Below are 125,980 nucleotides of genomic sequence, written 5' to 3'. Positions count from 1 at the left end.
AAATGCGCCATTGATTTTCCCAAATATCATATATCCCACAATTCATAGCGCAGCGGTGGGTGTGGATAATTTTGCCGCAAAATACGGCAGAAGGGAGCGGCCAAGAGTGAACTGTCAAAAGTAAGTACTGAATATGACGTCACTTATTTATGTGCGAATGTTTAATAACGAAGAACATTAAAACATCACTGTTGGCCACATGTCGGCAAAGTTGTGTGACATTAGTGATGTTTGTACTTTCAGCGTTAACTTAGTTTTAAAGCCTCTACTTATTGATATATATATATATATATATATATATATATATATATATATATATATATATATATATATATATATTAATTAGAGGGGGGAATCACCATACATCCCACGATACGATATTATCACAATACTTAACGCACGATACGATATTATTGAGATTTTTAAAAAAAATATTTTGCAATATTCAGATTCTGTACATAAAGTTAAACTTTATCAATATTCATTTTATCTAATATCAAAGTCTCGCACTCAGTCTTTCTCTCATTTCAGTCAGTTTTATTGTTGACAAACTGAACGGTTTGTATTACAGTCTAGTCCAACTTAACTGAATGCAACCATCTGGTACAATTATAGCTATTCTGAACTAAGCAATTTATGAAAACTATGCAGCCCATTCAGAAACTGAAGAATTTTAAAGTAAATTAAAACAAAATATATATTTACATTAAATAAAAAAAGTTTTAAACTTAATTAAAATAAAAAATGTCTTAAATTAAAATAAGTAAACTGTCATGTTTATTGCTGCCAAAAAAAAGTTAAACACATTTGGACAGTGAAGGAATGTCAGGATTCTTGCTCAGAAAAAGGATCAACATGCTCTGAGCACAAAAACCGTTTTTGTAACAAAATATCGATTTCTGCTGTCCCTGTATCGATACATTATTAGCAAACAAAATATCACGACATATATATATATATACACATATATATATATATATATATATATATATATATATATATACACATATATATATATAGCATATTATGCTTACATTACCACAGTGAGATGATTTTAGTCTCATGAACAACATTAGCTAATTGTTATTTACTAACTAATCTTGAAATGACTGTTCAGCACAGAAATGAAGCCCAACAATCATGTTTTACAGTCCCGTGGTCTCAGGCTCAGATACTCAACTAATAAAGTGATGTCATGACAAAAATGAATGACCAACAAAACATTTTTTCTCCTTCATTTCTGTCAAACAATGCTGTATGTAACGTTTCTCGCGGTTAGTATCATGGTTGCTAGGCAACCTGAGCAGCACGGCGAAGGCTAGACCGTCCCATTTCACAAGCCTCTCACTTCCGCACTTCTCGTACTTATAGTACGCACTGTACGTAGTACGCGTAGTGCGCATACTTCAAGCGTGCAGACCCTGTTTTCTCCTGCTTGTTGCTGGTTCGTCTGTGTTGTCTCCCCGTGTCTCCGTTTAAGGTTTCAGGTTAGTTTTTTGTTTTTTTCAGTAGAGGTTATCTTAGCTTCTGCACAGGCCATCTCCACTGCACTTCACCGTTTCAATAAAGCTCACTCACTTCACAGCAGTGTCGGCATCTTGGGTCCTTTATTAAATTCAACATGGCTCGCCCCGCTAGCCGTGACATAAGATGTGAAAACAATATCCAAAAAACACGAGAGACAAACAGGGAATAGTTTTAAGGTGCAGGGCCAACAAACTGAGTCTAGCCATGAACTCAGAGTTGATTGAATTAGCATTTTGAATTGGCTGATCTGAGCAATCAAGTCTATGTTCACTTTGAGTTAAGATTATACGTGATTAATGTAAAAGAAAAAAGCCGTCATCAGCAACTGATTCTGATTTAGCAGGTTTTCAAATCTAAACGGTACCCATCCCTAGCTGGCTGTAGTTAAACCTTTACTTAAAAAGCATCCCTAGACCCAGCTGTCTTAGCTAATTATAGGCCAATCTCCAACCTGACAATCTGTGAAAGAGTAGTTGGGGGGCGACAATCAGAGGGGCAGTGTGATGATCTTAGGTTACGAACTACCGCAGTCAAGTCATTAAGGGAGACGGGATCAAACTGCTCTAAGACAGCTGAGCACACAGGAGAAAGACTCGGATCTGAGGCAGCAGTCGGCGAGACAAGAGCCCTAATAGACAGAACCTTGTTGTTAAAAAATGCTAAAAAGAGTGACGCTGAAAAACTAGTTCATGCATTTATTACTTCCAGACTGGACGACTGTAATTCATTATTATCAGGATGTCCTAAAAACTCAGTGAAAAGCCTTCAGCTGATCCAAAATGCTGCAGCAAGAGTCCTGACAGGGACTAGAAAGAGAGAGCAGATTTCTCCTGTTTTGGCTTCCCTTCATTGGCTGCTCCTCACATACAAGGTCTTAAATAATCAGGCCCCATCTTATCTTAATGCTGCACCACAACACCTGATCTCTGGTTTCCTCACCTCTTCAATCCCACTTTAATACTTGACTAAACTCATTTTCCTGTTTAGGTGTTGAGGCAAAGCCGCCCATCTACAATGCAGGCAACAGCAAACGGAGCTATTTTTGATTCCCTTTGGGTTTTTTCTACTTTTGTGCTACAAAATGTTCAAGCTGATTAAATTCATTAGAATAAAAGTTCAGATAATTTTCTCATATTAATGTTGGAGGTAGAAATTCAGGGAACTTTGCACAAAAACTGGCAGAAATTTCCTTCAAAGATGGCGTTTTTACTTTAATACTGTGAGTACATTTCAGAGCCTGGACTCTTTTACCTTTACTTGAGTAAAGAAGTTGAATCAGTATTTCAGCTTTAAGAGGGTATTTTAACACAAACATCAGTCCTTCTACTTAAGTATGTTTGACACTTTGTTTACGTCTAAATTAACTTTACTGTTAACGAGTTTTCATGTTTCTGTAATCCACCAGTGTGCTCATGCTTTTTTAATTGAAAACATATTTTTAATGATCAAATATAATTATGTTTGTTATTTGTGGAGTTTAAATGTCCTTGACAGAGACAGATGATGATCATTATCCTGCACTGTGGTCTCAGGTTTGGTCGAGCTAGCACAAAGAATGGCTATGTTGAACTTCCTCCTGGGATCTACACTAAGAAGTGAGTCCAACATTAGCAGGGTCTCTTTCCTTTATCTGGATTCACTTTAGCATTCACAGTCACGTGAAGCTTGTTATTAACTCGATAAGTCAACCCAGGGTTTCAGCTGAGCGCTCACATGAAACACATGGTGTTGGCAGCATCTGATCAATCATATTCATGGAGACGTGTATCAGCAACAGAGCAGCTGAGTTTGCAGAAGGAAGTCAAACTAAACCACAGGAACTGTCATGGTCTACGGTGGGTGGCTGGAGTTTCCATTAGGCTCCTGAACTGACCTGGGATCCGCCCCTGGGCAGGGCCAACTCCAGCTCCTGCACACCTGGAGCCTATTGCAGGCTATCAAGCCAGAGGGATTTAAACCACACATTGATGTTCACTCACTGCCAGTTCGTCATCAACCCATTTGCTGTACCCACCCTGGCTCACTCCACCTCCGGACTCGGAATACCTAGTGATCATTTTGGAAATCCCTCTGTGCCTCACCTGCCTGCCCTCCTGCCATCACACTCCATCTGGAGCCCCGGATCTCAGGTCAGCCTTTCCACGCCACTCAGCCTCCCCTGGATCTTCATCATCCCCCTCTCAAACACTCCAGGTCCCTAACTGCAAGTAAGAATTGCTGCTCTTATACTGGCCACTTCTGAGCTGCCTTCACTACCTGCCTAACTTCTATATCCTCTCCCCTCAGTGCGACTGTTCCCCACTCAGCTCCGTTCCACTTCTCAGGCCTCGTTCCCTCGCCCTAGCCACGTTCCCCTGGGCACGCCACACCAAGGCTCCACGTCTCGTCATTTTCTGTCTTTGCCACGTTTCCCTTTTTTGTTCCCCTTGCACTTAACCGTAATAAACTATTAAATCATCTACCGTCTCCGCTCTGGGTTTCTGCACCTGAGTCCTATTCAGTACCGGCCATCCGTCGCCGTGACAGTACGAACTGGCCAACAAATGGACTCAGCAGACCCAGTACATGCAGCAGTCTTCAAGCAGGGAGCCATTTTAGGGGCTCATGAGCAAGCGTTGCAGGTTCTCGACACCCGGTGTCAAGCCATAGGCGAGACCCAGGCTAGGATCTTAGCTTCCCTGCAGGAGATTCAGTCGGCTCTTTCCCCTCCTCCAGGCCCATCCTCCGCGTCCCCTGCGCCCGTGGCAGAACCTCCCCAGTCCTCCCCAGCTCCGACCCCTTCGGGCTCCGTGTTTCGCGATGCTGCATTCCCAGAACCCGAGCCGTACTCTGGGGAGCGGGGCCGCTGTACGGCCTTTCTACTGAAATGTTCTCTCGCGTTCACGCATTCACCCCGTTCATTTACTAGCGAATCAGCTCGGGTAGCATATCTGGTGGCTAAGCTACAGGGCAAGGCGCTGTTATGGGCCGAGGCGTACCTGTCGGCTCACCCGCTCCCAACCTGCTCGTTTGATGATTTTCTGTGCGAGTTTAAAAAGACCTTTACTCACCCAGTATCGGAGGGTAGTTCTGATGAAAGGTTGCTCGGGTTGCAACAGGGGAGCCGGAGTGTCGCGGAGTTCATTATCGACTTCCGTACTGCAGCCGCCGAGGCCAATTGGCCCGATCATGCCCTTCGGGGAGTGTTCCGTCGCGCCTTAAACGACGAGCTCAAAGACCAGCTCGCTTCCCGCGATGAGCCCAAATCCTTTGAAGACTTGGTCTCCCTTTCCCTTCGGATAGATAATCGCCTGAGGGAAAGGGAGGCAGAAAAGAACCAGAAACATCGTAAACCTGCGCCTCGTACGTTTTCACTTCCTCCACCGTCACGTCCGGTGTCAACATCCGCTCCCGTTTCCGTGGAAACGGACGCCGCTCCGGAGCCTATGCTAATCGGCCGCTCTCGTCTCACACCAGAGGAGCGAGAACGACGGCTTCGGTCGGGCGCGTGTTTTTACTGTGGCTCAGTGGAGCATAGGTTAGCGCAGTGTTCGGTTCGGCCAAAAGGCTCCGCCCGCCGGTAATTTCGGGGATACAGGTGGGCGGATCCTCTTTCAGTTCCAAACCCCGGTTAATTCTACCAGTCACCCTGTGTCTAAATAAGGTTTCTCACCCCCTCCATGCTCTCGTTGATTCCAGAGCAGAGCAAAATTTAATAGATTTAGCTCTCGCTAGACGCCTTCATTTGCCACTCAAGACTCTCGATCCTCCCATCCCTGTTACCGCATTAAACGATCAAATATTCTCTCAGATAACCCATCAGGCTGGCCCCGTAACCCTCGTCACCTCTGGAAACCACCATGAAGCCATTACCTTATTCACCTTCTCTTCTCCTGATTCACCACTCATCCTAGGCTACCCCTGGCTACAGAAACATAACCCTCATATAGACTGGTCTGGAAGTAAAATCGCTAGTTGGAGCCCTTTTTGTCTAGCCCACTGCCTCAAGTCTGCCCTACCGCCGGGTGCCCCTGACACTAACACCTCAGGCGTTGATCCGGTTGACCTCACACTCGTCCCACCTGAGTACCATGACCTCCAGGAAGTTTTCAGTAAAGACAGAGCGTCGTCCTTACCACCCCACAGGCCTTATGACTGCGCTATCGACCTTCTACCTGGTGCTCCGCTTCCCTCTAGCCGGCTATTCAACATCTCCAGACCAGAAAGAGAGTCCATGGAAAAGTACATCCACGAGTCATTAGCTGCAGGTATCATCCGCCCATCCTCCTCTCCAGTGGCCGCCGGCTTCTTTTTTGTGGAAAAGAAGGATAAATCACTCCGTCCATGCATAGACTACAGAGGGTTAAACGACATCACCATTAAAAACAAATATCCTTTACCCCTTATCAGCTCAGCCTTCGAACCCCTCCATGAAGTCACCGTATTCACCAAACTGGATCTCCGCAATGCCTACCACCTTGTCCGCATCAGGGAGGGGGACGAATGGAAAACGGCTTTTAATACGCCCCTAGGTCATTTTGAGTATTTGGTCATGCCGTTTGGGTTAACCAATGCCCCCGCTGTCTTTCAGAACCTGGTCAACGACGTGCTCCGTGATTTCCTGAACCAGTTTGTCTTTGTTTATCTTGATGACATACTCATTTTCTCCAAGACCCCCCAGGAACACCATGTCCACGTCCGAGCAGTCCTCCAACGCCTCCTGGAAAACCGACTTTACGTCAAAGCCGAGAAATGTGAGTTTCATGCACAATCTGTCACTTTTCTTGGCTATATACTCGCAGGAGGGCAGGTGAAGACTGATCCAGCCAAGATCCGCACGATCCTAGAGTGGCCCACGCCCACGTCACGCAAGCACTTACAACGTTTCCTCGGCTTTGCCAATTTCTACCGGAGGTTTATTCGCAACTACAGCCAGGTAGCCACTCCTCTCACTACACTCACATCCACCAAAAGACAGTTCATCTGGACACCTGAAGCTGAGGTAGCATTCAGTAGGCTCAAGCGCCTATTTACTTCAGCTCCAGTATTGTGTCACCCAGATCACTCCAAGCCATTTGTTCTAGAGGTAGACGCGTCCGACGTCGGCGTCGGAGCGGTCCTTTCACAGCATTCAGGTTCCAAGGCCAAGTTACACCCATGTGCCTTTTTTTTCACGTCGACTCTCGTCAGCTGAACGCAACTATGATGTAGGAGACAGAGAGTTGCTGGCTATTAAGTTAGCCCTGGAAGAGTGGCGTCACCTATTGGAAGGAGCTGAACACCCATTCACCATCTTCACAGATCATAAAAACCTTACTTACCTCAAAACAGCTAAGCGTCTAAACGCCCGCCAGGCCCGTTGGTCTCTGTTCTTTGATCGCTTCAAGTTTGCCATCTCTTTCCGTCCAGGTTCCAAGAACGCCAAGGCTGATGCCCTGTCTCGTCTTTACGACCCAGACGCGGAACCCACCGAACCAGCTCCTGTGCTTCCTGCCTCCTGCCGCGTAGCGTTTTTATCCTGGGACATAGAGGAATCCATCCAGCGTGCTTTACTGGATGAACCAGACCCTGGCACAGGTCCTCCGGGCCGCCGCTTCGTTCCCACAGCAACCCGTTCGGCTGTAATTAAGTGGGCTCATACCTCCCGGTTTTCCTGCCATCCTGGAATCGGCCGCACCATCGCACTACTACGTCGTCACTTCTGGTGGGCAACTCTGGAACATGATGTGCGGGACTACGTCTCTGCCTGTGACGTGTGCGCCAGGAACAAGACCCGAAATCAGCGACCATCCGGTCTTCTGCAACCTCTAGCCGTACCTTCTCGTCCTTGGTCCCACATTTCCCTGGACTTTGTCACTGGACTGCCTAAGTCAGCAGGTAAAACAGTGATACTCTCTGTGATCGACAGGTTTTCAAAAGCAGCTCACTTCGTTGCCCTGGAGAAACTACCCACTGCCACGGAAACTGCAAGACTGATGGTTGACCACGTCTTCAAACTCCACGGGATTCCTGCCGAGGTCACTTCTGACAGGGGACCTCAGTTTACATCCCAGGTTTGGAAATCTTTCTGCTCTGCCCTGGGTGCTCGAGCCAACCTCAGTTCTGGTTACCACCCTCAAACCAACGGGCAGACTGAGAGGCTCAACCAAGAGCTGGAGTCCATGCTCCGCTGCATGGTTTCCCATAACCCGGCTACCTGGTCAGCACATCTCCCATGGGTGGAGTATGCGCACAATTCTCATGTTTCCGCATCCACTGGTCTCTCTCCATTTGAAGCGTCCCTGGGCTATCAGCCTCCCCTCTTCCCTGAGGAAGAGGCTGATTTGGCTGTGCCTTCCGTCCAGCACCATCTCCAGCGCTGCCGCCGCGTCTGGACTCGGACCCAGGAGGCACTGAAGAAAGCTGCTGCCCGCCACTGCCGCTATGCAGATCGTCTACGGTCGCCAGCTCCTCGGTACGCTCCAGGGCAGAAGGTGTGGCTGTCGGCTAAGGATGTTCCCCTTAAAGTTTCCTCCCGCAAGCTGGCTTCTCGGTTTATTGGGCCGTATGTCATCCACTCGGTCATCTCGCCCTCTGCTGTGAAGCTCGAGCTTCCTCCCAGTCTGCGGATTCACCCGGTTTTTCATGTTTCCCAAGTCAGGCCTGTGCTGTCCAGCGTGCTGTGCCCGCCTTCCGACCCCCCTCCGCCCGCCCAGCTCATCGATGGTCATCCGGCCTATACGGTTCAGCGGATCGTTGACGTCCATCGCCGTGGTCGGGGTCGCCAGTTTTTGGTGGACTGGGAGGGGTATGGGCCTGAGGAACGTGCCTGGGTTCCTCGCTCGTTTATCCTTGATCCTGCTCTTGTCTCTGATTTTTTTCAGGTCACGTCGCGGGCTGGGGACCGGTCGGCCGCCGGGTGGCGTCCCTTGAGGGGGGGGTACTGTCATGGTCTACGGTGGGTGGCTGGAGTTTCCATTAGGCTCCTGAACTGACCTGGGATCCGCCCCTGGGCAGGGCCAACTCCAGCTCCTGCACACCTAGAGCCTATTGCAGGCTATCAAGCCAGAGGGATTTAAACCACACATCGATGTTCACTCACTGCCAGTTCGTCATCAACCCATTTGCTGTACCCACCCTGGCTCACTCCACCTCCGGACTCGGAATACCTAGTGATCATTTTGGAAATCCCTCTGTGCCTCACCTGCCTGCCCTCCTGCCATCACACTCCATCTGGAGCCCCGGATCTCAGGTCAGCCTTTCCACGCCACTCAGCCTCCCCTGGATCTTCATCATCCCCCTCTCAAACACTCCAGGTCCCTAACTGCAAGTAAGAATTGCTGCTCTTATACTGGCCACTTCTGAGCTGCCTTCACTACCTGCCTAACTTCTATATCCTCTCCCCTCAGTGCGACTGTTCCCCACTCAGCTCCGTTCCACTTCTCAGGCCTCGTTCCCTCGCCCTAGCCACGTTCCCCTGGGCACGCCACACCAAGGCTCCACGTCTCGTCATTTTCTGTCTTTGCCACGTTTCCCTTTTTTGTTCCCCTTGCACTTAACCGTAATAAACTATTAAATCATCTACCGTCTCCGCTCTGGGTTTCTGCACCTGAGTCCTATTCAGTACCGGCCATCCGTCGCCGTGACAGGAACAATATGAGGAGATTACACACATAATAAAATACTAGCAGTAACACAGCTGCTGCAGACAAATCAGTCGTGTGATCGTGTGTGAGAGGAGAAGGACTGTAAAGGAGTTTGGTGTTAAAAGCTCTGTATGAATGTGGGAGACTTTGAAGGGCTTTAAAAAGGCCAATATAAAATAAAAGGCAGCAAAACTGCTGAGTGTGAAAGTCACCAGACTTATCAGACCTCTGTGATTAAGACCTGTAAGAACACCTGTTTGTACTTGTTGGCATTATATCAAACACACACGTATATTAAGCCTTTGTTTGAACTCTGGTTGAATTTGTTACTTTCAGACTGTGAAACATCACAGAGGCTGCAGCTGCAGATCTTTTATTCACCTGGAAATTTACTTTAAATGTTAGATGGAAAATGTATTGCTCAGTTTCACCAAAGTAAGAACAAGAATCCATAAACCTTCATAAAGACAAACATCTCCCAGAACATTGAGCTGCTGAAGTGTCACTGAAGGGAAAAACTATTTGTCCTCCTCCATCCAGCAACACCTGAAACACCTGAGTGGAAGCTCCTCCCTACACTGTGTTTGAAGCAAAGCACAAAGGAGACACCTGCTGGAGCAGCTGGAGTCCTACAGACACTCAGCCTCTTCACTACACAAACACCTCCTACAACATCCACTCTTTCCACTCTGACTGCTGTGTTTGTGGAAACACTCCAACACACACCGCTTCACATACCAACATAGAAATGTGTGTGAAAAAGAGCTGAGCTGATATTAAACATGAGGATTTATTCAAAAATACAGAGTCAGGAACAACATCTAGACACACATTACCTCTCAGCAGCAGAAGAACAGCCTTTAAAGTTTGCACCAGCATCCTTCGAGATGTTGCTCTTTAAGGAAACACAGCTGGGTTCAGGTCCAGGAGATTCTGGCCTCTTATTGATCCTAAAAGAAAAACAATAAATGTCACAGCTTCATGAGACAGGAAGGAAAAACTGGAAACATTAAATTAAAGACATGATGAACAATGTGAAACTCATAAAAATAATGTACTTACTCTTTGTCACATAACAGTCTTTTGTTAAAGTTTACAGCAACACCCTTCGACATGTTGCTCTTTAAGGAAACACAGCTGGGTTCAGGTCCAGGAGATTCTGGCCTCTTATTGATCCTAAAAGAAAAACAATAAATGTCACAGCTTCATGAGACAGGAAGGAAAAACTGGAAATATTAAATTAAAGACATGATGAACAATCTCATAAAAATAATGTACTTACTCTTTGTCACATAACAGTCTTTTGTTAAAGTAAACACCAACACCCTTCGACACGTTGCTCTTTAAGGAAACACAGCTGGGTTCAGGTCCAGGCTCTGGATTAGTTTCAGGGTTATGTCCAGCTGAGCCTGGTAAGCCCCACAGCTCTGGGCTTTAAAACAACACACACAGAGGTATGAGTGTGAATAATGATGGAGCAGTGATGTGAGTGCTGAGCTGTGACATGGAGAAGAGTCATGGACAGTTAGAGATGGTCATCTCACCTCTGAGCTTTGGTCTGGCTCTCATGTTCCCCACACAGAGTGCTTTTAGAGGGAGGGACTCCCTCCTCTCTGTCCTCACACTGATCCATGCTGCTCAATTCACATCAGCTCACACACACTTTCTACCTTCACCTGCAGAGGAAACATTCATGTGCACATCAACTGAGAGCTGCAGAGGTCGTGTCTGATGTGTTGGACTAACATCCATCTGAGACACAGCTTTCATCAGTTCACTACAAAAAGTGTCACAGAGCCCAGTTCAGCCTCCAAATCCTCCATTACTGTAGTCCTACAAAGCAGCAGGTCAAACATGGCTGCAGAGATCAGCTTTATGTCAGTAACCATGTCCAGGACCGAGCTGACTGCTTACAGAGTTCATACTCTAACTGCTAGCTGCCCTGCTAGCTAAGCTAACTCAGTAACAGTGACTCTGACAGCAGTTACTGTGGAACAGCGGCCGAGCTCAGGACACATTCAATGTGTTTAGTCTGAGTCCTGGACTCTGATTCAATGGATTCAATCCAGCTCAGAGTTTCATGTGTTCATCAGAATAAAATACATGTACTAATATAACAGAAGTAATGCTCTGAATGCAGGACTGTAATGGAGGATAAATAAGGTTTTTACAGCCTGAAAGAAACATTCAGTTCATATATTTGTAGACAGTGAAGCAGTTTTTAATACTGCAGCTGTTTCCTTCACCTGTGTGTGTGTGAGCCACACCTTCATGTGCTGCTTTAGAAATATGTGGTCTGACTGCTCAGACTGAGTCTAGGAGGAAAGTTCACACGCTGGAGAAAGTTTTGTTCCTGACTTTGTCAGAGTTCGGCTCCAAAGACAAAGAAGACGGAGCTCACAGTCTGTAGATGGTCCTCAGTGTGTGTGTGAAGCACACAGGAGTGTGTTTATGTCAGCAAATCAGTGTGTGTGAAGAGTCTGAGGGAGTGTGTGAATGAGACTCAACACTGAAACCAACAGTCCAAGAAAAGCGTCTGGATTTCTTTAAGTTTAACTTAAAGAAGTCCAGACGCTTTTCTTTTTGTCTCCATAATGTCTCCATAATGCTGCAATGTTATCTGCCCCAGAAACACTGTGCAGAAGCTCTGATGGTGACACAGAAAAGTCACAGTGGAGATACTTCTGTCCACCTTTGATTAGACTCATTATAAAAAGGAAAACAAAGTTTGAACACAGTCATGTTTCCAGTTCACTGACTTACATTTATTCCATGGACACTCACTCTAACCTGAACCACAGCTACAACCCAACATTGTTGAGGCCTCATCTCCTCCTTTCCTGACTGTAGAGGTTAAATATGCAACAACCAACAAATAAAAGAATTTGGTTCATTTCAAAGAAATTCATACGGTGACCAAGTAAAGTAACCGTAGTAAAGGAGACAACATCCCGTTGATGGTGGGATTATTTGAAAGATTTGCTTTGGTCACGTCACCAAATGCAGTTGAACCACCCGTGGATCCATGTTTGACCATTCTACCACTCTGAGCTCTGCTTTTGAATCATTTTATTATTATCATCATTCATTTATTCATTCTTTGGAGGGGGGCTATTTCCTAATGCTGCCCTAATAAGCTGATGTTCAAGGGGAAATATAACAGAAACTCTTTCAGTGTTATTCATTAATAAATTAACAGATAAACTGTGAAGAAGAAAAAAACTGAGATTTAAAGGAGAGAGTGAGAAACTTGATCATCCATCCTCATAATACATGTTTATCAGTATCTGCTGTGACCATACTGCAGTAATAACTACAAGTCTACATTTCTGTGACTGTTGATCAATCACAGCAGGAATCTGAGCTCATCTCTGCACACAGAGCAGCTTCAGCTCTGGGATAAACTGCTCGCTTCACGTCCTTCTCAGCTCACAGACACTCATCCTGATATTTTCCTTTAACATTTGATGGTATAATTCATCTGAGTTTACACTTTATCTGCATAAATACAGAAAAACAGACCCAAACACCAGAAACCATCAGTTTCACGTTCAACGGGAAGTGGCTCAAACGTCACAGTTTCATAACGTCACCCTGAACTCCACTCACGGAGTTTCTGTCGCCATTGTAGTTTTTAAAGTCCCGTGATAAAGGCGGGTCTTTCTGTGAATCCGCACGCTCATTGGCTAATAGCTCGAGATTGACACATCGTTATCCAATGAGCGTGCGGGAACTTCCGACATAAAGTTGTTTCCTTTGAAAAACCAAAGTCTGATTATTTTTGCCTCCACTGACGGAGCCTGTTGTTCCCGCCACAGAGACACAGTAATGTCAGAGCGGTGTTAACACTCACCCTGCCTCAGCACAGCTCTCACTCTCCTCCTGCTCTCTCACACTAAACGGAGGCTCAGCTAAACTCACTTCCTCTCTACTTACAGGAAACCAGCGCTCAGAGGAGCCGACCGGCCTCACATTTCACCCACAGACACGAACAGCGTGGAATTATTTTATGTCATAAGAAGAAACATATTCATGTTAACACTCACCTGCCTCAGCTCCACCTTCCCCCTCCTGCTTTCACTTTCACTGCTGCTCCCTAAACACAGAGGATGCTGGGACTTGTAGTTGTTTCCTTCCGGTGCGGTCTTCCTCTTTGTTTGTTTGTGTTTGTGTTGAAGTTATTTCGATCATGTAAACATCAACAGAACACGTGAAGCCACACAGAGTTTGTATGTCGAGGTGGGTAGGAGGGTTTGAGGGTTTGGGGAGGGGTCAGAGGGAAGAGGTCTCTCAGTCTTGACAATCCACATTGATGGCATTGCATCTTTCAGCGTGTTTGTGGGTCGATTTGGATGCTCCAGGTGTGAGAGCAGCCACTCAGCCTCTGCTGCAGATGTGTGTCACAAGTTCATCTAGTAGTGAGACGGTGGCGCAAGATGGCGAGTTGAGCAGTCGCACGAATTAGGAGCTCGTTGAACTTGTCCCAGAATTTACTTTGTGTTCGTTATTGTTTCCACTCGAAAGTAGTAAAATGACTGCCCCAAGTATAGTTAAACCTGCTAAATTCAAACTCGACCTCAAAAAACAAGAAACAACATCGCCATGTGATGGAAAGGAAGACAGCAGAGAAGGAACGGATCATGACTACGTAGAAAAAACCTTGAAAAAAGAGTGGACGAGCAGCTAGCTGACCTGAGTGTGCAATGCAAGCAAGCTAGTACGATGCTAGCCAGCCTAGCCAAAGCGGTTCAGTTCAACTCGGAGGAGGTGAAAGAATGTAAACAAAAGGTTAAAGAGTTGGAGAGACGAAACGAGCAGTTGACCAAAGATAACTACGATCTCAAGGAGAGAGTGTGAGAGCAAGAAAGGTACAAAATGAGGTGGTGCCTCCGGATTAAAGGATTAGAAGAGAAAAGAGATGAAGGTGTCAGATCGCTGGTTATTGGAATTCTTGGCAAGATCGCACCTGATATGATATCAAAGCTTGAAGAATCTGTGGATGTGGTGCATAGAGTTGGGAAGAAGATTGAGAACAAGGTCCGACATATCATCATTCTGTTTGCTCTGAGACACGTGAAAGAGGAGATTTGGCGTCGCACCAAAGATTCGGCTGTCTGTAAGAACGGGGGTTTCCACTTCGCTGAGGTACTGCCGCGGGAGGACTGGGAAGAGAGGAGGCGGCTGTGGCCGCAAATTGAACAAGCCAGACGGGCTGGGAAACGGGCCTTTTTCCGGGGTCCTCATGGATACATCGAAGGACGGAGGATCATCGACGTTGAATGAAAGACTTGATGTAAGACTGTATACAGTGGAATATTATTAATGGGACAAAAGAGTTCTACTTAAAGTTAAAGGTTATTAGTCACTGAGTTGGTGACAAGTGTTACAATTTAAACTCATGTTTATATATTTTTCTTTTCTTTTTTTAAAAAAAAAAGTTATTTTCTTAGCATACTCTTATTATGGTTCACTCAAAAATTTCTTTTGGTTCATTAAACGTTCGGGGTTTGAAGGAAATTGTTAAGAGAAAGGCACTTTTTTTATTTTGCAAGGGGCAAAAATGTCACTGTCTGTTTTTACAAGAGACTCACTCTGTGGATGCCGATGTTACCTTTTGGGCTAATCAGTGGGGAGACAAGATTCTTTTCAGTCGTGGATCTAACAGATCTGGAGGTGTGGCGATTTGTTTTAATAAGTTCCCAGGGGAGATTATAACATATAAAGCTGATAGTGAGGGTCATTGGTCAACTGCAGCTTGAAGAGCGAAGGTATATTTCTAATTGTTACAAATCTTTATGGACATAATAACGAAGGTCAAAATAAACGTCTATTGGAAAATCTAACAAATGTTATTTCAGAGTTTAAAGTTATGTACCCCACAGATTACATCCTAGTAGGAGGAGACTGGAACATGACCTCAGATGAATGGATGGACAGATGGCCTCCTCGCTTAGGAAGGAGGCAACAGAATAACATTATTGAGAACTTTTCTAGTGATAATATTTTTACAGACATTTGGAGAAGTTTGAATCCTGGAGTTAAGAATTATTCATGGTTTAAACCTAATGGAGAAAGCAGGTCAAGAATTGATTATTGGTTAGTGAGCGATGACATTTTGAGGTGTACTTCACCATCTAAAATCTCCAAAGCACCCCTATCTGATCACTGTTTCATTGATCTTGTCTTAGAACCAACAAGGATGAAACGTAGTAGCAGGGGATATTGGAAATTTAATGCCAGCCTTTTAAATAAGGACAAGTATTGTGATAAAATTAGACATAAAATTACAGATATAAAAAATGATGACTCAGTAGTGGGTAATATACAGAAATGGGAACTTATTAAATTCAAAATCAGAGAATTCACTATAAAATTCTGCAAAGAACTGAACAGGGAAAAACGGGAATATGAAAGTAATTTACTTCGTGAAATAACTCAGTGCTGTAGTAAAGAAAAACTAAACGTGCAAGAAAAGAATAAATTGATGGAGTTACAAACTAAATTAGACGATCTTTACCTAGAGAAAGCCCAGGGTGCCTTTATAAGATCGAGAGCCAAGTGGATTGAGGCAGGTGAAAAGAACTCATCATATTTTAGTAAGCTGGAAAAGTGCAGACAGCAGAGAAATCTAATCTCAAGCTTGTTGATAAATGGGACTGAATGTAAAGATTTCAGAAAGATTGGAAAAGAAGTCTTCACTTTTTATTCCAAATTGTACTCCTCAGAATATTCAGCAGCTGATTCTGATAGTTTCTTTGATAAGATTCATAATCTCATCCCATGTATTGACAAGCCGTTCAAAGATCTGTGTGATTCAGAGCTTAAAATTGAGGAACTGGATTTGGTGGTCATGAAAATGGCATTAAACAAGTCCCCAGGGACAGATGGACTCACTACTAATTTTTATCAATTCTTCTGGAAGGACCTAAGAACTTTATTGTTTGATGCATTAAAGGAATCGATAGAGAAAAAAGAAGTGATGCCGAGCACGAACTGGATTTGGTGGTCATGAAACCCTGATCCCTAAATCGGGTAAGGATAAAAGAATTTTAGACAATTTAAGACCCATCACCTTACTAAACACTGACTATAAGATCCTGTCTGGAGCTGTAGCTGAGGCTAAAGAAAGGCATCTCAAACATTATCAGTGAAACACAATCAGGTTTTTTGAAAGGAAGACTAATTCATAACAATATTAGGCTGGTTTTGGATCTCCTTGAATACAGTGAATTAATCCAAGAGAGAGGGTACATCCTGTTCTTGGATTTTTACAAAGCATTTGACTCAGTTGAACATACGTTCATATTAAAAACTCTGCAGTCTTTTGGTTTTGGAGAGGAATTTATCAATGTTATAGAGATGCTATATAATGACACTAGCAGCTCTGTTTTGCTAGAACATGGTACATGTTCAAGGTTTGAGGTTAATAGAGGGATAAGGCAGGGATGTAGCAGCTCACCACTTCTGTTCATCATGGTTGCTGAGCTGTTGTCTATTTTCATCATCATCATCATCAACTTTATTTATAAAGCACTTTAAAACAACCACAGCTGACACAAAGTGCTGTACATTGGAACTGTAAAATAAAATTACATGAGATATAAATAAAAAACAAATAAAAGAAGAGTGAAATCATTAATTAAATAACTACTGCATTAAAAAAGAAACTAAGTCTCACTGAGGTTAAAAGCCAAGGAATAAAAGTGGGTTTTAAGACGTGATTTAAAAGTGGACAGTGAAGGGGCCTCTCTAACATGCATGGGCAAATTATTCCATAATTTTGGAGCCACAATAGAGAAGGCCCTGTCCCCTCTGAGCTTCCTCCTGGATCTCGGTACCTCCAGGAGCAGCTGGTCAGCTGACCTGAGAGACCGACAGGGTATGTGGGGATGAAGAAGCTCAGAGAGGTAAGGCGGGGCAAGACTGTGTAGACATTTAAAAACAAACATAAGAATTTTAAAATTAACTCTAAAAGACACAGGCAGCCAGTGCAGAGAGGCCAGCACGGGGGTTATATGCTCTCTTTTTCGAGTTCCTGTTAGGAGTCGTGCAGCCGCATTTTGAACCAGCTGCAGACGTGAGAGCAATGACTGACTGACCCCCACATAAAGTGAGTTACAGTAGTCCAGGCGGGAAGAAATAAAAGCATGGATCACTGTTTCAAGGTGCTGCCTCGAAAGAAAAGATTTTAGTCTTGCCAGTCGCCTTAAATGATAAAAACTGGACTTCACCACTGCTCTGATTTGGTTGTCCAATTTAAAATCACTGTCCAACTTAAAACCAAGGTCAGTAACAACAGATTTAAAATAGACTTCCAGGGATCCTAAAACAACAGAGGAGGACTCACAGGGACCACTGGGTCCAAACACCAACACTTCTGTTTTCTTTTTATTAAAATTTAAAAAGTTTCGAGCCAACCAAGCTTTAATGTCATCTAGACATGTCAAGAGAGGTTTTATGGAGATGGCATCCTTGCGTTTTAGTGTCAAATAAATTTGGCAGTCATCGGCATAACAGTGAAATGAGATCCCATGCCTTCTAAGGATAGAACCCAGAGGCAGTAGATACAGAGAAAAGAGCAGTGGCCCTAAAATTGAGCCCTGTGGGACACCACATGACAGAGGAGCAGAAGACGATTCGTAACCGAGAAGGCTGACAGAGAAAGTTCTATCTGACAAATAAGACCTAAACCAATTGAGTGCAGTGCCACCAATACCCACTACATCATGTAATCGAGAAATTAAAATATTGTGGTCTACTGTGTCAAAGGCAGCAGTTAGGTCAAGCAAGACAAGAACAACATGGTTACCAGAATCACATGCCAGAAGGATGTCATTAAAAACCCTTAGTAATGCAGATTCTGTGCTGTGAAGGGTTTTAAAACCTGACTGAAAAACCTCAAAGATTCCATTTTCATCTAGAAAATCTTTCAGTTGACTAAAAACAATTTTCTCTAAAACCTTGGAGACTAAAGGCAGCTTGGAAATAGGCCTATAGTTCGCTAAAACTGTGTGATCAAGGCCAGGTTTCTTAAGCAGTGGCTGTACTACTGCATGTTTGAAATTTGCAGGAACCACACCAGAAGACAGACTGCTGTTAATAATGTCAAGGACATACTGTTGTATACTAGGAAAAATTTCTTTAAAGAATTGTGGAGGGACAGGATCCCGTGGGGAACCTGTGGGCTTAATATGGCGAACCACATCCTCTAAAGAGGAGAGCGTCACAAGCTCAAACTGAGTGAAAACAGCAGCGCAAGGGACAGAGACAGAGGGGTCAGAGTCAGGAGCTGTGATAAGAGCCCTGATGGTGACAACCTTTTCAATAAAAAAGTTCAGAAAATCATTGCAAATCTCAGGAGAAACTTCCAAACAGACATTCAAAGGAGTATTAAGAACAGTGTCAATGGTCCTAAATAACACACGTGGGTTATGACAGTTGGAAGAAATAATATTTGCAAAATATTCCCTTTTTGCCTCTTTAACAGTGTTCTGGTAGCGATGCCAGCAGTCTTTGAGAATTTGAAATGATACATGCAGTTTATCCTTTTTCCACCTCCGTTCTGCTCGACGACATTCCCTCTTAACAGCACGACTGCTCTCATTAAACCAAGGCTCAGGTTTAGCCTTAAGCTGCCTGGTTTTTAAAGGAGCCACAGAGTCCATGATTTTTTGACAGCAAGAATTAAACCAGGAATGTAGGTCTTCTGTGTCAGAGGAATTATTTTGATTAAAAACAGTCACATTAAGGGGTTAACTGTGATGGGTGAACAGATAATAATCAGTCAGCTGGCAGATGATACCACCCTGTTTCTAAAAAATGAGGACCAGATTCCTTTAGCCTTGCAGGCGATCAACCATTTCTCCAAAGCTTCTGGCCTACAGCTGAATATTAATAAATGCAAAATTCTAGCTCTGCATGAGTGTCCCCTGCAAGCAATAAATAATATGCAGATCAAAAAAGAGGTGAAGTATCTGGGCATTGTAATTTGCAAGGATAAGACATCAACAGAAAATAAGAATATCTGTACCAATATAGAAAAGTGTAAGTCAATTTTAAACATGTGGCTGCAAAGGGACATAACTCTGTTTGGGAGAATCTTGCTAACCAACATGGACAGTCTGTCCAGACTCATCTATCCAGCCTTTTCTCTGCCCATACCTCCAAAACTAATTAAATCTATAAATACTCTTAATTTTAGGTTCATATGGAGGAACAAATGTCATTATATAAAGAAAAATGATGTGATTAAGAATTATGAAGAGGGTGGGGCTAATGCCACTGACTTTGATGTTATGAATGGTGTACTAAAATTGAAATGGTTAAGATCTTTCATTAGGAACAAAAATTCCTTTTGGAACATTATTCCCAATGTGATTTTTGGCAAAATGGGTGGAATAGACTTTTTGTTACGTTGTGACTTTGATTGCAGTTCGTTACCTGTTAAACTCTCAGCTTTCCATCAGCAGGTCCGTCTCTACTGGAAATTAATCTATAAACATAGCTTTACTCCTCACAACACCCCTATATGGAACAACAGGTATATCCGTTTGTGTAGGAAATCTGTGTACGTGGATGAATGGAGATCTAAAGGGATTTGGGCTGTAGCTCATTTTATGGATGATAATGGGGTCTTACTAAAACATGAGACGTTTTGTGAGAAATTTGATGTAAGATGTACTGCTAAGAGATATAAATCCCCAGTGAAAGCCATCCCAGTCCCTTTGAGATCAATGATAAAAGAAGATATTGTGCACTCTAAAATTTCTCCTGGACTGAGGCAGCTCTGCATAGCTGGAGTTGAATTTGGTGACAGCAGGTTTACAAACAAAGTGATCAGGAATATTTTGATAAATGAAATTTGCCCTAATCCGGTTAAAAGAAATTATATCCTGAAAGAATTTGAGACCATGGAGGTTAAGGCGATAAGACAAAAGTCTACAGGGAGAGCAGAATTATTAGGCAAATGAGTATTTTGTCCACATCATCCTCTTCATGCATGTTGTCTTACTCCAAGCTGTATAGGCTCGAAAGCCTACTACCAATTAAGCATATTAGGTGATGTGCATCTCTGTAATGAGAAGGGGTGTGGTCTAATGACATCAACACCCTATATCAGGTGTGCATAATTATTAGGCAACGTCCTTTCCTTTGGCAAAATGGGTCAAAAGAAGGACTTGACAGGCTCAGAAAAGTCAAAAATAGTGAGATATCTTGCAGAGGGATGCAGCAGTCTCAAAATTGCAAAGCTTCTGAAGCGTGATCATCGAACAATCAAGCGTTTCATTCAAAATAGTCAACAGGGTCGCAAGAAGCGTGTGGAAAAACCAAGGCGCAAAATAACTGCCCATGAACTGAGAAAAGTCAAGCGTGCAGCTGCCAGGATGCCAGCATAGGAAAATTGGGTTGAACAGTGAGACTGCATTTGTGGGGTTTAGAAACATCCAGAGCATCGCAACAGAAAGGTAAATAAAAAAAGTAAGAGAGAGAGAGAGATAAAGAAATAAATGAACTAATAATACATAAATGAATAGAAAAATAGAAAACACACATGTAGAAATTATTTTTGGAGAGAATCAGAAGTGAGACAGTTTGAATCCACAGTTCAGCGCAAAGATGCAGGAATTAAATCTGATTATAAAAACACATCGAGGCAACGAAGACCAGCTTACACTCAATATTAATATGAACACACAACATACACGCAATGAAGACATGCTTACACTCATGAATGTGAATACATGACATAAATGCTGAATGGTGTAGATTTAACACACTTAAAGGCTGAAGCTGAGGAATAACTCAGGAAGTTGCAGGACAATAGAGCGACTTTTGTGACAAGGAAAAAGAGACTGGGAGGACCAACCAGGGATTAGAAGCTTAAAGCAGGTTTAAAATAGTGAATTAGAAGTGGTTTCCAGCTGATTGAGCAAAAGAAGTGACGACTGTAGAAATAAAAATAAAAGAATAATAATTGAATTATGCAGCAATGTTTTGAATATGCATTTCTGTTGTCAGGGCAACTTCTCGAGATGTGACTCAATATGCAAATTAGTTGAATGAGTGGGGACAGAAAAAAAAGAAAAACTCAAGTTTCCTGTCTGAGACATGAGTGAAGTTTGCATTGAGAGAAATATATCTGTGACTGTGTGAGAAGAACTGTTTGGTAAAATATATGATAGCAGCCGCAGGACAATTAAATAAAGTCTGTGACTAAGTGCAGTCGTGCAGATTTGGAGAAGAAGTTTATAATTTAGTGATGACACATTGTTATAAAGTGTTTAGAAAGGGCTTAATGGGAATATTACTGTTGGGCAAACTGTGCGGCTTTAACAAGATTTTCTGTGTATTTAGCAGGTGAAACTCTGTCAGCTGACTTCAGACTGTCAGGAAGCTGAAGAACCTGAGGCCAACCACTGAAACATGATGTGGGCAAAATGAACAGAGGGAGGGATTTTAAAGGTGAACATTTAGGACTTACTGCAAATGTTACTATGTCAAAGTTACTGTGACTCAAACAGAGGAAATTCTGATTTTTTTCTTTCCACACCCAGCATGTTTTGGGTGTTATATGCTATTAAATACTTTTAAATAAATTAAAAAGTATTTAATAGCATACAACACCCAAAATATGCTTCGGTTCACATTTAACTCCAGAAAATCATCAATCAAAACATGGATATTACCTGACCACAGATTCGTGGTGACGTCACTGCTCTTTTAACTGTTCGGTGTCTTTGTTTGTTTGCTGGTTGTAGAAATGGTTTATATGAGCTTTGAGCTGACAGTCAGAGGTTTCTGTGGACGCTGCTCATGTCGGCACTTATATTTCTGACCTTTTCTTATAACCGATTAAACATGATCTCCTCCCTTTTGCCCCCATTTTTGGTGGTGTAGGTACAAATGATCAGGCATGACATTCTCATAATAAATAAGATACTGCAAATAATTATTTCTGCATATGTGCGATTGAAGTGAATTGAAAATGTGTATGAAATGACACTGTTTTAAAGATTTGGCCTAAATAATTTTGGAGTGAATGAGTCTAAACATGATGACCTAACTAGTGATACCCTGACACACACACACACACACACACACACACACACACACACACACACACACACACACACACACACACACACACACAGCATGTTATGCCAGTTTCAGCTGAAACTATGTTTCAAACCATGTTCCGGGTTTTTAGTTCACCATTTATGAGGCTTCAAGAAGAAAATAAAAGACAGATCTGAATGTTTGAAAATGTTTTGGAAAGATTCTGTAAAGATGAGATGAAAAATACTCAAAGGATAAATTTAATTGGTTTATTATTTAGATAAGTTGAAAAAAGTTAAACAAGTAAATGAAGAAACAAGGCAGAGGAGAGAAAAGCCCAACAATCCCCTCTGAGCAAGCAGTTGGCGACAGTGGGGAGGAAAAACTGCCTTTAAACGGGCAGGAACCTCCGGCAGAACCAGGCTCAGGAGGGGACAGTCAACGGCCGGGACTGGTTGGGGGGGTTAACAGAGGTGGAGCAAGACGAGGCTACATCAGGTGAGGAAGCAGTAGCGTCTCTCCTCCGGAACAAGTGGAACCATTTTTTCTTTTTTTTCATGCACTTTTCCACGAGCGCTTTTTTCTCCAGGATGAGATTTCTCAGCTCATCGATGGTTTCTGCGTTTTGTTCTTCAAGTTTCTCACATCTTTGTTCCACCTCTTCCAATGTTGCTTGTTGTTCTTCAAGCTTGTCTTTGAGTTGTTTGGATGTTGCCTCCTGTATCAGCTTGTCCTTGTGCATGTCTGCATTTCTCTGTTGGACCTCTTTGTGCTTGTCTTCTAACTGCTCGTTTCTTTTCTGGATTTCTTGGAGCGTGAGCTGCAGGTCTTCATGTATTTTGTCGTCTTGTTGTTTTTGCGCCTGCATTTGAGTGTGTTCACGCTTCAAGTTATTGAATTCCACCAAAATCCCCTTAACGAGCTCGGAGTTGTTTCTCGCTATCTGATCGATCCTTCTCTGCATCTGTGAGCAGCGTTTCTCCAGTTTGTCCTTTTCTTCTTCCACTTTAGTTGCTTTGTCCTCCAGCTGATTACAAAACTCTTGCAGTTTTAGATTTTTAGACTCAAAGTCCTGGACGATACGTTTTCCTTCTTTCAGTCTTTCTTGCTGTTGATCTTTCTGTTGAAGAAGGTCTTTATTTTGGCGCAGTGTTTCATCCAGGCTTTCTCTCAGCATGCGGTATTTTTCCTGCATGCTCTTCAGTTCGTGCTGCATGTCTCGTTGCTTTTTGTCCTGCTCTTCCTTCTGTTGGAGGAATTCTTTCTTTTCTTCCACAGCTTCATGGAGCTGTCTTTGGAGGAGCAGATTTTTTCGGTCCATGTATTGGAGATCCCGTTGTATCTTATCAGTCATCGTTTTCTTGTCTTGGAGCTGGTTGGTCATTTCTTTTAGTTCTGCACTCTTTTGCCTGTTTTCTTTAATGAGGTGCACAATCTGCTCTCGGCTCTGAGCAAACTTGATTCCCCAGCCCTCATTAATAATTTTTATGTCCGGCTGGCGCTGTTGTCTTTCTTCCAGCTCTTTATTTTGGGCTTCCATTCGTCTACATTTGTCCTCCAGTTGAAGTTTCTCTTCTTCAATTTGTTGCATTTTTTTCTGGAGAAGGTAGTTTTCCTTCCTACTCTCCTCTAACGCCCTTTGAAAGGATGAGGAGCCATTTGGGGAAATTGGCCGGCCACGCCAGGAAGGAGAGGTGGCGTAATCTTTTTGAATTGGTTGTTTTTTTCTTGGAAACATGTTGGAGTTTCTATACGATGACTTTGAAGAGCTTGTGGTGAACGTTTTGTAGGCTGCAAACACAGATGCTGCTGAAACGAACTAAAACTTGCTGTTTCTCACCCCTACTTAAGGAAAAACATCAAAGGACTTAAGATTCTTAAGATCTATGACATCATCACTCCCTAAGCCAATGAGATTGTCACAAGACATTTTGGAATGGGGTATTTTTTTTTAACCTGTTTTCAAACTTAACTTAAAATTTCAGTGTTTCCTGGTTGTGGACTATTGGTTAGTCCAGCCGATTAAGAAATTAATTGTCACAAACATCCCTAATATTATATAACAGACGACAGAAAACACGAGTTTTTTTTCTACTCAATAGAGGTATAATAAAAGTTTTTTTAATTATCCTACTTTTTATAAAAGAGAACATTTATTAAAGATTATGTATTTAATTAAAAAACTCTGTTCATCTAAAGCAGGGGTCAGCAACCTTTAAGACCCAAAGAGCCAAAGAGCCATAATTGGCCTATCTGGGGTTGAAAGGCTCGATAAATGCACGGCGTTTCGCCGGGTACACCGGCTTCCGCGAGTGTGATGCTTATTTTGAGCGATGAAAAAATAAGAAAATATAATTTTATTTGTATATTGCAAAATCACAATAATCTTCCAATTTAGAACTACAAGTTAAAAAAAGAACTAACATAAATAAAATACACTTCAGCTAATTTATTTTCACAAACCACGCGGAGCCGCACTATAAGGACTAAAGAGCCGCAGGTTGCCGACCCCTGATCTAAAGGGTTTAACAAAAAGGGGGAGCTTCCTGCTGGAAATTGAAATGTCCCCATGTCCCCACTGGGCGATCGTGGCTCAAGAGTTAGGAGTTCGCCTTGTAATCGAGCCCCGGCTTGGACAGTCTCGGTCGTTGTGTCCTTGGGCAAGACACTTCACCCGGCAAGACACTTCACCCGTTGCCTACTGGTGGTGGTCAGAGGGCCTGGTGGCGCCCCAGGGTGGCTGTAGCTACATCACCAGTGCGTGAATGTGTGCGTGAATGGGTGGATGACTGAGCGTGGGTGCTTAACTAGTTAAAAAAACAAACAAACATCGGTCTCTTATTTTTTATGTCACACAGGAAAGAAGCTTCAATGTCTGATGAGAAGACATTAATTTGTTGGTGTTTGTGGTGTTTGGTGCAGTTTTCTTGTTTTCTGGCTTGTTGTTTATTTACAGTGGAGATGAAGATCTCTAACAAGTTGATTTGTTCACATTTGCGCATTTTTAAGAGGAATGTGTTTTTTGAGTTTGTACACTATATGCATGTAAGGCAACCGTTTCCTTTTTCTGTATTTTTGTGTGCTGCTCTTTTAACAAAAGGGGAACAAAAGACATTTAAATCGACCTCAGATGATTTGTTTAAATTTTTACAAGGTCTTACTGAGGTGATGCAAAGTGAAACATGCTTCTTTTTTGGTAATGTGCTGGAAAAGCTTGAAAATTGACCTTGAATGTGCTTAAAAAGTGCTTGAATTTGACCCTAAAAATGTGTATGAACCCTGCATATATTGCAGTATTTACATTTTATAGTAGGAATTTCATGGCAACAGCTAATCTTTATTTTGTTTACTGGGAAATGAAATGCTGCCAATTCACAAAGCTGTGCTTCAGCTGCACTTCCTGTTGTAGACTTGTGATGCACACAGGCTCTGTTCCAGCACTCAGCATGTTCTTCCTTATTTGCTCCACCAGGGGGAGCTCCTAAACTATGACATCTTGATAGGAGTGAACCAGGGAGAGGGGCTGAAGTTTGTGGACGACAGTGAGGACAACGACGGCATCTCAGCTGCGGCGTTCGACTACACCATCTCCAACTTTGTTGACAACCTCTACGGCTACCCAGAGGGTGAGGACGCCACCTCTGTACACTGCCACTTTTTCAGTTATTCCATTTTACAGCCTCCTCTCACTTAACTGCATTTTGCAGCATCATCAGGTTTTGTCTCATTAGGAGCCGCGTTTGTTGATTTGTTCGTTTTTTTCTGTTTGCTGTATTCATTAAAATAAACGGATAATCGTCAAAATGACAAATGTGGACAATTATCAAAGCTTACATTACAATTCTGACAGCTTGAGTTCACATGAATTTTCAAAAGAATATAAAAAGCTGTGAAAGTGCTTTAAGCGTTTAAAACATGCGAGTAAAGAATGGAATCAGTAACATGTGAGCCCAGTGAAGTGCATCAAACAAGACAAGCGTGCTAAAGAGAGCCACTCATCCACATCACGGCGTGTCTGCGCCTTAACCTTTGAGGCTCTGTGGGCAGTAATGCTATCATCCCCCAGGTAGTGGGCTCCCAATCTCAGTGTCGGTGTTTCTGACAGATCGGCCTGCGAACCCCTCACAGCCGGACCACAGTCACAGTACAGACATGTTTGGATAATGCAGTCATGCTTCCTCTCTGCTGCCTGTCACTCCTTCTGTTATCAGAAAGAGTTTTTTTTCCTCTCTAGATTTCTCACTCGCTTCCTGTTTACGGACCACCAGTGGGTGGCACCAGCTGTGGCCACTGCCAAACTCCATGCTGAGTTTCAGTCCCCAGTTTACTTTTACACGTTCTACCACCACTGCCACACCGAGACGCGGCCCGAGTGGGCCGACGCCGCGCACGGAGACGAGATACCTTACGTGTTCGGCGTACCGATGATCGGTGCCACGGACCTGCTCCCGTGCAACTTCTCCAAGAACGATGTGATGCTGAGCGCTGTGGTCATGACTTACTGGACTAACTTCGCAAAGACTGGGTAGGCCTCATGTCACAGTAGTGTAAACTGTACACGTTACTGTATGTTCTCTGATAGCCTTCTAGTCATGTTGAATACTTGAATCTAGGTTGCTAGTTTAATTCCCGTGTGGCTTTGAAGAATTGAACATACTGGTTCACCAAAAGCATCCAGATCCCAGAGCAGCCGGTTGGTCTTAGATAGTTTAAAGGTTGCACAGAGAATGGGCCTCCTGTCTGTATTCAGTGTATTGATGCCACATGTTACTTATAATGGAGACTGAATATAACTTTGAACTGAAACGTTTAACCTTTATGCTCCACCAGGGACCCCAACCTGCCCGTCCCTCAGGACACCAAGTTCATTCATACCAAGCCCAACCGCTTCGAGGAGGTCATCTGGACCAAGTTCAACTGGAAGGACAAGCAGTACCTTCACATCGGTTTGAAACCTCGTGTCAGAGACAACTACAGAGCTAACAAAGTGGCCTTTTGGCTGGAATTAGTCCCTCATCTTCACAGCCTGCACGACGTGCTCTTTCCCACCACTACGCGCTCCCCCGCAGGCCGTGACCCCGGCACCATGAGGCCCAGAAACAACGTTCCTCGAACCACTCGTCATCCTTACCCTACCTTCCCATCAGATCCTGAGCCCGAGGGCTCAGAGCGCCCGCCCCAGGACCTCTTTCCCAGACACACCCGCGACTACTCCACCGAACTGAGCGTGACAGTTGCAGTTGGAGCGTCGCTCTTCTTCCTCAACATCCTGGCCTTCGCCGCCCTTTACTACAAGCGTGACAAGCGGCACGAGATGCGCCGGCACCGGCTGTCCCCTCAGCGGGGCGGCCCCGCCAACGACCTGGCTCACAGCCAGGAGGAGGAGATCATGTCCCTGCAGATGAAGGACTGGGAGCACGACGCTCACCACGACATGGAGCCCCTGCGACCCCACGACATCCTGCGGCCCGCCTGCCCTCCCGACTACACCCTGGCGCTGCGCCGCGCCCCCGACAACGTGCCGCTGATGAAGCCAAACACCATCACCGTGATCCCCAGCACCATCACCAGCATGCAGCCTCTTCACGCCTTCAACACATTCCCCTCCACCGGCCACAACAACACCCTGCCCCACCCCCACTCCACCACCAGGGTATAGTAGGGACAGGCCCGACACAGCGCCACCTAGGGACCAGGAACACTGGCTCTGCTTCCGCTCTGGAAGGGAGGCCTCTAGACGAGGGCCTTCGTTCTGTCCTCTTATTCTCTTCTTTCTCCAAAAGCAACTACACCTGCTGCGTCATGTGCTGTGAAACTTGGCAGCTCCCTCCACTGGTGGCATGTGGAGGTGCAACTGAAGTGTCCAGCAGCAGATGAGCAGTTTGGGGTGGGTGACTCAGATCTTTCAAAGATACTGTTTTCAAAGACGGTCTGCTGTTTCCAGGCTCAAGACCTCCAACATTTGTCAAAGGGACGAATGCTCTCTCGCTCCTCGCTGTTTTCTCTTTTTTACGTTGGCGTCATCTCTTTTTCCATCTCCTGTGTGTTATGTGCACATTATGCTTCTCTTTTCTACATCCGTGTTTTATTACTGCTCTCTTCCTCTCATTTGACACGCCTCCCTCCTGCTCTTCTCTAAAAATTCCCGATCTGCTGAGCAGTTTGGAGGGGGAGGCGTACACTAAACATATAACCATGAAAACACTGATATCTTTCATTCTACCAGCATTTTTAGGTGCCAAGTAAGTACTGCTGTGTTTCATTTCTCATCGAGGGAGAAGAAAAACCAAAGAAAAATAGAGTTTCGCTATTTACCGTCAACTAACAGAGTTCTGTCATGTTCTCATGACAAAGTGCCAAACTGGCCTCAGTCGTGATTTTCTTTCTTCCATCTTCTCTCTTTTTGTTGTTTTGTTTGAAGCATTTGTTTAATTGTTGTTTTTTATTGTGTGGAAAGAATTTTTCTGAAAATATAGATATAGAGAAATGATATTATATATAGTTCTATATAAAATGTGTACAAAGGAGAAAGTATATAAAAGGGTTTTCTCAGTGGGGGATCTATGCATGAATTATTTTTAAAGATGCGGGGAAAAGGACACTGTACCTGTCGATGCACGTTTCCCAAAATCTAAACGAGTCATATCGCTCCATGTTTGCTACTTTTGGTTTTTGGTTTTCTCCCGCAGAGTAAGAGCATCGCAGGAGCATCGCAGGAGCATCGCAGGAGCATCGCAGGAGCATCGCAGGAGCATCGCAGGAGCTCCTGAAGTCAAACGACGCCTTCCAGCACTCATTTATTAAAACGGAGTCGATGCCAAAAGTCTTAAACGTTAGAATCAAAGCAACAGCTGTGAACTCAGTCATGGTGTCATGTGCAGCCTCCATCTTACTGTCACTACTTTTTCATTTTAGGGTACGTGAGGTAAAGCGTCCGTCGACGCAAATCTGCTTCCGAATTTTCGCGGGACCCGCAATCGCGCGTCATCGCGCCTTTCCATTGACTTTACATGTAAACCTGACGCTCTATTCGCGTCCATCGCGTTCGGTGTGAACACACCGTTAAAGTGTGAAATAGTCACTTGTCTACTGTCTCAGTGGCTGATAGTGCCCCACAGGCCTCAATGTCAGCTTGAAGCCATTATGTTTCAATTGTTTAATGAGAAACAGATTTTGAATGAAAGCGAGGAAACTTCGGTAGCACAAAAAAGTGCCTATTCTTTGTTCCCATATGGTTCAGTCATATTACCGTCATTTCCCCCTAAGCTGTTCCCAAAGACACCAGGTTAATACTTGAAAAGGCTGCAGCGATACACAAAAATATCATCAATATTCTGTTTACTTGGTGACAACGTCGCTTTTAGCCTTCAATCAGAAAGCCTGACGTTGGCTAGTTAAGCATCGGGCTAACGTTTAACGCTTTCACTTGAGGGAAGTAACTCGTATTACTGCTACTGCTGTGTAATCTTGGTTCAATTCACAGCATATTCTACAAGTTACCCTGCAATAACTAACTGTTAGAATAGCGCCACCGTATTGTATCGCACTGAGTGCACTTCAATCCTTTATCCCGCGAGTTTGCTAGCTAGCAAAATAATAATACCAATTTTAAACAAATAACATGTGTAACGTACACACTCGAGAAAATTATTTACTAGTACTTACGCAAACTCCCCCGTTGTGAAAACGTACAAATCCTTCTTGTATTTTTCGTTTTCCAGCAAACACTCATTAAAACGGCCTCCAGGCACATTAGCGCACTCACCCCCGACTGATCAGGGAGGGGGTGAGGGGTCACACATTGAAACAGACTAACGTGCAGAGGTACAGCCCAGGCAGAGAAATGTTGCTTTTAGACTTTGTGACTCGTTTTATTTCTCTATCTGATAAGAAAACTATTCAATCAGATAGTTATTTGTGGTGAATGAAATACGGTTACAGTTTCAAGAAGTTTTAAGCACCAAATCCGAAATCCAAGCACTGCAATATTAAAATCCAATTCAATTTCTTGTTTGCTCCGAAATCTACGACATGACTATATACAGAAAAGCTTGACATGGTATGCAAAAAAAACCCCGAAGACAATACAAATACAAATACATGAACAAAAAATGTTTTAACTGTCAGTTATGTCATTTTAAAATTTTCCAAAACTAACATTTTCTTTGATTGACTGATATTAAATTGATTAGGGTCAAGTTTAGTGTGAACAATATTACACAAACAAGCACGTGTGTGCGCATGCGCACATATTAGAATCCTTCGATCCTTCTCATATGTGCGCATGCGCACATATTAGAATCGCTTCGATCGCTTGTGACGCGGTAACTTTGCTTTGATCCTTTCTGACGTCATAACTTTGCTTTGATCCCAAAACCCATAAATAGGAGCGCTCACCTGTTACTTTATGCTTAACGGACGTTGACCTGCAGCAACTGAAACCCTTTTGAGAAGTTTTGAGAGCAATTTACGAGAGAAACCAAAACAAGTTCAGTTTTGTTTCTCACCAATCCACAGCGCAAACAGACACATTACACCATGTCAGCCAACCCATCCTTCGGCTCAGATGAGCTTGGAATATCTAAAGGGACCATTTTGGGAGGCTTTCCTTGGAGAAGGAAGCTTTGGTGTTGTAACGAAATGTCGCGATACAAAAAACAACAAAACGGTTGCTATTAAAGTCAACAAGAGCGACCCTGAAATTCTGCTCCAGGCAAAACTGGAAATTTTCATCCTGGAGCAGCTACGACGCTTGGATCCAGACAGGTGCAACATTGTCGAATGGAACGGCTATTTCCTCGATGGAGAGCGCATTTGCTTGAATTTCGAACTCCTCGACCAAAGCCTGTCAGACTACATAGGGGACCGGAATAACCAAGGTCTCCCAATGAGAGAAATCAGGCCAATTTTGCATCAGCTCGCAAATGCTCTGTTCCACCTGGGTTCTGTGGGAATAGTGCATGCTGACCTCAAACCTGTCAACATCATGGTTGTGAACCGCAGTGAGTCTCAAGTCAGAGTCAAACTTATAGACTTTGGCATCGCATGTAACACCTCTGCAGTGATTCCTGGTGACTGTGTGGGGACAATTGGTTATTGTGCACCTGAGATTATGCTTGGCACTCCATATGATGAAGCAATTGACATGTGGTCTCTGGGGCTGGTAGCTGTGGAGCTTGCTACAGGGGTGCCTCTCTATCCTGGGGAAGACGATTATGACGTTTTGAAATTCATAATTGAAACTCAGGGTCAGCTACCAGATCATCTTCTAGAGTCTGGCTTGTACACTGACAGCTATTTCATCGAGGATAACCACAACGAACAGCGCTGGACATTTAAGACCCCAGAACAATTTCAATACGAGACAGATTATCGATCCAAGGAAACTCGATCGATAAAACTTAAGTGTCTCGATGACCTCGAACAACTGCTGAAGGTTAGGCGAGGACTGGAAAATGGCCAATCATTATTTGTAAGGCTAATCAAAGAAATGTTGGCCTTGGATGCAAATCAGCGCATAACACCCTCGGAGGTTCTGAAGCATCCCTTTTTCGACCCTGGCCTCTCAAGGAGAACCCCCTGCATGGACATGAATAGTACAGGGGGAGAACTCCTTGTGCTCTCTCAGCAGCCTTCAAGCTGGAAAAGTCATGGATCGCAAAAATTCAGCTGCAGTTTCCAAAACTCAGTTGAATTTCCTCAAAAAAGAGACATCAACACCTCAGCCAACCCATCTGCCTCTGAAGATGATCTTCAAATAACGAAAGGGACCATTTTAGGAGATCACCACGTGGTAGAGGCCTTCCTTGGAGAAGGAGGCTTTGGTTTGGTAACCAGATGTCGCGATACAAAAAACAACAAAACGGTTGCTATTAAAGTCAACAAGAGCGACCCTGAAATTCTGCTCCAGGCAAAACTGGAAATTTTCATCCTGGAGCAGCTACGACGCTTGGATCCAGACAGGTGCAACATTGTCGAATGGAACGGCTATTTCCTCGATGGAGAGCGCATTTGCTTGAATTTCGAACTCCTCGACCAAAGCCTGTGGGACTACATAGGGGACCGGAATAACCGAGGTCTCCCAATGAGAGAACTCAGGCCAATTTTGCATCAGCTCGCAAATGCTCTGTTCCACCTGGGTTCTGTGGGAATAGTGCATGCTGACCTCAAACCTGGAAACATCATGGTTGTGAACCGCAGTGAGTCTCCCGTCAAAGTCAAACTCATAGACTTTGGCCTCGCATGTCCTGCTTCTGCAGTGATTCCTGGTGACCGTGTGGGGACAATTGGTTATTGTGCACCTGAGGTTATGCTTGGCATTCCATACGACAAAGCAATCGACATGTGGTCTCTGGGGCTGGTAGCTGTGGAGCTTGCTACAGGGGTGCCTCTCTATCCTGGGGAAGACGATTATGACGTTTTGAAATTCATAATTGAAACTCAGGGTCAGCTACCAGATCATCTTCTAGAGTCTGGCTTGTACACTGACAGCTATTTCATCGAGGATAACCACAACGAACAGCGCTGGACATTTAAGACCCCAGAACAATTTCAATACGAGACAGATTATCGATCCAAGGAAACTCGATATATAAAACTTAAGCGTCTCGATGACCTCGAACAACTGCTGAAGGTTAGGCGAGGACTGGAAAATGGCCAAACATTATTTGTAAGGCTAATCAAAGAAATGTTGGCCTTGGATGCAAATCAGCGCATAACACCCTCGGAGGTTCTGAAGCATCCCTTTTTCGACCCTGGCCTCTCAAGGAGAACCCCCTGCACTGACATGAATAGTACAGGGGGACAAAACCTTGTGCTCTCTCAGCAGCAATCATCGTTTGGGTGGCCAGAATTCTAGGGGAGCTAGAAATTCTTGTGGAAAAAAAGCCCAAAACAATAACATCAACAAAAACAACCAATGAATATGGTCTTAAACTTGGGCACAATTTGGCTTGAAATCCATCAACTAATCTCTCAATATTCAAAGCGGAGCAGCAGAAAACTTACCATCACATCAGTCCTTCAATCAGACCTACAACAAACGTCTTCCTTCTCTCACCCCAACCGGTCGCAGCAGATGGCCGCCCCGACCTGAGCCTGGTTCTGCCAGAGGTTTCTTCCTGTAAAAAGGGAGTTTTTCCTTCCCACTGTCGCCAAAGTGCTTGCTCATAGGGGGTCATATAATTGTTGGGTTCTCTGTATGTACTATTGTAGGGTCTACCTTACAATAATACATACAGCCTTGAAGTGAGTGGTGATGTGATTTGCTGCTGAATGAATTGGGAACTAATTGGAAATCTGGATATTAATTAAATAAACCTGCTTTGAGCATCAATTAATTGTTGTTTGAAATTCTTTATAAATATATAAATATAGTGCCACTCTTCTACTGTTTAAATTGCAACTGTTTAAAACTGACTAATTTATTCATACACTTGAGCATAAACACACGCACAGTAAATGGCCTGTATTTGTACAGCGCTTTACTTAGTCCCCAAGGACCCCAAAGAGCTTTACACTACATTCAGTCATTCACACATTCACACACTGGTGATGGCAGCTACATTGTAGCCACAGCTGCCCTGGGGCGCACTGACAGAGGCGAGGCTGCCGGACACTGGCGCCACCGGGCCCTCTGACCACCACCAGTAGGCAACGGGTGAAGTGTCTTGCCCCGGGACACAACGACCGAGACTGTCGGAGGCGGGGCTCAATCTGGCAACCTTCCAATTACAGGATGAACTGCGAACTCTTGAGCCACGATTGCCCTATATACACATATACTTTACAGTACTAGTCAGTGCTTACATACTAGTTCTTTTCCCTACTTTTTCATGCTTACTGGTACAAATGCCTGTTACTAGAGTTAAATGCTATCAATGTATTCTCACAGTTATGGAACTGTACAAATGCATACAAAATAACGCTCACGTAAACATAACTGTGCACTAGTTTGCCCTTATTGCTGCAGTTTGTTTCAAGTTGTTCTCTCTCACACACACACACACACACACACACACACACACACACACACACACACACACACACACTATGTAACGTTTCAGCAAGAAAATACCGCCCCTCCCCCCCACAGTGACACCACCACCACTAGTCTGCACAGCTGACATGAGGCAGCATGGATCCATCCTTTCATGCTATTTATGCCAAATTCTGACCCGACCATCTGCATGTCAGAGCAGAAATCAAGACTCATTAGACCAGGCAACATTTATCCAATCTTCTCATGTCAAATTTTGAGAACTGTAGCTTCAATTTCCTGTTCTTAGCTGACCAAAACGCTCTTCTGCATTCTTTGGTTGCAACAAATGGTTGTATGAGCTACGGTTGCCTTCCTATCAGACATTTTTCTCTGACCGTTGACATCAATAAGGCAGTTTTTCCAAGAGAACTGCCTTTCACTGGATATTTTCTCATTTTTGTCACCGAAAAGGGTGTCTGTGTTACTTCTTGTCTTATATATATTGTCTCTGTTTTCCTCTGTCCTTTGTCAGTGTCTGTTCACCTACCCCTGTGTCTCCATATTCCCAGTGTTCAAGGTTTCCGAGTGTTTTCCCAGTTTAGGTTTTCATGGTTGGTTCTGTTTGCTACTCAGCCAGAATAAACAGCTCGCTCTTTTTAAAAGTAGGCTCCAGAATGGATGATGGCATGTTCGCATGTCTTTATGCAACACTGAGTGTGCTGAACTAAAGGTAGGCCTAGTTTCATTTTCATGGTCATTATTATCATGACAATGATTACGCCTTATTCTGATTATTTCTCCCTTTTGGAGATGTAACATTTACATGAGGGGTGTAGGAACATTTCCCCCTAAATATTTTTAGATAAATTTTTGTTGAAGTCACTGTTTTTGTCGTATTGATGATGCAGCTAGAATAAGTGCTTTTAAATAAAAGAATAACCATTCAAAGTGCTCAGTGGTGAAACTGTAACTCTTTCAGAGTTTGACAGCTGGACAAGTGATGCCGTATTTAAAGAAACATGAGATGAGTGCAGCATATTATCTGAACAGAGATCATTCAATGAGCAAGAATAAACACTGAAAGAGAAACACTTCACTGTTGATTATCATATGAAGTCTAATAAAAGCTGTTAATCTGTTAATATCCTGCTAATCTGCATACAGCAAATACAGAACATGCGACTTTAAAGCATCCAGCAAAGTGATAACTGTCCTCTGCCCACTAAGTAGTGACTCTACAAAAGATTATTTTCAATATCATCTTTATATTATATTTAGTTATTCTCCAGCGCAACAATGTAAGGAGCTCTGTGATTGGTTAGGAAAGGACAGACTGGCCACCTCGATTTTTCTTCACTGCACATTGATCCATAGCTTTGCTCTGTAAAGGCTAACAAAGTGCTTTTGCTTTACAAAGACATTCAGCGTCGGTATTCACTCTTTTAAAATGCCACTGAACACTGGAGTGAAATGGAGCCCTGATCCTCAGAGTTTTATTGTTGCTAACATTTCTTATAGATAGCACAGATAGTGCCCCACTGCAGTAATCACTCATGTCTAGATATTCCTGTTAAAAAGGAGTTTTTCCTCCCCACTGTAACATGGCAAACATAGCAAACGGATAATCCAGCTGAAGCTTCAGACAGCCGTCAGACAGTGAAACACTGCCATCTGCTGGACGCGAATAACAAAGACGCTGCTTTGACGGGTGAGGGAGTTTCAACAAGTCTGCAACGACTCAAGCATCAAACTACAGAACTATTCTAGCGGACATGGTGCTCTAATGACTGCTTCATTAACGCAGGTCAGAAAGGATCAAACATATCAATAAATCATAAAACACAAAACGTCTCTTATTGCCCGGGGCTCAGGAAGTGAGTGTGTTCCTTATAGCCCAACACGTTCTCACTCCCAACTCGTCAAACGTGTGACGCATGGTCAGGCTCCCTCTGCTTCACTTATGGACCATATGGACCACCAGGTAAGACCATTTAAACGGACAGCATTTATAGAATGACTATTAAAAGTCTGCGAGTGTCAGTAATGTTAATGTGGTTATGTTAGTAATACACCGAGTGCTAATATAACAGCTTTAAGATGCATTTGTAGATGTTATTACGTGTTTTACCGTCTTTATGGTGCTAGCTTAAAGTTACGGTGTAAACGTTAGCTTATATTGGAGGAAAGCTGTTACTGTTTAAACGATGTTAGCACAGAAATATTAGCTTCTGTCATGACTGATGAAGTTACTAGTTAATAAAGTTTCCAGTAAAGTGTTTAATCGCAGCCACAGACTGACAGCAAATATCTCGATTAGCTTCAGTGCATCTGTAATAAATATGTGCAAGTTTCAGTGCTTCGTTTAAACTGTATGATACTTATACTGACCCAGGGTCAGTGTAAAATACAATCCTAGCTGTGTGAACAAAGCCTGGCTGCTTTAATCCTGCATGACAAACCTCAGGATGCAGGTTATTATTACTCTTTCCTGCTGGCACACCTGTCACACCTGAGAGTCAGCTAGAAACTCACAGTGACGTGGACATCATGCAAAGACTGCCAGACTCTGTAATACTGCAAATGATCAGTGACTCAGGTTATCACTAAACTTTAAACGGCACCTCTGTGTCTGTGTGTGCTGAACATCTAGGATTGAGTCAGGCTGCATTGACTGTGGGACTTTAATGTGTTAAAAGCAGGTTGAAGACGGCTCAGAAACATTTGAAGATTAAAATTTAGCATTATGGCTGCTGGTGGTTTGTAAAGCCTCTACTCAGCTGTATTTTTGTTACTAATTTATGTTTGTTGTTGTTTAACACAGATTTCAGAAGAGCAAATATGCTTAATAGTTTAACTAGATTTCATTTGTCAGTGTGGGACTGCTGAGTCACCTGAAGAACTCATTTCATTCATTCTCCACATGATGTTCATTTACAGAAATGTTTCACAGGAACTGATTCCTCCCAAAGGGTGAACTAGTGTGTTTCCATAGATTACCTCTGTATGAATGTACTTCTTAAATGAAGGCAAGTGTTTGTCCTTTTTTGTTCCTCAGGTACAGTACGTGATATCAAGGGCAGGCGGTCATCACTGGGGGTAGACAAGAAGCAGACGTACTTCCAAGAGGGAGCTGCAGTGAGGTCAGAGGTCAGAATCTGAAACAGCTCAGGTTTATATTTTAGAGGTTATAAAAAATCAAAATGTATTATTTAAAGAAACCTTTAAATAATAGTCATAATTATGATTATTATAAGAAATATCAAACATTTAAGTGGATTTTCTGTTACACATATCGTGTTAGCCCTGCAATAAACTGGCAGCCTGTCTTTGTCCTGTATCAGCTGGGATAGGCTTCATCCTCCTGCAACCCTGAATTGGATACATTGTATTCCAATTATGTAATCTGATCATTTACAAACTCAAGGTATCTAATCAAAATGTAAGTGATGCCGCCCTTGACAGACAGGGAGATTTTATTCCTCAAAGACCATCATCCAGTCGAAGTACTAGTTGCCACGTGGTCAGTGTTCTCACAACCATTGATTTTATCTCACAACTTGTTTTCACCAAAGAATTTCAGTAAGTAAATATTCTTCAATCTCTTTTTCCCCCCAGTGTCTGCAGATCAGCATCAGTGTCCACGTGAAGAACCTAGTTATGTTGCCAGTGTCAACCCAACAAAAGGTACTTTACCTTCTTGTATATATTGTGATTCCTTTACTTTTATATTTGTTGTTATAGTTGAGTTAGGCAGGGCTTTTGTGCAGTCCTAAGAAACATACTGCCTAGAGTGTTTTTCACTTTGTGGAAGAGTTTCTTTATTTTTTTTCTGTTAGTGTGTGGAACTGAGGTGCTTCGTCAGGAGCTCCTTCAGTTGTTGGAGGATGGAGAAGAGGACGCAGCCATGACTTGTGAGACGTCGTCTGAGGCAGCTGCTACTCACTGGGCGATCAGAAACATGGTGTCCTTGCTAAAGTGGAAAGAGGCCAGGCCTTGTCTTATAGACAATATGTTAGCTACTCTGGATCCACAGTCACACCGTGTGTGTCAGTGTGGCAAACAAGTAGTTGTGAGGTGTCTGGACTGCCTGCCTCTTCCATTCCTTTGTGCTGACTGTGATATTGCAGTTCACACACGCTTTGTCCTGCACAGCAGAGAGGCAGTAACAGGAGGGTTTTTGCAGCCTTCATCAGAGTTTCACAATCCAATATGTACGGTTTTTAAGTCTTATGCATTTATTGCTATGTACTATGAGTGTGTGCTGTTATTGTATATTTATTGTGTATCATTTAATTTCCAATTCTTTTTATATATATTGTGTGTTTTTAATGTTAGTTCGGCTGTTGCCTGTGCAAAGACCAGACTGTGTGTGACTGCCCAGCAGGTAACGTTGAGGTTTCACCTGGTGCAATTGTGGCTCTTGTAACCATAAATGGTAAGTTGCTCTTTTGTCACACAGTACATACACAATAGATGTGTTTGCAGGTTTTAGTGCAAATTGTACATTGTTTTGAATTACCCTCAGCCTGCAGTATATGTGGGCACCTGTCAAAGGTCATTTGGATTTACCAGACCGCTTTGAAAACAACATGGGAAACATGAATGTCTTTGTTGAGCCATGACTGGATTTCTCCTTATCCTTCCTAAAGGCTGTTATAACCTTGCACTGCCAGTGGTGAGCTGCACCAGCTGTGGCCTAATGTGGTCCCCCTCAGTTAAGGACTTCCAGGGTGGTGGATATTGGCCTGGCACCTTAAATTTCTGCACCCTGTTTTCAATGGATGTCTTTCAGTCTTTCTATGACATTAAGAAGCTGCAGCAGGGATGTCACTTAAGGCCTTTGTCAAAGTGCTGGATGAACGAACAGCCCATTTTGGAAGGGTGAGTTTCTAAATTTGTCAAGTTTAAGGAAATTGTGCAAATCAATGTTTATGATGACTGTCCGTGAATATTCTGTTGTTTGTCCTCTACTTAAAAGACTGGCCGAATATCAGCTGATGCCTTCAGCAAAAGTTTCTTGGAGTGGAGTGCTGTAAAGTTTGAGGTGGACAGGATGTGCAAGGAGCCATGCTTTAGCTGCCCTGCCTGCACTCCAGACATGCTCGCCGTCTCAGTTGATGGAAGCTGCAAGCTTTATCGCTTTCAATCAAATGCAAGGTACGTTATGCATTGTGTACATAAATCAAATATGGATTTGTACAAAAATTGTATTTTGATGTTTCTTTTCAAACAACTGTCACCGTGTTCGTTCAGCACTTCAGAGCAGGGGAACTTTGAAGGTGTCTTCATTGAGAAAGATGAGGAAGTTGCTGAGTTTGTGAAATACATCCAGAGACACACAAATGATGTAAGATACACATATATATCAGTGCTGTCAGCGTTAATCTTGTTAAAATGACGTTAACGCCATAACCATATACTCATACGTGTGTGTGTGTGGATACATATTTGGATGGGTGGATATTTATTTTGTTTTTCTCTTGGTGTTGTCGTAATACTATTTACTTGACTTTATCTTAATGTGTACTTCATTTTGAGTAGCTCACACTTGGATGTGCGAGGTATACTGCAGCTTGTAGTCTTGGATACGTTTAAGACATTTTGTTATAAGGTTGAATGAATTCAGCAGTCATGTATTGTGACCTCCTTTCTATAGATCAAATGGGGAGGTGCGTTTCAGGATGGGGCCGGTTCTACAGTTGGAGAAGAGGTGGAACAAGTAAACAGTTTCCTGTCTAGGGCGGCCATCACAACGAAGTACATGTCTAAAGCAGGTGTGTGTCTGTGTGTGAGATTCCACTCAGTCTCCTGCTCATTCATTCTTATTTGTATACTAACTGAAATGCAGGGCGAACAGACATGCTGAGCCTCCTGGCTTTGGGCTGGAACAAAAGGAAAGTGGAACAACTGGGCCGCACTTTGAGCCAGAGATATCTAAAGGTCATTTTTTCAACACCCATTTTAATGTGTGTGGTAATGGGGGGGAAACACCAGTACTCTAAAAATGTCCATATGAATGACATTTATTAATGTATTCTTAGATCATAAGGATCCTTAGAGAACAAGTGGAGAGCCTGAATGCGAGCAGAAATGAGCTGGGTGTGGATGACGACACACTGCAGCAGTGGGCTGAAGGTGAGTCTCAATATAATGCACTCGTGTATAACAACAGGACCCACCATGGCCTCATTAAAGAACTTAGAGTTAAGATCTTTCTGACAGTGTCAACAAACAATGAAAAATAAGCTTGTAAAAGCAGAATTGATGGCAGAGTTGTTGCGTTTGATCAAATTGGATTGGACCTGGGTTGAAGTGATGTCGTACTAGTTGGTTTTATAAAGCTGAACACCAACATACTTGTTATCTCATGATAATGCAGCACATGAAGGCTCCAGATGTCTTATAATGAATATCATCAAGTCAGTGATTACAGAGTCCACTGTAGTTTGGTGACTGTTACTCATCCTGTGTTCTGATTAATATTCCTCTCACTTAGAAACGGATCAAACTGATGGCAGCCTTGGAGCGTTGCAGGCACGAGTAGAGGAGCTTGTCGTCATCATCAGAGTGCGAACACAAAGTCTTTACAGACAAAATGGTGTCACAGTTTCTTTGAAACGGACCGTTTGATGCTCAGTTTGTACAGCTTGTACAGCTACTTTGTAAACAGAATAAAATCAGATCCAGGTTTGTTTAAGCTGGATGTGATTTGTTCTAGCAAACGAATTGATGAGTGTAGATTAAAATGTAAATATATGCATTATGTGAAGGTGTTCCTTTTTATGATTATTTACAGATAGCAACAAGAGGCGACACAGAATTCGCAAGGTCATCTTAGATGAGAAGAAACGCTTGGCGGCTGCTGTTGACGACTACAACAAGGAAACAAGCAACAAAGCAAATCGTATCGAGTGATGCCCTCATGCAGAGCGACGTTTGGCCCTGGCAGAGCACAAGTGAACGTAAGCTCTTGATTTCTAAATATCCTTTTTAAACAAACTCCCAGTATCTGAGCAGCAGTTGAATGTTTTGTTCTTGAATCATAATATGCTGCTATGTTTTCCCATCTGATGTTGTTAAACTGCAGCTGCTGCTGACCTCCGGACAAAGAGAAAGGTCTTTGAGAAGGTGATGGCTGTGAGGCGCCTGAGAGAGGAGGAGATGATCCTTTGCAGGGAGATGCAGCATCACTGGACAGTGTTGCAAATGCGATCTGTGGTGTTGGGGACAATCTCCTCAGACTGTAAGCACATCTTTTATTTATTTATACATTTGGTGATGAATTGATTGAAAATAATAGCAGATGCTAAAGTCTTACTGGATCTTTTACCTATATTTGGGTTGCTAGCTAACACCGCCTTCTCCCTTAAAAAAAGTTTAATTACATGATCCTAACTCCTTGTGTTTATGAGGTGAGTTTTTTTGTCTGTTTGTTTGTTTTACTTATATTTAATAGTTTTGTTGTTTTTACAGCCTCCCTTGTTGGCATGTCGGAGGATGCACAGAAAGGACTCCATAGCCTGGTTTAAAAACAAAGTGAACTGAAAGCTGAAACGCTCAAAGTAAAGGACGTGTACAAGAGAATCCTCAGCCACCAACCACTCCTGGAAATGGACTCGGAGGAGGAGGAGGACGTTCCAGACGATGAGAGTGATTTGAGCACTTCTGATGAAGACTGATTGTGTCATCATTGATGTTATGTTTGCTAGAATAAAAAGTTAATCACATCTGTTTAATGTGATTTTCATAATGTCTGTTTTAGAAATTGCTTATCAACAGACATTTTACATGTTGAGAAGAAAAATGTAATTCCCTTGGTGCAGTTGTTTACCCTGAATCATTCTTTCCCATCTAATTTAATGACTCGTGTACATGTTCAGATACAATAACATCATTGAATTCATGGGATGCTTTCTGGGCTGCTCAAATTACCACAAAATGTAAAAGCACCAGGCAGCACACTCACAAGGACATGTTTTGTTCAGTGTTTTGTTGAAGAAATCAACAAGTACAACTGAGATGTTTGCTGTAGTGGTGTGTTTGTTAAGAAGCATGCCAGCACACTGGTGAACTGACAGTCCCAGAATGCACCCGAGCCAGTGACTCGCCCCAGAACAAATGACATTAATTATCTAGAAAGACAACCGTGATCAAAGACTAAGTAAAAGAGTAGGAAACAAAAGATAAGGAAAGGTACTGTGGGGTAGGAAAGAAAGGCCAGAGCTGTGCAAAATGACCTCCAGCAGGCCACAAATATGCACGTCTGCTCAAACGGTCAGATACTGACTCCATGAGGGTGGTATGAGGGCTCGACGTCCACAGGTGGGGGTTGTGCTTACAGCCCAACACCGTGCAGGATGTTTGGCATTTGCCAGAGAACACCAAGCTTGGCAACTTTGCCACTGGCGCCCTGTGCTCTTCACAGATGAAAGCAAGTTCACACTAAGTACTTGTGACAGAGTCTGGAGACATATTGGAGAACCTTCTGCTGCCTGAAACATCCACCAGCATGATGGTTGGGCAGTGGGTGACTAATGGTGTGGGTGGCATTTCTTTGGGGGACCGCACAGCCCCCCGTGTGCTCGGCAGAGGTAGCCTGACTGCCATTAGGTGCTGAAATTAGATCCTCAGACCCCTTGTGAGACTATATGCTGGTGCGGGTGGCCCCGGGTTCCTCCTAATGCAAGACAGCGCTAGACCTCATGTGGCTGGAGTGTGTCAGCAGTTCCTGCAAGACGAAGGCATTGATGCTGTGGACTGGCCCGCCCATTCCCCAGATCTGAATCCATTTGAGGACATCTGGGACATCACGTCTCACTCCATCCACCAACTGCACCACAGACTGTCCAGGAGTTGGCAGATGCTCTAGTCCTGGAGTCTGGGAGGAGATCCATCAGGAGACCATCTGCCACTTCATCAGGAGCATGCCCAGGTGTTGTAGTGAGGTCATACAGGCATGTGGAGGCCACACAGACTACAGAGCCTCATTTTGACGTGTTTGAAGGACATTACATCAAACCAGATGAATGATTCTGTATTGCACTGATCAAGGAACCAACCCAATAGGAGCTAAAGGCATCCTCTTCACATTACTTAACATAGTGAGTTTATACTATGTTTAATGTGCATTTTCTTCATCAGTCTAGAACATAACATGTTAGCGCTCCCTGGTTCTTTTTGGAGACAGATCCTGAGACAGCAGGCAGCTTTGGAGAACTCATGCCAGCTGTGGTCATTAAGGAAAACTTTGATTTAATATTGATTTCATGACAACTATCCTCAGGCACATATTCCTGGATATATACAATGACACGAGTAGACACTAACCCCCAGCAGTCTGGTGCTATGACAGCATAACTAAGGGCTGACCTGAACCAGCCCCAACTATAAGCTCTATAAAGAAGTGAAGTCTTATGCCAACTCTTAAAAGTCTTGACCATGTCCACCTCCAAAACTCATAATGAACTTTGGAGGTGGACAGCTATCAAGCTCCTCACAGAGGAGCAGCTTGACAGCTAACAGCTCCCAATTTAGTTTAGTCCAAATACATGAATTCAAATTGAGGTGATAACTATTTATCAACAGTATGAATGTCTGTTCCCGTCCAACAAAGTTGTTACTACATACCATGTTGAGCAGGGCTTCCACTTGACTTTAACTTCTTCTTTTTCCTGAAAAACATGATATAAACAAACAATTAATTCAGAAAGACATGCAGGTTGCATACAAAAAGGAGCCTACAAACATTTGTGTACTGTTGAATGGCTCAATATATTATACAGTTAGTTTACAAAAACATAAGAACCACTACAATGCTTGTACTGCCAGCATCGAGTGCATGTCAGCAAAGCAACACTGCTTACATTGTGGCTCACAAGCTCCACTCCTTTTCATCAAAACCAAAATTTTATCTACATTCTGTTTTTTACACTTTAAATCCCAGTTAGGTTAAATATTACCAGTAGCTTTTCAGATAAAACAGTAATAAAGTCCTAATGGTTTCATAAATCTTCATATTTTTTTTCATATAAGCATCGGGGACAAGGCTGTCTTGCAACTGTTGAGGTCACTAGTGTGCGCCCTATTTCTTCCAGGATCACTCTTCATTTGTAGGTTTTAGTGGACTCCTACTACTGTGAAGTGGTTTTCATGGGACAGGGGCTTGTATTCCAAGATCTGGGAGATTGTAGAAATGAGCTGTGATGCCCTTCTTGCCATCTTTCCAGAAATATCAGTGATCTGGAAGCTGTTAGGCTGACTTACAGCAGCAGCACTTTCTGCACCTGCAGAAACTCCAGGACACATTTACTAACAGTGTTTGTTGCTGTGTGTGCTGCAGCTGCAGCTTTGAATTTTTTTTGAGAGCTAATATTTTGGCTTTGGTGTCTTGTTATGAAATGTACAAGAGTAAGAGTGTTAGCATGTGTGTCAAAGCTACGTTTGACTGGGAAACTCAAAGCTCAATAACCTGTATCAACAACAATTCACTGCAGCCTGTGTAATATTTGATGCATCATAATTTATTCCAGTCTATCTTGCAAATACATGTTTGCGTTGCAATGTCATGCACAACACACACAACTATTAGAGCCTTAAGATCAAACCTGCGTCATTCTTTTGGTCCACTGCAGTGTAGCAGTCAAACAAGGAGAAGTGAAGTGGCCCCAAATGGCCAGGATAGAGATCAGAGGGTTAATGCGTAAAATGCATAAAAATATTATTGATTACAGGATAATACATTAATGTTAATATCAACAATAAGCTTTTTACTCTGAAGTTACAAGTATAAACAATGCTGTTGCATTTACACTTACATTTTTTACTATAAGTATGGAAACAAGTGAACAGCATTTTATAATAAGTTTAACTGGAATTCTGTACACTGAAAAACAAACAACAGATAAAAAACACAAACAAACAGCCAGTGCCTTCATCTGTCCATTAAATGTCAAACATCGCTTTGACCTGTAGTCTCTGCTCGTCAGCACATGCTTTTAAAAAGAGCTCCATGTCCTCTGCAAACTGAAAAACAAAGAGGAAGAAGTCCCTCTACACAAAAACACTGTGGATGACAGGCCAGGCAAACATCTATTGACCTGTTTGAATGCCTCCTCATCATGTGAGCCTTGAAGTTTTTTTGTAAGAAGACTAAGACCACAGTGAGGACGTTTCATTTTCATGGACTTTCCACAAGCCCCAGTTTCATTTAGCACAGAGGGTGGAGCACATGAATGTTCTACCCAAGATTCAGGAAATGGTTTAGATGCTGGAGACGAGACATGGAGAGGGAGACGAGGCTCCACGGAGAGTTCAGTGGGGAGCAGTCCTGAATGCTGACATGACAATAATTGCCTTGCCATATCCCCACGCTGTATGACTGTCATGTTACAGAAGGGCAGTGAAAGTGCACCGGCACATCATTTTGTCTGTAAGAGAGAAAAAAAGAAAAAACATGTAATTTAAATGTAGTTGTATAGAATGCAGTCAGTTTATCTAACAATCAGATTGTACATATTAACAAAAATATCCAAGCCGTCCTCAATAATGAAAGCAAAATGGTGTGGATCACAAGAGCTGTCAGGAAATGTGGTGAACAGGAAAAATATTTAATGAAAACACTTTTTTCTCTCGCTGATGAATGAACTGAACTGTACAATGTGAAAAATAACTTTTAAGTCAACAAAGACCTGCAGAGGTGCTGAAAAGAAGTGCATATTTTTGACTTTAACTATGAGGTATATTTAATACCAACATACCTTTGAAAGGCAAAGCACTTTGAATGTGTCCATTTATATGCTGCTCAATCTTTGCCCTGACAGCAGGGCTGAGAGTGGGGCACAGAGGGCAGTGAAACAGCCAACACGTGGTGCATTCCTGCAATTCTGGCCTGGAGGCAGAACTCCAATTTGATATTTGCATCTAAAACAGAGAGAAAAACAGATAAACACCATTTACACATTTAAGTTCAGGTTTTAGCAGAAATAACACGTTACAGTTAGCATGTAAGAGATTTGGGAGAAAATTCTTTACAAAAACATAATTTACAAGAAACTTTTATTTGTGACATACGTATCTATTGACATATAAAAGACAACTGAACAAAGGCTAACTAACATCTTGGCAATAAAGCAGAATAAATAGAGAATATTAGTATTTATACATATATAAAACTCTCTGTGACGACCTTTACAATGTTTTTGCAGGTGGAATGAGAGACATGAATAAAGTGCAATATGCAGTAAATGGAACAATGTGCATTGATGTTACAGATCGTGAAAAGTAGTGAAGTGAATTAGTTCATAACAAGCAAAAATCAAATACGTTTGAAACTGACCACTAAATGCTAACCAGAGGTGTCAAAAGTGCACATTCTTACTAAAGTTTAGATGCCTCGGGGGTCTGACCGTTGTTGTAGCGCTAACAAAGTGCCAACGTAATCAGTGTAAGCAAACTAGATGATTCCTACAATTATATAATTATTAACGGCAAATTTAGACATGAAAGACTCTGTAACAACCTTTACGATCCACTTGCAAGGTTTCCACAGTCGATGGCTGTATCCCAATTCAGGGTCTGCAGCCTTAAAGTTCGCAGCCTCAACGGTCCATGAACTCTGAACATCTGAACTCTGAAGCATGAACTCTGTGTCAAAGATTCAAGTTGCAGTTATTTATATTTCCTATCACCTTAAATCTTCACTCAAAGACACTCAAGTATCTGTGACAGTGTGTATATAGATGTATCATATATAAGAGACAAATATTGTTATTTTAATATGTTGGCATTACTAAATGTGGCTCAGTGCTTACATATATGTGTAAAAAGCAAATGTACGAGCTGTGATAACTGTGTCTGATAGAATGAAGAGTAGACTGATAAATGAAATATTCCTTTATTGGGTGAGAAAATCAGACCATGTCATAACTGCTTTAAGTCATACAGAATAGACATCAGAGCCTTAAACAGGCTGACTTCTGCTAAATGGGTCAAACTGGGCAGAAAGTCTACAAACACATAACATCCTTATAGAATATGATGTAACACTATAGATCAACTTAGCTCAGAATATATAAAGCATATAAACAATTACAGCAATATGATGCAACAAACACAGCAGTGCTACTGATCCAAAATACTCAAAGCTTCATAGAACTGAAACCAACATTTATTTTTAGCTCCATTCTGCTGCTGATACAGACTTTAGGTTTCTGAACATTAAACTTGTTGCTGCCTTTCATAGTGTGTAACTTGAAGGCCCTGAGTACTTTCTCCCACACTGGAAACACTGGAATGACAACATTATTTGAACATTACCTAATAAGACTGATTCAGCACAGACAGTTATGTTAAACTTTCCTAGCAGTCCTTCACAAACAGGGAACAGTCTGTCTATTCTCTCCATCTGTCAGCTGCTGCTGGCTCTTCCTCCTCCTCTTCCTCACACACTGCTGAGTTTGTCCTGGTGGATCATCAGGGCTGCAAAGCCTCACAGATGATGTGCAGCAGTGGGTCCCTCAGTCTGTCCTCACTCTGGACACTTGCAGTCGTCACACACGGAAATCAAATGTGTGATAAGGTGCAGGATTCAAACACAAGTGTGACTTATAAACACATGTTCATACTTTTATTCCACAATCAGAGAGAAAGAAACAGAGAGAGAGTGCAGGACCATAGCTGGACTCGCCATCGGGCATACCGGGCATTTGCCCGGTGGGCCGCTGGCGATTTTTTGTCCCAGTTCAGCCCTGTGCAGGACAGACAGACAGGTGACAGTCTCAGGTGTACACACTGCTACACAACAGCACCAGAGAAGGAGGATTTAGTGTTTGTGTTATTACGAGTGCTAAACAAGAAGAGTTCCCAGATGGTGCAGTGGACACATGTGTGACTCCTGTGATTAAAGCATCTTTCTTTCAGCTTAACGAGTGAACCGTCAGCTCGTTCAAACACACGTTAAAGTCCGTTTGGCTCGACACCACCGAACAGAGGCAGCAATATAACATAGCTAACATTAACAGTGCAGTGAATCCTGCTTGTGCCGTGATATTCAGGACTGCAAACCGAGCAGCATCACTGACTTTCAGCTTGTTGTGTTTGTGGATAAATGACTGACTTTAATTATCCACAAAATCATCACATTCTCTGTAGGATTAAGGTCGACTATTGAACAGCGTATATTTTAAAGTAAAGGCTTTAAAACCAAGTAAACGCTGAAAGTACAAACATCACTAATGTCACATAACTTTGCCAACATGTGGCCAACAGGAATGTTTTAATGTTCTTCATTATTAAACATCTGCACATAAATAAGTGACATAATATTCAGTACTTACTTCTGAAAGTTTACTCTTCAGCCGCCCCTCTTCCGCCGTTTTCTTTCGGCAAAATTATCCACACCCACCGCCGCGCCGTTCTCTCAGAACTGAAGAAACTTCTTGGATAAAATGTCTTCAAGAAATTTAAAGCAGTTCAGACGCTTTTCTTTCCCAGCTCCTCAGACTGTCCACCCTGTTAGCTTCGTTAAGCAGCCATGAAGAGTAGAAGGCCAAGTATGAGTTTCAAACAATAAACACATTTATTTTTAAACCCTGCAAATAAACAACATTAACATCAAAAGTTTTACATTTCCTAAATGTATCCCACAATCTGAATATAACACCCACTTCCCCACGTTTGATCCGCTGTGTTAAATATGATTAAGAACAGAATTCAATCATTTGCAAATCCTATAAACCAGTATTTTAAACAAAGTGAGAAAATGAAACATTTAAAGAAAAATATTAGCCCATTTTGAATTTGATGGCAGCATCCTCTCTCCAAAAACTAAAGGCTTTACGATGTTTAGTGCTGGACCATGTTGGTTAATGTGTAAACTCAACAGTTTCCATTTTGATTAACCTGACCAACATCTAACATAGAACACCTTTGAAGTGGACCTCGCAGCCTGTGGATAACTTCAAACACGTCGAGGTCTTCAGAGGCTGAACTTTGACCCAGCATCACAAGGAGCGCCATAAACACTTGTTACGGTTATTAGAAGGAACCCAGCCTTTAGACATCCCCACAATGACATCGTGACCAAGGGTCTGTTGCCCGTGTTAAGGTCCGTACTGGGCTTCAGAACATCAAGTGAACAACGTCAGATGGGACCTGAGTGCGTTGTCTCCTGATAGAAAGTGCTGAGGATCAGAAGGACTCAGGGACAACACGATATCTGTCCAGCAGAGGGCGGCATTATTCCAAACGGCTCCATCCTAGAAACATGATGTGGAACAGCTGACCTGTAGATCTGCTCAAGAACAATCGTCACAGTCTGATCACAGTCAGTCCCACGTCTGCCATGTTCTCAGCTTCCTTTAGTACAGGTAGCTTTAATGATCATTTCAAGTGTGGTTGTTTCATGGAAACAGAGAGCAGACTGCAACATCTGTGACAGCCACCTCTAACACTCTGATGGACGTGTGGACAGCAATGCTGCCTGGAACAGTACCGATGTTTCAGGGCTGATGACGTTTTTGGGTGGGACATCTACATCCTGACATATCAAGGTTACTTTACTTTTACGTAAATTTGCTTTACAGAAAAATAATAGCATTTGTCATCCCTTCACAAACACACACATCGATTTAAACCTGACAGACACATATTTGGAAATTAGACGCGATTAATCAAATCAGAAAAACAGTTATTAGTTATTAAGTTTAGTGACAGCAGCAGGGACAAAGCTGCTTTTATAAGACTTTGTCCTGCATCATTCTCATGATAAAACAGACTCAATGGCCCCAAGATATTTATATGACTGCACTTGCTCAGGTTTGTCCAGATTTCAAACTGTTCTAAAAGTCTTTTGATTCAAATCTGGGGCTGTGTTATTGAAAGAAGCAGAGAAATCGATGAACTGAAGTCCTTTACTCTCTACATGTTTGACAATCAGGTGAAGTAGAATCAAAAGCACGTCCTCCACTCCTCTATTGGGCTTATGTGCAATCTGCATTGAATCAAGCTGAAGTTCAGTGTCTTCCATAATCACATTTCTGATGATTTGTTCAAAGACTGAGGTGAGGGCAGCAGGCCTGAAGTCGTTTAGAACTTTTGGACGACTAGATTTAGGACCAGGAACCACAACAGCTTCTTTCCCAAGAGAGGGCATGAACGATTTATTCAGAATAACCTAAAATATAGGACTGAGTTCTTGAGCACAAGTGTAGGAGCCATATGAGTTGTTCCTTTTTGTTTTGGATTAAGAGGGTTGGTTTAAATGCACACCTTGTATTGGTGCACGGGTGTGGGGCGTGACTCGTGGGCGTGTTAGGTGATAAATGTGGTTGCAACTGTGCCATCAGCAGCGTTCTGACGTATGGATTTCTAGTGTGGTTCCCCAGCTGCACCAAGGCCGATCAGCAAGCACTCCAGCGGGTGGTGAAAGAAGCTGGCAGAATTATTGGAACAAGTCTGCCAGAGATCAGTAATATCTTCCCCACTCGCTGTCTGAGGAGGGTGCACAGTATCCTGCGGGACCAACATCACCCTGCGCGCCACCTTTTCCATCTGCTGCCCTCAGGGAGAAGGTACAGGTCTATACAGGCCAGAACATCCAGACTGGCCAACAGCCTGTATCCACAGGCTGTGAGGCTCCTGAACTCTCTGCCCCCCTCTCACGGACAATAACCATATCCAACTTCTTAATAGCAATGAACTGGTCTGCATTGGTGCATCATATCTTTATTCTCTTCCCCCTCCTGCCCCCCCCCCCCCCCCCCCTCTTTCTTAAATAGATAACTATCATATCTGATATCATATCTCACAGTACAATAATATTGAATGGGTTGCATTGTTGTATTTTGTCATGTTTCTCAGGTCTTTGTCTGAATTTCTACGAACATTATTGCTAAGGATTGTCTTATTGCATTGGAGTCACACTGGGTTAAATATGTACACTTGGGTTTTAAGGGGTATTTATTATTTTCTTCTTTTTTTTGGGTTGTATGGAAGCCCCAAACGCAATTTCATTGTTCTTGACAATGACAATAAATAAATAAATACTAAAAATACTAAATACTCACCTGTTCACCGCACCTGATGAGCAGAAAGGTCGGGTGAGCATGAGGGGAAACCTGTTGACCCCAGCTTGAGTCATTTTGATGCATTTTTGGCTGTAACTTGATGTATGTTTTATGCACTAATTGATGCCACAGGCCGATGTTGTAGTTTGGTGTAGTAATTGGTGTAATTCTTTGTGAGTTGCAGTCATTGTGTTTGTGCAGTCTGTGCATTTGTTTAATAGTTCGATGTGCTGATTTGTATAGTGGACAGTAACATGTGGAATTAAAGGAGCAAATAGTGCAGAAGTGCATCTCATGTGTTTGTTGTTGTCGTCATCAGCGTCCTCATGTTTAGCCTGCTGCGGCCATTTGCTGGAGGAGCCACAACAACTTGTCAACAGAAGAGTTTGTAGGTTTTATTAGATTATTTATATATAGTTTTATTGGTGAGAGTTTTATGGTTCGCTGTTGCCTTTTAGAGTAAGCCTGTGGCTTCACACAGCTGTTTCAATCAGGAGTCTTATTCCCCTGTTAGGTTTCAGCAGTTTCACCTGCATTAGGCGTTGTACTGATTTGCTTTCTATTGTGCATCAGGCGGCTGAAGCCATTGGCTTGGGAGTACCGCCGCAGTTTGTGTTTAAGACAGTTTGTCTTCCTCACAGCTGACGGTATGGAGGTACATAAATACCCATCGCCAGTATGTACGGAAGACTAGGCTGGGTTAGCTAGGTTTAACAGGCAGATTAGTGGGGATGTTACGCCTGTTAATTGTGTGTGTCCAAGGTTTATTGAAAGGAACGTCATTAATTTGATGTGTTGGAATGAAGCTCTGTGGCATAGGTGCAGTTCAGCGTTTGGATTTTGTAATGTTTGAGTTATGAGTTATGTGAGTTATGCAAACAACAAAGTTTTTTGCAGCTGTTCACCTAAAAATGCAGCCAAGGAGTTTTTAAAATAAACATTTCAAACTATTTACAGAACAATCAGCTGTTCGGCATCAAATCTGATGCCACACAAATTATTTGTGCCACTGCAAAAAATAATTTCTGTCCACTATGAGATAAAGGAGAACAACAGCCTGATACCTGCAGGCCTGACAACAGCAGATGTATCACTCCACATCAGCCACGCCGCTTTGCTAGCTAAAACACATAAGGACGCTGTCATAGCCTGTCAACCATGTTGATTAGCTGCGTATATACGAATGTGAATCGCATCATTGGCTGGACTATGGGATAAGGTGGCATCATTCTAATCGCATACAGGAGCAGCCGGACACTTACTGACTATTAACTACTCGATTTAAATCAAGACGCAACCTCTCGCGCTTTCTCTCTCTCTCTCACACACACACACACACACACACACACACACACACACACACACTTTCTAACAGCCATCTTCAAGATAAAACAAATCAAGCTCCAATAACTAGTGAAAAATGTAAAAACTCTCCAAGACATCTGGATTAACGTTAAATCCTAATAACTGTGAACTCTTTGCCATAAATGATAAACTGTAAGATTCCTGTTAAATCAGAAATAAGATATTTGGAAATTCATCTCACAAAGGACCAAAAAGTAAATCGGTCGTTGAACGTGGAGAAGAAACTAAAAGAATTCAAGACCAAACTGAACTCTGGGCTTTTGTCACGGTTCTGGGTCATTTTGACCCAGCATTTTCAGTTCTTATATTACTTTGTATTATGGTTTGTATCCCGATGCTTTTGTTTATTGGTATTCCATGTTTCTGTTATTCTTAGTGAGGGATTAGTTCTTAGGTTGTGTCTCGTGTTTAGTATAGGTTCAGTGTCAAGTCTGCGTCTGTTTCTTGTTTCCTGTTTTATTGTGAAGGGTTGTCTCATGTCAGTGGCTGTATCCCAATTCAGGGTCTGCAGCCTTAAAGTACGCATTTCAAGGCCGATTATGTCACAGCGGTGCGCCGAAGGCTGTCCCAATTCAAAGGCTGCTCCAAATGCGGCCGTGAAATGCGTCCTTCATTTCCCTGAATTTTAAGGCTGTGGCAGTGTAGACTTCGTGGCCCAACATATCCCAGAATGCATAGCGCGGCAGTGGGTGTGGATAATTTAGCCGAAAAATGGCATTAAAACGGATCTCCAATGTGCACTGGACGACAGGAGGGGGAAATCCTTGTGAAAGTGGCCAAAAGACACGAAAAAGGTTACGGCAAAAACAACTAATCATCCATGTGGATACTAACTCACTCGCCTGGCTAGTGCGCTGCAGAGAGGACGTGAGTAACATCAGTTCTTTTAAGTGAAGGATGTTTTTGAAAATACTGAGAAAATGTCAGGAGGCGTTGGACAAATGGACATTTTTGATAATGGCAAAGAGGATTGAACAACATATGTGGTGAGAGATGAACAATATTGTCTGGCTAACAAAATAGAGGATGAGAGGAAAGTTGCTGTGTTCCTGAGTGTCATGGGAGGAAAAACATACAACTTGTTGCGCAGCATCAAACAAAAACTAAATGTGCAAAAGAGACCGAAAGCTGCATGAAGTAACTGAGAAAGACTCAAATGATTCTCAGGAGGATTTGGCATGCCTGGAGCTGTACACAATGCAAGAGAAAGACAATGATGCAATATGGCTCACACCAAAAATACAAGAGGTTGAGTTACAGATGGAACTGGACACTGGGTCTGCCCTCTCACTGATCTTATATGAAGATTACAGAGACAAATTCCCCAATCTGAAACTGAAACACACCTCGGTGAAACTGAAAACATACACAGGTGAAAGAATAACTCCTCTGGGAAAAGTGAAAGTGGAATATGAGAAAAAGAAACGCAACCTGGAACTTTATGTCAATGAGACTGGAACGAGGCCCGAGTGCACATTCTGTGGATGAAAGACTGAAACAGAAACTTAATAACCGTGCCCAGGTGATCAAAGATGGAATCAGCACCCTGAAAAATATTAAAGCACAGATCATACTGGAGGACAATGCAAAACCAAGATTTCACAAGGCACGTCCTGTACCTTATGCTTTATGCCCCAAAGTCGAAGCAGAGCTCCAGCGCTTGGAAGAGCAAGGAATACTCACCAAGGTGGAATGGTCAGATTGGGCTACACCAATAGTGTCAGTAAGCAAGAAAGCAAGTGACAGAGTGCAGATCTGTGGTGATTTTAAGGTTTCAGTGAACCCAGTTCTCCACATAGATCAGTACCCACTTCCGCAGATAGAAGACATATTCACAGCAGTCGCAGGTGGCAAACACTTTTCAAAAACTGACCTTGCCCAGGCTTATCTCCAGTTGGAAGTAGAAGAGACATCCAGGAAATATGTGGTGATAAACACTCACAAAGGCCTATATCAGTACAACAGGCTGGTATTTGGTATCGCCAGTGTCCCAGCAGTATGGCAATGTGCCATGGATCAGGTCCTACAAGGCATTCCAGGAACAGTGTTTTCTGGATGACATAATAGTCACTGGTGTTGATGAGGAGACTCATCTGGCTAACCTAACAGCAGTCCTGGCCAGGCTAGAAAAATATGGATTGAGAGCAAACAAAAACAAATGTGAGTTCTTCAAGGATGCCATTGAGTATTGTGGACACAAGATCGACAGACATGGGCTCCACAAAACCGAGGACAAAGTTGAAGCAGTCCTGAAGGCACCAGACACTAAAAATGTGAGTCAGCTACGTTCATTCTTGGGCTTAATTAATTATTACCACAAGTTTCTACCAAACCTTTCAACAGTCCTGCACCCGCTGAGCTCTCTGCTGCAACAAAATGTCAAATGGAAATGGACAAAAAACTATGAAGAGGCATTTAATTTAGTTAAGTTAAGCAGCTCATTACATCAGAGGAGGTTCTGACACACTTTGACCCCAAGCTACCACTTCGCCTCGCCTGTGATGCCTCACCATATGGCATTGGTGCCGTGCTATCTCACAAAATGCCTGATAGATCCGAACGACTACTTGCCTTTGCCTCAAGGTCCCTAAATGCAGCCGAGCACAACTATACGCAGATAGACAGAGAAACACTCAGTCTAGTGTGGGGAGTGAAGAAGTTTAATCAGTATTTATATGGACGACACTTCACCCTGATCACAGACCACCGACCGCTGGTGTCCATCTTTAACCCTCAGAAAGGTATTCCAACCATGGCTTGCGTACGCTTGCTTGGGCTTTGTTCCTGGGTGCACACACCTACACCATTGAGTTCAAAGGGACAAAGCTACATGGAAATGCAGATGGACTTTCACGTCTTCCACACATGCAACCCACCGAAGAAATGACTGATCCAGCTACTGTGTTTCATGTTACACAAATGGAACCCCTACCTGTCACAAGTGCTCAGGTGAAAAGAGAAACGAGCCAAAACACAATCTTGTCAAACGATCTTACTGCGAATGGTTGGCCGTCCTGTAGTGACACTCAGTTCTCTGCGTACTCCACCCACAAAGACCAACTATCCGTTTGCCAAGGATGTGTCATGTGGGGAACTCGTGTCATCCTGCCACCCAAACTACGTACAAAGGTACTGGACTCACTGCACGATGGACATTTGGGTGTTAAGATGAAAGGTCTTGCTAGAAGCTATGTTTGGTGGCCAGGCACTGATTGTGAAATGGAGAATATGGCTAAATCCTGCATTGTTTGCCAGCAGACGCTGCGCCAGCCTCAAACAGCACCTGTACACGTGTGGGAGTGGCCATCTGCTCCATGGCAACGCATTCATATAGACTATGCTGGCCCATTTATGGACCAAATCTTCCTGGTTGTGGTTGATGCCCACTCAAAGTGGCCAGAAATCTTCCCCGTAAAGCAAGCAACAGCTGCAAGCACGATCAATAGTCTTTGGTCACCGTTTGCACGCACAGGTCTGCCACAACAGCTCGTAAGTGACAATGGTCATCAGTTTACTGGAGAGGAGTTCCAGTGTTTCCTTGGGAGTAACGGCATACGACATATCACTTCAGCTCACCATCATCCTGCAACAAAGCTGAACCAGCCAGTCGCACAGAGGGGAAACCGCTACAACAGAAAATTGACAATTTTTTTACTGTCTTACCACTCATGCAACAACTGGACACACACCTGCAATGCTCTTCATGGGATGAGATCTGAGATCACGTCTAGATTTGCTGAAACCAGACATTCGTAAGGATGTCCAAGATAAACAGTCTTCCATGGTGGAAGCAACAAGAAACAAAACCAGATTCTTCAATGTTGGACAAAAAGTTCTCGCCAGAGACTACAGAGACCCAAGTCAGAAATGGCATTCTGGCACGATTCGTTCACGGACCGGACCGCTGATATACACCATAAATGTTGGAGCCAACTTAGTCTGGCGTAGACATGTTGATCAGATTCTAGATGCAGAATGTCACGTGGTTCCAGAGCAACCTGAGAGGACACATCTACACCTCAAGATTCAGAAGAGTTTGCCCTCGCTTCACCACCTGAGGTTCAGGGTTTACGTGAAACCACCAATGTTCAAACACCTGAACTTTCCACACAGAGCACTATGGACTCTGACCAAACAGGCAGACGTTACCCTGAGAGAAATCCCAGAGCACCTCAGAGACTGAACTTATAGGTTTCCAGTTCATTTTGTAAGGAAAGCAGTTAAAATGTTTAAGAGGAAACAACCTACCTCTATGTTGTAAATCACTGAGTAGGTGTCATATTTCAGTTTAAGTACAATCTTATGCTTATGCATAAGCTTATGCTAGACGAGTCCAGAAGTACAGAAACCTTGTGTACAGCGTTGGAGATGAAGTTCTTCTCTTGAACGTGAAACGTGGAAGGAAGGGAGGAAGACTTGATCCAGATTTTTCAGGACCCTACACCATTCAAGACATCGCTGGCAAATGTGTGAGATTAAAAAAACACGGAAGGAGCAACTTTAAGAAATCACTACAGCATTGACCATATCAAGCCATACAGAAGAAGCCACCATGTAAATATCAGTGACAATTAAAAATACCCAACTCGCAGTCAGACGGTGAACAGCAGCACAGACCTGAAGATGCCTCCCTGCCATCCTACTGCTAACCCTCAGTGCCAGCAAAGTCCAGAGGATTCATTATGCACCCAAAACGGCTGACACAAGGAGTTTAATTGTGTTCCAGGACCAGAAACGCGTGAACAAGAACTTCCCTCCCGGAAACAAAGCTTAGAAAATGAAGGTGACATAGTGAACAACTCTTTTTGACCCATTGGTCATTTGTTGCCAGTTTGGCGTTGCAACTTAATTGACTGTTGCATGACTTTGTTTGCATTTTGCAGTCTTCAACTCATATTGGATATAAAGAAACATGCAACGTGCACTGAGCTTGTGGAAGTCTGGAAATGGATCTGCCTGTCAGTAATTTTCTATTTTGCCCACCCGCTGTACCTTTCCTATTTCTCTGCGTGTAAATGCATGCCTATTGTATTGACTTTTTTCCTGTTGTGGCCCGTTGGCCTTTACCAAGCTTATCCACTACAAATCTCATGCATGCCTGAGCTAACTTATCATATTTTTCTTTTAGTAAAGAGGCTATGGCGTGCAAAGGACACTGGGCGCTTGGAGGCAGCTGTTGGACCATACAAGTTATTGGATTCCTCTTTTCGAACACTGCAGGGGTCACGGTGGTTTCTGATGAGGTAAGAGAACTTATCATTATTGATTCTGATTTCGAGGTTCTGCTCCTTCTGAAGCATTTGCAGTGCAGAGACCATTAATAGTTTAAAATGTGCGGGTAGGTGGGGGGGGGGGGGGGGGGGGGTTATATTGCAAAACTCTGATAAGGTTTCACCCATTCACTTCAACAGGAAAAAATGTTATCAACCACAACACAGATGTTGTGACATCTGTGACATCATAATACCCAGTTTCAGTATATGCAGAAAGAACCTTTATCAGCAATTCTATTCCTTTAGATGTTTTTGTGTACAGCACTCAAGCAGTTACTTCAAAAATTGTTGCTGTTGTTGTATAAACTCAGATTTTTCAAAACAGGTCATTGATGCATATCTGCACCGTGTTATTGACAGACGAAAGGTAAGTAAGAAATGTCATTTACCTACTAATTTTGAAATAAAAAAAAAACCTATTTACTGTTCTATAACATTTTTCTATACTTGTGCAGAATGCTGCACACCTGCTCTGTTCAGTAGTTGCAAGCTCGTTGTTTTCTGGGCAGTTCAGATGCCTCAACTGGTATGTTGAAAGCTCAGAAGTGGTCCAAACAGTTGACTCCTTTCTGTTGCTGAGGAAAGAGTTCGGTTCCTTTAAAGAAGACTATATTTGAAAACACCCTGAGACGCATGGTACCTAAGTAAATCCAAATTACTCTGCACTTCCAATCCCACAGATGAAGTTCCCAGTTGAAGACGTGGCTGTGCCCTGTGAACTTTGGTACACACTGGATTCTTGTGGTATGTGTTCATTTTGTTATTAATTTGCATAATTTGTTGTGAAGCAGTTTCTTGCACAAAGTGTTATTTTTAAATAAGTTTTCAGTGGCACAAACAATTGTAATTTTTAATTTAACTTTTTCTTTAGATTGTCAACATTTCTGCACAGAAAATACTGCTCATAGACCCCATGGGAATGAAGGTGTTTATGACAGGAAAATTCTGCGCAACTGGAGGTATGTATGATACTGAGGTGTTATTCTTAGATTAAAAAAAAAAAAATCTTGTTTCATTACAAACACTTTTGTTCAACTAGGAATTTTCTGAGGATGAGAGGGCATGAAGACACCATGGAGTGGCAGTTACAGACTATGCAACACAACAAGCGACAGGATTCCTGCAGTTGTGGAGTTTTACTGTTAAAGGTAACCCTTATTCAAATGATTCAGTTTCTTGTTAGCTAGAATTAAGACTTTAAGTGAATTTAAGTGAAGTGAAAGTTATTTCGGTCAACAACAACAAAGATGATCATTTTACATAGAAGTACTTAATCATACAGTAACTGAAAAAGGAATAGGCTGAAGCCTTGTGGCTTATAATTATCCTATCCTTTACCTAATTAAGACTTTACATTCTAATTATGATCAATCTCACAGTTTGCAGAACACTACCTTGATTTTGGAGAGGTCGGTGAGGTGTCAACCACTACAGAGCCAGTTGTGCTGGAGCGAATGCAGATAGCTTGCACCCTACTTGAAAATCGAGGTAAGTCCAGTAAAGTCCTTATCACGTTAGTGCGTACTTCCAATTTAAATAGTGCTTTTCAAACAGCACAGTACAAATAGTGCTCTTCAAACACTTTCAGATAAGACCCTTCTCAAAGTCTAATTTAGACTAATTTTCCAGGAAGTATATTTGGAAAAAATGTACTATTATTTTTTAATTATTCAATAAATAATGTTTGATTAAAACCTAACTATGATTGTGTTTCAGGGAACGCTGAGGACTACTGCATTGTTTGCTCCATGTTAGATGCTAACGCTGACCGCAGCATGATTGAAATGGTAAAACAAAACAAAAGAAACACATAAGTCTTAGTATCATTACTTGCCAATCATAATTAAAATGTTGAGTAATAGTATTCACCAAACAGAATATGAGCCATTTATTTTTCCTTTCCAGGTGCAGTGTGAATCTTGCCAAAGATGGGCACATTTTGCATGTGAAAAATATAAAGAGAGCAACCAAGAATATAAATGCCAAAAATGTAGCCAGAGTCAGACAGAGACTGTGCAGAGACTGTAGAAGGACAGAGCAGCAGCAGAGCAGTCCAGATACACTGATGATCCTCTGTCAGATCCAGAGGGACACACAGGGATGATGCTGGACTCTACATTGTGTCTGACAGTGGAGCTGTTCTCAGAGCAGTTCACTCTGCAGCACTGACAGTCATCTGCACTTCTTCTCATTCCTCTGTCAGTCACTGCTGGATGAAGCTCTCCTCTCCACCTCCCAGTAACATGGCCCAGTCAGAGCGTCTCTACACACAAGCTGCTGCTGCTTCAACCTCTCTGGATCATCAGGACACAGCTCCTCCTCTCTCAGCACACACACCGTCCTGTTTACCATCATCAGCTCCACCTGCAGAGAGAAGAAGGAAGAGCAGAGGAGATAAACGAGTGTTTCCAGAGACTCTTCATCAGCTGTCAGTCAGTGATGCAGCACATCCAGTATAAAGAGCAGCAGGGACTTCAGTGCTGGGACTGTACTAGGACTCATTGTTGCTTCACTTTTTCTAATCTTTGGATTTTTATTGAAGTTGATGAAAATGTTTTTCCCTCCTAGTTTGAGTTTGGACTTTCATTCATTAGAAGAACCTTGGTGTGTCCACTCTGAGCTCTGTAGGAACCCCAACAACAAGCCCAACAATCCAGATGGACGGTTCCAGCTGTTAACTGGAGGAATTCCATCCAAACATCTGCTCTCACTAAATTCTTCCTCACCTACAGACTGTGTTCTTCACTGCTTTAAACTTGGAAACGAATGCAGTCATTGGTCTGCGTGCTGCTTTGTTCAGAGAGCTGATTGGCTGTTGACAGTGTTTGATCAGAGCGTGTCAGCCGTTACCATGGTGACCATAAAGGTCAGAAACAGGAAGTGTTTGTGTCCAATCCTGAAGCCTGTCACCATTCTCCTCTCACAGCTTCACTGAGAAGCTGCAGCTTTACAGGAAACACTGGATCTTTGTTTCATACTGACTGTGTTTAGTACAATACTGCTGACAGCACCACCCACTCACTCCATCACTCTACTTACACCAGAGTCTCCAGTCTGTAGTCTGGACTCTGCTGAAGATCAGACAGCTGCTTCACATCTGGATGCTTCAGGTTGTTTCCTTGCAGCTCCAGCTCTCTCAGATGGGAGGGGTTGGACTTCAGTGCTGCTGCCAGATAATCACAGCTGATCTTTGACAAACCACAGCCCCACAATCTGTATAAAGAATGAAAGATGTAAGTTTATTAGACAAAGTGTGAGCTTGAAATCATTCAGTGTTTCATCATCTGTTCAGAGCTGAAGAAGGTTCAGAATGTAGAAGTTTAGAAAATGGAAACTCCAAACAGCTGAAGCCAACAGGAAGCAGCTTCAAACAGGAAACTGTGCAGAGTTTCAGACTATATGTCCTGATGCAGCCAGTTGGATTTTGGAGATTTGAATCTCTGTTCTGTGACTAAGTCCTTGAATCATTTCTTCCAGTTGGTCCAACAAGACAGACTAAGTGTTGGACATGTGTTGTGGCTCCATTAGGGGAGCTTCTAAATGTGATGTGATGGCCCCTCTGGGTCTGTCAGGTCACAGGACTGAAGAGAGCTCAAACTGGGCACACAGTTGTTCCAGTCTGGACCAAAGACTCTATACTGGGACTGAGGGACTGCTTTGACTGCACCCACTGGGACTTTTTAAAGGCTCATGTTCTCACTTAGATCATCGATTTCTACTTACATTTCTTTCTGGGAAAAATGGGGATTACTTTGGAAACAGGAAGTATTTTCCCCAATAAGCAGCCCTGGATTAGTAAATCACTCCAACATGTTCTCAGGCAGAAGAAGCTGTCTTGTTATGAGGGAGAGAAGAAAAAGATGGAGGCACAGAAACTTGTTGAAAGAGAGATAAAGCAGCTAAAATCAGGTGTAAAAGTAAAGCAGAGGATGAGCTGAATAAAGGACACTCAAGGCTGGCTTGGAAAGGAATGAAGTCCATGGTGGGGATGCAGGACAAGGAGCAAAGATGAATGTGATGCTGAATCAGCAGAAGACTTGGACTCATTTGATTCCAGCTTTGATATCATTGATTTCAATGAAGAGCTTTGTGATTGTAGCAAAGGGCTGGTAGCTCTGAGAGTCCCACTGATGAGGTGTTTGTGTGGAAATCTCTTAGTGGGACCAAAGAGAGAAAAAGCCCTGGTCCTGATGCTGTGGGAGGGAAATGATTGAAGTGTGCTGTGAGGAACTGACTGGGAGATCTTCACACATTTTCCAGTCCTCCTTGGAACAACAGGAAGTTCCCAGCATATGGAAACAAAGGTTAAGTGTCCTATGGCACTCAGTGATGATGGTGCTGTGGCCCCACCACCTCCACCTCTTTGTAAAGGAACTAACTGTAATCTGAAGCTTCAAATGGAACTAAGACTTCCTCCACTAGGTGGCAGTGTCTGATGAGAAAGTGTTAGTGGAGCTGGCCTGGAGTCAGAAACAGGAAGATGCAGGATTTGGGCTGAAATGGGGAAAAGTGGTTCGCACTAGTGCCTTAAAGCAAGAAGGTTGTAGGTTGAAGCTTGTTGGCCTTTCTGTGGAGGTTGGATGTTCTCCCACAGTCCAATGAAATGCTGCTTAGGTTCATTGGTGCTTCTAAATTGGCTGTAGGTGTGGATGTGAGAGAGTGCTTCTCTGTCTCTCTCTGTTGGCCCTGTGATGGACTGCTCACCTGTGCAGGTGGACCACGCCTCTTGCCCTATGACAGCTAGGGCACAGGCTGCAGCCCTGTGAGCCTAAGCTGAATAAACAGTTAGCAAAAATGATCCATAGATGGCCTGAAATCCCCCAGTTAGCAGTTTGGTAGATAGCTATGACATGCTAATCCCATCCAGCAGCTGTATTCTACCTGTAAACTGATCCCTGCTGAGCCAAAGCACTTTTTCATATACAAATTACAACCTTTAATAGAAACCTATTGGTCAGCATCTTATTAGCCTGCTGTTAGCTTCATTCCACAGAAAACTGAGAGAAACTAACAGAGTTGATAAAGAATAAAGAGAAATGTGCTGATTTAAAGCCTTTGAAGTGCTTCAGATGATCTCTGTCCACTTCTGTCCACTCATTCATTCATGTAAGCTTTCTAATGCAGCTTTGATCTTCACAGTCTGCTTCATGAAACTCATTCTAACCCTGAATGTCAGAGTGTTCCTCCTTCTCTTTCCCATCATTCATGCTGGCAGTGGAGGAGATTTGGATGTTGGACTGTGTTTTGGATGATGTGTGTATGTTTGTGTTGGACTGCTGTCTGTAAAGCAAACGCACATTTTGCTTTGGATTTCAGTGTCAGACAGACTTTAAGGTGGAATGAAGAGTTGGAGAGTTTCACAGTGAATTATCCAGTGGAGGATTTTTCTTCTTCTTTGAAGGTTTGAAATGTGAACATTGTTCTGCTGCAGTCAATGGACTAAACCAGAGAAGAAGAAAACAGACTTTACCATGAAGATCCTCAGTGTGGATCAGTATAATATCAGCCTGATGTCTGCAGTTTAGTGTCAGCACAACTTTCACATCATATTCATCTCAGCAAAACTAAAACATGCTGACTGACCTCAGAGTTTCAAGTCCACATCCTGGACTCTCCAGGAAACCACAGAGATGCTTCACTCCTGAATCCTGCAGCTTGTTGTTCCAGCTCAGGTCCAGCTGTCTCAGATGGGAGGGGTTGGACTTCAGTGCTGCTGCCAGATAATCACAGCTGATCTCTGACAAACCACAGTTGATCAATCTGTATAAAGAATGAAAGATGTAAGTTTATTAGACAAAGTGTGAGCTTGAAATCATTCAGTGTTTCATCATCTGTTCAGAGCTGAAGAAGGTTCAGAATGTAGAAGTTTAGAAAATGGAAACTCCAAACAGCTGACAGAGTTCATACGCCTTTGTCAGGGTCAAATTCAAGCAAGACCATGTGAAAATTAAAACACATCATCCTAGGTGAACTTAAACACCTTTGTTCCCCTTTTGTTAAGACATAGAAAAGTACACCACACAAAAATACTGCAAAAGGAAACGGTCGCCTTATATACATAGTGTATAAACTCAAAATGCACATTTCACTTCAAATTAAGATTAAGGCTTTGAACAGATCACATAGTTCAGTTCAACATATAAGACTTTAAGAATGCACAAGCATCTACTTAAAATCTATTTAATTTATCATCCATGATATTATTTTGTACAATTCCAATGTATTTTGTTCATCTCCCTTAAATAAACAGGCAGTCTTAAAGTATGAAATATTCATATACAAACACATATAAATGTGTGTACTGTCTCAGTGGCTGATAGTACCCCACAGGCCTCAGTGTGAGCTTGAAGACATTTATAATGTTTAAGTAGTTTAATGTGCAGGTGCTGACGATAAACACATTTTGAATGAAAGCCGGGGAACTTTGGTAGCACAGAAACAAGTGGCTATTCTTTGTGACTATATGGATCACTCACAATACCATTATTTCACACAAAGGCACCAAATTAATACTCAAAAAAGCTGCAGCAATACACACAAATATAAACAGTACTTGGTGACAACTTTGCTTTTAGCCTTTAACCCTTCTTGACTACTTTTGATGTGGCCTCTATATTTTACCTTTAAAAACAGTTTATCTTGCCAATCTGTTATTTTCTCATTTTGACCAACTGTATCAGCACAATTTATCTAAATTCAGACAAAATTTAAAATACACGTAGAAAGTGATATTTTGACTGTAAAAACCACACACATGTTTAACGAATCATCTTCATAACTTGAAATGCAAATAGAGATTGTACATTTTTAAAAATACGCACACGTTTTGCAAACAACAAAGTTATATGGTACTATTTACCAAAAAATGCAGCCAAGGCTCAGACGTTTTTCATATAATCATTTCAAACTATTTACAGAACAATCAGGTGTCAAACAATAGTTTGTGTCACTCTAACACATATGAGAACAGCACAGGGATAAACCTGCAGGTCTGACAGCAGGTGTGTCACTCAGCGTTTACACTGCAATCTGCCTTTGTTGGCTTTAAGGCAGCAACTGTGACGATCACTAGTAGAACTGACACACAAAACAAAACAACAGCTACACACTAAATACACAAGACAACAAACTAACTTGAGACCAAACACGGTAAACGTCACAAATCTCTCACGTATCAAAACTCTCTCTCTCTTTCGCTCACTCGCTCTCTCTTGCCGGTCACTCCTAAAACTTCCCCCTTTTGCTAAACAACCAAATGTCATGTTTCCATATCATTTTTGATTGGTCGACATGGTACATTTTCCCACCTATAGGGCTTTGGAGCGTGATGTCACGGGAGATGGGCCATGCCCCCTTCCGCCATGACAGTAGGCCAGCCAAAGGATACCATTTCAGCTATGGATCGTACGTGTTGTGTTGTCGGTTGCAACGTTAGATCACACGATCGTGAAGGCAAGAAGCTGGATAACGGGCTCTCTTTTCATCGTTTTCCGTCCTGGAGGCAACGTGAGGGATCCCATGTATCCGATATTACTAAACAAAGACGTCAGGCTTGGATTGCAGCGGTGAGACGAGCGGATATCGAGTTCTCTGCAATCCCCAGCTTTTTGTTGGTTTGCTCACGGCATTTTCTTTCCGGTGAGTTCTAAATTAATTCATATCACTCTTGAAAGGCTTTTAGTGTTATTTTCAATGTGCTGAGGTCATAGATAATGAGATAAAACATGCTAATGTGTGATGCTGCAGAACCACATCATGTCGACTGAGTAGCTTATGATTTGGCATTATTGCAGGCAAACCAGCATATGAAATGGATGTAACAAATCCAGACTGGGAACCAACACTGCACATGGGGCATGACGACATACCTGTATCAGACTCGGACCGGCACTCAAGGCGTACGCAACGGAAGCGAAAAAGAGCACCCATCGGAGGTAAACAACCCCCCCCCCCCCCCCTCTAAAAACATACTAAATTGCTATCACTGTACACTAATCCGCACATAACTTCCAGATGAATCACACACCTGTCATTGGAATATTGGTGTACATTTACCTTATGTCTAATTTTATCTTACAGGCTTTCGTTATGCAGCTGCAGAGTCTGAAGGTGTGCCCCGTGCAGAAGTGATTGATGAAGATCTGACAGAAGACCAACAGCAAAATCACAATGTCATGGAGGCAGTGGACAGCAGTTGTGTTGGACAAGTGGAGGTTGAGGTAGCAGCTGCAAATGTGGATATACTGAAGAAATGTAAACCTTTTAAAATGATGACAGATTACAAACTCTCAGCTGTGTCTGTAATCAAACCTCTGTAACTTTGCTTCACTTCAGCAGCATCAGCTCATGTTCACATGTTGATTCATGGTTTGCTTCAGTTTTTGATGGACTGCAGAATATTTTGAAGGTTATCTGCTATAAAAAGCCAGAACAGGAAAATCTGCTTCATGTGTTTCTGTTTGATCCTCAGTGACTTTGACACAAAGGCCTCTGCTGTGATGATCACACCTCTGATCAAGTCTCACAGTGTCAGCTTTGTTTTTATACATATGGATATGTGCTGATAAATGATCAGAGTTATAATATTTCCCACTGTCTGCTGTGTGCCGTGACCTTTGACCTGCTAAAGACAGTCAGCTGTGGATTATTCATTGTTGTGTCTGATACTTAGAACTGTGAGGAAGAACACTACACAGTTAATCAGGGTCCCCTCTCTCTGAATCAGGAAAGGTGGGCAGGCCGCGTGTGGGCCGCGGGCCATACGTTGAGTCTCACTGTTTGAAATGTGAACATTGTTCTGCTGCATGGACTAAACCAGAGAAGAAGAAAACAGACTTTACCATGAAGATCCTCAGTGTGGATCAGTATAATATCAGCCTGATGTCTGCAGTTTAGTGTCAGCACAACTTTCACATCATATTCATCTCAGCACAACTAAAACATGCTGACTGACCCCAGAGTTTCAAGTCCACATCCTGGACTCTCCAGGAAACCACACAGATGCTTCACTCCTGAATCCTGCAGCTTGTAGTTGTCACTCAGGTCCAGCTCTCTCAGATGGGAGGGGTTGGACTTCAGTGCTGCTGCCAGATAATCACAGCTGATCTCTGACAAACCACAGCCCCTCAATCTGTATAAAGAATGAAAGATGTAAGTTTATTAGACAAAGTGTGAGCTTGAAATCATTCAGTGTTTCATCATCTGTTCAGAGCTGAAGAAGGTTCAGAATGTAGAAGTTTAGAAAATGGAAACTCCAAACAGCTGACAGAGTTCATACGCCTTTGTCAGGGTCAAATTCAAGCAAGACCATGTGAAAATTAAAACACATCATCCTAGGTGAACTTAAACACCTTTGTCCCCTTTTGTTAAGACATAGAAAAGTACACCACACAAAAATACTGCAAAAGGAAACGGTCGCCTTATATACATAGTGTATAAACTCAAAATGCACATTTCACTTCAAATTAAGATTAAGGCTTTGAACAGATCACATAGTTCAGTTCAACATATAAGACTTTAAGAATGCACAAGCATCTACTTAAAATCTATTTAATTTATCATCCATGATATTATTTTGTACAATTCCAATGTATTTTGTTCATCTCCCTTAAATAAACAGGCAGTCTTAAAGTATGAAATATTCATATACAAACACATATAAATGTGTGTACTGTCTCAGTGGCTGATAGTACCCCACAGGCCTCAGTGTGAGCTTGAAGACATTTATAATGTTTAAGTAGTTTAATGTGCAGGTGCTGACGATAAACACATTTTGAATGAAAGCCGGGGAACTTTGGTAGCACAGAAACAAGTGGCTATTCTTTGTGACTATATGGATCACTCACAATACCATTATTTCACACAAAGGCACCAAATTAATACTCAAAAAAGCTGCAGCAATACACACAAATATAAACAGTACTTGGTGACTGTTAAGTCTAATTGTTGAATGTTGCCATTGTGTTTCTTAAATTTGTACAGTCTTAGTTCAAGCAGTAGGATCAAAGCCATTCCTTTGATCCTGGCCACCTCTCCAACCACTCTGTGCTGGGGGAGGTTTTATTGTAGATACATCCTATCTGGAAGATCTGTTTCTTTTGATGTAAACTTCCTGGGTTTACGACCCTTTGGTCAGCAGGAGGTCTGACACACACACACACACACACACACACACACACACACACACACACACACACACACAGTCTTACAGAAGTTCACACATATACATAAAATGCTTTGTCTTAGAACAAAGGGGGCGTGGCTTTGTTCTGACGTGTTTTGTGTGAACTGTCTCCCAATAAAAGGTAGCAGGAGGAGGTCAGATCTGTGGTCATTTTCGTGGTGGACACAGACGAGGCCTCCCTTTCGCAAATAATTGATCGATCGACTGTCTTGTTTTCTTCATGATGAATAAGTCTCTAGAATTAGCGGGGCTTGTGGAAACACAGACCCAACAGTGACAACTTTGCTTTTAGCCTTTAACCCTTCTTGACTACTTTTGATGTGGCCTCTATATTTTACCTTTAAAAACAGTTTATCTTGCCAATCTGTTATTTTCTCATTTTGACCAACTGTATCAGCACAATTTATCTAAATTCAGACAAAATTTAAAATACACGTAGAAAGTGATATTTTGACTGTAAAAACCACACACATGTTTAACGAATCATCTTCATAACTTGAAATGCAAATAGAGATTGTACATTTTTAAAAATACGCACACGTTTTGCAAACAACAAAGTTATATGGTACTATTTACCAAAAAATGCAGCCAAGGCTCAGACGTTTTTCATATAATCATTTCAAACTATTTACAGAACAATCAGGTGTCAAACAATAGTTTGTGTCACTCTAACACATATGAGAACAGCACAGGGATAAACCTGCAGGTCTGACAGCAGGTGTGTCACTCAGCGTTTACACTGCAATCTGCCTTTGTTGGCTTTAAGGCAGCAACTGTGACGATCACTAGTAGAACTGACACACAAAACAAAACAACAGCTACACACTAAATACACAAGACAACAAACTAACTTGAGACCAAACACGGTAAACGTCACAAATCTCTCACGTATCAAAACTCTCTCTCTCTTTCGCTCACTCGCTCTCTCTTGCCGGTCACTCCTAAAACTTCCCCCTTTTGCTAAACAACCAAATGTCATGTTTCCATATCATTTTTGATTGGTCGACATGGTACATTTTCCCACCTATAGGGCTTTGGAGCGTGATGTCACGGGAGATGGGCCACGCCCCCTTCCGCCATGACAGTAGGCCAGCCAAAGGATACCATTTCAGCTATGGATCGTACGTGTTGTGTTGTCGGTTGCAACGTTAGATCACACGATCGTGAAGGCAAGAAGCTGGATAACGGGCTCTCTTTTCATCGTTTTCCATCCTGGAGGCAACGTGAGGGATCCCATGTATCCGATATTACTAAACAAAGACGTCAGGCTTGGATTGCAGCGGTGAGACGAGCGGATATCGAGTTCTCTGCAATCCCCAGCTTTTTGTTGGTTTGCTCACGGCATTTTCTTTCCGGTGAGTTCTAAATTAATTCATATCACTCTTGAAAGGCTTTTAGTGTTATTTTCAATGTGCTGAGGTCATAGATAATGAGATAAAACATGCTAATGTGTGATGCTGCAGAACCACATCATGTCGACTGAGTAGCTTATGATTTGGCATTATTGCAGGCAAACCAGCATATGAAATGGATGTAACAAATCCAGACTGGGCACCAACACTGCACATGGGGCATGACGACATACCTGTATCAGACTCGGACCGGCACTCAAGGCGTACGCAACGGAAGCGAAAAAGAGCACCCATCGGAGGTAAACAACCCCCCCCCTCCCCCTCTAAAAACATACTAAATTGCTATCACTGTACACTAATCCGCACATAACTTCCAGATGAATCACACACCTGTCATTGGAATATTGGTGTACATTTACCTTATGTCTAATTTTATCTTACAGGCTTTCGTTATGCAGCTGCAGAGTCTGAAGGTGTGCCCCGTGCAGAAGTGATTGATGAAGATCTGACAGAAGACCAACAGCAAAATCACAATGTCATGGAGGCAGTGGACAGCAGTTGTGTTGGACAAGTGGAGGTTGAGGTAGCAGCTGCAAATGTGGATATACTGAAGAAATGTAAACCTTTTAAAATGATGACAGATTACAAACTCTCAGCTGTGTCTGTAATCAAACCTCTGTAACTTTGCTTCACTTCAGCAGCATCAGCTCATGTTCACATGTTGATTCATGGTTTGCTTCAGTTTTTGATGGACTGCAGAATATTTTGAAGGTTATCTGCTATAAAAAGCCAGAACAGGAAAATCTGCTTCATGTGTTTCTGTTTGATCCTCAGTGACTTTGACACAAAGGCCTCTGCTGTGATGATCACACCTCTGATCAAGTCTCACAGTGTCAGCTTTGTTTTTATACATATGGATATGTGCTGATAAATGATCAGAGTTATAATATTTCCCACTGCCTGCTGTGTGCCGTGACCTTTGACCTGCTAAAGACAGTCAGCTGTGGATTATTCATTGTTGTGTCTGATACTTAGAACTGTGAGGAAGAACACTACACAGTTAATCAGGGTCCCCTCTCTCTGAATCAGGAAAGGTGGGCAGGCCGCGTGTGGGCCATGGGCCATACGTTGAGTCTCACTGTTTGAAATGTGAACATTGTTCTGCTGCAGTCAATGGACTAAACCAGAGAAGAAGAAAACAGACTTTACCATGAAGATCCTCAGTGTGGATCAGTATAATATCAGCCTGATGTCTGCAGTTTAGTGTCAGCACAACTTTCACATCATATTCATCTCAGCACAACTAAAACATGCTGACTGACCCCAGAGTTTCAAGTCCACATCCTGGACTCTCCAGGAAACCACACAGATGCTTCACTCCTGAATCCTGCAGGTTGATGTTCCAGCTCAGGTCCAGCTGTCTCAGATGGGAGGGGTTGGACTTCAGTGCTGCTGCCAGATAATCACAGCTGATCTCTGACAAACCACAGCCCCACAATCTGTATAAAGAATGAAAGATGTAAGTTTATTAGACAAAGTGTGAGCTTGAAATCATTCAGTGTTTCATCATCTGTTCAGAGCTGAAGAAGTTTCATAATGTAGAAGTTTAGAAAATGGAAACTCCAAACAGCTGAAGCCAACAGGAAGCAGCTTCAAACAAACACAACAAGAGAAAAAACTCTGAATGTTTCACATTAAAGTCGTACATTTCTCATAAAAACAGGACAAAGACTTGAAAAAGTCGTGTTTTTCCTTCCAGGAACCACAAGGCTTCACTTTTAAAGGTGAAGTGTGAAAGAAATGGACATATTTGAAGTCCAACACCTTTTTCCAGTCACATTATTAAAGCAGACAAACTACAAGCTCATTTTCATTCCAACAAGTCATCTTCTGACCTGGACTAACAACACTGGTCTCTATGTGCAGCTGGCTGTGAGACCAGTGCTCAGGGAGCGTCTACAAAGTGCAACACTGAAAGAACATCACACACTAGCTTTGTCCCAAAACGTCGGCTGCATCCTTCGGAGGACCCGGTATTCGCGGTCTACGTGGGCCGGGTCCTTCAAAGATCGAAAAGGCTGGAAGTGCGAGGCTGTGAAATGGGACGGTCTAGCCTTCAGATTTGCGTCACCGCTGTGTCGGTGGAGTTTAATAAACTCGGCCGTCTGCTCCTTGCTATCTAAAATATAACAGGACACTGGCGTAAATTCTCGACCGTCTCACACTTCTGTTTAATCAGTTTCCTGTTTAACGTTTATTCAGCTGTGTGAAAATCCCGGAGGAACTTTGATCTCAGCCAAACCGATTTACTCCGGAACAAATAAAACACAGAAAAAAGGCAAACAATTACATTTTTAAGTTCTCCGAGTGACTTATATATCATGTTTAACCTGAGTAGTGAAAGAGCGGGGTCTGAAAACGATGAAGCCGGGCGTCCGCTGCTCTCGCCGGCTGGAGTGACCATTGAACCCCCCGGCTTGCTAGCGAGCGGGTGGGTAACAGACGTCTCCGAAAACGTCGGCACACTTTTGCAAATATGTGATGTCTTGATAAACCAAGCAGATATTTGAAGTTTACACAGCTACTTTCTCGCCTGAAAATATGTTAAAAGTTTATTTTGTGACCCAGAAAGATTAATAAGAGTAATTTGAAAACTTAGTAGCTGCCGCCATTGTTGGCAGCTGAAATTTGGCTGGGCCACGCTATGAATTCTGGGATATGGTGGGCCACGAAGGACACACCCGACGAATCCTTCAAATTCGGGGAAATGAAGGACGCATTTGTCGGGCACATTTGAAGGAGTCGACAAATACGGACAGCCTTCATCGCCTGGCTGTGACGTAATCGGCCTTCAAATGCAGCCTCTGGAGGATGCAGCCGACGTTTTGGGACACAGCTACTAATTTGCTTCCATCATCCAACCTGAAGAGGAAACAGAGACGCCTCCCCTTCAAAGTAAAAGCTGCTCCTTTTGGACACAGTATCAAAGAAAGTCTACAGTATAACATAGAAAAGACAGAACAAAGTTTTGGTTGTTTTTAAATTGTGCAGAAATGAAACTACACTAAGCTCAATTATGTGACAGACATTTCATCCCATGTCAGTTTGGCCTCATCCTGGGCCGGATTATCCAGCACACACTCTGACCACAGGCCCAGGGGCCACGCACAGCTGGGCTCCATCCAAGAGACAGGAAACAAACCAACACAATAATTAGGGCTGCTCGATTATGGCAAAAATGATAATCACGATTATTTTCACTGAAATTGAGATCTCGATTATTTGACGATATTTATTTAACCCTTTAAGACCTACTATAGCACCAAGTCCGCCAGAGCTTATATTATATTTTTACATGCTGTAGTGCCATTTGTGGGAGCATTTCAAGTTTCTATATAACTGTTATAGCCCATATTTTAATAATATGTATGCATTAAGTCCATAGTAACTACATTAATTGCAAAAAAGTGCAATAAACTACAAAAAAATTGAAAATAGTTTTTGTTTTTTTACATATATTTCTACTTGGAGAAATTTAAGAGGCTTATCCCTCAAAACTTTAAATACAAAAAAGTTGCAAAAAATAGTTTACAATAACAGGAAACTTATTGTGAGTGTCTTCATAGTTTTATTTTGGAGATACACCAATTTTTATATACTGCAGGAAAAACGAAAAAACAATCCTATGATGCAAATTTGCAAAGAAAACAGCATGTGCATCAAAATAAACTATTTCCAGCAGTGCAATTCGAGTTCTAAGCATCCCAGAAACTATTCAGAAAAGTCAAACATGACCAGTATAGGTTTTTAAGGCCTACAAGTAAAAAAAACTACATTTCCGCAAAAATGACATCACTTCCGGTTTCGGCCAGGAAATGGCGGACATGTGATAGTTGCGCTGACGACTTTTTCAATGTGGGAAGTGTTACGAACAGCTGATCGGATCAGCGAAGCGTGTTTCTGGAATATTATGCTTTTGTTCCTGCAAGCGCTTTTTATGCAATTTTTGCAAAGCTATATGTGGAACGAAACCGTGACCGAGGACAAGCTGATGGCATAAGATGTAAGTACAACTCCTCTGGTTTCATATGCAAACAAATTATTGCGCTAGCTTACATGGTTCAGGTTCTACAGGGATTTAAAAATAGTTACACAAAACGGAGCGTGCTGCTCTGACCGGATTTAAAGGGTTAACAATGACTTTAAAAAATAATAGTGTGCAACACCACTGAAGTTTTTTGTTTTTAACCTCTCTTTTCAACCAACGGCAGTCACTCTCCTCTCCAAATAACTTCTGCTTAGCTTTCCGAGCTTCCCTCGGGTCCTCTTAATCAGCGGTCTCCAACCTTTTTTGCGCCACGGACCAGTTTATGCCCGACAATATTTTCACGGACCGGCCTTTAATGTGTCGCGGATAAATGAAGGAGGGGCTAATAATCGGCTCAGTCATTTTTAATGATCGTTGAAAGCCCAGATCGTAATTGTGATTAAAATTCGATTAATTGAGCAGCCCTACCAATAATAAAAGCACCATGTGATCTTCTTACATCTTCAAGACAAACATAGTAAAAACATGAGCATATTTGTTTCCTGATAAAATGATGTGACAGGTAGAACAGAGTAAAGTGGTGGTGTTACAGCCTTTCTCCCCTCTGCTGCCGAGGCTGTTAGTCTCTCCCAAACTCAGCTACAGGACTTCCAAATGAATGAAAGCAGCAGAAGTGGCTTTACAAATGAAAGAGGAAGAGGAGAAGAAGAGGAGAGGGAGGCCACCCTGACCATCACTCCAGCTGAAAACATCACACTTCCATTAAAGTTGGTGAGGAAATGTTGAGCAGGATGAGCTGCTGGCTAATCTGGAGGCTGTAGCAGCAGCTCACAGTCACAGTGGGTTTCCACTCATGAAAAAGCTCTGGCTGCTTCATTTCTCATCTCATATCAGAGACTTTAATGCTTCACTGAAGCTGTACTGTGATGCTTCCATATCCCAGTGAGGCCTCCATAATGATTTCAGCTGTTCTGTACACACACTGTGTGCCCTGTATGGCTCAAAGTCTCTGCAGCCTGTTTTTATCTGCTATCATCAGATCTTCATCATCCTCATTCACATCCCTCACACACTCTACAGCCTCATCAGCACTGACTTCATCTTCACTGACTGATGGAGCACAACATGAACCTGTGGAGGCTGAAACACTGTCCTGTCAAACATCTCCCCGTCACCACTCCACTTCTGTCAGCCTTTAAATGAACCCTGCTCAAGTCTGTCACTTCTGTTTGGAGCCAAAAGGAAAAACTGTTGTTCAGTCGTTTGGAAAGACAACATTTCTGAAAGCACTCAAACTTCTTCACATTTGTCTTCAGGGCGATCGTGGCTCAAGAGTTAGGAGTTCGCCTTGTAATCGGAAGGTTGCCGGTTCGAGCCCCGGCTCGGACAGTCTCGGTCGTTGTGTCCTTGGGCAAGACACTTCACCCGTTGCCTACTGGTGGTGGTCAGAGGGCCCGGTGGCGCCAGTGTCCGGCAGCCTCGCCTCTGTCAGTGCGCCCCAGGGTGGCTGTGGCTACAATGTAGCTGCCATCACCAGTGTGTGAATGTGTGTGTGAATGGGTGGATGACTGGATATGTAAAGCGCTTTGGGGTCCTATGGACTAGTAAAAGCGCTATATAAATACAGGCCATTTACCATTCAGACACATCCTGAACATTTAGGAACTAAAGAAAGTTTCAAACATCAATCAAAGACCTGAAATATAGAAAAACAACAACAGCCGCAGTCAGTGAACTCACCTCAGAGTCTCCAGTCGACAGTTTGGACTCTCCAGTCCAGCACACAGAAGCTTCACACCTGAATCCTGGAGGCCATCATTCCAACTCATGTCCAGCTCTGTCAGATGGGAGGGGTTGGACTTCAGAGCTGAGGCCACAACTTCACAGTGAGACTCTGAGAGTCGACACTCAGTCAGTCTGTGATGATAGAAAATATAAAATGTGTTATTATAAAAGCAGAAAATCTGCATTATAAACACAGACTGAATGTATATGAAGACAAAACAGAGTGAGGTCATAATCTGATGAATCTGCTCTTCACATCTGTGCTTCAGCTCCTCTTACTGTGTTTGACATGACACAACGATTGAGTCTCTCTCAGACCTGCAGACTTTTAATGAGAATCTTTGTTTGGCTTTAATCTGCAGATGAAGGAGGAAGATGGTGTCACATTTAGGCTTCCATAATGTCCACAGTCTGTCACTGAGATCTGATCCAGAGTCAGAGTGAAGACACACATTTGGACTGTTTCCTGTTTTGACTCCAGAACATTTTGAATGAGTTCAGCTCAGTGAAGAGTTCCAGCTGGAAAGATGATCTCTGTTTGCTACCTGCTGTCAGGTACGACTGTTCACGTCCACACGCAGGAAAAACCTGCTGACTGTTACCAAACGGAGCAGAAATCTCATCACTGGACAATAATGATGAATGAACTCGGAGCTGCTGATATCAGATCTGATCTCAGGGGAACTAAACACAGAAATGATTGGCTCATTTTAGCTTTCTGAGCCATTATCTGCTGGTGTGTCGCTAGTTGGCAGAAAATGATTTGTATTCCTGTTCAGGGCTTCAGTGTTTATGAGTCCAGATCCAGGTGACAGCAAGTCAAAATGATGTTACCTGTCTGTGTCCAGCAGCAGCCTGTATTCACTTTGAATATTGTTATAACCTGACATGGATCAGTTTGTCTTTGATTGGTTTGTAAATGTCACTGTTTCCATTGGACCTGAGTGACGTACAAAGACAGAGAGGGAGAGAAAGGAGAGAGAGGATGGAGACAGCAAAGAGAGAGAAAACACAAACAGGTGAGAGTGGACAGGTGACCAAGGTCAGCAACCAATCAGAGAGCTTCTGTTTGACCCACAGTCACTGATGATGACTGCACATAACCAAGCAGTGTGTTACTCTGATATCAAATATGGATCCTGCTCTTATAATAATGATCATCAGATGATATTATTGTGTTATTTTGTAGCTGAATACGATGTTTGTGTGATTATCAGTGAAAGAAGCAGTGAGGAGGATGGAGAGAGAGAGAGGACAGAGGGTGAAGCTAGAAACACTAAAAGGATTTTTCATGGATTTCATGGATGATTTGAGTGATTTCCAGCAGGACACTTAAACATGTCAGTGGACGTCCTAAAGAACATATTCACTGATATGAAACGTGTCATTGAACAGGATTAATATCAGTGGAAACATGGTGGAAACAGCTGTGACTGCATGGATGTGACACACTTCAAATCTGTTCTCCACTCTTGGATTTGGGATCCATGGAGCTGCTGCTGAGTCTGTACAATAAAGGAATGGTGTGGAAGGTTGCAGCGTACGGACACAAACACTTTGTGGTTACAATCTGATTTTATTTTCAAAATTAAACTACTAACCTACACTGATCAATGATGTTAATGATCACATCTGGACTCACCCAGCCTTTCTGCAGGTCCTCACAGCTGGAATCAGTCTCTGTCGTCCCCGCTTTGATGTTTTGTACTTCTGCAGGTCCAACTCATCCAGAACCTCCTCTGACATCTGCAGCATGAAGGCCAGAGCTGAGCACTGGATCTCAGAGAGTTTCTTCTCTGACTTCAGGAACTCTTGGATCTCCTGAAATAATGAGAGGTTGTTCATCTCCATCAGACAGTGGAAGATGTTGATGCTTCTGTCAGGAGAGATTTCATCACTGTTCATCTTCTTCAGGTTGTTGATGACTCTCTGGATGGTTCCTGGACTGATCTCTGTCTGACCCAGCAGACCTACTAAGAGTCTCTGGTTGGACTCCAGACAGAGGCCATGAAGGAAGCGAACAAACAGGTCCAGGTGGCCGTTTTTACTCTGGAGGGATTTCTCCATGACTCTCCTCAGAAATACATCAAGTGATTGGAGATCTTTGTTATCAAAAAGATTGAAAATCATCTTGGTGAAAGATTCTGATTTTAGAAACATCTTCAGCACCTCTGTCTTCCTGTTGGTGTGACAGTGGAACATGTAGACAGCAGCCAGAAACTCCTGAATGCTCAGATGAACAAAGCAGTAGACTGGTTTCTGGAAGATCACACACTCTCTTTTGAAGATCTCTGTACAAACTCCTGAGTACACCGAGGCCTCTGTCACATCCAGACCACACTGCTCCAGGTCTTCTTGGTAGAACATGATGTTTCCTTTCTGCAGATGTTCAAACGCCAGCCTCCCCAGCTTCAGAAGAACTTCCCTGTCAGCCTCCGTCAGCTCCTGTGGACTCGTCTCACGTCCCTCGTGGTACTTGTTCTTCTTCCTCTTTGTCTGAACCAGCAGGAAGTGTGAGTACATGTCAGTCAGGGTCTTGGGCAGCTCTCCTCTCTGCTCTGTAGTCAACATGTGCTCCAGAACTGTAGCAGTGATCCAGCAGAAGACTGGGATACTACACATGATGTGGAGGCTCCTGGATGTCTTCATGTGGGAGATGATTCTGCTGGACAGCTCTTCATCACTGAATCTCCTCCTGAAGTACTCCTCCTTCTGGGCGTCAGTGAAGCCTCGTACTTCTGTTAGCCTGTCAACACATGTAGGAGGGATCTGATTGGCTGCTGCAGGTCGGGAAGTTATCCAGACGAGAGCCGAGGGAAGCAGATTCCCCTGGATGAGGTTTGTCAGCAGCTGGCTGACTGATGACTTCTGTGTGACATCAGACAGCAGCTTCCTGTTGGTGAAATCCAATGAAAGTCTGCTTTCATCCAGGCCGTCAAAGATGAACAAAAGCTGAGAGACAGCCAGCTTCTCTGCTGTGACCTTCTGTAATGTTGGATGGAAAACATGGAGCAGCTCCAGAAGACTGTACTGCTCATCTCTGATCAGGTTCAGCTCCCTGAATGAAAGCAGAACCACCACACTGACATGTTGGTTCTCCAAGCCCTCTGCCCAGTCCAGAGTGAACTTCTGCACTGAGAAGGTTTTTCCAACACCAGCCACGCCGTTGGTCAGAACCACTCTGATGGGTCTCTGTTGGTCAGGTAAGGCTTTAAAGATGTCCTGGCACCTGATTGGAGCGTCATGGAGGGCGTCCATCTTGGAAGCTGTCTCCAGCTGCCTCACCTCATGTTGGGTATGAACCTCTTCACTCTGTCCCTCTGTGATGTAGAGCTCAGTGTAGATCCTGTTGAGGAGTGTTCTACTTCCTGTTTCATCACTTCCTTCAGTCACACGTTCACATCTCCTCCTCAGACTGATCTTATGTTCATCTAAAACCTCCTGCAGACCAACATCTGCTGAAAGAAAGAAAAACAATGAGACTAAAGAGAAAGAAAACTCTTCAATGTCTGAACAACACAAGAAGTCCAGTTTTCAGAAATGAGTCCATCAGCAGACAGATGTTCAGTCTTACTTTGTACACAGCTGCTCTGACTGGCTGTCTGCAGTCCAGCTCTGCTTCTGGATCTTTCTCCACACTGTGCAGAAGCTCTGATGGTGACACAGAAAAGTCACAGTGGAGATACTTCTGTCCACCTTTGATTAGACTCATTATAAAAAGGAAAACAAAGTTTGAACACAGTCATGTTTCCAGTTCACTGACTTACATTTATTCCATGGACACTCACTCTAACCTGAAGCACAGCTACAACCCAACATTGTTGAGGCCTCATCTCCTCCTTTCCTGACTGTAGAGGTTAAATATGCAACAACCAACAAATAAAAGAATTTGGTTCATTTCAAAGAAATTCACACGGTGACCAAGTAAAGTAACCGTAGTAAAGGAGACAACATCCCGTTGATGGTGGGATTATTTGAAAGATTTGCTTTAGTCACGTCACCAAATGCAGTTGAACCACCCGTGGATCCATGTTTGACCATTCTACCACTCTGAGCTCTGCTTTTGAATCATTTTATTATTATCATCATTCATTTATTCATTCTTTGGAGGGGGGCTATTTCCTAATGCCGCCCTAATAAGCTGATGTTCAAGGGGAAATATAACAGAAACTCTTTCAGTGTTATTCATTAATAAATGAACAGATAAACTGTGAAGAAGAAAAAAACTGAGATTTAAAGGAGAGAGTGAGAAACTTGATCATCCATCCTCATAATACATGTTTCTCAGTATCTGCTGTGACCATACTGCAGTAATAACTACAAGTCTACATTTCTGTGACTGTTGATCAATCACAGCAGGAATCTGAGCTCATCTCTGCACACAGAGCAGCTTCAGCTCTGGGATAAACTGCTCGCTTCACGTCCTTCTCAGCTCACAGACACTCATCCTGATATTTTCCTTTAACATTTGATGGTATAATTCATCTGAGTTTACACTTTATCTGCATAAATACAGAAAAACAGACCCAAACACCAGAAACCATCAGTTTCACCATGTAGAATATATTGTTGTTTCCTTGCTTTTAATTCAGAGAAAAACTCTGATTTGGATTTTCTCTGTTCTCTTTGCCACAGCCCATCCCAGCAGCAGCTGAAGCAGCTGACTGTCACAACACTGAATAACACTTTAGGAGGAATTTCAGAGGTCAGTAAATCTCCAGTTTCAACATCAGTTAATTAATCATAGTTCATCATAAATGTTAACCTGGCTGGCACACATGTTAATGTTAGCCATTTAAATATTAGCAGTTAGCTGAGGCCACAAGAAGAAGAGGCCCTAGAAGAACAATGGATGATAAGATTAGATTTTCAAGACTAGGCAGAGACGTGTTTTCCTTTACTGTCTCTTACAGAGGAGGGAGCAGATACCAGACGAGGTCACGGAGGTACGGGGAGGATTCGCAGCAGACAGCAAGACTGCCACGTCCATGCGAGAGAGCGATGGCTACGATAATCTCTGTTTTTGTCTCCCTATATAATGTTGTACAGCCCATTTGAGGGTTAACACAATCATCAGTCCTTCTACTTAAGTATGTTTGACACTTTGTTTACGCCTAAATTAACTTTACTGTTAACGAGTTTTCATGTTTCTGTAATCCACCAGTGTGCTCATGCTTTTTTAAGTGAAAACATATTTTTAATGATCAAATATAATTATGTTTGTTATTTGTGGATTTTAAAAGTCCTTGACAGAGACAGATGATGATCATTATCCTGCACTGTGGTCTCAGGTTTGGTCGAGCTAGCACAAAGAATGGCTATGTTGAACTTCCTCCTGGGATCTACACTAAGAAGTGAGTCCAACATTAGCAGGGTCTCTTTCCTTTATCTGATTCACTTTAGCATTCACAGTCACGTGAAGCTTGTTATTAACTCGATAAGTCAACCCAGGGTTTCAGCTGAACGCTCACATGAAACACATGGTGTTGGCAGCATCTGATCAATCATATTCATGGAGACGTGTATCAGCAACAGAGCAGCTGAGTTTGCAGAAGGAAGTCAAACTAAACCACAGGAACAATATGAAGAGATTACACACATAATAAAATACTAGCAGTAACACAGCTGCTGCAGACAAATCAGTCGTGTGATCGTGTGTGAGAGGAGAAGGACTGTAAAGGAGTTTGGTGTTAAAAGCTCTGTATGAATGTGGGAGACTTTGAAGGGCTTTAAAAAGGCCAATATAAAATAAAAGGCAGCAAAATTGCTGAGTGTGAAAGTCACCAGACTTATCAGACCTCTGTGATTAAGACCTGTAAGAACACCTATTTGTACTTGTTGGCATTATATCAAACACACACGTATATTAAGCCTTTGTTTGAACTCTGGTTGAATTTGTTACTTTCAGACTGTGAAACATCACAGAGGCTGCAGCTGCAGATCTTTTATTCACCTGGAAATTTACTTTAAATGTTAGATGGAAAATGTATTGCTCAGTTTAACCAAAGTAAGAACAAGAATCCATAAACCTTCATAAAGACAAACATCTCCCAGAACATTGAGCTGCTGAAGTGTCACTGAAGGGAAAAACTATTTGTCCTCCTCCATCCAGCAACACCTGAAACACCTGAGTGGAAGCTCCTCCCTACACTGTGTTTGAAGCAAAGCACAAAGGAGACACCTGCTGGAGCAGCTGGAGTCCTACAGACACTCAGCCTCTTCACTACACAAACACCTCCTACAACATCCACTCTTTCCACTCTGACTGCTGTGTTTGTGGAAACACTCCAACACACACCGCTTCACACACCAACATAGAAATGTGTGAAAAAGAGCTGAGCTGATATTAAACATGAGGATTTATTCAAAAACACAGAGTCAGGAACAACATCTAGACACAGATTACCTCTCAGCAGCAGAAGAACAGCCTTTAAAGTCTATATCAAAATCCTTCGACTTGTTGCTCTTTAAGGAAACACAGCTGGGTTCAGGTCCAGGAGATTCTGGCCTCTTATTGATCCTAAAAGAAAAACAATAAATGTCACAGCTTCATGAGACAGGAAGGAAAAACTGGAAATATTAAATTAAAGACATGATGAACAATCTCATAAAAATAATGTACTTACTCTTTGTCACATAACAGTCTTTTGTTAAAGTTTTCAATAATATCCTTCGAGTCGTTGCTCTTTAAGGAAACACAGCTGGGTTCAGGTCCAGGTTCTGGATTAGTTTCAGGGTTATGTCCAGCTGAGCCTGGTACGCCCCACAGCTCTGGGCTTTAAAACAACACACACAGAGGTATGAGTGTGAATAATGATGGAGCAGTGATGTGAGTGCTGAGCTGTGACATGGAGAAGAGTCATGGACAGTTAGAGATGGTCATCTCACCTCTGAGCTTTGGTCTGGCTCTCATGTTCCCCACACAGAGTGCTTTTAGAGGGAGGGACTCCCTCCTCTCTGTCCTCACACTGATCCATGCTGCTCAATTCACATCAGCTCACACACACTTTCTACCTTCACCTGCAGAGGAAACACAAATCATTCATGTGCACATAAACCAAAATCCTCCTTTCCATCATGTGTGCTGTCCAAATATCAGCTGAATGCAGTCAGACAGCAGTGTGAGGCACAGGAAGCTGCCATCAGCTGCTCTACTTCTACTATCAGTCCACTAGATGGAGCCATGAAGCACACATGATGCATTCACTGACACACACTGATTCACTGTGACTGGAAGTTTAAGTACATTAAGCCTCCACTCATCTACATTGTGCTTACAACCCACTGCCCCCCATCTCCCACCCCCATCAACCTCCTGGGGCCAGGAATGACTGGAACTGAATTGGAAACGGGCGTAATCAAACATAAATCTGTTATTCTTATCCATAGGTGTTAAACTCTGGCCCGCGGGCCAAATTTGGCCCGCAGCCTAATTACATTTGGCCCGCGAAGCCAATACTAAATTATTATTAGAGCTGGCCTACTGGTATTATACAGCTAATATATATATTGTTTAGTATTAAGCTTTGCTTGTTCCATATTCAGTTTTTCAGCAAAACTTGTTTGAGTCCATAAGAAAAGATTCATTCTTAAATCTGGAGGAAGATTTTTTTTTTCAGTAAATATTAACGTTAGCCCGCGACCTTGTTCCAGTTTTGAATTTTGGCCCACTGTGTATTTGAGTTTGACACCCCTGTTCTTATCCAACCTGTCTGCCTGGACACAGTTTGCTGACCGATCATGGAGCCTGTGATTCGCTTGGACAACAACTTCATGAATGTGGAAATGAAACTGAGTGTCAGCTGAGTGTCGAGCAGAAGAGGAATCAGAGAAAAGTGACAGAGCTGCTGACTTTACAAAGAAAACTAAAACCATGTTGAAGAGATTAAACAGATAATACAAGCTAACAACAACACAGCTGCTGCTGCAGACAAAACACATGTATGAGTGTGTGACAGGAAAAGCACTGAACAGAAGTTTACTATTGAAAATGCAGCATGTTGTAAAAAGTTTGGTCAGTGAGACTGAAAAATGGCTGCATGAGTTACTATTGTGAACAAACCCCTATAAGAACCCTGATTTTACCTGAATAAGATCAAATCCTGATACGTAGTGCAGACCTTGGTAAGAGATACGGTCCAACTGGAATATAAACCTTTGGTGTGTTTAATCCAGTCAGTCTCTGAGTAACTGCACTCCTCTGCTTTCTGTTGGAAGAGACAAAAGTTTGTAGCACGATCCTTTTCCTCAGAGGCCTGTGTTGAATTTATATTACATCTAAGATAAAAAATAATTCACAAAGTCTGCTCTGTCCTCCTGTCCTCCCTGCAGTCTCTGTGAGCTCCGCAGAGTGATTATAAAGACCCGGAGCTCAGAGTTTCTCCAACACCGTGGTCAAGTGTGAGCCACGCCCGCCACCCGTTATCTGCCAAACTTGAGCTTCAACGCTAAGTTTTACGGTAGTGCTGCTTCTTATCCCTTTTTGCTGATCACACACATAACAACACACATGATTTTCAGGAAGTTAACAGAAATAAAGCCACAGTGTCATTTGTTTTTCACTCAAGTTGTCTTTTCTTCTTAATTTTTCTGGTAATGCTTCTTCATTCATGATTCATTCAAATCTAAAATAACTTCAAAAAATGTAAAATATTTCTGAAAATCATCTTTTATAGTTGAAATTCAGTTGTCATTTGGCTCAGCTGCTCTTTCATGCATCCATAGTTTCACCTCAAACTGCTGCTTGAGACACGAGAAATTAAAGAACAACTCTGTTCAAACGGAGAAACTTTGAAGGAACTCAATAATGTCATTTAAATGGTTTCAGGTAGGTGTATGAAGGTTCTGTATTCAATCATATATGATAGTTGACATGAAATTCTGAATTCATCTTCTTGGACACCCACACTGCATAATTCTGTAGAAATGAAATTAGTCGTTTCTAATCAATTACAACATCAAATATCATAACATTGCATCAAAATGCGTAAAAATGATTCTTGATAGCTGACCTTAAAGTCTCTGTGCATTCTTCCTCTGGGTTACCTTCTTTATATATTTGCAGTTTAACCACCAAAAGCTGCAAGGTTTCAGAGAAATAAAAGGAGCGTTCTACTCAAATTTAATAAGATTCATTTAATAAACAATAGAAAAAAAACTTTGACAGTTAAATTCTTAACAAACTCCTCTTCTGTCTGTAGCTCAGGAGTTAGAGCAGGGGCCCGTTCTTCGTACGTCACTTACTACATCCAAGACCAAATCATCGCGCTAACCGTGAGCTCGCTAATCCGGTTCTCCGAACACACCTGCTGTTGACGATTAGTACAGCTGGATGAAGTAATGTGAGATCACTGGGTGGCTTAACAGGGGCTACGCATCGATAGTAGAAACATTGATCGGCAACCCTCTGATTGGTCGGCGAAAATGTCGAAGGAGCGCGCTCGGTATTTTTCGGCAGCAGAGCAAGAACTCTTGAGTGAGGGATTTCAGGAGTTTCAGAGTTTAATCAGAATGCAAGGGAACACTGCAAAGGCTGCAAAAGCAAGGAGAGAGGGCTGGCAGAAAGTTGCTGACAAATTAAACTCGTAAGTAATTTCATATCACACTATATTATCCAATATTATATTACATTATATTATATTATGTTATATTATATCCCCTTTCACATTAGAGCCACAACAGGACCCACTAGAACATGGGAACAAGTAAAAGTGAAATATAAGAATATTCTACAGAATGGTAATATTTATCACTTATATTGCTTTTCGTCTCTTGGAAAGAGACCCTGGAATACTCTGTTTGTTTGTTTATAACAGCAACCAAGAAAAGGGCAGAGCAAAAAAAGACAGGTGGTGGTCCTGCACCCCCTCGTCAACAAGTTGGTTAAGTGAATAATACCCTCACGGGAAAATCGATATCTCTCTATGAGCACACTGTCGCGCTGAGCTAAAGGATCCTGTCTGTCCCGCAATATACGCTGAATTCTGAGGACTCTCCTTATCAATCTTGCACCTTCCGCAATGGGTGGCTCGCGTAAACGGACAGGACATGGCTGCGACAGGCTTCCCAAATCCACCTTCGCTTTTATAGCCGTGGTCTCCCATCTTGATTACACGAAGTAATTTACAATTGCTACTCTGAAATATGAATTACATCTGTAATAATCACATACATGTAATAGAATGTTAATAGTACATTTCCCTTTTTTAGGAAATGACCTGTATGTATCTGTGTGACATCAATAAAAGGATCAAGTGCTGCATTATCTTTAGTTACATTGATGTTATTTATTTATGGTGAAACAGTGGTGAAATATCGCTGTTGCTTTCGTATAAATGAAGCGGACATACCTGCGTGGCCGCGATCTAATCCTGTTTACATAAAGTAAACCTGCTCCCGAGCAGGTTTACGCTTACGGCTCTGTTGCTACGACAGCAAGTCCCGGATGAGCTTCGGGGAACCGAACGATCCAAGATCACGCGAAATCGTCAACAATCAAATCCAGCTAACTTACTTAGCGAGGTACGAAGAACAGGCCCCTGGTCACGAAGTAACTGGAAGGTTGGTTGTTTGATACGAGATACTAACCCCAAGATAGAAAACTCTTCTGCACAGGAAAAGTCCTTGAATGAGTCATTTGTATGAAGCACTTTGAATGCTCAGAGTAGAAAAGCACCATATCAGAACCAGCCTCACCCACTTGTGATGGGTGGGTGGCTGTGGCTCAGGTGGTAGAGCAGATCAGCTGCTGATTGGAAGGTTGGTGGCTCGAACCTTGGCTTCCCCAGCCTGCATGCCAAATATCCTTGGGCAAGATACTAACCCCAAGTTGCCCTCTGATGATTAGTTTGCACTTGTGTTTAGAAGTGCTTGTGTGAATGAGGCCTGTTGTATAGAGCACTTTGAGAACTCCAGGAGAGTAGAAAAGCACTATATAAGAATCAGTCCATTTACTACATGTCCGCAAAGTTTCATCTCCAACCACTGCAATATTATTTGTTAGGATCGCTGTTCTCTCCGGGTACTCCGGCTTCCTCCCACCGTCCAAAGACATGCAGCTTGTGGGGATATTTAGTTGGATAATCCAAATTGCCACTAGGTGTGAATGTGTGAGTGAATGTGAGTGCGAATCGTTGTCTATCCCTGTGTGTTGGCCCTGCGACAGACTGGCAACCTGTCCAGGGTGTACCCCGCCTCTCGCCCTATGACAGCTGGGATAGGCTCCAGCGCCCCCGCGACCCTGAAAAGGAGAAGCGGAAGCTGATGGAGGATTGCTGTTTTTTTCCTCAGGGTTTTGTGATGCCTTTTTGTTTTCGAGAGTCTTTTGTGTTTTAGTTTGGATCTTTGTATATAAGGATGGTTAATAGTTTGCTTTAGGATTTACTATATCCCATGTACCCTGTTTTCATATTGTAGTTTGTCTTCTTGGTTTTGTAACACTAAATATCTGCTTTTGTGATCCCTTTCTGTACTTCAGTTATGTCCCTTTGTCTGTCTTGTCTCTCTGTTTGTCTGTCATTGTCTGATTTCCCCATCTGTCATGTTTCCCATTCACTTATATTTTCCTTTCTGTTTTCTACATGTCTGCGTATGTCTCTGTGTATCATTTCCTCTTTTTTTATCGTCTTATGTCTTGTGAACTTAGCTTTGAGTTTTACTTCCCCCATTTGGTTAATGATTTGTTCCCATCAGTGTCTCAGTCTCGTCTGCATTTATCTATCTCATGTTCCCCTGTCCAGTCTGTTCTCCTCTATGTAATTTAAGCCTTGTGCTCCATGTTTTCCTGTTTTTTTGTTTTAACTGTTGCTTCCTGTGACTATTGTAGTTTTCTCCTGCATCATGTCTCTCACCCGTTGCCTCTCGTCTCATTATCCAGTGTGTATTTATTGTCCCCGTCTTCTTGTGTACATTGTGCTTTCCTTGCTCTGTGTTCCCATGGTTTTGGGGGCGGTGGTGTGGGATTGATTAAGGAAATGGTTGGGTTAATAGGAATGACCAAAATGAGAAAAATAAATCGATCTTCAATAAGAGAAAGGATTATTCTAAGAAGGAATATTTTTGATGGATCAGAATTATATAATGAAATATGAACAAAATCTTTTGTTGATCATTGTTTATTAACTGAACCTTGTTGAATTTGAGTAGAACTGTTTTTTAATTTGGCAGAAACACGGCAGCAGTTTGAAATGAAACTATCCAGGCTGTAGAGTAGACGAGCAAAATCAAGAATCCACTGAGATTTTCATGACAATAACTAAGAAGGATTTCTTAAATGAATTGTTGATACGCTGTTATAATAATCCACTGAGCTTATTGAATTTGGGGAGAAATGTCCTTTAATGTGCAATCACACAGTGGGCTGAGATGAAACTGCACACAGTGTGGGTGTCCCAGAAGAGAAATCAGTTAGAAATTTAGTGTCAGCTAGTAAGCAAGAATTTAAAAAATATTTTTACAGATATCAAATTTGTTCTGTTATATAAACCTGTAACTTATACTAGTCAGGTGGATCATCAACGATCATCAATCAGTGCAGTACCAGCAAAATTCAGACAGACACACAAACACACACATGCACAATTTTACTGTCTTAACACAGTATCATAAATCTAATTAGAATATGCTATAGTCCTTTAAATACCAATTTAAATATATTTCAAAAATATATTACAGCTTTTTTCAGTCTGTTGAACAAAAATCCCCAAAGAAGAAGAAGCACTACCATAAAACTTTGTGTAAAAGTGCAAGAAAGTTTAAGAGGCTTACAAATGACGGCTCACATAACTGCGGTGTTACAAGTCAACCTCGTTCATATCTGTCATCATGAACAATGCTATGGTTTGTGCTGGAGCCAAGCTGCACACAGCTGATATTATCAGAAAAAAATACATACTGATTCGATTACCTTCACACGCAGATTCACACAAAGACGACCAGCTGCATCAGCGAAGTTTAGAAGACAGACAGTGAAACTTAAAAAAGGAAACAGACAGATTTGTGGGAATGCTGGGGCTGGGGAACATTAGTAATTAGAAACACAAAATGTTTCTAAGCATTTGTAAATGTTTGTTGGAGGGTTTAGAGGAGCTGAATCATTTTGTGTGAAAGTTAAAGTCAAACACACTCTTAGTAGAGAGAGACTGTGTCTGCAGATCAAACAGGTCTCACTGTGATGTCCCTTTAGTCAGACTCTGTCTCTGCTACATTAATGACTGAAAGTTGTCACGTTCTTATTTAGTTAATACTCTTTAAACCAGGTGTACACTTTTAGTTTAATACATTATAGATTCTCTGATGAAGAAATACGGTATATATATGTAACCTGATGAAGCGGTATCTAAAATGTTTTTATGTTTGACATACCAAGACTGTTTCACACTGCAGGAGTTGCAGATGATAAAACAAAGACTGTAAAGCTAAGCAGCTTGTTTGCTGTTTATCACTGCCTGTCCATTAGTCAAATTAATATTACTTTCATCAAAAATAATTTCCCGTCTGTATTTGGTCTTCCTCCATAGTCACCATAGTCACATCATTGTGTTTTGTTGATGTTTCCCCTCCTTGTGATTCATTCAGTGTCCCCATGTCTGTTTCGCCCCCGGTCCCTGTGTGTCGAGCCGTGTCTCTTAGTTTGTGTCCTGTTTTATTTGGAAAGTCTCGTGTCCTGTGTTCAGTGTGTTCAGTTTTGCTTTCTCCTGTCTCATCACATCTAATTTGTCCCTGCTGTGTCCTCATGTGTTTCCATTTCCCTTATCATCCCTTTGTGTATATATTGTGTGACTTTCCTTTTGTTCATTGTCAGGTTGTCTGTTTATTATGCGTTATGTGTCGGGGGCTGGATCTGTGACCCAGTATTTTGAGTTGTGTGTTTTTGGAGGTCTTATATTATATTGAATATATGCTTAGTTCTTGTGTTGCCATTATTAGTTAGGATTTAGTTGGGTGTTATTCTAGCTTAGGTTTCCATCTTACACCTTAAAGGTCGTTCCCTGAAAATATCGTCTGACATTAAAGTGGTCTGTGGTGCAAAAAGGTTGGGGACTCCTGCTGTACAGTACAGAATGCGTTTAGCTTGTCGAATTTACATAAATCTTCGATCGCTAGCAGTGTAACTCTGAAGTGCTGCACTGTATGTTTGTAAGTTTTCTCCCAAACAAACACAACAATGCCGACGAAACGTTTTGCACCCTCAAATGCACCTTTAGGTTTCATTCCATAATACTGGACTTATGTTTCTACGAAGGTTTGAACTCTAAGAGTGTTTAACATGATAGTGATTTATTGATTCTAACCCTAAATCTATCCAGTAATGTCTGCACATATTTTCAGTACTGATTTTAAAGTGTTTTAATCCTTCTGTCACTCAGGGAACCCAATAAGGATTCAAATACTTCAAAAGTCAACCAATGACATTGATGTGTAAGACTATTTAATAATTATTTATTGTTTATATTTCATTTATTCATTCATTCTTTGCACTGTGATTTAACCCATCTTTGTGTAAAGCAGGGGTGTCAAACTCCAGGCCTTGAGAGCCAGCGTCCTGAAGCTTTGAAATGTATCTCTGCTGCAACACACCTGAATAAAATTATTAGGTCATTAGCATGACTCTACCCTACTCAAGTAAATTTAAATAAATGTAAGTACATACCACCAGGTAGCTCCACTCGTACCCAGTGTAACGGGAAGTGAGAGGGTTAGGTTTTGGCGCTTTGAATGTTCAGTTGTGTGATGCAGCGATTAACGTTTGAGTCAAATATTGGGCTCCCTCGTGTCTTCCCTACATTCCTCCACAATGTCCGTTTTTGCAAAAATTTACTTCTAGAAGTACTTTTATTGCACGATGTTCATTCACTCATGAGCTGCTGCAACATGAATCAAATGGCTGAACTGCCACCTTGGCGTGCAGTCAAGTTCTACAGTCTGCTAATGATCTAATAATAAGTATTAATATTCCTCACTCACCTTACTAAATGTTTGTGAACACAGCCAGAAACATTTGCATCACAAACACAGACTAGTGTTTATTAGCAGAAGCTTTTGGGTGGTTGCTCTCAAACCTGTGTACAAGTTGAAGCATTAATGGTCCCTTCACTGATTTCCAGGTATCCAATGTCAGGGCTAACAGATGGATTCAGACGCAGGCAGCGTTCTGGCAAGCAAAGGGTTGACAATTTATGAACACAGAAGGGAAACCACAGTGATGTTTCTCTGCTCCTCACAGAGAGGTGATGGAGACGATTCCTGAGGTCCAGCAGACGTCAGATTATCAGTGATGGTGAGAAACTGAGATGCAATAACAATGCATTGTGCTAGTATGCATTTTCTCTTTGATCAATAATTGATGTATTCATTTTGATCAGTGTCACATTTTTCCTGCTTTTTCAAGTTTCCTCCTGGATCATTGTATTAGCTGCAGTATTGGTGATGATGGTGTTTGTCAGTGTTGCTGCTCTGCAGTAGGCTACTCTTTAAAGAAAAAGACCAGATAACTTTCATTTTTCATTTCTTGTCATTTTTTTCTACACCAAAATCTATCCAATAATATCTGCATAACATTTTCTACTTGTGATTTAGTTATTAATTCTTTGCTTCATGATTCAATCGGTCTTTGTCTAGTATTAAATTTTATGTCTCCCATTTAATCCCACTGGCTTTAAAGTGTTTCACCAGATTTTTACGAAGTATTTCCAGTCTTTTGTTGTCTCTGTCCCAAATGTTCTGAAATGTGTTGCATGTATTAAAAGAAGTTGGACCAAAAAATGTACTATGTACTTACAAACTTACATTTATGAAAGCTGAACAAACATTGATGTACTTGACTTTTGTAACAGTGAAAAGGCGATCTGTTTTTATTGATAAATATATATGTTTGCATTACTGTTATTTAGATTGCCATGTTAGAACGTAGCAAACAACATTGTTTGTTCCTCTATGGTTTCTTTATTTTTACAAATCTAAATGTTTTTGGTCAAAAGATTAATAATTTCATATTGCGGTCAGATGGTCAGCAGTTTTGATGTTTTTGCAGAGATTTTATTTTTTGCAAAATAGCACAAGTAAACATTAAAAGTAGTTCCTAAATCAAGGCATTTATTATTAAGGCGGCCATTATTATGGCCCTGTGTGGAAAAAGTGATTGCCCCCTAAACCTAATAACTGGTTGGGTCACCCTGAGTAGAAACATCTGCAATAAAGCGTTTGGGATAACTGGCAATGAGTCCTTTACGAGGTGCTGGAAGAATTTCTGCCCACTCATCTTTGCAAAATTGTTGTAATTCAGCCACACTGGAGGGGTTTTGAGTATGAACCACCTTTCCAAGGTCACAGCACCTCAATCAGATTCACGTATGAACTTTGGCTAAGCCATTCCAAAGTCTTTCTTTTGTTTTACTTAAGCTGCTTAGAGGTGGACTTGTTGGTGTGCTTTGGATCAAGTGCACTTCAGCTTGTGGTCGTGAACAGATGGCCAGACATTCTCCTTCAGGATCCCAGAAACTGGATTCTGTTCATCTTGACGTTGCATCTCCAGACTGAGAGATCTCAATTACTTTGTTTCTTATTTGCTTCTGAATTTCCTTGGATTGCGCCATGATGTGTAGTTTTTGAGGATCTTTTGGTCTACTCTACTTTGTCAGACAGGTCCTGTTTAAGTGATTGATTCAGCACAGGTTTGGCAGTAATCGGGCCTGGCTATGACTATGGAAAAATTGTATATTTTCTATTGATGAATGCAAATATTTTATGTCTGTTATGTGCATTGCCGTGTGGAGAATATAAGGAAAACAATTGTGTGGTTTACATTGTTTCTTCCTCTTAGATTTCTTGATTTTTTTTTAAAATTGCAATAACTTTGTTAATTTCAGTGCACTTTCACATTTCTTTAAATTCAAACTACAGTCCTGTGAATAACTAGAAACACTTCTAGCAGCACAAATGTGAGGTAATTGTTTTCTGCTTGACTTTATCAGTCTCTCATATTGTTGTGGAGGAATGTTGGCCCACTCTTCATTACAACGTTGCTTCAGTTCTTTGAGCTTTGTGGGCATTTATTTAAGCACAGCTCTCTGAATGTCCCAGGTTGAGGTCTGGACTTTGCTTTTCAGCTATTCTGCTGTAGATTTGCTGCTGTGTTTGGGATCATTGTTCGACTGCAAGACCTAAACTTTACCTATTAAACAGTTAACTCTGTATTTTACACTTTATGTGAATATTGTTGCAGATTTCAATTATTAATGTTTTTATAACTTTGTTCTTTCTTATATTTAATATTATACAATATTTATACTTCATGTCTCTGTCTTCTTTTGAACACTCCAGCACAGCATCACTATAACTTTGTCCTCACTGACAATAAAGCTGTTTTATATATTTCATTGCAGATGTTTCAAGCAATTTGTAGCTGTATCTTAAGATATTTTGTTAATAATATAGTATTTTATATTGTTTTTTTCCCCATATTTGAGAAATATTTAACATGTAAAAGTCTGTTTATGTACAATTTGGTGATATTAGCCCTGATTATTGGAGGAACTTGTACATGAAGCAGATTTCTGAGACTTCAGATTTGAAGGTTGTTGTCATATAATCTAAATGATGGCAGATTAACGTTCCCTACCTCTGTCCTACAACCACAGGACTCCTTTGCATTCGACTGATAGAAATTTCAAGCTCAGTGTTAATGAAGATTTCAAAGGCCTTAGTGCAGGGGTAGGGAACGTCTAAAACCTGCAGGGACACCGGCCCTCGAGGCCTGGAGTTCCCTACCGCTGCCTTAGTGTGAAAGGAATGAAGCTGTAGCGCCTCCCAGTGGTTGAAAAGAGGTACACAAGAGGTTAGAAATAAGAGGCTGTAGAAATAACATTACAGAAAAGCAGGACATGCTCAAGCAAAACATTATAGAAAGTCTGTCACGGTTCTGGGTCAGTTTGACCCAGTATTTTGAGTTGTCATGTTTTTGCAGGTTTAGTTTAGTTCCATGTGTCATTTTCTGTCTCTCTCTCTATGTCAAGTCTGCGTCTTAGTGTGATGGTTTCTTGTTCCTGTTTTATTGTGAAGGTCTGCGTCTCATGTGAGTGTGTTCAGTTTGACCTCTGTCTCGTCTTGGTGATTATTCCCAGCTGTGTCCACCACCTGTGTGTAATTCCCCTGTGTTTCTCTGTGTATTTAAGTCGTGTCCTCTGTCATTGTAGTTGCTGGTCCGTCTGTGTATCCACCATGTCTCACCCGTGTGTTCTCCCTGCTGTCCATCGCCTCTGCTCGTTCTTGTCCAGGTTTGTGCTCTGTAGTTTAGTTGTTTCCAGTCTAGTTTAGTTCGTGCTCCATTTGCTGTTTGTCCATATTTATTTTTGTGTTCAATAAACCACCTTCACTTCTCCACTACTGCCTGCGATTGGATCCTCATTTATTATTTTCACACGGCTCTCCTCACTCGCCGTGACAGTACGGACCAGCCAGATATGGATCCAGCGGCAGTCACCCCACCTAGGGAGCTTCAGGAGGCCGTTATCGACTCTGCTTCTAAATTGATTTACCAGCTGTTAGAGCATGAGGGAGAAGTGTCTCTTTACACTGTGGAAGCCAACCTACAACACCTTATTTCCAGTTACCCCTGGTTATTGGACTCACTGCGTCCGCTCGTACAGAATTTTGTTCTTCACGAGCTTCACCTACACCCCCCCGCCACTACCGCTCGCCTGCTCATGCAGTGATATCATCAGTGACAAGTCAGGTGATAGAGGCTAATGCAAAATGGTGTTTCAGTGAGGCAGAATTTATTATGACAATACATTTTTTTAAATACTCAGTATGAATTAAACAGGTTAAAGGTCAATGCTCTGTTGTAATATAAAGACAAAATGATTGACAGCAGCCCAGCAATATCAGTAAAACGCAAATTAGCCACATGGTGCAATGTAAGGAGCTCTGTGATTGGTTAGGAAAGGACAGACTGGCCACCTCGATTTTTCTTCACTGCACATTGATCCATAGCTTTGCTCTGTAAAGGCTAACAAAGTGCTTTTGCTTTACAAAGACATTCAGCGTCGGTATTCACTCTTTTAAAATGCCACTGAACACTGGAGTGAAATGGAGCCCTGATCCTCAGAGTTTTATTGTTGCTAACATTTCTTATAGATAGCACAGATAGTGCCCCACTGCAGTAATCACTCATGTCTAGATATTCCTGTTAAAAATGAGTTTTTCCTCCCCACTGTAACATGGCAAACATAGCAAACGGATAATCCAGCTGAAGCTTCAGACAGCCGTCAGACAGTGAAACACTGCCATCTGCTGGACGCGAGTAACACAGACGCTGAAGGAAAAGCACTCAGAAGGAAAAGCACGCACACTTGGAAGACTTGACCATTTGCACAAAATGAATGGCTGACACTGGACAGATGAGAGAATGTGGATGGTCACACCCTCGTGCATTAAAGAGGGCTTTCAGTTCATTGAAAACACAAAACCAAACACACAAAAGACACAATGAGACAGCTGATCAGTTTGCTTCACTAAATCATCGACACAAGCCGTGTTGTAGAGGGTACTGCAGCCGTGGCAGGTTATCATCTTAATGTGGCCCTGACACTCCATCGTACGCCACAAAGCTGTGAATAAATGAAAAGCAAAGAGGCATCATCACTAACATAATAACTGTAGAAGTTATCCCGCTGCATTACATTTATCAGGATATCGTAATAAATGTTCATCATATGTTGCTTTGACCCATCATTGTTGTCATTAATATCGGTACGTGACACTGGACACTTCCTGTCATTCATATGTCCTGACTTTGTGATCAGTGTAGCAGCTTGAAAATAACTGCTTGGTTAACAGCAGGTGTACAGGCAGGTGCTCTGATCAAATAACATGTTTGGCTAAAGAAACAGAAAATAAAAACATGTAAATAGGAACACCCACATCTCTACTTCTTCTTCTATTTTCCATTTCACACTTACAAAAAAGTTCTCCTGCGTAGGTGTTGAGACAAATATATGTCAATTTAATACTTCAGACAGGCCCCAGAGCAGGTCTGAACAATTAGTCCACTTAAAATCAAAACTGCAATTTGAAACCATGCAATTAGCAATTTTGCAAAGAAAACTTGGCTAGGCTAAGCTAAGCTAACTGTTAGACAAAGTAGAGGAGTTGGAAGAGTAAAGGATTCTGGTTAACTCCAGTTCAACTTAACATTAAATTAAACTGACAAATATCATGTTTATATTCATATCTTAGTCTTCTGATGAGCTCTATCTTATAAATCTATTAGACTCAGACGAGGTCGGCACAGGGACAGGCCTCGGGGGTCCAGGCCCACCCGGTGAAGTCCTTCTTCCCCAACATCTTCTGATGTACTTCATTTATACATTTTGGTAATGAAGTACTTAAACTACCACCTCACTGATTAGTTATTGCAGTGTGAGCTCAGTTCAATTAATCAGGTCACAGTAGTTTAGCACTTCTACAGCAATCATGCAACCAGCATGACTGAGGAGGACACTGGGTGGACGGGCTTTGCAGGTCAGACTTTGAAACTATCTTTTATTGTCATTACGCCAAAAGCAGTGAAATTATATGCTGTCCCATTCAGTGCAAATAAAGAATCTGTGTTTACTGACAGGACAAAGCACTGAACATGATTTCATCTGTTAACCTGGACAAATTCCAAAACAATTCCTTATTATTTCTTTTTCTTAAGTAAAACCAGTAAAAGCTTCTACTTCAAAAATATGGACTTAACACTGAGATCCTGATATTTTAGACCAGTTGAATTTAGATGATCTTTTTTAGTTCGTTCAGTTTGCTGGTTCTAACGACGACGGTCTTCATCAGTTTTAATGTCACTGTGACTCATATCTCTGCATGGCTGTTTTGTTCTGAGTGCACTGTGACAATGAAGTTAAGATCCGGTGATCAGCACAGCAGCCTGGGAGTGACTGCTTGGTTAACGACAAGGTTTACAAGACCTGATCAAATGTCACACTGGAAATATTTTGCAAGTGAAACAGCAAATGAAAAAATGTAAATATGTTAACTGGACCACCTACATTGTTTCGAGAGCAGGGGTGAACTAAAGAGTGCGACCCATCACTTCAGTTTCAGCATATAATTTCTATTTAACACTCAAAAAAATCTGTTGTACAAGTATTAAAAATATATTCACAAATGAAATTGACATGCCTGAGATGAAAACATTACTCATACAAGTTGTCAGGTAAAGTCTATAGCACTGTTACATCTAAATATGGACACTGAGCTGGGACGATGTCACAGATCTGAGCCTCTGCACCTTCACTATACGTTTGTGTATGTCAGGCCTGTCCTGTATCTCTCCACCACCTGATCCAACACACCACCAAATCCTGATCAGCTGATCATCTCTGCTCCTCTAATCACCTGAATATCCAAGTATCCGAAAGTGTCCATCGATCTGACAATACAATTGTAAAACCGATCACTGACCTGTGCCCTAATGTGTTCTGTGCACTTGTGAACACACTTCCTTATGGAGTACGTTTATTAAGGACACTCTTTCATTAGCACACAGGTTCAATAACACAACAAATAACCTCCAATAAACCTTTTAATAAACTGTCATTGGAGGCTGATGTGTTCTCTCTTGGCTTGTTTTCTTGTTGTGTGCCACACAGAAAATAAATGCATGGTGTCTTAACTCACTGATACGGGGATATCAATGAGCACAGAGTCCAGCCAATGATGGCACAAAGTCAAACCTCCTTCAAGGAAACTGGAGAGTCCAACACTGGCATTGAGGCTACCCCAACAATATCAATATGGTGTAACTTCCTGCTCTAACTCAGGCTCCTTCCCCACAAGAAAGATGATATTTTATGTACTCGAAGTCAGACCTGGAATCTGCGGGTCAGACTTCCTGGGCCCCCGACCCCTGACCTCTGAGATTTTCATGTCTTGTATTTTATAATATTTATCTTTTGTTCTCCTGCCAAAATTGTAAACACTGTCATCATGCCATATTGCACTGTTGTTCGATCAGCTTCATTAAATATACTTTTATATATACTTTTATCCTTTGTTTTGTTATACATCCATTTAAACCCTCATATGAAATTATTACAACCAACTGGTAGTAAAACAAAAATAAAAAGATTGTTCAACATTTTAACTGCAAATGGTCAAAACATTCACTTTATTTGCCAAAAATTATACTTAAAAAGGGGAAAAAAGAAGTGTTAATAGTTTATTTGAAAGGTCAAAATATACCAACACATCTTTTTATTTTAAATCTATTTGTTTGTGCATTAATTTTTTTTCTAAAGCCAGATGTGGAAAAACAGGCTGCATCTACATGCAGGTTCTTGTGGTCAGTGGTCATCATATTTGCATTATCTTTCTGAGTCACAAGCAGGGAAGTGTTAAAGTTTCCTAGAAGTGGTGGGCCAGTGATGTAGGTGTGGATGCAAAGGATTATTTGAGGTGGTGCTGATCAGAAGTATAAAAATCAAAGTGTCCAGATCCAAACACACTTTGTTCCTCTGTGACAGAAGTGAACTAGAACTCACAGCAGCATCTGAACTGCAGAAGAGATCTCTGCTCATCTCCGTCTGCATTCCTCTTTTGCTAAGAACTTATTATGTATCATTTAAAATGATTTTCCTTTTAAAGCTGGGCAGCAGGCTCACGTTGAACATCTCCATAAACTGTCATAATTCTGCTGCTACACTAAACACTGCATTCGGTGAGCACACTAAACTTACGTAAGCTGTATATTTGCACGGTGAGAGACCTGTTTTTGCTGATTTGTGTTCAAATACAACAAGATCTTATTTAAACTGACTGTCAGATGTTGCCTATCCAGTTATGTAATGAACCCACTATATACATTAACCACAGACCCTTCACCACATCTTCATCACCTGCTGTTCCAGACAACCAACTTATACCTGAACCACTGCAGGTTAATCATCATCATTAGTAAAGGAAAAAAAAGGTGAGTGTCTTATTATTTTTATTTTGCAGTGTGTCATTGTTACTACAGAGCACACTGAAACATGTGACAGGAAAGAATAACTGAGTGCAGAAAGGCTTTTATATTAAATCGGATTTAAACTTTGTTCTTAATGAACCGGATCTATTATGACCTGGACTTTTATCTATAAAATGGGCTTGTGAAACCCAGAGAAAAACTCTCTCAATATATCTGTAGATATAAATATATATTTATCCAAATCACATCAAGTAAAAAAGGCAAAATGACAAAATTTAAAAAAAGAATAACAAAAAGTATAAATGAAAACACAAAATTTTAAGGCAAAAACAAATATCTTGATGTCTTAATACGATGAATATAAAATATAAAGTAATACAACAAGGTTAAATATCTAAACATTTAAACTACTTCAGCTTTTCAAAGCTTCTTTTTCCAGTTGAAAATGACATCATCACGCCTGAATCTGCTTCCAGGAGCCGTCCAGATCAGGCTTGTTCAGGATATTTAGAAATCGTCCTAACAGTTGAAAAATAAAAAATAAACAGTGAACAAAGTAATATATATGATTAGAAATAAATAAAAAAGAAAACTATAAATAAAACGACTTCTTTCATTTAAAGAAAAAGGTCTATCAGTCCTCTTGTCGTGTGTGTTTGCAGCTCACAAAGACGACTTACTGAGCTTCAGGATCCAAAAGGATGTATCTGCCAAATTCTTAATGTGGAAAAATGTCCATGTGTTTTCTTCTCCAGGAGACGATGAAGACACTGTTTGTCTGCATGATGCTCGTGCTGCTCTTTGCTTCCGGATTTTCCAAAGTGAACAATTTTCAACCAAGCGAGCACCGACCTGAAGAAACACCTTATGAAAAGTTTAGAAGACAGCATGTAGATGCTAAGATGACTGAAAAGCTGTGTAACGCAGAAATATCAAATAGGAATATCTACAAACTTGACAACAGTTGTAAGGAAACCAACACATTCATCCTCAGCATTCCAGCAAAGGTCAAATCCATTTGTAGAGGTGATAAAATAAATTGGAAAATATAGATGTGTCATTATTTCATATAGATTTCAAATAACATACCATTTGATGTCAACATGTTTTAGTTGCATTTGCAGTGCTCGTGCTGTTATATTCTTATGATTCTGTTCATTTTATGAGTGTATCCTTCAGCCTTGCTTCACATATTTACTGCTGCTTGATCAGCTTTAGTCCTGCTAGCATCAGCACAGGTAGAAACAGATCACACATCAGAGAATCGGCCGTGCATCTAAATGCAAATGGAAACTAAAAATGAAAACATAGATAACTGAGCTGAACTTCATAGATCTGAAAGTTGACCAATGCATACATAGTGCTAAAAATCAGGTATCGGGAAAACACATTATTTTATATTATGCTGATGTCAGGGCTCTGAGTGCGGGCAGGTGGAAATGTGGATCCAAATGCAGGACTCCGAGACGAAATGTAACTAAAACCACAGCTTTTATTGCTGGCATGAAACAAAAACAGAAACCAAACCATGAAACCAAGCAGGAACACACAGGCAGGGTCTGAGGGTACGACGCGACACCAAGCGTGGGAAAACACAGGGCTTAAATACACAGGGTAGCAATGAGGGAATGGGCCACAGAAGGGAGACACAGCTGGGGGAGCTGAACTTCATAGATCTGAAAGTTGACCAATGCATACATAGTGACAACACATTATTTTATATTATGCTGAAGTAAATTTTTATCCAATTTTATAACTATATCATATAATAAAGTCTGTTTTGAAGTTTACTATGGTAACAATTCATCTTTTTAGGCTTTTCAGAAACACTGTAACTTCATAGGTATGAACCAACAAACCATTTTTCATCATGACAATAAAAAATAAATCTAAAGGAGATAAACATCACAACTGTTCAACCAAGCATTAAGTCCATTTTGAAACAAAGAACGATGTACACTCAGCCAATCACATGGCAGCAACTCAATGCAGTGTAAAAGGTGAGATGTAAAATAAAACAATTAAAAATATTAATTAATCTTAATCAATCTTAAAATATGAAGCAATCTTCTAACTCCCCTTTACATACAAAGCTGTGGCCAACCTTACAAACCATTTTGAATTTTTTCCAGCCGAGGCGTTCAAAATAACCAAACTGCTAATAGTCACGGTTTAATTTGGGCAGCTGCCTGCCTAATATAATGTAAAATCATCACAATATTTTACACAAAGAGAGTAAATGTATCCTTGTACTCAGCTAAGACAGCTGGGCTGCTGTGGCTTGTGTTTATGTTCAGAGTGACATCTGATTTAAAAGCAGACTGTCATGGTTGCGGCTGTGTGCAGGCAGGATGAGGACCCAAACGCAAGCTCACGGAGGCAGGAATGAACTCAAAACACAGCTTTATTGCTGGAGAGAGAAACCATACAACCTAAACGAGGAAACTATAACGTAATACACAGAGAAACACACGGCCATGAATGAGGGAGAACGCGACACAGAACTGAGGGAGACGCAGACATAAATACACAGAGGGTTAACGAGGGAAGTGGGAGCACACGGGGAACACAGGTGACACTGATAATCATAACAAGACACGGCAGGAGTGAACGCAACACTGACGGGAGACTGTCAAAGTAAAACAGGAAGTACACAGAGGTTCAGAGAGGAGGAGACAGCACGGGGAGAGCACGGACATAACGGGCTGGGAAAACATGGAATAAAACACAAAGAGGGGAAACGAGGGCTCACAGATAAACAGAGGGGCACACAGGAGGTAATCAAATAAGGAACATCTTAACAGAAACCATGGCATAAATAAAGAACAACACACAAAACATACGAAAACTAAGAATGCTGGGCCAACATGGCCCAGGATCATGACAGACAGCAAAAGACACTGAGCAGCATATCAGTCAGCATGGGAAAAATGCCATAGATTTAAGGAACCAGGCTAAAATAATTGGTTTCTAGTGGGTTCTATTGTAAGTGCTCTATATTTCAGCATGACATACTGTATGCATCCTACACTGAGAACCCTTGAAGCTGATCATCAGGGTATGCTGTGTACTTCTTACACAGAAGATAAAATAACATGCAAAGATTTTAGATGGTTGTGGTTGGTCCTTACACACAGATGTAAGGTCAAAAAAAAAATCACCCACAATGGATCGTTCACAGACGCTGGTCCAGTGGAACCCACTTCCACAAAGGCTGCACCTGCTCTGGCAGAACAGGAAGCATCAACTACATAGTAGCTATTTTCATAATTAAGACATCAACTATAGGTGTTCCCAAAATGTGCCATGTTGTCTGCACACCTGACAGCTCAATAAGTCCTGTGTTGGTTACAGATGGTGGTTGTTTCCAGAAACAGCACTTGCATAAAACAAGTACAGAGCACTTTATGAGCCAACCTGCTTCTTTAATGAGCATTTAGGTTGTTTGTATTCAGTGTTCACAGATAATATGCTCATTAAAAGGGGGGATCCACTATGTCCTTCTTCACAATCCTGTCTGCCAACTTTAAGAAGAAATCAGAGTGACGCAGAAGCTTTAAAACAGTGTTCAGAATAATCAGTGATGCTTTTATCTGAACTGATGACAGATAAAGATGAACGTGAGTGTGGCAGAAGAGTAAGTTCTCCCTCTTTCTTGGAAGTATACAAAAGTCTGTTGTTTCTAAAAAGTTAATAAACAAACAACAAGTTCTTACAGAATGAGACGTGAAGCCTGGAGACGAGCAGTTCAGACACGCTGTTATTAAATTCTACCTGAGCAGGTTATAGTTCACCTCAGTTACGGAAGAACAAATAACACTTGGCTCTGGGAGCTTCAGTTTTTATACACTGTCGTAGCACCACCCTAAGCCATCATTTGCATCAACACCTACATCACTAGCCCAGCAGTTCTAAGAAACTTCTCTGTTTGTGGTTCAGAACCTAATGTGACACCAATGAGCACAACAGCATGCAGCTGCAGGTTGTTGTTCATACCTGGCTTTACAATAAAGAGCCATGTTTGCAGGCAGCTGTTTGAAGTTTTGTGTAAAATATCATTTTTATAGAAATAAACCAAATGTGTCTAAATATATTAAGTAAACAATCAGAATAAGAACATTTTGAAATAAAATCCAAAAACTGCATCTGGCTTAGTTTTTGTTGAATAAATAATGACTGTGTGTAATATGTCATGTGTTGTATATGTAAGTTGTATTTGTACAATGAAGCCAGGCTTTCTTTGTGTTAGCTGCCTGACAGAACCTAAAACTCTAGTCAGAGATTGCAGGTGTCACAACAGACATGATCAGCTTTCTCTGTCGATCCTATCTTTCTGTTTCACACTCTGTGCACTCATAGAAATAAATCTTTAAAAAAAACAATCACATGACTCTTCTTCCACACAACATGATCCCTGAGTGCCGCCTGCTCCAACCAGACATGTTCTCACAGCGACGATGGTGATAATTAAAATCTACAAAGAACGTGATAAACATTATTAAAATGCAGCACTGTTAAAGCAACGTGATTAATGCTGCATTAAAATGAGCCTTTAGCACATAGAGATGATTCAACAGTTTCATTTGACTTCATTGTTTCTAAGGCAGATGCTACACCAGTGAAGGTGCACTTAGTTTTCACACACTGCTTCTGCATTGTGTCTTAGTTTTAGTGGATTAAATAATGACACAGTGTTTGTTTGTTTTTCTTTAGTAACAAATGACCTCAGACCAGCTTATAATATTTTATAAACAAATAAGCATAAATGCATAAACTCAGCCTGGAATCACATGGGATAAACATGGGATGTGCATTTTTTTATTTGTTTTGTGTTACTGAGTCTTGCAAGAATGCCAACCTTACCAGCAGCAGCTTGGTTTTTTTGTTTGTTGTTTTTTTAATTGAATGAGTGCTGAAAGTTGAGCAACAGCTGTGACAACGAGAGAAGATGGAGCCAATCAGAAACAACTGTGAAAATGTACAATATGCAAGCTAAGAAAGCAAAGTGTAGCAATGTTGCCATCGTTTTTGTTGTTGTGGGATTTTTTTCAACATTCACTGAAAATCACTTCTCTCATATTTCCTCTTTATTATTTTCATCACTGTTTAAGAAACGTAACAAAGTCTTATAAAGCATCTAAACCAGCATCATGAAGTGATGTTTAAAGATGGCAGCAAGCTCACAGCATCTCTCAACTCAAGAGCAACATTCAAAGTGCACAGGCTGAAGGAAAGTATTGATTTTATCACATGCAATTACAATACGCCTTTTCATCTGTATCTGGATGTACAATGGGTATCGTTGTTTGTCCCAGCAGTTTACAATACAGAATGTGCACGTCTGTGGGGCTTTTATAAAGATTTCTATTTGCATTGATACAATTGCTTGGATCACAAATTGTTCTAACTTGATTAAAGTCACCAATGATAAAGGTATTCTTGCGCTTACAGTTACCATTATTATCTCTGTTTGCTATCAGATCATCACATCCCCCTTGTGGGATCATGTTGATGATCTGCTGGTTTTCTGAACACGTCCGTTAGTCATGCAGAGCACAGTGCCAGAGAGCGCCACCAGCAGGAACATGGAAGTCTTCATTGTATTTCTATATCGAAAAAGTAAACAGAGTGAATATATAAATCAGTATTATTTCATTTCATTTATTAACTTGTTTATTTTTGTTTCCTAAATGTTAATCGTGCTTAACTATTAAAGTAAAAATACAGATAGATAGGAAACTCTCTGAAAAGTCAAACTGTTTTCAGTGAGTTTATATATTTGCCAGAGGAAAGGTCAGAATCTGCATATCTGACCACTTTGAATCAATTTATATCTAAACAGAAATCAGTAAAAGTTCAAATCAGTTTATCAGTATCCTCACTTATGAGGATATTGATATCCGTATAACTGGAGTTATTATAGATTTTCATACATGACATTTGTGAAAAAGGCGAGGGTGTCAGGGTCCCTGTGTCTACCCGGTCGCCTCAGTGTGGCTACATGTGTTTTTTTGTTTTGATTTTGTCCCCGCTCTCTCCCTCCCTCCTTCTCTCACTGCCTGGGCGGAGCTCATCTGTGGGCTCCTGCCCTTGGCCCACGCACCTGGTGACACCTGTGGCTCATCACCCAACAGTGTTCCAGTCCCCTTATAAGATGGCAGCCCTGTATTTCTCGTCGCTGGACCGTTGCCGACTCTCGTCAGTGTTAACCCCAGCTCAGTTCGTTCTCGTGTTTCCCTAGCGATCTTCTTACAGTAACCTTTTGCATCTCTGTGAATAGATTTCCCTGGACCTGCCCCTGTGTTACCTGAGCGATCAAGTGTGTGAGGATTGGAGCGAGCTTTTGTGTTTCTTGTGGAGTGTGAAGAGGAGCGTGGAGCGTGGATGGAGTGAGGACTTTGGAGCGTGTGTGGACTGCAAGTGTCTTTCCCCCCTCCTGTTCGTGTGTGGATTCCCGGAACCCGTCTTTTCCCCACTGTGTAAATAGATCACCTGGTGCTTCTGTAAATAAAAAACCTTTATTGTTCCCTACTCAGAGCCTACGCGTGAGTCCGTTCAGTCCCGTTGTGACAGAGGGTAAGGACGTAAATCGACTGGTAAAGAGGGACTGGTGAAGAGTCTGCAGCCGCAGCACCGATCCATCTGTCCATCTCCTGTTCCCTTCTCTGATCACTCGTGAACAAGACTGCGAGTTTTGTAACTTAATAAAAGCAGTAATTTGTTTGCCAGAGGGCCCCTTCCACGTCACACCCTGTTCTTTCCTTCTTGTCTTATATGAAAATTCACTTTGTGGAGCTTTTTGGGAAATTGTTAAACTTCAGGAAGATTCTGAACATGCCCCATCGTTTAGCCAGCTCTTTGGAGCTGAGCAGGTTCAGGCCTGTTGTTGTAAGTTTTATAAAACGATCTCATTTAAACGGATAATCCAGCTGAAGCTTCAGACAGCCGTCAGACAGTGAAACACTGCCATCTGCTGGACTCGAATAACAAAGACGCTGCTTTGACGGGTGAGGGAGTTTCAACAAGTCTGCAACGACTCAAGCATCAAACTACAGAACTATTCTAGCGGACATGGTGCTCTAATGACTGCTTCATTAACGCAGCTCAGAAAGGATCAAACATATCAATAAATTATGAAATAAAAAAATTACTGTTTCACTGCACACACAAACCTTCTCTTATTAGCACAACACTGCCCAGGCCTCAGAGTGTATTCTTTATAGACTATTAAACCTTAGCATGTTATTTTAATGTCTTACAGGTGAAACAGCCAACCAGTGATCCTAACTGTAATTTAAAATATTCAGCTGCAAAAATGCTTTTAGCAAATAGTTTTTTATGACTGTGCTAAGATTCAATACTAGATTTTTGCTGGTCTGATTAAAAGGTTAAATGTAGAAGTTTTGGGATCATATATTAATACTTCCAAAACAATAAAGTTGTTGTAGAGAATCTATGTTCATTATTGTTGCTCATCATGGAAAGACAAAGACATCAGACTCTGCTGAAAGATTTTACACTCCTACTCTCTGCACACAGCGGTCTGAGGGACCTTCCAGGATCGGGGATTTTATTTATTTTGTTCTTTTTCGGTCTTACTGGTTAGTAGGTTGTGATTTTCTACCTGTTGATCTCTCATTTGGAACATGATTTGCTCTGGAGCAGATTAGGTTCAAAGCATGAGTTGACCTGGCATTATGTCTTGGATTACAAAAAAATCCCACATTAAACCTTGAAGTTAGCCGGATAAGACAGCGTTCTGTTTCACAGTAAAGGCCTCAGAGAGTTGTTGCTAACCAAAGTCTATCTTGTACAGCCATGCAGCATCTAATGACGTTTTGTAACCTGTCACTACAAAGGAGCAGTGAAATGATTGCTGTTTTAGTGCACATACACAGTGTGGTGATCAGTATAAGGACATTAAAGTGATGTTGCAGAAAGCTGCATCTGGTCAGAAGGAAAAAAAACACGCACACTTGGAAGACTTGGCCAGATTTGCACAAAATGAATGGCTGACAGTGGACAGATACAAGGATGTGGATGGTCACACCCTCGTGCATTAAAGAGGCCGTTCACAAAACCAAACACTCAACAGACACTGATCAGTTTGCCTCACTAACTCATCTACACAAGGCGTGTTGTAGAAGTAGAGCAGGGCGATATGGCCAAAAATATTCATCACGATATAAATTTGAAAATGTGCGATAACGATATAACTGACACGAGACAAAATACTTTACAACTCCACTTCATTTGTGCAAAAAAAAAAAAACCAATCAATGTATTTTCACTTAAATAAGCAGCTGCTTTTCATGTGCATTAAACTTATATAAAAATGTAACACTGCAAATGCAAATTCCTCGCTGACAGTTTAACCAAAAGGCATTTCCAGTGGAAACTGGCCGACATATCCTCAGCACAACCATGTATAATATCCACAAAACTTAAAAAGAGGTTAAACAAACACACAGTACAGTGATATTATGTTGAAGCACAGTACGTATCACTCCGCGGGGCTCCTGCCTACGATAGCCGTAATGCTCCAACAATCCATCAAGCGGTGCGGCTTCGTAGCTTAGCAAAGTCGTACTAAAACATTTGACAGATTTTCGAGTGCCGTGCACATAAAATCGTTTCCAAATCAGTAAACACAACCAGGATTCATACAGTGGCTTGCAAAAGTATTCGGCCCCCTTGAACTTTTCCCCATTTTGTCACATTACAGCCACAAACATGAATCAATTTTATTGGAATTCCACGTGAAAGACCAACACAAAGTGGTGCACACGTGAGAAATGGAACGAAAATCAGACATGATTCCAAACATTTTTTACAAATAAATAACTGCAAAGTGGGGTGTGTGTTCAGCCCCCTTTGGTCTGAGTGCAGTCAGTTGCCCATAGACGTTGCCTGATGAGTGCTAATGATTAAACAGAGTGCACCTGTGTGTAATCTAATGTCAGTACAAATACAGCTGCTCTGTGACGGCCTCAGAGGTTGTCTAAGAGAATATTGGGAGCAACAACACCATGAAGTCCAAAGAACACACCAGACAGGTCAGGGATAAAGTTACTGAGAAATTTAAAGCAGGCTTAGGCTACAAAAAGAAACAACGTCCCACGGAGCACTGTTCAAGCGATCATTCAGAAATGGAAGGAGTATGGCACAACTGTAAACCTACCAAGACAAGGCCGTCCACCTAAACTCACAGGCCGAACAAGGAGAGCGCTGATCAGAAATGCAGCCAAGAGGCCCATGGTGACTCTGGACGAGCTGCAGAGATCCACAGCTCAGGTGGGGGAATCTGTCCATAGGACAACTATTAGTCGTGCACTGCACAAAGTTGGCCTTTATGGAAGAGTGGCAAGAAGAAAGCCATTGTTAACAGAAACCATAAGAAGTCCCGTTTGCAGTTTGCCACAAGCCATGTGGGGGACACAGCAAACATGTGGAAGAAGGTGCTCTGGTCAGATGAGACCAAAATGCAAAATGCTCTGTGTGGAAAACTAACACTGCACATGACTCTGAACACACCAGCCCCACTGTCAAATATGGTGGTGGCAGCATCATGCTCTGGGGGTGCTTCTCTTCAGCAGGGACAGGGAAGCTGGTCAGAGTTGATGGGAAGATGGATGGAGCCAAATACAGGGCGATCTTGGAAGAAAACCTCTTGGAGTCTGCAAAAGACTTGAGACTGGGGCGGAGATTCACCTTCCAGCAGGACAACGACCCTAAACATAAAGCCAGGGCAACAATGGAGTGGTTTAAAAGCAAACATATCCATGTGTTAGAATGGCCCAGTCAAAGTCCAGATCTAAATCCAATCAAGAATCTGTGGCAAGATCTGAAAACTGCTGTTCACAAACGCTGTCCATCTAATCTGACTGAGCTGGAGCTGTTTTGCAAAGAAGAATGGGCAAAGATTTCAGTCTGTAGATGTGCAAAGCTGGTAGAGACATAAGGCAAACCGGATTATAAGGAGCACTGTCGATTTCCAGAAAAATCAAAGGACTGATTTTTAGAGTGCCTTATTTTCCGAAAAGCACAGTAATAACATAATAACAACGGCCCGCTAGCATGCTCTTGGTTGCTGAGGGCTATGCTGTGGCTGAGCTGCAAGATTAACTCTGCAAAACCAACTTTCATCAAGTAACAGGGCTCTAGAGTGCAACCAATTTGGTCGCAAATGCGAATCCGTGTAAATGAGAGCAGGTACACTGATTCCACACAAAGACGTAAATACAGAACGGACCCGACACATCAGAATCAACTTTGTCTTTCTCGGCTTTCTCACCCGACGGCTCGTAGACGGACACGCTCTCGGAGCTTAGCGATCCTGATGCGTCCGGTCCGCGCTGCGATTACGTCTTCTTGCGCTGATTCTGAGCTGCAGGTTTTGTCTCTCCAACCAAAATTCAGAGCCAGCAGCAAAAGAAGCAGCAAACTGCGCTTCACATTTGATCAATGTCATTAATTTTGCTGTTTTGCTTCCACGACTATTAAAATCACACTCCATGCACAGCTAGCTCTCTCTCTATCTGTCTCTGTACTTCAAGAACAGTTTCCCGTCTCCAATCTCTGTTTTCTGTATTATTCATTCGCTTATTACCCACCAGTCTACCGTTGTTTACAGCGCTGTGGCTGCTGTCTTTTTCTTTTTTTCACTTAAATGACCTCGGACAAGAAAGCCTATTTTTTCTGTTGTTCAATACTGAAGAAATTTAAACTTCATATGCAGAACATTGTAGAATATTTTTAAGGTTATCTGCTATAAAAAGCCAGACCAGGAAAATCTCCTTCATGTTTTTCTGTGTTTTATTCTCAGTTACTTTCACACAAAGGCATCTGCTGTGATGTTCACAATTCTGATGAAGTCAGTACTGATAAATGATCAGAGTTATAATATTTCTGACTGTCTGAGGCTAAGTTGAATCGAATCGGGACTTTGAAAACCGGAATCGAATGGATTATAGAAATCAGTGATGATACTTAGCCCTAGTGAGCAGCCTAGGCACGACAGAAGTGGATGTAGCTGTAACAGGAAAAGAACTATTGCTAACTTTTCTGTTAAGTTAAGGCCTGATCCTTCTGAAATTCATAGCCAGTGCTCTGACACGGTGTCATCAATATTTGAATGCTGAAAAAGCACAGTGTATCCAGAAAAACACATTATATTATATCAATTATTATAAAATTTGTGTGCGCCTAACTTTTTAAAGTTAGGCGTACCGGTACGCCCATGGCAAAAAGTTAGTCTAGAGCCCTGCAGTAAAGACGAGAGTTGGTTTTGAAAGGTGCAAAGAAGGGAGGGATGAGAAGTAAAAAGCAGCTACTGTCAGTCTTTACAGACAGAAGGACTGATTGGCCGTCTGGGAGCCCAACGGATGTTAAAAAAAAGAGAAAAAAAAGTTGAAAACGTTGAAGGTTTGATCATCTACTCCCTCATCTCCATCTCGTTTTTACTCCCACTCATTTCCAGCAGCTGTCTCTGTTAGTCTGCCTTCCCATTTCCATCCTAATGAGGATTTATTCCCACTGAAGCAGCTGCACGGCGCAGGGAAAGAAGACGCAGGAACCGCACGCTGAGTTCATCCACAACGTCTGACCTTCCCTGTCTCTCTCCATCCACCTCTCTTCTATCCGTTTAGATGTTTACCTGTCCATGTGACTGTTGACATTAGGAAGCTGTCACTAAACTGCTGTCGCTGCCAATGACTGTCATGTCCCCCTCGAGTGTTAGCCCCCCTCCAGAGCTCTAAAGCACAGGCTTTAATAAGCCCGGCAAGAGAAATGCCAGCTTCCTATGCAGCCTGAGCTGAGAACATTGGAGTGACAAAGAAGAGGGGGGCAAAAGTCTGATGCACACTAGGGCTGCCACGATTAGTCGACTAGTCACGATTACGTCGACTATCAAAATCGTCGTTTGAAGCTTTGTAAGATCACAAAAGACGCAGGAATAAGTAGTAGGATTTAAGAGTGTAATAACGGACTGAAACAGAAGATGGCAGCACTGCATGTACAAGGATGCCAGCTGCCGTTAAACCCCGAAGAAGAAGAAGCTGTGTCCCAGAATTCATAGCGCAGCCCAGCTCAGTTTCCAACAATGGCGGCAGCTAGTTAGTTTTAATATTACTCTTATTATTCTTTCTGGGTCACAAAATAAACGTTTAACATGTTTTCAGGCGAGAGTGTAGCTGTGTAAACCTCAAATATCTGCTCAGTTTATCAAGACACCACATATTTCAAAAGCGCTCCGACGTTTTCAGAGACGTCTGTTAGTCACTAGCTCGATAGCTAGCCGGGAGCAAGGCTCATTAGAGCCGGTGAGAACACCGGAATCCCGGCAAATCGTTTTCAAACCCACCGCCGTCTTTCGCTACTCAGGTTAAACATGATATAAGTCACTTAGATAACTTAAAAATGTTATTGTTTGGCTTTTTTTAGTATTTTATTTGTTCCTGAGCAAATCGGTTTGGCTAAGATTAAAGTTATAGTTTTTACACAGCTGAGTAAACGTCAAGCAGACAACTGATTATCAGAAGTGTGAGATGCTGGAGAATATACTCCGGTGTCCTGTTATATTTTAGATAGCAAGGAGCAGACGGCTGAGTTTATTAAACTTCACCGAAACAATCTGCAAATTTCATTAAAATTTAATAAACTATCATCTTGTCTTTATTTTTAGTTAGCACATACCTGAAACACTTAAAAATGTAAGCTAATGATAGTTATATAAGAGCAGATGCTGCTGGTGCAATAAGCTGTACGTTTTACGTACAATGGATGATGATCTGATTTAGGGCAGCACGATTTTGCATAAAATGAGAATCACGATTTTTTGGCTTAGAATTGAGATCATGATTCTCTCACGATTTTCTTCCATCCATCCATCCATCTTCATCCGCTTTATCCGAGGCCGGGTCGCGGGGGCAGCAGCCTAAGCAAAGAGGCCCAGACCTCCCTCTCCCCAGCCACCTCCTCCAGCTTATCCGGGGGAATACCAAGGCGTTCCCAGGCCAGCCGAGAGATATAATCTCTCCAGCGTGTCCTGGGTCTGCCCCGGGGCCTCCTCCTGGTGGGACATGCCTGGAACACCCCACCCAGGAGGCGCCCAGGGGGCATCCTTGTCAGATGCCCGAACCACCTCAGCTGGCTCCTTTCGATGTGGAGCAGCAGCTGCTCTACTCTGAGCCCCTCCTGGATGGCCGAACTTCTCACCCTATCTCTAAGGGAGAGGCCAGCCACCCTTCGGAGGAAGCTCATTTCTGCCGCTTGTATCCGCGATCTCGTTCTTTCGGTCACTACCCACAGCTCGTGGCCATAGGTGAGGGTAGGGACGTAGATCGACCGGTAAATTGAGAGCTTCGCTTTTACACTCAGCTCCCTCTTCACCACGACGGACCGGTGCAGCGTCCGCATTACTGCAGCTGCAGCCCCAATCCGTCTGTCGATCTCCGGCTCCTTTCTCCCATCACTCGCGAACAAGACCCCGAGATACTTGAACTCCTCCACTTGGGGCAGGAACTCATCCCCGACCGGGAGTGGGCACTCCACCCTTTTCCGGCTGAGAACCATGGCCTCGGATTTGGAGGTGCTGATCCTCATTCCTGCTGCTTCACACTCGGCTGCGAACCGTTCCAGTGCGAGCTGGAGGCCCTCACCCGATGAAGCCAACAGAACCACATCATCCGCAAAAATCAGAGATGAGATTCTGAGGCCACCAAAGCGAAAGCCCTCCGCCACTTGGCTGTGCCTAGAAATCCTGTCCATAAAAATTATGAACAGAACCGGAGACAAAGGGCAGCCCTGGCGGAGCCCATCACCCACCGGGAACGAGTCCGACTTATTGCCGGCAATGCGAACCAAGCTCTTGCAACGGTTGTAGCAATGGGCCAGACACCCCATACTCCCGCAACACCTCCCACAGGACACCCCGAGGGACACGGTCGAATGCCTTCTCCAAGTCCACAAAACACATGTAGACTGGTTGGGCAAACTCCCATGCACCCTCAAGTATCCTCGAGAGGATAAAGAGCTGGTCCAGTGTTCCGCGACCAGAACGAAAACCGCATTGTTCCTCCTGTATCCGAGGTCAGACTAGCGGACGAACTCTCCTTTCCAGCACCCTGGCATAGACTTTCCCAGGCAGGCTGAGGAGTGTGATCCCCCTGTAGTTGGAACACACTCTCCGGTCCCCCTTCTTAAAGATGGGGACCACCACCCCGGTCTGCCAGTCCACAGGTACTGCCCCTGATCTCCACGCAACATTGCAGAGGCGTGTCAACCAGGACAGCCCTACAACGTCCAGAGCCTTCAGGAACTCGGGGCGGACCTCATCAACACCAGGGGCTCTGCCACCAAGGAGTTGTTTAACTGCCTCAGTGACCTCGCCCCCAGAAATTGGCAGGTCATTCCCCTCATCCCCAGACTCTGCTTCCTCCTCGGAAGACGTGTCAGTGGGATTAACGAGGTCCTCGAAGTATTCCTTCCACCGCCTGACAATTTTCTCAGTCGATGTCAGCAGCGCTCCGCCAGCACTATACACAGTGCAGGTAGAGCACCGCTTTCCCCTCCTGAGACGCCTGACGGTTTGCCAGAATCTCTTCGAGGCAGTCCAAAAGTCTTTTTCCATGGCCTCTCCGAACTCCTCCCACACCCGAGTTTTTGCTTCAGCCACTGCCCGAGCCGCATTCCGCTTGGCCTGTCGATACCTGTCGGCTGCCTCCGGAGTCCCACAGGCTAACCAAGCCCGATAGGACTCCTTCTTCAGCCTGGTGGCTCCCTTCACCTCTGGTGTCCACCATTTGGTTCGGGGATTACCACCACGGCAGGCACCAACCACCTTGCGGCCGCAGCTCAATGCAGCAGCTTCGGCAATGGAGACGCTGAACATGGTCCATTCGGACTCAATGTCCCCAGTCTCCCTCGGAATGCTGTTGAAGCCCTGCCGGAGGTGTGCGTTGAACATCTCGCGGACTGGGGCCTCTGCTAGACGTTCCCAGCACACCCTCACTACGCGTTTAGGTGCACCAGGTCTGTCCAGCGTCCTCCCCCGCCACCTGATCCAACTCACCACCAGGCGGTGATCAGTTGACAGCTCAGCCCCTCTCTTTACCCGAGTGTCCAGAACATGTGGTCGCAGGTCTGGTGATACGATTACAAAATCGATCATCGACCCACGGCCTAGAGCGTCCTGGTGCCACGTGCACTTATGGACACTCTTATGTTCGAACAGGGTGTTCGTTATGGCCAACCTGTGATTAGCACAGAAGTCCAATAACAAAGCACCGCTCGGGTTCAGATCAGGGAGGCCGTTCCTCCCAATCACGCCCCTCCAGGTCTCGCTGTCGTTACCCACGTGAGCATTGAAGTCTCCCAGCAGGACAACAGAGTCTCCAGGTGGAGCACCTTCCAGCACCGCCCCCCCCCCCCCCCCCCCCCCCCCCCCCCCAGGGACTCTAAGAAGGCTGGGTACTCTGAACTGCCACTTGGCGCATAAGCGCAGATGACAGTCAGGACCCGTTCCCCGACCCTAAGGCGCAGGGAACAAACCCTCTCGTCCACCGGGAAAAACCCCAACGTACCGGCAGCAAGCCGAGGGGATATTAGAATACCCACCCCAGCCCGCCGCCTCTCACCAGGGGCAACGATTTTCTTTTCCAGTATAAATATTTATTGCGCTTATTAACTGCACATCAACTTCATAACAGTTGAGACTGAACATAAAAACAATAAATAAACATAAAAACAACAAATGTCTCACGTTTTGTTGTTGCCGCAAAATGTTGTACTGCTTGAAATTCCGTCTCCACCGTTGCTCGACACTGCGTGTATAGAGCAGGTAGTGCAACAATAGAAAAATAGTTGCGGGACGGCACTGTGTAACGTTTGTCTAGGGTGTTGATCATTTTCCTAAATCGCTCGTTTTGCACAGTGTTGATGGGAGCCATATCTTTGATAAGGTGATAAGTGATAGCCTCCGTAATTTCTTTGTGCCTGCGGGAGTTCGACGGGTATAGGGAAGCGCTGTATAAGGTTCCCGTTATTGATGTTTGGGTGGTTGACCGGGACGGATTTTCTCCTGTCACTTTCTCGTCATCCCTGACGTGCTCTCCGTTGTTTTTTCCCGTTGTTTTCTCACCAATCCACAGCGCAAACAGACACATTACACCATGTCAGCCAACCCATCCTTCGGCTCAGATGAGCTTGGAATATCTAAAGGGACCATTTTGGGAGATCTGGATTGTTGATTACCTGACAGGAAGACCACAATATGTACGTCTCCCACAGTGTGTGTCTGACAAGGTGATTAGCAACACAGGGGCACCACAGGGGACTGTCCTCTCCCCCTTCCTCTTCACCCTCTACACCACAGACTTCAGCCACTGCACAGAGACCTGCCATCTTCAGAAGTTTTCTGATGACTCTGCGGTGGTTGGATGCATCAGCAGGGATGATGAGACAGAGTACCGGGCTGTGGTCGACTCCTTTGTCACGTGGTGTGAGCAGAATCATCTGCAGCTCAACGTGGCAAAGACCAAGGAACTGATCGTGGACTTCAGGAAGACCAGGAAACACTTGACCCCTGTTTCAATCCAGGGGGTCAGTGTTGACATTGTGGAGGACTATAAATACCTTGGAGTACACATTGACAATAAACTGGACTGGGCTAAAAACACCACAGCACTTTACAGGAAGGGCCAGAGTCGTCTCTATTTTTTGAGGCAACTGAGGTCCTTCAACATCTGCCAGAAAATGCTGAGGATTTTCTATGAGTCTGTGGTGGCCAGTGCGATCCTCTATGCTGTTGCATGCTGGGGGAGCAGGCTGAGGGTCGCAGATGCCAACAGACTTAATAAACTGATCCGTAAGGCCAGCAATGTTGTGGGGATGGAGCTGGACTCCCTCAAGGTGGTGTCGGAGAGGCGGATGCTGTCCAAGATAAAGACAATGTTGGATAACACCTCCCACCCACTCCATGACATGTTGGTCAGTCACAGGAGCTCGTTCAGTGAGAGACTGAGATTACCGAAAAGCACCACTGAACGACACAGGAAATCATTCCTGCCTGTGGCCATCTCCCTGTACAACGCATCCACTTAACACACTGTTTGCTGCTACAACTACACATGTTTCTTTTCCAAATATTTATTTATAAGTGACTTATGTATGTATGTATGTATATATATGTATATATTGTACTATTCTTAGTTAGCGTATTGTCTGTCTTGTCTTAATGTTGGTTTAAAATGGAGCACTGTAACAAAAAATAATTTCCCCCAGGGATCAATAAAGTATTCTGATTCTGATTCTGATTCTGATTTCATCGAGGATAACCACAACGAACAGCGCTGGACATTTAAGACCCCAGAACAATTTCAATACGAGACAGATTATCGATCCAAGGAAACTCGATCGATAAAACTTAAGTGTCTCGATGACCTCGAACAACTGCTGAAAGTTAGACGAGGACCGGAAAATGGCCAATCATTATTTGTAAGGCTAATCAAAGAAATGTTGGCCTTGGATGCAAATCAGCGCATAACACCCTCGGAGGTTCTGAAGCATCCCTTTTTCGACCCTGGCCTCTCAAGGAGAACCCCCTGCACGGACATGAATAGTACAGGGGGAGAACTCCTTGTGCTCTCTCAGCAGCCTTCAAGCTGGAAAAGTCATGGATCGCAAAAATTCAGCTGCAGTTTCCAAAACTCAGTTGAATTTCCTCAAAAAAGAGACATCAACACCTCAGCCAACCCATCTGCCTCTGAAGATGATCTTCAAATAACGGAAGGGACCATTTTAGGAGATCACCACGTGGTAGAGGCCTTCCTTGGAGAAGGAGGCTTTGGTTTGGTAACCAGATGTCGCGATACAAAAAACAACAAAACCGTTGCTATTAAAGTCAACAAGAGCGACCCTGAAATTCTGCTCCAGGCAAAACTGGAAATTTTCATCCTGGAGCAGCTACGACGCTTGGATCCAGACAGGTGCAACATTGTCGAATGGAACGGCTATTTCCTCGATGGAGAGCGCATTTGCTTGAATTTCGTACTCCTCGACCAAAGCCTGTGGGACTACATTGGGGACCGGAATAACCAAGGTCTCCCAATGAGAGAACTCGGGCCAATTTTGCATCAGCTCGCAAATGCTCTGTTCCACCTGGGTTCTGTGGGAATAGTGCATGCTGACCTCAAACCTGGAAACATCATGGTTGTGAACCGCAGTGAGTCTCCCGTCAAAGTCAAACTCATAGACTTTGGCCTCGCATGTCCTGCTTCTGCAGTGATTCCTGGTGACCGTGTGGGGACAATTGGTTATTGTGCACCTGAGGTTATGCTTGGCATTCCATACGACGAAGCAATCGACATGTGGTCTCTGGGGCTGGTAGCTGTGGAGCTTGCTACAGGGGTGCCTCTCTATCCTGGGGAAGACGATTATGACGTTTTGAAATTCATAATTGAAACTCAGGGTCAGCTACCAGATCATCTCCTAGAGTCTGGCTTGTACACTGACAGCTATTTCATCGAGGATAACCACAACGAACAGCGCTGGACATTTAAGACCCAAGAACAATTTCAATACGAGACAGATTATCGATCCAAGGAAACTCGATATATAAAACTTAAGCGTCTCGATGACCTCGAACAACTGCTGAAGGTTAGGCGAGGACCGGAAAATGGCCAAACATTATTTGTAAGGCTAATCAAAGAAATGTTGGCCTTGGATGCAAATCAGCGCATAACACCCTCAGAGGTTCTGAAGCATCCCTTTTTCGACCCTGGCCTCTCAAGGAGAACCCCCTGCACTGACATGAATAGTACAGGGGGACAAAACCTTGTGCTCTCTCAGCAGCAATCATCGTTTGGGTGGCCAGAATTCTAGGGGAGCTAGAAAATTCTTGTGGAAAAAAAGCCCAAAACAATAACATCAACAAAAACAACCAGTGAATGTGGTCTTAAACTTGGGCACAATTTGGCTTGAAATCCATCAACTAATCTCTCAATATTCAAAGCGGAACAGCAGACAACTTACCATCACATCAGTCCTTCAATCAGACCTACCACAAACGTCTTCCTTCTCTCACCCCAACCGGTCGCAGCAGATGGCCGCCCCGACCTGAGCCTGGTTCTGCCGGAGGTTTCTTCCTGTAAAAAGGGAGTTTTTCCTTCCCACTGTCGCCAAAGTGCTTGCTCATAGGGGGTCATATGATTGTTGGGTTCTCTGTATGTACTATTGTAGGGTCTACCTTACAATAATACATACAGCCTTGAAGTGAGTGGTGATGTGATTTGCTGCTGAATGAATTGGGAACTAATTGGAAATCTGGATATTAATTAAATAAACCTGCTTTGAGCATCAATTAATTGTTGTTTGAAATTCTTTATAAATATATAAATATAGTGCCACTCTTCTACTGTTTAAATTGCAACTGTTTAAAACTGACTAATTTATTCATACACTTGAGCATAAACACACGCACAGTAAATGGCCTGTATTTGTACAGCGCTTTACTTAGTCCCCAAGGACCCCAAAGAGCTTTACACTACATTCAGTCATTCACACATTCACACACTGGTGATGGCAGCTACATTGTAGCCACAGCTGCCCTGGGGCGCACTGACAGAGGCGAGGCTGCCGGACACTGGCGCCACCGGGCCCTCTGACCACCACCAGTAGGCAACGGGTGAAGTGTCTTGCCCCGGGACACAACGACCGAGACTGTCGGAGGCGGGGCTCAATCTGGCAACCTTCCAATTACAGGATGAACTGCGAACTCTTGAGCCACGATTGCCCTATATACACATATACTTTACAGTACTAGTCAGTGCTTACATACTAGTTCTTTTCCCTACTTTTTCATGCTTACTGGTACAAATGCCTGTTACTAGAGTTAAATGCTATCAATGTATTCTCACAGTTATGGAACTGTACAAATGCATACAAAATAACGCTCACGTAAACATAACTGTGCACTAGTTTGCCCTTATTGCTGCAGTTTGTTTCAAGTTGTTCTCTCTCTCTCACACACACACACACACACACACACACACACACACACACACACACACACACACACACACTATGTAACGTTTCAGCAAGAAAATACCGCCCCTCCCCCCCACAGTGACACCACCACCACTAGTCTGCACAGCTGACATGAGGCAGCATGGATCCATCCTTTCATGCTATTTATGCCAAATTCTGACCCGACCATCTGCATGTCAGAGCAGAAATCAAGACTCATCAGACCAGGCAACATTTATCCAATCTTCTCATGTCAAATTTTGAGAACTGTAGCTTCAATTTCCTGTTCTTAGCTGACCAAAACGCTCTTCTGCATTCTTTGGTTGCAACAAATGGTTGTATGAGCTACGGTTGCCTTCCTATCAGACATTTTTCTCTGACCGTTGACATCAATAAGGCAGTTTTTCCAAGAGAACTGCCTTTCACTGGATATTTTCTCATTTTTGTCACCGAAAAGGGTGTCTGTGTTACTTCTTGTCTTATATATATTGTCTCTGTTTTCCTCTGTCCTTTGTCAGTGTCTGTTCACCTACCCCTGTGTCTCCATATTCCCAGTGTTCAAGGTTTCCGAGTGTTTTCCCAGTTTAGGTTTTCATGGTTGGTTCTGTTTGCTATTCAGCCAGAATAAACAGCTCGCTCTTTTTAAAAGTAGGCTCCAGAATGGATGATGGCATGTTCGCATGTCTTTATGCAACACTGAGTGTGCTGAACTAAAGGTAGGCCTAGTTTCATTTTCATGGTCATTATTATCATGACAATGATTACGCCTTATTCTGATTATTTCTCCCTTTTGGAGATGTAACATTTACATGAGGGGTGTAGGAACATTTCCCCCTAAATATTTTTAGATAAATTTTTGTTGAAGTCACTGTTTTTGTCGTATTGATGATGCAGCTAGAATAAGTGCTTTTAAATAAAAGAATAACCATTCAAAGTGCTCAGTGGTGAAACTGTAACTCTTTCAGAGTTTGACAGCTGGACAAGTGATGCCGTATTTAAAGAAACATGAGATGAGTGCAGCATATTATCTGAACAGAGATCATTCAATGAGCAAGAATAAACACTGAAAGAGAAACACTTCACTGTTGATTATCATATGAAGTCTAATAAAAGCTGTTAATCTGTTAATATCCTGCTAATCTGCATACAGCAAATACAGAACATGCGACTTTAAAGCATCCAGCAAAGTGATAACTGTCCTCTGCCCACTAAGTAGTGACTCTACAAAAGATTATTTTCAATATCATCTTTATATTATATTTAGTTATTCTCCAGCGCAACAATGTAAGGAGCTCTGTGATTGGTTAGGAAAGGACAGACTGGCCACCTGGATTTTTCTTCACTGCACATTGATCCATAGCTTTGCTCTGTAAAGGCTAACAAAGTGCTTTTGCTTTACAAAGACATTCAGCGTCGGTATTCACTCTTTTAAAATGCCACTGAACACTGGAGTGAAATGGAGCCCTGATCCTCAGAGTTTTATTGTTGCTAACATTTCTTATAGATAGCACAGATAGTGCCCCACTGCAGTAATCACTCATGTCTAGATATTCCTGTTAAAAAGGAGTTTTTCCTCCCCACTGTAACATGGCAAACATAGCAAACGGATAATCCAGCTGAAGCTTCAGACAGCCGTCAGACAGTGAAACACTGCCATCTGCTGGACGCGAATAACAAAGACGCTGCTTTGACGGGTGAGGGAGTTTCAACAAGTCTGCAACGACTCAAGCATCAAACTACAGAACTATTCTAGCGGACATGGTGCTCTAATGACTGCTTCATTAACGCAGGTCAGAAAGGATCAAACATATCAATAAATCATAAAACACAAAACGTCTCTTATTGCCCAGGGCTCAGGAAGTGAGTGTGTTCCTTATAGCCCAACACGTTCTCACTCCCAACTCGTCAAACGTGTGACGCATGGTCAGGCTCCCTCTGCTTCACTTATGGACCATATGGACCACCAGGTAAGACCATTTAAACGGACAGCATTTATAGAATGACTATTAAAAGTCTGCGAGTGTCAGTAATGTTAATGTGGTTATGTTAGTAATACACCGAGTGCTAATATAACAGCTTTAAGATGCATTTGTAGATGTTATTACGTGTTTTACCGTCTTTATGGTGCTAGCTTAAAGTTACGGTGTAAACGTTAGCTTATATTGGAGGAAAGCTGTTACTGTTTAAACGATGTTAGCACAGAAATATTAGCTTCTGTCATGACTGATGAAGTTACTAGTTAATAAAGTTTCCAGTAAAGTGTTTAATCGCAGCCACAGACTGACAGCAAATATCTCGATTAGCTTCAGTGCATCTGTAATAAATATGTGCAAGTTTCAGTGCTTCGTTTAAACTGTATGATACTTATACTGACCCAGGGTCAGTGTAAAATACAATCCTAGCTGTGTGAACAAAGCCTGGCTGCTTTAATCCTGCATGACAAACCTCAGGATGCAGGTTATTATTACTCTTTCCTGCTGGCACACCTGTCACACCTGAGAGTCAGCTAGAAACTCACAGTGACGTGGACATCATGCAAAGACTGCCAGACTCTGTAATACTGCAAATGATCAGTGACTCAGGTTATCACTAAACTTTAAACGGCACCTCTGTGTCTCTGTGTGCTGAACATCTAGGATTGAGTCAGGCTGCATTGACTGTGGGACTTTAATGTGTTAAAAGCAGGTTGAAGACGGCTCAGAAACATTTGAAGATTAAAATTTAGCATTATGGCTGCTGGTGGTTTGTAAAGCCTCTACTCAGCTGTATTTTTGTTACTAATTTATGTTTGTTGTTGTTTAACACAGATTTCAGAAGAGCAAATATGCTTAATAGTTTAACTAGATTTCATTTGTCAGTGTGGGACTGCTGAGTCACCTGAAGAACTCATTTCATTCATTCTCCACATGATGTTCATTTACAGAAATGTTTCACAGGAACTGATTTCTCCCAAAGGGTGAACTAGTGTGTTTCCATAGATTACCTCTGTATGAATGTACTTCTTAAATGAAGGCAAGTGTTTGTCCTTTTTTGTTCCTCAGGTACAGTACGTGATATCAAGGGCAGGCGGTCATCACTGGGGGTAGACAAGAAGCAGACGTACTTCCAAGAGGGAGCTGCAGTGAGGTCAGAGGTCAGAATCTGAAACAGCTCAGGTTTATATTTTAGAGGTTATAAAAAATCAAAATGTATTATTTAAAGAAACCTTTAAATAATAGTCATAATTATGATTATTATAAGAAATATCAAACATTTAAGTGGATTTTCTGTTACACATATCGTGTTAGCCCTGCAATAAACTGGCAGCCTGTCTTTGTCCTGTATCAGCTGGGATAGGCTTCATCCTCCTGCAACCCTGAATTGGATACATTGTATTCCAATTATGTAATCTGATCATTTACAAACTCAAGGTATCTAATCAAAATGTAAGTGATGCCGCCCTTGACAGACAGGGAGATTTTATTCCTCAAAGACCATCATCCAGTCGAAGTACTAGTTGCCACGTGGTCAGTGTTCTCACAACCATTGATTTTATCTCACAACTTGTTTTCACCAAAGAATTTCAGTAAGTAAATATTCTTCAATCTCTTTTTCCCCCCAGTGTCTGCAGATCAGCATCAGTGTCCACGTGAAGAACCTAGTTATGTTGCCAGTGTCAACCCAACAAAAGGTACTTTACCTTCTTGTATATATTGTGATTCCTTTACTTTTATATTTGTTGTTATAGTTGAGTTAGGCAGGGCTTTTGTGCAGTCCTAAGAAACATACTGCCTAGAGTGTTTTTCACTTTGTGGAAGAGTTTCTTTATTTTTTTTCTGTTAGTGTGTGGAACTGAGGTGCTTCGTCAGGAGCTCCTTCAGTTGTTGGAGGATGGAGAAGAGGACGCAGCCATGACTTGTGAGACGTCGTCTGAGTCAGCTGCTACTCACTGGGCGATCAGAAACATGGTGTCCTTGCTAAAGTGGAAAGAGGCCAGGCCTTGTCTTATAGACAATATGTTAGCTACTCTGGATCCACAGTCACACCGTGTGTGTCAGTGTGGCAAACAAGTAGTTGTGAGGTGTCTGGACTGCCTGCCTCTTCCATTCCTTTGTGCTGACTGTGATATTGCAGTTCACACACGCTTTGTCCTGCACAGCAGAGAGGCAGTAACAGGAGGGTTTTTGCAGCCTTCATCAGAGTTTCACAATCCAATAGGTACGGTTTTTAAGTCTTATGCATTTATTGCTATGTACTATGAGTGTGTGCTGTTATTGTATATTTATTGTGTATCATTTAATTTCCAATTCTTTTTATATATATTGTGTGTTTTTAATGTTAGTTCGGCTGTTGCCTGTGCAAAGACCAGACTGTGTGTGACTGCCCAGCAGGTAACGTTGAGGTTTCACCCGGTGCAATTGTGGCTCTTGTAACCATAAATGGTAAGTTGCTCTTTTGTCACACAGTACATACACAATAGATGTGTTTGCAGGTTTTATTGCAAATTGTACATTGCTACATTGTTTTGAATTACCCTCGGCCCGCAGTATATGTGGGCACCTGTCAAAGGTCATTTGGATTTACCAGACCGCTTTGAAAACAACATGGGAAAAAATGAATGTCTTTGTTGAGCCATGACTGGATTTCTCCTTATCCTTCCTAAAGGCCGTTATAACCTTGCACTGCCAGTGGTGAGCTGCACCAGCTGTGGCCTAATGTGGTCCCCCTCAGTTAAGGACTTCCAGGGTGGTGGATATTGGCCTGGCACCTTAAATTTCTGCACCCTGTTTTCAATGGATGTCTTTCAGTCTTTCTATGACATTAAGAAGCTGCAGCAGGGATGTCACTTAAGGCCTTTGTCAAAGTGCTGGATGAACGAACAGCCCATTTTGGAAGGGTGAGTTTCTAAATTTGTCAAGTTTAAGGAAATTGTGCAAATCAATGTTTATGATGACTGTCCGTGAATATTCTGTTGTTTGTCCTCTACTTAAAAGACTGGCCGAATATCAGCTGATGCCTTCAGCAAAAGTTTCTTGGAGTGGAGTGCTGTAAAGTTTGAGGTGGACAGGATGTGCAAGGAGCCATGCTTTAGCTGCCCTGCCTGCACTCCAGACATGCTCGCCGTCTCAGTTGATGGAAACTGCAAGCTTTATCGCTTTCAATCAAATGCAAGGTACGTTATGCATTGTGTACATAAATCAAATATGGATTTGTACAAAAATTGTATTTTGATGTTTCTTTTCAAACAACTGTCACCGTGTTCGTTCAGCACTTCAGAGCAGGGGAACTTTGAAGGTGTCTTCATTGAGAAAGATGAGGAAGTTGCTGAGTTTGTGAAATACATCCAGAGACACACAAATGATGTAAGATACACATATATATCAGTGCTGTCAGCGTTAATCTTGTTAAAATGACGTTAACGCCATAACCATATACTCATACGTGTGTGTGTGTGGATACATATTTGGATGGGTGGATATTTATTTTGTTTTTCTCTTGGTGTTGTCGTAATACTATTTACTTGACTTTATCTTAATGTGTACTTCATTTTGAGTAGCTCACACTTGGATGTGCGAGGTATACTGCAGCTTGTAGGCTTGGATACGTTTAAGACATTTTGTTATAAGGTTGAATGAATTCAGCAGTCATGTATTGTGACCTCCTTTCTATAGATCAAATGGGGAGGTGCGTTTCAGGATGGGGACGGTTCTACAGTTGGAGAAGAGGTGGAGCAAGTAAACAGTTTCCTGTCTAGGGCGGCCATCACAACGAAGTACATGTCTAAAGCAGGTGTGTGTCTGTGTGTGAGATTTCACTCAGTCTCCTGCTCATTCATTCTTATTTGTATACTAACTGAAATGCAGGGTGAACAGACATGCTGAGCCTCCTGGCTTTGGGCTGGAACAAAAGGAAAGTGGAACAACTGGGCCGCACTTTGAGCCAGAGATATCTAAAGGTCATTTTTTCAACACCCATTTTAATGTGTGTGGTAATGGGGGGGAAACACCAGTACTCTAAAAATGTCCATATGAATGACATTTATTAATGTATTCTTAGATCATAAGGATCCTTAGAGAACAAGTGGAGAGCCTGAATGCGAGCAGAAATGAGCTGGGTGTGGATGACGACACACTGCAGCAATGGGCTGAAGGTGAGTCTCAATATAATGCACTCATGTATAACAACAGGACCCACCATGGCCTCATTAAAGAACTTAGAGTTAAGATCTTTCTGACAGTGTCAACAAACAATGAAAAATAAGCTTGTAAAAGCAGAATTGATGGCAGAGTTGTTGCGTTTGATCAAATTGGATTGGACCTGGGTTGAAGTGATGTCGTACTAGTTGGTTTTATAAAGCTGAACACCAACATACTTGTTATCTCATGATAATGCAGCACATGAAGGCTCCAGATGTCTTATAATGAATATCATCAAGTCAGTGATTACAGAGTCCACTGTAGTTTGGTGACTGTTACTCATCCTGTGTTCTGATTAATATTCCTCTCACTTAGAAACGGATCAAACTGATGGCAGCCTTGGAGCGTTGCAGGCACGAGTAGAGCAGCTTGTCGTCATCATCAGAGTGCGAACACAAAGTCTTTACAGACAAAATGGTGTCACAGTTTCTTTGAAACGGACCGTTTGATGCTCAGTTTGTACAGCTTGTACAGCTACTTTGTAAACAGAATAAAATCAGATCCAGGTTTGTTTAAGCTGGATGTTATTTGTTCTAGCAAACGAATTGATGAGTGTAGATTAAAATGTAAATATATGCATTATGTGAAGGTGTTCCTTTTTATGATTATTTACAGATAGCAACAAGAGGCGACACAGAATTCACAAGGTCATCTTAGATGAGAAGAAACGCTTGGCGGCTGCTGTTGACGACTACAACAAGGAAACAAGCAACAAAGCAAATCGTATCCAGTGATGCCCTCATGCAGAGCGACGTTTGGCCCTGGCAGAGCACAAGTGAACGTAAGCTCTTGATTTCTAAATATCCTTTTTAAACAAACTCCCAGTATCTGAGCAGCAGTTGAATGTTTTGTTCTTGAATCATAATATGCTGCTATGTTTTCCCATCTGATGTTGTTAAACTGCAGCTGCTGCTGACCTCCGGACAAAGAGAAAGGTCTTTGAGAAGGTGATGGCTGTGAGGCGCCTGAGAGAGGAGGAGATGATCCTTTGCAGGGAGATGCAGCATCACTGGACAGTGTTGCAAATGCGATCTGTGGTGTTGGGGACAATCTCCTCAGACTGTAAGCACATCTTTTATTTATTTATACATTTGGTGATGAATTGATTGAAAATAATAGCAGATGCTAAAGTCTTACTGGATCTTTTACCTATATTTGGGTTGCTAGCTAACACTGCCTTCTCCCTTAAAAAAAGTTTAATTACATGATCCTAACTCCTTGTGTTTATGAGGTTTGTTTGTTTGTTTGTTTGTTTTACTTATATTTAATAGTTTTGTTGTTTTTACAGCCTCCCTTGTTGGCATGTCGGAGGATGCACAGAAAGGACTCCATAGCCTGGTTTAAAAACAAAGTGAACTGAAAGCTGAAACGCTCAAAGTAAAGGACGTGTACAAGAGAATCCTCAGCCACCAACCACTCCTGGAAATGGACTCGGAGGAGGAGGAGGACATTCCAGACGATGAGAGTGATTTGAGCACTTCTGATGAAGACTGATTGTGTCATCATTGATGTTATGTTTGCTAGAATAAAAAGTTAATCACATCTGTTTAATGTGATTTTTATAATGTCTGTTTCAG

The 125,980-nt window shown here is 42.4% G+C and overlaps 5 protein-coding genes across 5 annotated transcripts; 2 read left to right on the top strand and 3 right to left on the bottom strand.

Moving 5' to 3' along the window:
- Positions 1-22,681: 22,681 nt before the first annotated feature.
- LOC146676583 (uncharacterized) lies at positions 22,682-23,925 on the bottom strand. The gene is given in 2 exon segments (XM_085402164.1): positions 22,682-22,815; positions 22,818-23,925. Coding segments are annotated over 2 exon segments (1,242 nt in total).
- On the top strand, positions 23,924-27,886 carry LOC146676582 (neuroligin-2-like). The gene is made up of 4 exons (XM_085401210.1): positions 23,924-23,962; positions 25,597-25,830; positions 26,399-26,712; positions 27,018-27,886. Exons 1-4 carry the CDS (start codon positions 23,924-23,926, stop codon positions 27,844-27,846), a joined length of 1,416 nt encoding a protein of 471 aa, XP_085257336.1. The 3' UTR covers positions 27,847-27,886.
- A 2,867-nt stretch (positions 27,887-30,753) lies between these two features.
- On the top strand, positions 30,754-117,084 carry LOC146676579 (uncharacterized). The gene is made up of 3 exons (XM_085401209.1): positions 30,754-32,980; positions 101,811-101,822; positions 115,835-117,084. Exons 1-3 carry the CDS (start codon positions 30,754-30,756, stop codon positions 117,082-117,084), a joined length of 3,489 nt encoding a protein of 1,162 aa, XP_085257335.1.
- LOC146676580 (protein NLRC3-like) lies at positions 60,904-78,939 on the bottom strand. The gene is made up of 5 exons (XM_085400839.1): positions 78,811-78,939; positions 76,879-78,694; positions 75,192-75,368; positions 70,726-70,902; positions 60,904-61,081 (listed from the first exon to the last, which is right to left on the bottom strand). The coding sequence occupies exons 2-5, from the start codon at positions 78,492-78,494 to the stop codon at positions 60,904-60,906; spliced, it is 2,148 nt and encodes a 715-aa protein (XP_085256965.1). The 5' UTR covers positions 78,495-78,694; positions 78,811-78,939.
- On the bottom strand, positions 63,453-68,090 carry LOC146676581 (ribonuclease inhibitor-like). The gene is made up of 4 exons (XM_085400840.1): positions 68,077-68,090; positions 66,822-66,998; positions 63,524-63,628; positions 63,453-63,480 (listed from the first exon to the last, which is right to left on the bottom strand). The coding sequence occupies exons 1-4, from the start codon at positions 68,088-68,090 to the stop codon at positions 63,453-63,455; spliced, it is 324 nt and encodes a 107-aa protein (XP_085256966.1).
- Positions 117,085-125,980: the final 8,896 nt, after the last annotated feature.

This window comes from Rhamphochromis longiceps, linkage group LG3 (genome assembly GCF_057381845.1).
Source record: "Rhamphochromis longiceps isolate RC_006_pf linkage group LG3, R_longiceps_female_GT1.1, whole genome shotgun sequence".
Lineage (NCBI taxonomy): Eukaryota > Metazoa > Chordata > Actinopteri > Cichliformes > Cichlidae > Rhamphochromis > Rhamphochromis longiceps.
The sequence above is the reverse complement of the archived record's forward strand: the minus strand, read 5'-3'. Positions and strand labels throughout refer to the sequence as shown.

What these genes read in the sequence shown, in the direction of transcription:
- LOC146676582 (XM_085401210.1), top strand. Translation starts at nt 23,924, where the DNA reads ATGTTGGAGTTTCTATACGATGACTTTGAAGAGCTTGTG. An exon ending in ATGACTTTGAAGAGCTTGTG is followed by an intron (nt 23,963 to 25,596) that starts GTGAACGTTTTG and finishes TTCCTGTTGTAG; the next exon opens with ACTTGTGATGCACACAGGCT. An exon ending in ACTAACTTCGCAAAGACTGG is followed by an intron (nt 26,713 to 27,017) that starts GTAGGCCTCATG and finishes ATGCTCCACCAG; the next exon opens with GGACCCCAACCTGCCCGTCC.
- LOC146676579 (XM_085401209.1), top strand. Translation starts at nt 30,754, where the DNA reads ATGAGCTTGGAATATCTAAAGGGACCATTTTGGGAGGCTTTCCTTGGA.
- LOC146676581 (XM_085400840.1), bottom strand. An exon ending in TGTGGACTTGAAACTCTGGG is followed by an intron (nt 63,629 to 66,821) that starts GTCAGTCAGCAT and finishes TTCTTTATACAG; the next exon opens with ATTGATCAACTGTGGTTTGT. An exon ending in GACCTGAGCTGGAACAACAA is followed by an intron (nt 63,481 to 63,523) that starts GCTGCAGGATTC and finishes GGTTTCCTGGAG; the next exon opens with AGTCCAGGATGTGGACTTGA.
- LOC146676580 (XM_085400839.1), bottom strand. Translation starts at nt 78,494, where the DNA reads ATGGACGCCCTCCATGACGCTCCAATCAGGTGCCAGGACATCTTTAAA. An exon ending in AGGACCTGCAGAAAGGCTGG is followed by an intron (nt 75,369 to 76,878) that starts GTGAGTCCAGAT and finishes CTATCATCACAG; the next exon opens with ACTGACTGAGTGTCGACTCT. An exon ending in TGTGGACTTGAAACTCTGGG is followed by an intron (nt 61,082 to 70,725) that starts GTCAGTCAGCAT and finishes TTCTTTATACAG; the next exon opens with ATTGTGGGGCTGTGGTTTGT.